General features: G+C 53.8%; 11 protein-coding genes and 3 long non-coding RNA genes across 35 annotated transcripts in view; 9 read left to right on the forward strand and 5 right to left on the reverse strand.

The window, feature by feature from the left end:
• LOC148673956 (organic solute transporter subunit alpha) overlaps positions 1-2,724 on the forward strand; it is a 9,603-nt gene extending 6,879 nt beyond the window's left edge. For all 3 annotated transcript variants that reach the window (XM_088623596.1, XM_088623595.1, XM_088623594.1), the window contains exons 7-8: positions 676-928; positions 1,753-2,724. In XM_088623596.1, coding sequence (XP_088479722.1) covers positions 676-928; positions 1,753-2,168 — 669 coding nt within the window. In that variant the 3' untranslated portion in view covers positions 2,169-2,724. The remainder of the gene's footprint in view (positions 1-675; positions 929-1,752) is intronic.
• Positions 2,725-3,286: 562 nt separating this feature from the next.
• wdr13 (WD repeat domain 13) lies at positions 3,287-15,396 on the forward strand. Of its 5 annotated transcripts, none has more exons than XM_088623585.1 (11): positions 3,289-3,445; positions 4,828-5,083; positions 5,500-5,685; positions 6,055-6,286; positions 8,044-8,153; positions 8,399-8,529; positions 9,440-9,747; positions 10,049-10,229; positions 12,681-12,822; positions 14,534-14,652; positions 14,729-15,396. In XM_088623585.1, the coding sequence occupies exons 3-11, from the start codon at positions 5,645-5,647 to the stop codon at positions 14,911-14,913; spliced, it is 1,449 nt and encodes a 482-aa protein (XP_088479711.1). In that variant the 5' UTR covers positions 3,289-3,445; positions 4,828-5,083; positions 5,500-5,644; the 3' UTR covers positions 14,914-15,396. The 5 variants fall into 5 exon arrangements, with proteins under 5 accessions (XP_088479712.1, XP_088479711.1, XP_088479709.1 ...); XM_088623583.1 differs by having other exon boundaries at positions 4,828-5,034; XM_088623587.1 differs by having other exon boundaries at positions 4,828-4,901.
• Positions 15,397-15,518: 122 nt separating this feature from the next.
• Positions 15,519-17,417, reverse strand: LOC148673958 (uncharacterized). Its single transcript, XR_015933125.1, has 2 exons — positions 16,833-17,417; positions 15,519-16,699 (listed from the first exon to the last, which is right to left on the reverse strand). It is a non-coding gene; the product is annotated as an uncharacterized LOC148673958 (long non-coding RNA).
• Positions 17,418-18,425: 1,008 nt separating this feature from the next.
• LOC148673959 (WD repeat-containing protein 13-like) lies at positions 18,426-26,130 on the forward strand. Its single transcript, XM_088623598.1, has 7 exons — positions 18,426-18,578; positions 18,824-18,954; positions 19,865-20,172; positions 20,474-20,654; positions 23,415-23,556; positions 25,268-25,386; positions 25,463-26,130. Exons 1-7 carry the CDS (start codon positions 18,553-18,555, stop codon positions 25,645-25,647), a joined length of 1,092 nt encoding a protein of 363 aa, XP_088479724.1. The 5' UTR covers positions 18,426-18,552; the 3' UTR covers positions 25,648-26,130.
• Positions 26,131-26,252: 122 nt separating this feature from the next.
• Positions 26,253-28,063, reverse strand: LOC148673960 (uncharacterized). Its single transcript, XR_015933203.1, has 2 exons — positions 27,567-28,063; positions 26,253-27,433 (listed from the first exon to the last, which is right to left on the reverse strand). It is a non-coding gene; the product is annotated as an uncharacterized LOC148673960 (long non-coding RNA).
• A 283-nt stretch (positions 28,064-28,346) lies between these two features.
• Positions 28,347-31,001, forward strand: LOC148673961 (uncharacterized). Of its 5 annotated transcripts, none has more exons than XM_088623601.1 (2): positions 28,347-28,480; positions 29,804-31,001. In XM_088623601.1, the coding sequence occupies exon 2, from the start codon at positions 29,874-29,876 to the stop codon at positions 30,843-30,845; it is 972 nt and encodes a 323-aa protein (XP_088479727.1). In that variant the 5' UTR covers positions 28,347-28,480; positions 29,804-29,873; the 3' UTR covers positions 30,846-31,001. The 5 variants fall into 5 exon arrangements, with proteins under 5 accessions (XP_088479727.1, XP_088479728.1, XP_088479726.1 ...); XM_088623602.1 differs by lacking the exon at positions 28,347-28,480 and adding an exon at positions 28,534-28,658; XM_088623600.1 differs by lacking the exon at positions 28,347-28,480 and adding an exon at positions 28,576-28,843.
• Positions 31,002-31,817: 816 nt separating this feature from the next.
• On the reverse strand, positions 31,818-35,406 carry LOC148673962 (uncharacterized). The gene is made up of 2 exons (XM_088623604.1): positions 35,183-35,406; positions 31,818-34,214 (listed from the first exon to the last, which is right to left on the reverse strand). Exon 2 carries the CDS (start codon positions 33,390-33,392, stop codon positions 32,892-32,894), a length of 501 nt encoding a protein of 166 aa, XP_088479730.1. The 5' UTR covers positions 33,393-34,214; positions 35,183-35,406; the 3' UTR covers positions 31,818-32,891.
• A 2,757-nt stretch (positions 35,407-38,163) lies between these two features.
• LOC148673963 (uncharacterized) lies at positions 38,164-50,505 on the forward strand. Its single transcript, XM_088623613.1, has 9 exons — positions 38,164-38,364; positions 40,952-41,068; positions 43,358-43,621; positions 44,219-44,479; positions 46,497-46,760; positions 47,358-47,618; positions 48,378-48,532; positions 49,341-49,471; positions 50,072-50,505. Exons 1-9 carry the CDS (start codon positions 38,280-38,282, stop codon positions 50,235-50,237), a joined length of 1,704 nt encoding a protein of 567 aa, XP_088479739.1. The 5' UTR covers positions 38,164-38,279; the 3' UTR covers positions 50,238-50,505.
• Positions 50,506-52,846: 2,341 nt separating this feature from the next.
• Positions 52,847-58,877, forward strand: LOC148673964 (uncharacterized). The gene is made up of 3 exons (XM_088623635.1): positions 52,847-53,001; positions 54,505-54,596; positions 55,162-58,877. The coding sequence occupies exon 3, from the start codon at positions 55,196-55,198 to the stop codon at positions 56,138-56,140; it is 945 nt and encodes a 314-aa protein (XP_088479761.1). The 5' UTR covers positions 52,847-53,001; positions 54,505-54,596; positions 55,162-55,195; the 3' UTR covers positions 56,141-58,877.
• A 916-nt stretch (positions 58,878-59,793) lies between these two features.
• LOC148673965 (E3 ubiquitin-protein ligase TRIM16-like) lies at positions 59,794-66,410 on the forward strand. Its single transcript, XM_088623622.1, has 6 exons — positions 59,794-60,820; positions 61,485-61,580; positions 62,392-62,625; positions 63,711-63,900; positions 64,249-64,302; positions 64,801-66,410. The coding sequence occupies exons 1-6, from the start codon at positions 60,197-60,199 to the stop codon at positions 65,331-65,333; spliced, it is 1,731 nt and encodes a 576-aa protein (XP_088479748.1). The 5' UTR covers positions 59,794-60,196; the 3' UTR covers positions 65,334-66,410.
• Positions 66,411-69,591: 3,181 nt separating this feature from the next.
• Positions 69,592-81,548, forward strand: LOC148673966 (interleukin-17 receptor D). Of its 2 annotated transcripts, XM_088623617.1 has the most exons (12): positions 69,592-69,902; positions 74,610-74,694; positions 75,162-75,320; positions 76,068-76,186; positions 76,453-76,576; positions 76,993-77,031; positions 77,341-77,486; positions 77,622-77,696; positions 77,864-77,930; positions 78,276-78,413; positions 78,876-79,051; positions 79,886-81,548. In XM_088623617.1, the coding sequence occupies exons 1-12, from the start codon at positions 69,786-69,788 to the stop codon at positions 80,405-80,407; spliced, it is 1,767 nt and encodes a 588-aa protein (XP_088479743.1). In that variant the 5' UTR covers positions 69,592-69,785; the 3' UTR covers positions 80,408-81,548. The 2 variants fall into 2 exon arrangements, with proteins under 2 accessions (XP_088479743.1, XP_088479744.1); XM_088623618.1 differs by lacking the exon at positions 69,592-69,902 and having other exon boundaries at positions 74,616-74,694; positions 75,162-75,330.
• On the reverse strand, positions 81,455-95,344 carry LOC148673967 (adiponectin receptor protein 1-like). Of its 8 annotated transcripts, none has more exons than XM_088623628.1 (8): positions 95,231-95,342; positions 92,203-92,429; positions 91,176-91,382; positions 89,023-89,194; positions 88,402-88,588; positions 87,400-87,587; positions 86,510-86,703; positions 84,218-84,495 (listed from the first exon to the last, which is right to left on the reverse strand). In XM_088623628.1, the coding sequence occupies exons 2-8, from the start codon at positions 92,302-92,304 to the stop codon at positions 84,367-84,369; spliced, it is 1,179 nt and encodes a 392-aa protein (XP_088479754.1). In that variant the 5' UTR covers positions 92,305-92,429; positions 95,231-95,342; the 3' UTR covers positions 84,218-84,366. The 8 variants fall into 8 exon arrangements, with proteins under 8 accessions (XP_088479751.1, XP_088479752.1, XP_088479757.1 ...); XM_088623630.1 differs by lacking the exon at positions 84,218-84,495 and adding an exon at positions 85,306-85,929; XM_088623629.1 differs by lacking the exon at positions 84,218-84,495 and adding an exon at positions 85,306-85,989.
• Positions 90,792-93,499, forward strand: LOC148673968 (uncharacterized). Its single transcript, XR_015933402.1, has 3 exons — positions 90,792-90,881; positions 91,538-91,644; positions 93,249-93,499. It is a non-coding gene; the product is annotated as an uncharacterized LOC148673968 (long non-coding RNA).
• Positions 95,345-97,344: 2,000 nt separating the features above from the next.
• araf (A-Raf proto-oncogene, serine/threonine kinase) lies at positions 97,345-121,382 on the reverse strand. 4 transcript variants are annotated; one of them, XR_015933251.1, is made up of 17 exons: positions 121,304-121,382; positions 113,902-114,161; positions 113,172-113,275; positions 111,963-112,065; positions 110,341-110,495; positions 109,964-110,065; positions 108,647-108,788; positions 108,193-108,220; positions 107,037-107,173; positions 106,459-106,661; positions 105,883-106,059; positions 104,930-104,976; positions 104,276-104,394; positions 102,940-103,071; positions 102,341-102,475; positions 101,375-102,027; positions 97,345-100,042 (listed from the first exon to the last, which is right to left on the reverse strand). XR_015933251.1 is itself a non-coding variant. In XM_088623614.1 (16 exons), exons 2-16 carry the CDS (start codon positions 114,121-114,123, stop codon positions 101,887-101,889), a joined length of 1,947 nt encoding a protein of 648 aa, XP_088479740.1. In that variant the 5' UTR covers positions 114,124-114,161; positions 121,304-121,382; the 3' UTR covers positions 97,345-101,886. The 4 variants fall into 4 exon arrangements, 3 of the variants coding, with proteins under 3 accessions (XP_088479740.1, XP_088479742.1, XP_088479741.1); XM_088623614.1 differs by having other exon boundaries at positions 97,345-102,027; XM_088623616.1 differs by lacking the exon at positions 121,304-121,382 and adding an exon at positions 121,128-121,279 and having other exon boundaries at positions 97,345-102,027.
• Between the last annotated feature and the right edge of the window lie 514 nt (positions 121,383-121,896).

The following is a 121,896-nucleotide window of genomic DNA, read 5'->3' on the forward strand; positions in this document are numbered from 1 at the left end:
CGGGGAGGGTGATGTTTAGACCCAGTGCGAGGCGAAAAATCCGGAAAGAGGAACATAGGGTTCAGGGAAGACACACGGGGTTTACTGGTGCTCACAGTGAAGTAGGGAAGTTCGTGCAGGAGTGCGGGGAATATCCGAAGGCAAACATTTCCAAGGAGGTTCAAAGGGGAGTCAGGAAGCAGTCCATAAGTCCATTGCCAGGAGATCCATCAGGAGACGCAGACAAACAGGAGCACAATGATGAGACGAGAATCCAGGAAGTACAGGGCTCTCTTCCAAGCCCCGGGCTCAGTGGGTCGGGGAGCATGAACAGGCCTGTGCCCTCAGGCTTCCTCCCGAAGCCCGGCGGTAGGCGGCCATCGGGCTACCGTGTTCCAGAGCTGAGCCCCGAAGGCAGAAAGGAGTCAACTTAAAGAGGGAAACCAAAGCTAAACTCTAACTAAAAGGACTAACATGAGGAGGTTGGAGCGCCCCCTGGAGGAGAGGATGGTGACCGTGATACAGCGGTCGCGAGTGGAAGGAGAGAAAGCGGAGTGCGATCCTGTGGGCGCAGGGCCGTGGCGTCAGGAAGGAGCTGGCTAGCCGTGAGCTGGAGTTTGCTCCCTGGCTGCTCTCCGCAGATCCGCACGGGACGCCCTCCTCTAGTCTGACAGTCTCTCTCTCGCCCCTGCTCAGGTGGACTATGTCAACCCCAACTCCTACATCAACGTCATCATCGGAGTGTCCACCTTCCTCTCCTTCTACGGCTACCTGCTCTTCTACAAGGCCACCAAGAGGGCCCTGCATGGATACGGGCTGCGCGCCAAGTTCGTCTGCATCATCGTCGTCCTGGTGCTCTGCGGCCTGCAGAGCAGCATCCTGGAGACCATGGGGGCGCTGAGGGTCATCCCCTGCACGCCCCCGTTCTCCGACCTCATGCGCTCCCAGCGTACGTCCTGGGGGGCTGCTGGGTGGGAGGCAGGGGTGCTGAGGGCCTGAGCTGGTGTGAGACCCCTGGCCCAGAGCCGTCCAGCCCACTCCTGCACTGCAGCTCTGGCTGTCCTTGGGCTGGGGGCACAGTGGGACCACTGTCACTGGCCCTGGTCCTGGGCTGCCGGGCCTGCAGCTGTCTTTAACCCAGATCTGCGTCAAACAGCTCAGGTCTGGTCATCTTAGCCAAAATACTGCTTCATTTAGGTGATTAAGGAACAGGGAGCTGCAGTGAAATTTGAACAAGAAGATCCTGCAGCCCCTATAGCACAGTGCCGTCTTCCCACTACATGAGATTATCTCCCATCTTTCCCAAAAGGAGACAAACATCACAGCGAGGAGTCGGTCTGCTCAGTGTGAGGAACAGTGCACAGTGCTGCCGGTGCGCAGACTCCGTCACTGACCTCAGAGCGGGTCCATACTGAGGCAATACTGCCGAGAGCGGAGTATCTCCTCGCCTGCTCTTAGAGAACAGTGCTGCACAAGGAGATGCTGTGTTTAATCGTTGTGTTTTTCCATCACACTGCACACATCACAGCTGGTAGCAGGAGAGAAACACTTTCTGGAGCTGCTCATTGCATCTGTGGGCTGTAATAAAGTTCTCAGAATGGGCCATCTGGTGACAGCAGTGACACTGTGAGTGTGAGTGGTGACAGAGCTGGAGACTGTGACAGGGCTGGACGCTGGTGACAGGGCTGGACGCTGTGACAGGGCTGGACACTGTGACAGGGCTGGACGCTGTGACAGAGCTGGATGCTGATCTGGTGTCTCTGTTCCTTGCAGTGATCTACCACTACAGCGTCATCGTGGAGATGTTCTGCATCGGCCTGTTCGCGCGCCACTCCTTCTGCAAGTTGGAGCCCTGCCCCGAACTGGGCGTGTCCGAGGAGGCGGGGCCGACAGGGGGGCGGGTCGAGAAGGCGGTGCAGACGGAGGGGGCGTGGCCTCATGTGTCTGTGACCACGGAAGAGACCTGGCCAGGTGGGGCAGGGGGGGGCTGTAATCCCGCCTACAGCAGCGACAGCGAGGACAGCCTGTGCCGCATCGAGCACGGCCCCCTGGACGGCTTCCCCTTCCCCCCCCCACCAGAGCTGAGGACCTCCAAAGAGCCGGCGGGGAGCCCTTCCACAGAGCTGTGTGCCATGACTGTCACAGCACAGATTAATCACAGCGGGGCCAGTGAGGCCACAGTGGTGTAGGAGTCTTCCTCACAGCCAGGCACCCCAATACACTGGGACAGCGCAGGCACCCCAATACACTGGGACAGCGCAGGCACCCCAATACACTGGGACAGTGCAGTCACCCCAAGACACTGGGACACCACAGTTACCCCAGAACTCTGGGACAGCACAGGCACCATAAGACACTGGGACAGTGCAGTCACCCCAAGACACTGGGACACCACAGTTACCCCAGAACTCTGGGACAGCACAGGCACCATAAGACACTGGGACAGTGCAGTCACCCCAAGACACTGGGACAGCACAGGCACCCCAGAACTCTGGGACAGCACAGGCACCTCAAGACACTGGGACAGCACAGGCACCCCAGAACTCTGGGACAGCACAGGCACCCCAGAACTCTGCTGTCCTGACTCCTCTGGCAGCCCCATGCAAGCTGAACAAGCTGATCTCCAGTGGACCAACAAGGGCCGTATTCAAGTTCTGCTCGTATTTCGATGCACATGTTTTGTTTCGATTTCCACCATGAGTCGCCATGGGTGTATGAATTGCATTAAAAGCTAAATTAAAATAATTACATAATGTTATTAGAATTTTGTGAGTATTTGAAAAATAGCTTTGTTTATGATATAGTAGGTCAATCCCTTTTCAGGCCATCAGGGCCCATGGGGAATGGGCCACCATTTTCATTTTTCTCAACCATCCAACACTGGAGGTGGAGGTGATGTCAGCATCACACTCCGGCCAGCCTATTACCCCAGAAGGATTAACCCCCAGTACTGGTGCTCATGTGGAAAGCAGGCTGGGTGGACCTGGGAGCCGTCTGGAAGGATTAGAGCTACATCACTCGCCCCTACTGGGATTGAACCCGTGACCCTCCAGTCAGGAGCTGGACGCCCTTGCCGTCTGAGCAACCAGTGTGCTAACGTCCTGAATATCGATTGTATGGGTTAAAAATCAAAGCCTTATAACCTTCTTCTCATTTTGCTATTGCATGAAATAAATGTCTAAGTCTCTTCACATCCAAACTGCTGCAGCGGCTCGTTCAATCGAAACGCAGTGAATTGAAACTTCAAGCAGGAATGGGGGCTGGAAGTCACGCGGTCCGCGGCGGCGCGCTGCGCGGGCCCGTGGAGGCGCGGGGGCGAGCGAGCGCGCATCACGTGACGGTGTCCCCGCACAAGCCGACCGGACCCGGACCCGGACCGGAGGGGAGCGGCCGTGCAGCGGCGGAGCAGGGAAGCGGAGCCCCTTCAGCAGCCATGAAAAGGAGCGCCGCGCTTTCGCTGTGAGCTGTGAGTGTCTCTGCTCCCTGCGCCGGCTTGTGCGGCGCACGTCTCCACCTGACAGGGAAGGGCCGCTGGTGTGTAGTGGGGCTGCCTGGGCATCAGCTTCAGAGAGGAGAATCCAACGGTTCATTTCGAGTTTAAAGCTAACGTAGCCATTTTGACAGGCATGTAGGCGTACAGGGGAGCAGGTAATGGTTTATTGCACGCTGAAAGGAGGAGAAGAGGAACACTAGGTTTCTTCTGGCGTAGGGATACGAGCCCTGCATGGCTCTCTCTAGGGCTGTCGCGCCCTGTCGTGCCCGCTCACCTGCACAGAGCTGCAGGTCACACGGCAACGAGCGACAGACACGGGAGACCTCGAAACTGAAGGCACTCTCAGGAGGGGATTGTACAATGGGGATTTTCCACCCTTCTCTGTCATGTCGTTACTTAATGTGTGAACGGCTGGGTAGGAAGACACAGGGTCCGTTTCGAGGACGTTAATTGTCAGAAGCATCGCGTCCATTTCCGGGCTCTGCGGCAGGAGCCGGTCTCCGCGGGGACTGACAGTCGCCTCCGCCAATCGCCGCTGCGTGTTCGTCCAGAGGGCGGGGTCTTCCTGCCGATCTGCTTTCCGATCGGGAATCGATAACCGGCCTGACGGACATTTCGGGGCGATCACGATAGAGGCAGGGGAGTTCGCGGGGCCCTCACATTAAAGATACCTTACCCAGTATGGCCACATTTTGCTAGAGCACTAAACCTCTGAGTTCGCATATTTTATTTCTACTTCAATTCCAAATGCAGTTCAAGTAGCTAAATTTAAAAAATAAATAAATTTAATAAGACGTGCATCTCCTTCTTTATGGATGTAACATACATTTGGTGAATTGAGTTACATGTTCGCTTACTGGTGTGAAACCATGAGTGTGAGGAATAGTTTGCAGTTTTCCCATTTTTAGAGCTGCAGAGCTGATGATGAGTTATGAGATGTCATACAAACTGCTTTCGTTTATGGAGCACTTTCTCCAAAGGGCAGCCCCAGTGCACAGCCGCTGTGGGGGGGTACCTGGGGTACAAACAGAACTCAGGGGCACTCCACAGTACCGTCCTGAGGGACGGCGAGATTCTGTTTCATAATCGCAGGCAAATGTTTGAAATCTCTCAAAATCATCTCGGGGGGTTGTAATCAGTATCTACCTGTGGCGTTCTCTGAGATCTCCTTCATTCGGCTCAGCTGACGTGTAACCAGTTGGGCTCAAGAAGACGCTTGATACAATATCCGCCTCACCCGTGGCGGCTGGTCCTGTACGCTGACTGCTTAGTAAGGGCTTCTTAGTTAGAGACAAGGGAGCAAGTTCTTCATTAGGAGGTTGAAGAGATGACGCAGAAACGTTTGTATTCTGAAGTTGCAGGAAATAAGAAGATTCAGGATATTCTTGAAACTGAGGAGGAGGAGAGAAGAGTCTAAACCAGCTAGCAGGTGACGTCCAGGCACCCCAGAACCTGTGGTATCGGGTCCTGCAGGGGTGGAGTTCCTCAAGGACCCAGACCGAGACCCGCTGCCTGAGAGGCCTCCTGTCCCAATACTGACCAGGCCCGGCCCGGCTGGCCCGGTAATGCAATACGGACTAACTCCCAGGAGATGAAACTGTCCTGAGTCAGGTTAAGTGAAATGCGAAAACATGTTTCCATTCGGAATTCGCTCGTCTTTCAACAGGGGAATCGGTTTCCTCTCACTCTTCCTCAGAAGCTGCCGATTAAATCTTTACAAATTGCTGCGTTTGTGGTTTCCATGGCTGTGCTTGGAGGCGGTGTAACTGTGCGCAGCCCTGTCTCTCTCCCCAGGCCTGAGCAGGACGAGCGCCGCGAGGGGGTGTTAGAGGACGACAGCGTAGCTGGTGGAAAATATTAGCAGTGAAAAATATACTGTGGCGTGAGATAAATGAGAGATGCAGTAATGGTGAATCATACAATAAACAAACCAGAAGTAACAAAATCTGGGCCCTGAGAGCAGAGCGGCGCAGCTCCGGGACGTCCAGGCGAGAGCGAGAGTCCTAACAGGCGCTGTCACTTTCCAGCGTCCCTGCGCCGGCGGCGCGTTCTGCCTGTGCTCGCACTGTCGCGCCTGCGCCCAGCCCGGAGTCGAGCCCCTGGAGCCGCGGACCCCGAGCGGGACGCCCCGTGAGGACCGAGCCGCGGTGCCTCGTACCCCGGCCGCGGGGGATGGCAGCTGTGTGGCAGCAGGTCCTGGCAGTGGACGCGAGGTACAGCCCTTCCCTCCGGCGTCCGCACTAACCTTTGACTGTTCCAGAGAGAGTCCCCCCCGGATCTCTCCCCGGCCGTCTGCTGCTCGAACTGCAGAGGAACTCCAGGGGAATTCTCGGAACTGCCTTCAAGTTCAGAAGGATTTCATTTTCCATGACCCTGCCTTGTCTTCCTTGTCTTGGACTTTGAAGCTTTTGCAGCCGAATTAAAAACCGGGAGACGGCTTGAGTCTGGAGCAGAGGAAGTGTTGAAGCCCCTCTTTCTGGGGCGACTCGTGCTGTAAATACCGCCTGCTCTGTCCTCCCTGCGTGTCTTCTCGCCTCATTTCCCCCAGTGGTCCCTGAGCCGTGCTCGTTCTCTCTCTGCAGATACAACGCCTACCGCACGCCTACCTTCCCGCAGTTCCGCACGCAGTACATCCGCCGGCGCAGCCAGCTGCTCCGGGAGAATGCCAAGTGCGGCTTCGAGCCCGGGCTGCGCAGACAGTACCTGAAGCTGCGCAGCCAGCTGCTTGGCCTGCGGTACGGGCCCCTGTCTGAGCAGAGCAGCTTCCGCGCCAGCAGCGTGCGCAGCTCCCGCACCACGCTGGACCGCATGGAGGTGAGCCCGGGGGGCTGTGGGGCCCAGCGTCAGGCCCAGCGTCAGGCCCAGCGTCAGGCTCAGTGTCAGGCCCAGCACACCCTCGCCCCCCTGTGGAGAGGACTGGGGCAACATGTCCGCTGTGAGAGGGGGCATCAGGCACGCTGTGAGAGAGAGGGGCATCAGGCACGCTGTGAGAGAGAGGGGCATCAGGCGCGCTGTGAGAGAGAGGGGCATCAGGCACGCTGTGAGAGAGAGGGGCATCAGGCACGCTGTGAGAGAGAGGGGCATCAGGCGCGCTGTGAGAGAGAGGGGCATCAGGCACGCTGTGAGAGAGAGGGGCATCAGGCACACTGTGAGAGAGAGGGGCATCAGGCGCGCTGTGAGAGAGAGGGGCATCAGGCGCGCTGTGAGAGAGAGGGGCATCAGGCACACTGTGAGAGAGAGGGGCATCAGGCGTGCTGTGAGAGAGAGGGGCATCAGGCGCGCTGTGAGAGAGAGGGGCATCAGGCGCGCTGTGAGAGAGAGGGGCATCAGGCGCACTGTGAGAGAGAGGGGCATCAGGCACGCTGTGAGAGAGAGGGGCATCAGGCACGCTGTGAGAGAGAGGGGCATCAGGCACACTGTGAGAGAGAGGGGCATCAGGCGCACTGTGAGAGAGAGGGGCATCAGGCGCACTGTGAGAGAGAGGGGCATCAGGCGCACTGTGAGAGAGAGGGGCATCAGGCGCACTGTGAGAGAGAGGGGCATCAAGCACACTGTGAGAGAGAGGGGCATCAGGCACACTGTGAGAGAGAGGGGCATCAGGCGTGCTGTGAGAGAGGGGCATCAGGCGCGCTGTGAGAGAGAGGGGCATCAGGCGTGCTGTGAGAGAGAGGGGCATCAGGCGTGCTGTGAGAGGGGGCATCAGGAACGCTGTGAGAGAGAGGGGCATCAGGAACGCTGTGAGAGAGAGGGGCATCAGGCGTGCTGTGAGAGATAGGGGCATCAGGCGCGCTGTGAGAGAGAGGGGCATCAGGCACGCTGTGAGAGAGAGGGGCATCAGGCACACTGTGAGAGAGAGGGGCATCAGGCACACTGTGAGAGAGAGGGGCATCAGGCGTGCTGTGAGAGAGAGGGGCATCAAAGTGCTCCTGAAGATATAGAGGACCTTGGTCTCAGAGAGCTTTGTGTTAATGGTCTTTGTGATGATGCAGTTGAGAGATGCTGTGGTATGAGGAAGGTAGCTGTGTGACACAGTAGTCTTGTGGCTGCATGTTCAGTTCACTTTCTTTGTCTTATGCACAAAATGCTTAACAACAAGAGGGAAGGGAAGACCAGCAGCTTGGCAACTGGGGGAAGATCAAGCTGTGATGTAGTTTTGAACCCAGCTGTAAGGGCAGTACTCTGTTTTAACAATTAAATTAAACTGTCAAAAGAGAGTCCAGTTATCAGTACATCAACAAAACTGTTCACTCTACTTAATGTTTACAATAACATTTCCATGGTGTGTGACATGAATGAGGTCTTAGTGTACCAGCTCCAGTTTAGAGTGAAATAATAAAATCTTGATTCGACCTGAATGTAATTTGCAGCCCCCTATGTCCGAGTCTCAGGTAGGCTCTCAGTAAGGGGACTGGCTCTGGGATAATAGGAAGCACAGAATTATCTCGCTTCTAATGTGGTCCTGCTCTTGGTGCAGGGCCTGATGCAGACAGACTGGCGGCTGTGCTCCAGGCCCAGGGCTGCCGGGCTTGTGATGCGCTGCTGCTCAGGCCCTGTGTCCCTCTCGCCTGCAGGATTTCGAGGAGGACCCGAGGGCGCAGGGAGCACGCGGGCACCGCAGGTCCGTGAGCCGGGGCTCCTACCAGCTGCAGGCTCAGATGAACAGAGCAGTGTACGACGAGAGGTACGGCCCCTGCCCTTGGCCACTTCCTTCGTGCTCCACCTGGGGGTGCTGGTGACCCCCAGAGTGACTGCAGGCTCAGCCAGGCGTGTGACTTCGGGACACGTGCTGGTCACTCCCTGTCAGGACAGGAAGCGGGGGGAAGGAGGGCGTGTCTGGTCTGTGGGAGCACCGCGGCGCTGGGGCTGAATCCTAGCGTGTTGGACCAGCCAGGTTGTGGCCTGATGGCGCGTTGTCTTGGTCTGCAGGCCCCCTGGCAGCCTGGTGCCCACCTCTGTGGCAGAGGCGAGCCGCGCCATGGCTGGAGACACCACGCTGAGCGAGAACTACGCCTTTGCTGGCATGCACCACATCTTCGACCAGCACGTGGACTCTGCTGGTGAGCGGACCGACCCTCCTGGAGCACTGAACGCCTGTCGCGCGCGGAGCCCTCCTCCTGCACACAGGGCCGGCCACACGACAGCGCCGCGCCAGTCAGACACGAGCACAGCGGCCGCTGGCAGCTCGCCTTTCCACTGGTGTCTGGGAAAGTCACTGTCATGAAGGAATCCATTGCCTTTACAGGTTACTCATATAAGGGAATACTTTTTCCAGTTTAATTGGATAAGTGTAATATACTTTAAAATGAAGATAGATATAGACAATATAGAAGTGCATTTAAAACTGAGAACAAGAGGCAGTTCTTTACACAAAGGGTGGTGGGAGTGTGGAACAAGCTGTCCAGACATGCTGTTGAAGCCGATACCCTGGCTTCTGTCAAGAACCAGCTGGACGAGACCCTGGGACCAATTATCTGCTAACTACCAGACAGGCAGGGGGGCCAAACTGTCTCCTCATGTTCGTAACCCCCTTCACTTCTTCAGAATTTGGCCTTTAAAAGAAAATGTATTCCTGTAGAACCTTGCAGTACTTACATGTAAAGGAACAAGTAATAGGTTTATTCCATGCTGAAAAGAGAAGAGAGAAAACACAATGTTTTGGCTCTGGAGCCTTCTTCAGTGTGAGAAAGACAGAGCAGACGGCAAAGATTGAATAGCACAGCAGAACAAAAGCTGGAGAGGGGAGGAGGCAGGAGGGGGAGGAGAAAGGTGTGAAGTCAAAACCTGCAGGAGAATAGAGGGGTGCTGAAGTGCCCCGGGCTCCTGTGTGAGTGCGAAGGGGTGACCTGTCCAGGCGCCCCTGTCCCAGCAGCGCTCGGGCCGATGTCCTGGCCGGTCTTGAAGACGAAGGTGTTAAACTGTCTTCCTCTCTCCCGCGTCCCCTCCGCTGTCCCCTGGCCTGCCCACCAGTTCCCAGGCTGCAGTTCGCCAACGACGACAAGCACCTCCTGGCCTGCTGCTCCCTGGACGGCACCCTGTCCATCATGACGCTGTCCCCCGCGCCGCCCAGCGTCAAGGTCACGCTGCGGGGCCACGAGCGCCCCGTCACCGACTTCGCCTGGTCCCTCAGCAACGACATCATCGTGTCCACGTCGCAGGACGGCAGCCTGCGCATCTGGAACACGGAGGACGGGCGCTGCATCCGCGCCGTGTGCGACCCCGACGCCTCCGAGCTGCTCTGCTGCACTTTCCAGCCCATGAACAACAACCTGACCGTGGTGAGTGAGCGTCACGTGACATGAGCGCATGAGAAGAGGAATCTTTGGGCTTTAAAAGGCCTACGTCTCATGGAATGAGTTGTCAGGGTATCTTTTTGTTTTTTCTCCTGCTCTCCCCTTCATCCCTCTCTCTCTCTCTCTTCTTTTGCTTTCTTTTTCCTCTCTCACTCCTGATCCTTTCTCTCTTCCTGATGATGTTTCTTTCTCTTTCTGTCCCTCTCTCTCTTTCTCCTCTCTCTCTCTGTCCCTCCCTCTCTCCCTCTGTCTCTCCTCCTCTCTGTCCCTCCTCCTCGGTCCTCAGGTGGGGAACAGCAAGCACGTCCTGCAGGTGGTGAACATCTCCACTGGGAAGAAGGTGAAGGGGGGCTCCAGCAAGCTCACAGGCCGGGTGCTGTCCCTCTCCTTCGACGCTCCGGGCAGGATCCTGTGGGCCGGAGACGACCGGGGCAGCATCTTCTCCTTCCTGTTCGACATGGCCACAGGTGGGGAGTCCCAGGAGAGCTGCTTCTGTGTGCCACCGCACTGCGCTGGCGAGAGGCGCTGGGAGTGTGGCCAGGGTGATGTCATCGCTGGTGGCCGAGAGCAGTTAGCGGTTTTGGTGGCGTGACGTGTAGGAGGCTGTGTCGGGGGGCTGTGTGCAGGGGGAGTGTGTCGGGGGGCTGTGTGCAGGGGGAGTGTGTGCAGGGGGAGTGTGTGCAGGGGGAGTGTGTCGGGGGGCTGTGTGCAGGTGGAGTGTGTGCAGGGGGGCTGTGTGCAGGTGGAGTGTGTGCAGGGGGAGTGTGCAGGTGGAGTGTGCAGGGGGAGTGTGTCGGGGGGGCTGTGTGCAGGTGGAGTGTGTGCAGGGGGAGTGTGCAGGGGGAGTGTGCAGGGGGAGTGTGTCGGGGGGGCTGTGTGCAGGTGGAGTGTGTGCAGGGGGAGTGTGCAGGGGGAGTGTGTCGGGGGGGCTGTGTGCAGGGGGGCTGTGTGCAGGGGGCTGTGTGCAGGGGGAGTGTGTTGGGGGGGCTGTGTGCAGGTGGAGTGTGTGCAGGTGGAGTGTGTGCAGGGGGGCTGTGTGCAGGTGGAGTGTGTGCAGGTGGAGTGTGTGCAGGGGGAGTGTGTCGGGGGGCTGTGTGCAGGGGGAGTGTGTGCAGGTGGAGTGTGTGCAGGGGGAGTGTGTCGGGGGGCTGTGTGCAGGTGGAGTGTGTCGGGGGGCTGTGTGCAGGTGGAGTGTGTGCAGGGGGAGTGTGTGCAGGGGGAGTGTGTCGGGGGGCTGTGTGCAGGGGGAGTGTGTGCAGGGGGAGTGTGTCGGGGGGCTGTGTGCAGGGGGAGTGTGCAGGTGGAGTGTGTGCAGGGGGAGTGTGTGCGGGGGGCTGTGTGCAGGTGGAGTGTGTGCAGGGGGGCTGTGTGCAGGGGGAGTGTGTGCAGGTGGAGTGTGTGCAGGGGGAGTGTGTGCCGGGGGGCTGTGTGCAGGGGGAGTGTGTCGGGGGAGTGTGTGCAGGGGGAGTGTGTCGGGGGGCTGTGTGCAGGGGGAGTGTGTCGGGGGGGCTGTGTGCAGGTGGAGTGTGTGCAGGTGGAGTGTGTGCAGGGGGAGTGTGTCGGGGGGTTGTGTGCAGGGGGAGTGTGCAGGTGGAGTGTGTGCCGGGGGGCTGTGTGCAGGGGGCTGTGTGCAGGGGGAGTGTGCAGGGGGAGTGTGCAGGGGGAGTGTGCAGGGGGGAGTGTGTGCAGGGGGAGTGTGTGCGGGGGGGAGTGTGTGCGGGGGGGCTGTGTGCAGGGGGCTGTGTGCAGGGGGAGTGTGCAGGGGGGAGTGTGCAGGGGGGAGTGTGTCGGGGGGCTGTGTGCGGGGGGAGTGTGTGCAGGGGGAGTGTGTGCGGGGGGGCTGTGTGCAGGGGGAGTGTGCAGGGGGGAGTGTGCAGGGGGGAGTGTGTCGGGGGGCTGTGTGCGGGGGGAGTGTGTGCAGGGGGGCTGTGTGCAGGTGGAGTGTGTGCGGGGGGGCTGTGTGCAGGGGGAGTGTGTGCAGGTGGAGTGTGTCGGGGGGCTGTGTGCAGGGGGAGTGTGTGGGGGGAGTGTGTCGGGGGGCTGTGTGCAGGGGGAGTGTGTGCAGGGGGGCTGTGTGCAGGTGGAGTGTGTGCGGGGGGGCTGTGTGCAGGGGGAGTGTGTGCGGGGGGGCTGTGTGCAGGGGGAGTGTGTCGGGGGGCTGTGTGCAGGGGGAGTGTGTGGGGGGAGTGTGTCGGGGGGCTGTGTGCAGGGGGAGTGTGTGCGGGGGGGCTGTGTGCAGGTGGAGTGTGTGGGGGGAGTGTGTCGGGGGGCTGTGTGCAGGGGGAGTGTGTGCAGGGGGGAGTGTGTGCAGGGGGAGTGTGTGCAGGGGGGCTGTGTGCAGGGGGAGTGTGCAGGGGGGAGTGTGTGCAGGGGGAGTGTGTGGGGGGAGTGTGTCGGGGGGCTGTGTGCGGGGGGAGTGTGTGGGGGGGGAGTGTGTGCAGGGGGAGTGTGTGCAGGTGGAGTGTGTGCGGGGGGGCTGTGTGCAGGTGGAGTGTGTGGGGGGAGTGTGTGCGGGGGGGCTGTGTGCAGGTGGAGTGTGTGGGGGGAGTGTGTCGGGGGGCTGTGTGCAGGTGGAGTGTGTGCAGGTGGAGTGTGCAGGGGGGAGTGTGTGCAGGGGGAGTGTGTGCAGGGGGGCTGTGTGCAGGGGGAGTGTGCAGGGGGAGTGTGTCGGGGGGAGTGTGCGGGGGGAGTGTGTGCAGGTGGAGTGTGTGCGGGGGGCTGTGTGCAGGTGGAGTGTGTGCCGGGGGGCTGTGTGCAGGTGGAGTGTGTGCGGGGGGCTGTGTGCAGGTGGAGTGTGTGCAGGGGGGCTGTGTGCAGGGGGAGTGTGCAGGGGGAGTGTGCCGGGGGGGCTGTGTGCAGGGGTGGGGGGAGGAGTGCTGCTGCTCTGACCTGCGCTCCGTGTCTCTGCCTGCTCCCAGGAAAGCTGACGAAGGCCAAGCGGCTGGTGGTGAGCGAGGGCAGCCCCATCTCCAGCATCTCGGCTCGCTCCTGGATCAGCCGCGAGGCCCGCGACCCCTCCCTGCTGGTCAACGCCTGCGTCCACAAGCTGCTGCTCTACAGGTGAGCCAAGCTCAGTGCGCTCAGGGCAGTGCGCTCAGTGTGCTGTGCTCAGGGTGCTGTGCTCAGGGTGGTGTGTTCAGTGTGCTGTGCTCGCAGGGTGCTGTGCTCAGGGCAGTGCGCTCAGTGTGCTGTGCTCACAGGGTGCTGTGCTCGCAGGGCACTGTGTTCAGTGTGCTGTGCTCAGGGGGGTGTGTTCAGTGTGCTGTGCTTGCAGGGTGCTGTGTTCAGGGCGGTGTGTTCAGTGTGGTGTGCTCACAGGGGAGTGTGTTCGGTGTGGTGTGTTCAGGGCACTGTGTTCAGTGTGCTGTGCTCGCAGGGTGCTGTGCTCAGGGTGGTGTGTTCAGTGTGGTGTGCTCACAGGGGAGTGTGTTCGGTGTGGTGTGTTCAGGGCGGTGTGTTCAGTGTGCTGTGCTCGCAGGGTGCTGTGCTCAGGGCGGTGTGTTCAGTGTGCTGTGCTCAGGGTGGTGTGTTCAGTGTGCTGTGCTCGCAGGGTGCTGTGTTCAGGGCGGTGTGTTCAGTGTGGTGTGCTCACAGGGCAGTGTGTTCAGTGTGGTGTGTTCAGGGCACTGTGTTCAGTGTGCTGTGCTTGCAGGGTGCTGTGCTCAGGGTGGTGTGTTCAGTGTGGTGTGCTCACAGGGGAGTGTGTTCGGTGTGGTGTGTTCAGGGCGGTGTGTTCAGTGTGCTGTGCTCGCAGGGTGCTGTGTTCAGTGTGCTGTGTTCAGTGTGGTGTGCTCACAGTGTGCTGTGCTCGCAGGGTGCTGTGTTCAGGGTGGTGTGTTCAGTGTGCTGTGCTCGCAGGGTGCTGTGCTCAGGGCGGTGTGTTCAGTGTGCTAGGCTCGCAGGGTGCTGTGTTCAGGGCGGTGTGTTCAGTGTGCTGTGCTCGCAGGGTGCTGTGCTCAGGGCGGTGTGTTCAGTGTGCTGTGCTCGCAGGGTGCTGTGTTCAGGGCGGTGTGTTCAGTGTGGTGTGCTCACAGGGGAGTGTGTTCGGTGTGGTGTGTTCAGGGCACTGTGTTCAGTGTGCTGTGCTCAGGGGGTGTGTTCAGTGTGCTGTGCTCGCAGGGTGCTGTGCTCAGGGCGGTGTGTTCAGTGTGCTGTGCTCGCAGGGTGCTGTGCTCAGGGCGGTGTGTTCAGTGTGCTGTGCTCGCAGGGTGCTGTGCTCAGGGCGGTGTGTTCAGTGTGCTGTGCTCGCAGGGTGCTGTGCTCAGGGCGGTGTGTTCAGTGTGCTGTGCTCGCAGGGTGCTGTGTTCAGGGCGGTGTGTTCAGTGTGCTGTGCTCAGGGGGTGTGTTCAGTGTGCTGTGCTCGCAGGGTGCTGTGCTCAGGGCGGTGTGTTCAGTGTGCTGTGCTCGCAGGGTGCTGTGCTCAGGGCGGTGTGTTCAGTGTGCTGTGCTCAGGGGGTGTGTTCAGTGTGCTGTGCTCGCAGGGTGCTGTGCTCAGGGCGGTGTGTTCAGTGTGCTGTGCTCGCAGGGTGCTGTGCTCAGGGCGGTGTGTTCAGTGTGCTGTGCTCGCAGGGTGCTGTGTTCAGGGCGGTGTGTTCAGTGTGCTGTGCTCGCAGGGTGCTGTGCTCAGGGCGGTGTGTTCAGTGTGCTGTGCTCGCAGGGTGCTGTGTTCAGGGCGGTGTGTTCAGTGTGCTGTGCTCAGGGGGTGTGTCAGTGTGCTGTGCTCGCAGGGTGCTGTGTTCAGGGCGGTGTGTTCAGTGTGCTGTGCTCGCAGGGTGGTGGACAATGAAGGGACCCTCCAGCTGAAGAGGAGCTTCCCGATCCTGCACAGCTCTCAGCCCCTCCACAGCATCTTCTGTCCCCTCATGTCCTTCCGGCAGGGGGCCTGCGTGGGTGAGTCGCTCCGCTCCGCCTCGGGGGACCTGGGATCGGGGGACTGCAGCGTACCCACTGGCCCTCTCTCTCGCAGTGACCGGCAGCGAGGACATGTGCGTCTATTTCTTCGACGTGGAGAGAAGCTCCAAGGCCATCGTGAACAAGCTGCAGGGCCACAGCGGCCCCGTGCTGGACGTCAGCTTCAACTGCGACGAGAGCCTGCTGGCCTCCTCCGACACCACCGGCATGGTCATCGTCTGGAGGAGGGAGCAGAAGTGAGGGCGCCCCTCGTCCCGACCGCACCACAGCAGGACTGGGGCGCACCCCACCTCGTTACAGCAGCGTGATGGCAGGACTGGGGCCCACCCCTCTCATTCCAGCGGTTCCGCGCCTCCCTGACCCTTTGCTGTCTCGGCGCTGGGGACACAGGCCTGCGGTCGGATCTCTCCTGGCTCCCGGACTGCAGAACATGAAACACTATCACTCCCCTCTCATGTCCCTGGTTTCGGAGTGTGTGTCGCTGTTCCAGGCCCCCAGCAGATTTGTGAAAAGAGTGATACAGATACTCAGACGTGCTCCTGCTGACAGCTACATCTCGCACGGGCTCACAGCGGCGTGAGTCTGCGTGCTGGTGCAGGAGTGGCCGAGTTCAGGGAGGCATCAGAACCCCACGTTTAACACACTGTTAGAAATGTGCATGCCACAGGAGGAAAGGATTAAAGGATTTCATTCTTAAATAAAGGCTATAATTATTAAAAGGGATTAGCGATTTTCCTATTGTTCTTATACTGAATATTTATAGACTTGCAAACCAGATCGATTCCTGAGCTTCTGTCAGCTATATGTGACAGATTTTACCAGTGTGGTGCAGAAACTTTCCAGAATAGTGTAACATTTTTATTCTTTCATTTAGGAAGGGAAAAGAGTACATTTGTGAGGTAGGTAAGGATATTTTGTGCCTCCTTAAGATGCTCAAACATTCCTGGATTTGTTTTGCTCATTTGTTTCATGTTGCCTGGAATAAAGAGAAATATAGAAAATCGGTAATACACAATGCGTCTTGAAGGTTGATGTAATTCCTAAACTAGTATAACTTTAGCCAAATGGTTTGTCAGGTTATTTAAAGATGAGTGTGCAGAGGCAGGCGTGTGCCAATGAGAATCCAGTCCAGGATCCGGTCAAGATTCCGGTCCAGATGGTCTGGCTGAACAGATCTGCTTCAGCTCAGTCTGCTTCCCCTGAAAGAGACCGAGCCACAGGGCCCACAGTGAGTGTCCTCGCCTCACAGAAATCAGAGGCCTGTCACTGTCACTACAGCTTTACGTGTCCGTCCAGGTGGTGGAGAGCAATATTAGAGAACAGGTCATTTACTTCAGATCCATGATACTGGACTGTTCAGGCAAGCTTTCCACAGCGTGCTGGAGCCACTCGGTTCCTTGAGCTCATCCCAGGAAGCCCTCGGACCTTCTGTTGACACTGCAGGAGAGCAAGTCTTGCCGGGACCTAGATGGGCCAATATTATTGTTGCCTTAAGCACTGGTGTTATCATATTGAAGGGGCTTCCCTAAGTATTTCTGGGCTTGGGTTTGGTGTCTGTGCTGCAAAGGCAACTAAAAGAGGTTATTTAATGCACGTTAGCACATGGCCACAGTGTGTGGTCAGACTGTACTTGAGCCCCACTGAAACTGTGCTGTATTCTCCTGGGCTGACACTAGAGGGCGAAAGCTAGCTCCCACCCGGGGCCGATGTTCAGCTTCTCCTCGCAGCGAAGGGCGGTCCACAGCAGACATCGCTCCACAGAGCGGGGAGGGAGGGCACTGGGGTGGGCCGCCCTGCCTCCATTTCTGAAGCGGCAGGGGCTCCCTGTTCACCCAGAACCAGTGGCCCAGGAGGCTCCAGCTCAGGCCCAGCCAGACGTGGGGCGACTCGGCCTGGGCGGCCAGGCTGCCGGCTCGTTCCTGCTCCTCCTCCCAGATGACGCTGGAGAGGCCGGAGTAGCTCGGCCTGCAGTGCCCCAGGGCCTCCTCCCAGCTCTCCTCCTCCACGAGGAAGACGTCTCGGATCACTGAAAGGAAGGAAGGCAACAGGCGGTGAGGCAAACGTAGGGAATTGTCCTTGTCCGTGTGACTGAGCAGCAGCCGTCAGTTCTGGCACCAGGAGCTTCCCTGACTCCGAGGCCTGGGGCTGGACGCTCTTACCCTTCTGGCAGATGAAGGGCTGTTTCACACTGCACTCGCTCTCCTTCCACTGGCCACTGGGGCGCCTGCTCACACATTTCTGACTGCTGTCCAGGGTCAGAGAGCAGGGTCTGCCACTGTACGGCGCCCCTGGAGCAGCTGGGGTGAAGGGCCTTGCTCAGGAGCCCAACGGAGCAGGATTCCTCTGCCGGCTGCGGGATTCCTTCCACAGGCGCAGATCCCGAGCCACAGAGCCACCGCTCCGCCCCTAAAAGAACATTCACCAATGCATTGACTGGGAATCGAACCCAGGTCAACTGCTTGGAAGGCAGCTATGCTCACCACTATACCAGATACACACAAATACTAATTTATTTGTATTAATGCATGTAATAGAATTTGAACATTTTTGTAAAGTACTCTGAAAATGTATTGTTGGCCATGGTTGGTAATAGTGTTCCCAAGCTGTTGAATGTTGCATCAAGGGTGATATTAAAATCTCTTGAAATTAAATTTGTATCCTTCGTTTAAAACAAGGCTTCTGATGCTGTGGAATACACGTCTCGCACCAGCGCTATCAAGTCTATCAGGAGCTGCTACAGTGTGTTCGGGAAGGGGAATCCTGCATGATCCCCTGCATCCTGCATGAGGGGCATCAGGCACACTGTGAGAGAGAGGGGCATCAGGCGTGCTGTGAGAGAGGGGCATCAGGCGCGCTGTGAGAGAGAGGGGCATCAGGCGTGCTGTGAGAGAGAGGGGCATCAGGCGTGCTGTGAGAGGGGGCATCAGGAACGCTGTGAGAGAGAGGGGCATCAGGCACGCTGTGAGAGAGAGGGGCATCAGGCGTGCTGTGAGAGAGAGGGGCATCAGGCGCGCTGTGAGAGAGAGGGGCATCAGGCACGCTGTGAGAGAGAGGGGCATCAGGCACACTGTGAGAGAGAGGGGCATCAGGCACACTGTGAGAGAGAGGGGCATCAGGCGTGCTGTGAGAGAGAGGGGCATCAAAGTGCTCCTGAAGATATAGAGGACCTTGGTCTCGGAGAGCTTTGTGTTAATGGTCTTTGTGATGATGCAGTTGAGAGATGCTGTGGTATGAGGAAGGTAGCTGTGTGACACAGTAGTCTTGTGGCTGCATGTTCAGTTCACTTTCTTTGTCTTATGCACAAAATGCTTAACAACAAGAGGGAAGGGAAGACCAGCAGCTTGGCAACTGGGGGAAGATCAAGCTGTGATGTAGTTTTGAACCCAGCTGTAAGGGCAGTACTCTGTTTTAACAATTAAATTAAACTGTCAAAAGAGAGTCCAGTTATCAGTACATCAACAAAACTGTTCACTCTACTTAATGTTTACAATAACATTTCCATGGTGTGTGACATGAATGAGGTCTTAGTGTACCAGCTCCAGTTTAGAGTGAAATAATAAAATCTTGATTCGACCTGAATGTAATTTGCAGCCCCCTATGTCCGAGTCTCAGGTAGGCTCTCAGTAAGGGGACTGGCTCTGGGATAATAGGAAGCACAGAATTATCTCGCTTCTAATGTGGTCCTGCTCTTGGTGCAGGGCCTGATGCAGACAGACTGGCGGCTGTGCTCCAGGCCCAGGGCTGCCGGGCTTGTGATGCGCTGCTGCTCAGGCCCTGTGTCCCTCTCGCCTGCAGGATTTCGAGGAGGACCCGAGGGCGCAGGGAGCACGCGGGCACCGCAGGTCCGTGAGCCGGGGCTCCTACCAGCTGCAGGCTCAGATGAACAGAGCAGTGTACGACGAGAGGTACGGCCCCTGCCCTTGGCCACTTCCTTCGTGCTCCACCTGGGGGTGCTGGTGACCCCCAGAGTGACTGCAGGCTCAGCCAGGCGTGTGACTTCGGGACACGTGCTGGTCACTCCCTGTCAGGACAGGAAGCGGGGGGAAGGAGGGCGTGTCTGGTCTGTGGGAGCACCGCGGCGCTGGGGCTGAATCCTAGCGTGTTGGACCAGCCAGGTTGTGGCCTGATGGCGCGTTGTCTTGGTCTGCAGGCCCCCTGGCAGCCTGGTGCCCACCTCTGTGGCAGAGGCGAGCCGCGCCATGGCTGGAGACACCACGCTGAGCGAGAACTACGCCTTTGCTGGCATGCACCACATCTTCGACCAGCACGTGGACTCTGCTGGTGAGCGGACCGACCCTCCTGGAGCACTGAACGCCTGTCGCGCGCGGAGCCCTCCTCCTGCACACAGGGCCGGCCACACGACAGCGCCGCGCCAGTCAGACACGAGCACAGCGGCCGCTGGCAGCTCGCCTTTCCACTGGTGTCTGGGAAAGTCACTGTCATGAAGGAATCCATTGCCTTTACAGGTTACTCATATAAGGGAATACTTTTTCCAGTTTAATTGGATAAGTGTAATATACTTTAAAATGAAGATAGATATAGACAATATAGAAGTGCATTTAAAACTGAGAACAAGAGGCAGTTCTTTACACAAAGGGTGGTGGGAGTGTGGAACAAGCTGTCCAGACATGCTGTTGAAGCCGATACCCTGGCTTCTGTCAAGAACCAGCTGGACGAGACCCTGGGACCAATTATCTGCTAACTACCAGACAGGCAGGGGGGCCAAACTGTCTCCTCATGTTCGTAACCCCCTTCACTTCTTCAGAATTTGGCCTTTAAAAGAAAATGTATTCCTGTAGAACCTTGCAGTACTTACATGTAAAGGAACAAGTAATAGGTTTATTCCATGCTGAAAAGAGAAGAGAGAAAACACAATGTTTTGGCTCTGGAGCCTTCTTCAGTGTGAGAAAGACAGAGCAGACGGCAAAGATTGAATAGCACAGCAGAACAAAAGCTGGAGAGGGGAGGAGGCAGGAGGGGGAGGAGAAAGGTGTGAAGTCAAAACCTGCAGGAGAATAGAGGGGTGCTGAAGTGCCCCGGGCTCCTGTGTGAGTGCGAAGGGGTGACCTGTCCAGGCGCCCCTGTCCCAGCAGCGCTCGGGCCGATGTCCTGGCCGGTCTTGAAGACGAAGGTGTTAAACTGTCTTCCTCTCTCCCGCGTCCCCTCCGCTGTCCCCTGGCCTGCCCACCAGTTCCCAGGCTGCAGTTCGCCAACGACGACAAGCACCTCCTGGCCTGCTGCTCCCTGGACGGCACCCTGTCCATCATGACGCTGTCCCCCGCGCCGCCCAGCGTCAAGGTCACGCTGCGGGGCCACGAGCGCCCCGTCACCGACTTCGCCTGGTCCCTCAGCAACGACATCATCGTGTCCACGTCGCAGGACGGCAGCCTGCGCATCTGGAACACGGAGGACGGGCGCTGCATCCGCGCCGTGTGCGACCCCGACGCCTCCGAGCTGCTCTGCTGCACTTTCCAGCCCATGAACAACAACCTGACCGTGGTGAGTGAGCGTCACGTGACATGAGCGCATGAGAAGAGGAATCTTTGGGCTTTAAAAGGCCTACGTCTCATGGAATGAGTTGTCAGGGTATCTTTTTGTTTTTTCTCCTGCTCTCCCCTTCATCCCTCTCTCTCTCTCTCTTCTTTTGCTTTCTTTTTCCTCTCTCACTCCTGATCCTTTCTCTCTTCCTGATGATGTTTCTTTCTCTTTCTGTCCCTCTCTCTCTTTCTCCTCTCTCTCTCTGTCCCTCCCTCTCTCCCTCTGTCTCTCCTCCTCTCTGTCCCTCCTCCTCGGTCCTCAGGTGGGGAACAGCAAGCACGTCCTGCAGGTGGTGAACATCTCCACTGGGAAGAAGGTGAAGGGGGGCTCCAGCAAGCTCACAGGCCGGGTGCTGTCCCTCTCCTTCGACGCTCCGGGCAGGATCCTGTGGGCCGGAGACGACCGGGGCAGCATCTTCTCCTTCCTGTTCGACATGGCCACAGGTGGGGAGTCCCAGGAGAGCTGCTTCTGTGTGCCACCGCACTGCGCTGGCGAGAGGCGCTGGGAGTGTGGCCAGGGTGATGTCATCGCTGGTGGCCGAGAGCAGTTAGCGGTTTTGGTGGCGTGACGTGTAGGAGGCTGTGTCGGGGGGCTGTGTGCAGGGGGAGTGTGTCGGGGGGCTGTGTGCAGGGGGAGTGTGTGCAGGGGGGCTGTGTGCAGGGGGAGTGTGTGCAGGGGGAGTGTGTCGGGGGGCTGTGTGCAGGTGGAGTGTGTGCAGGGGGGCTGTGTGCAGGTGGAGTGTGTGCAGGGGGAGTGTGCAGGTGGAGTGTGCAGGGGGAGTGTGTCGGGGGGGCTGTGTGCAGGTGGAGTGTGTGCAGGGGGAGTGTGCAGGGGGAGTGTGCAGGGGGAGTGTGTCGGGGGGGCTGTGTGCAGGTGGAGTGTGTGCAGGGGGAGTGTGCAGGGGGAGTGTGTCGGGGGGGCTGTGTGCAGGGGGGCTGTGTGCAGGGGGCTGTGTGCAGGGGGAGTGTGTTGGGGGGGCTGTGTGCAGGTGGAGTGTGTGCAGGGGGGCTGTGTGCAGGTGGAGTGTGTGCAGGTGGAGTGTGTGCAGGGGGAGTGTGTCGGGGGGCTGTGTGCAGGGGGAGTGTGTGCAGGTGGAGTGTGTGCAGGGGGAGTGTGTCGGGGGGCTGTGTGCAGGTGGAGTGTGTCGGGGGGCTGTGTGCAGGGGGAGTGTGTGCAGGGGGAGTGTGTCGGGGGGCTGTGTGCAGGGGGAGTGTGCAGGTGGAGTGTGTGCAGGGGGAGTGTGTGCAGGGGGAGTGTGTCGGGGGGCTGTGTGCAGGGGGAGTGTGTGCAGGGGGAGTGTGTCGGGGGGCTGTGTGCAGGGGGAGTGTGCAGGTGGAGTGTGTGCAGGGGGAGTGTGTCGGGGGGCTGTGTGCAGGGGGAGTGTGTGCAGGGGGAGTGTGTCGGGGGGCTGTGTGCAGGGGGAGTGTGCAGGGGGAGTGTGTGCCGGGGGGCTGTGTGCAGGGGGAGTGTGTCGGGGGGCTGTGTGCAGGGGGAGTGTGCAGGGGGAGTGTGTCGGGGGAGTGTGTGCAGGGGGAGTGTGTCGGGGGGCTGTGTGCAGGGGGAGTGTGTTGGGGGGGCTGTGTGCAGGTGGAGTGTGTGCAGGTGGAGTGTGTGCAGGTGGAGTGTGTGCAGGGGGAGTGTGTGCAGGGGGAGTGTGCAGGGGGAGTGTGTCGGGGGGCTGTGTGCAGGGGGAGTGTGCAGGTGGAGTGTGTGCCGGGGGGCTGTGTGCAGGGGGCTGTGTGCAGGGGGAGTGTGCAGGGGGAGTGTGCAGGGGGAGTGTGCAGGGGGGAGTGTGTGCAGGGGGAGTGTGTGCGGGGGGGCTGTGTGCAGGGGGCTGTGTGCAGGGGGAGTGTGCAGGGGGGAGTGTGTGGGGGGAGTGTGTCGGGGGGCTGTGTGCGGGGGGAGTGTGTGCAGGGGGAGTGTGTCGGGGGGCTGTGTGCAGGTGGAGTGTGTGGGGGGAGTGTGTCGGGGGGCTGTGTGCAGGTGGAGTGTGTGCAGGGGGGCTGTGTGCAGGGGGCTGTGTGCAGGGGGAGTGTGCAGGGGGAGTGTGCAGGGGGGAGTGTGTGCAGGGGGGAGTGTGTGCAGGGGGAGTGTGTGGGGGGAGTGTGTCGGGGGGCTGTGTGCGGGGGGAGTGTGTCGGGGGGCTGTGTGCAGGTGGAGTGTGTGGGGGGAGTGTGTCGGGGGGCTGTGTGCAGGTGGAGTGTGTGCAGGGGGGCTGTGTGCAGGGGGCTGTGTGCAGGGGGAGTGTGCAGGGGGAGTGTGCAGGGGGGAGTGTGTGCAGGGGGGAGTGTGTGCAGGGGGAGTATGTGGGGGGAGTGTGTCGGGGGGCTGTGTGCGGGGGGAGTGTGTGGGGGGGGAGTGTGTGCAGGGGGAGTGTGTGCAGGTGGAGTGTGTGGGGGGAGTGTGTCGGGGGGCTGTGTGCGGGGGGGCTGTGTGCAGGGGGGCTGTGTGCAGGGGGAGTGTGCAGGGGGGAGTGTGTGCAGGGGGAGTGTGTCGGGGGGCTGTGTGCAGGGGGAGTGTGCAGGGGGGAGTGTGTGCAGGGGGAGTGTGTGCAGGGGGAGTGTGTGGGGGGAGTGTGTCGGGGGGCTGTGTGCGGGGGGGCTGTGTGCAGGGGGGCTGTGTGCAGGGGGAGTGTGCAGGGGGGAGTGTGTGCAGGGGGAGTGTGTGGGGGGAGTGTGTCGGGGGGCTGTGTGCGGGGGGAGTGTGTGGGGGGGGAGTGTGTGCAGGGGGAGTGTGTGCAGGTGGAGTGTGTGCGGGGGGGCTGTGTGCAGGTGGAGTGTGTGGGGGGAGTGTGTGCGGGGGGGCTGTGTGCAGGTGGAGTGTGTGGGGGGAGTGTGTCGGGGGGCTGTGTGCAGGTGGAGTGTGTGCAGGTGGAGTGTGCAGGGGGGAGTGTGTGCAGGGGGAGTGTGTGCAGGGGGGCTGTGTGCAGGGGGAGTGTGCAGGGGGAGTGTGTCGGGGGGAGTGTGCGGGGGGAGTGTGTGCAGGTGGAGTGTGTGCGGGGGGCTGTGTGCAGGTGGAGTGTGTGCCGGGGGGCTGTGTGCAGGTGGAGTGTGTGCGGGGGGCTGTGTGCAGGTGGAGTGTGTGCAGGGGGGCTGTGTGCAGGGGGAGTGTGCAGGGGGAGTGTGCCGGGGGGGCTGTGTGCAGGGGTGGGGGGAGGAGTGCTGCTGCTCTGACCTGCGCTCCGTGTCTCTGCCTGCTCCCAGGAAAGCTGACGAAGGCCAAGCGGCTGGTGGTGAGCGAGGGCAGCCCCATCTCCAGCATCTCGGCTCGCTCCTGGATCAGCCGCGAGGCCCGCGACCCCTCCCTGCTGGTCAACGCCTGCGTCCACAAGCTGCTGCTCTACAGGTGAGCCAAGCTCAGTGCGCTCAGGGCAGTGCGCTCAGTGTGCTGTGCTCAGGGTGCTGTGCTCAGGGTGGTGTGTTCAGTGTGCTGTGCTCGCAGGGTGCTGTGCTCAGGGCAGTGCGCTCAGTGTGCTGTGCTCACAGGGTGCTGTGCTCGCAGGGCACTGTGTTCAGTGTGCTGTGCTCAGGGGGGTGTGTTCAGTGTGCTGTGCTTGCAGGGTGCTGTGTTCAGGGCGGTGTGTTCAGTGTGGTGTGCTCACAGGGGAGTGTGTTCGGTGTGGTGTGTTCAGGGCACTGTGTTCAGTGTGCTGTGCTCGCAGGGTGCTGTGCTCAGGGTGGTGTGTTCAGTGTGGTGTGCTCACAGGGGAGTGTGTTCGGTGTGGTGTGTTCAGGGCGGTGTGTTCAGTGTGCTGTGCTCGCAGGGTGCTGTGCTCAGGGCGGTGTGTTCAGTGTGCTGTGCTCAGGGTGGTGTGTTCAGTGTGCTGTGCTCGCAGGGTGCTGTGTTCAGGGCGGTGTGTTCAGTGTGGTGTGCTCACAGGGCAGTGTGTTCAGTGTGGTGTGTTCAGGGCACTGTGTTCAGTGTGCTGTGCTTGCAGGGTGCTGTGCTCAGGGTGGTGTGTTCAGTGTGGTGTGCTCACAGGGGAGTGTGTTCGGTGTGGTGTGTTCAGGGCGGTGTGTTCAGTGTGCTGTGCTCGCAGGGTGCTGTGTTCAGTGTGCTGTGTTCAGTGTGGTGTGCTCACAGTGTGCTGTGCTCGCAGGGTGCTGTGTTCAGGGTGGTGTGTTCAGTGTGCTGTGCTCGCAGGGTGCTGTGCTCAGGGCGGTGTGTTCAGTGTGCTAGGCTCGCAGGGTGCTGTGTTCAGGGCGGTGTGTTCAGTGTGCTGTGCTCGCAGGGTGCTGTGCTCAGGGCGGTGTGTTCAGTGTGCTGTGCTCGCAGGGTGCTGTGTTCAGGGCGGTGTGTTCAGTGTGGTGTGCTCACAGGGGAGTGTGTTCGGTGTGGTGTGTTCAGGGCACTGTGTTCAGTGTGCTGTGCTCAGGGGGTGTGTTCAGTGTGCTGTGCTCGCAGGGTGCTGTGCTCAGGGCGGTGTGTTCAGTGTGCTGTGCTCGCAGGGTGCTGTGCTCAGGGCGGTGTGTTCAGTGTGCTGTGCTCGCAGGGTGCTGTGCTCAGGGCGGTGTGTTCAGTGTGCTGTGCTCGCAGGGTGCTGTGCTCAGGGCGGTGTGTTCAGTGTGCTGTGCTCGCAGGGTGCTGTGTTCAGGGCGGTGTGTTCAGTGTGCTGTGCTCAGGGGGTGTGTTCAGTGTGCTGTGCTCGCAGGGTGCTGTGCTCAGGGCGGTGTGTTCAGTGTGCTGTGCTCGCAGGGTGCTGTGCTCAGGGCGGTGTGTTCAGTGTGCTGTGCTCAGGGGGTGTGTTCAGTGTGCTGTGCTCGCAGGGTGCTGTGCTCAGGGCGGTGTGTTCAGTGTGCTGTGCTCGCAGGGTGCTGTGCTCAGGGCGGTGTGTTCAGTGTGCTGTGCTCGCAGGGTGCTGTGTTCAGGGCGGTGTGTTCAGTGTGCTGTGCTCGCAGGGTGCTGTGCTCAGGGCGGTGTGTTCAGTGTGCTGTGCTCGCAGGGTGCTGTGTTCAGGGCGGTGTGTTCAGTGTGCTGTGCTCAGGGGGTGTGTCAGTGTGCTGTGCTCGCAGGGTGCTGTGTTCAGGGCGGTGTGTTCAGTGTGCTGTGCTCGCAGGGTGGTGGACAATGAAGGGACCCTCCAGCTGAAGAGGAGCTTCCCGATCCTGCACAGCTCTCAGCCCCTCCACAGCATCTTCTGTCCCCTCATGTCCTTCCGGCAGGGGGCCTGCGTGGGTGAGTCGCTCCGCTCCGCCTCGGGGGACCTGGGATCGGGGGACTGCAGCGTACCCACTGGCCCTCTCTCTCGCAGTGACCGGCAGCGAGGACATGTGCGTCTATTTCTTCGACGTGGAGAGAAGCTCCAAGGCCATCGTGAACAAGCTGCAGGGCCACAGCGGCCCCGTGCTGGACGTCAGCTTCAACTGCGACGAGAGCCTGCTGGCCTCCTCCGACACCACCGGCATGGTCATCGTCTGGAGGAGGGAGCAGAAGTGAGGGCGCCCCTCGTCCCGACCGCACCACAGCAGGACTGGGGCGCACCCCACCTCGTTACAGCAGCGTGATGGCAGGACTGGGGCCCACCCCTCTCATTCCAGCGGTTCCGCGCCTCCCTGACCCTTTGCTGTCTCGGCGCTGGGGACACAGGCCTGCGGTCGGATCTCTCCTGGCTCCCGGACTGCAGAACATGAAACACTATCACTCCCCTCTCATGTCCCTGGTTTCGGAGTGTGTGTCGCTGTTCCAGGCCCCCAGCAGATTTGTGAAAAGAGTGATACAGATACTCAGACGTGCTCCTGCTGACAGCTACATCTCGCACGGGCTCACAGCGGCGTGAGTCTGCGTGCTGGTGCAGGAGTGGCCGAGTTCAGGGAGGCATCAGAACCCCACGTTTAACACACTGTTAGAAATGTGCATGCCACAGGAGGAAAGGATTAAAGGATTTCATTCTTAAATAAAGGCTATAATTATTAAAAGGGATTAGCGATTTTCCTATTGTTCTTATACTGAATATTTATAGACTTGCAAACCAGATCGATTCCTGAGCTTCTGTCAGCTATATGTGACAGATTTTACCAGTGTGGTGCAGAAACTTTCCAGAATAGTGTAACATTTTTATTCTTTCATTTAGGAAGGGAAAAGAGTACATTTGTGAGGTAGGTAAGGATATTTTGTGCCTCCTTAAGATGCTCAAACATTCCTGGATTTGTTTTGCTCATTTGTTTCATGTTGCCTGGAATAAAGAGAAATATAGAAAATCGGTAATACACAATGCGTCTTGAAGGTTGATGTAATTCCTAAACTAGTATAACTTTAGCCAAATGGTTTGTCAGGTTATTTAAAGATGAGTGTGCAGAGGCAGGCGTGTGCCAATGAGAATCCAGTCCAGGATCCGGTCAAGATTCCGGTCCAGATGGTCTGGCTGAACAGATCTGCTTCAGCTCAGTCTGCTTCCCCTGAAAGAGACCGAGCCACAGGGCCCACAGTGAGTGTCCTCGCCTCACAGAAATCAGAGGCCTGTCACTGTCACTACAGCTTTACGTGTCCGTCCAGGTGGTGGAGAGCAATATTAGAGAACAGGTCATTTACTTCAGATCCATGATACTGGACTGTTCAGGCAAGCTTTCCACAGCGTGCTGGAGCCACTCGGTTCCTTGAGCTCATCCCAGGAAGCCCTCGGACCTTCTGTTGACACTGCAGGAGAGCAAGTCTTGCCGGGACCTAGATGGGCCAATATTATTGTTGCCTTAAGCACTGGTGTTATCATATTGAAGGGGCTTCCCTAAGTATTTCTGGGCTTGGGTTTGGTGTCTGTGCTGCAAAGGCAACTAAAAGAGGTTATTTAATGCACGTTAGCACATGGCCACAGTGTGTGGTCAGACTGTACTTGAGCCCCACTGAAACTGTGCTGTATTCTCCTGGGCTGACACTAGAGGGCGAAAGCTAGCTCCCACCCGGGGCCGATGTTCAGCTTCTCCTCGCAGCGAAGGGCGGTCCACAGCAGACATCGCTCCACAGAGCGGGGAGGGAGGGCACTGGGGTGGGCCGCCCTGCCTCCATTTCTGAAGCGGCAGGGGCTCCCTGTTCACCCAGAACCAGTGGCCCAGGAGGCTCCAGCTCAGGCCCAGCCAGACGTGGGGCGACTCGGCCTGGGCGGCCAGGCTGCCGGCTCGTTCCTGCTCCTCCTCCCAGATGACGCTGGAGAGGCCGGAGTAGCTCGGCCTGCAGTGCCCCAGGGCCTCCTCCCAGCTCTCCTCCTCCACGAGGAAGACGTCTCGGATCACTGAAAGGAAGGAAGGCAACAGGCGGTGAGGCAAACGTAGGGAATTGTCCTTGTCCGTGTGACTGAGCAGCAGCCGTCAGTTCTGGCACCAGGAGCTTCCCTGACTCCGAGGCCTGGGGCTGGACGCTCTTACCCTTCTGGCAGATGAAGGGCTGTTTCACACTGCACTCGCTCTCCTTCCACTGGCCACTGGGGCGCCTGCTCACACATTTCTGACTGCTGTCCAGGGTCAGAGAGCAGGGTCTGCCACTGTACGGCGCCCCTGGAGCAGCTGGGGTGAAGGGCCTTGCTCAGGAGCCCAACGGAGCAGGATTCCTCTGCCGGCTGCGGGATTCCTTCCACAGGCGCAGATCCCGAGCCACAGAGCCACCGCTCCGCCCCTAAAAGAACATTCACCAATGCATTGACTGGGAATCGAACCCAGGTCAACTGCTTGGAAGGCAGCTATGCTCACCACTATACCAGATACACACAAATACTAATTTATTTGTATTAATGCATGTAATAGAATTTGAACATTTTTGTAAAGTACTCTGAAAATGTATTGTTGGCCATGGTTGGTAATAGTGTTCCCAAGCTGTTGAATGTTGCATCAAGGGTGATATTAAAATCTCTTGAAATTAAATTTGTATCCTTCGTTTAAAACAAGGCTTCTGATGCTGTGGAATACACGTCTCGCACCAGCGCTATCAAGTCTATCAGGAGCTGCTACAGTGTGTTCGGGAAGGGGAATCCTGCATGATCCTTTTATTTGGGGAAGGAGATCCAGTGCTGTTGATCCCTGATTTCATTTTGCAGCAATGGGTGATAAAAGCGGACCGGAATCCGAGAAGGAAAGTCGCGGGTTTCCGGGGCGGAGTCGTCAGTGTCCGAACAGTAAAACCAGTAAAACCCTTTTTTAGCACGTTGCCCGCAGAGCTCTCCAGGTTCCCTGGTAATGGATGGTGATGGTGTGTCCAGCACATCCTCTGACCAGTCTCAGCAAATCTTTCAAGTCTTGATAAAGAACATTTGGTAAATGAACAAAAGCGCAAACAAAAACAGCAGGTATTATTATTATTCTTATTGCGCTTGCGCATGCGCGCCGGCTGCGGGGGGAGGTCACGGCGCAGGAAGAGCGTGCAGCTGCAGTTTGTGCAGATTGTGCAGATGCGCCGTCTGCAGCGCTGCAGGGACGCCCTGAGCGCCGTTCTTTATTTTGTGTTCGAGTTGCTCTGCCGTGCAGGTTCGTGCAGCAAGGCAGCCTGCGGGTCCTCTCCGGAAGGAGGGACGGGGGAAGGTGTTGGGGAAATGGATTCAGAGCACTTCCTCTTCGTGTCCTGGGCTGTCTTCCCTCGGGCCTGGTAACGTTAGAACCGTCTGCAGGGGGGAGTCGGATTTCGGTAGCCTGATGCTGTAGTGCTGGCCAAGGTCTGTGGTGTCGTGCGGTGTGTTTAGGGGTGTTTTTGATGCATTTCGAGACAGATCCAGTTTGAAAGATTGAAGATTTTTTTCGTTACGGTCTTCCAAACAACACGCTGGAGTTCCAGAGCGTCCTAAGCGACACGTGAGCTGCGGCTACAAACACTAGAAATGTGAAAACCCGAGTGTAGCGGTAGTTGTGTTTATTCTGTACTGATTCTGTACGTTTGCTTCTTCAGCTGGACATCAGTCCGCGTGATGCTGTCTGTATCGGAGAGTCGAGTGTAGCTTGATGTATAGGATGTCGACCTGGAATTTGGACTCTGGGTGAATTATCTGAGACAAGCACCTGTACCAAAATTAAGTATAATTATATTAAACGTGGGTGTGTCCTTTGCAGACAATCGCAATTTCACAGTTTGCATTTTTGTTAGTGTGTGAGGACTGTTCATTGCACAGGGTGAGGTGGTGCTGTTCTCCAGAGAGCTGCCCCAGGAGCCCCACCTGGGAGACACTCAGGGATCATTCTGCACCAGCAGCCCCACCTGGGAGACACATAGTGGTCATTCTGCACCAGTAACCCCACCTGAGAGACACACAGTGGTCATTCTGCCCCAGCAGCCCCTCCTGGGAGACACACAGTGATCATTCTGCCCCAGCAGCCCCTCCTGGGAGACACACAGTGATTATTCTGCCCCAGCAGCCCCTCCTGGGAGACACACAGTGATCATTCTGCACTAGCAGATCAGGGGGAGGAAAAAGGAAAACTTCAGACAGTACAGACCCAGATGAGATTTAGCTTGACACCGGAGTATCACACCTCTTCAGTACTGTTTTTGTGGAAGTAAATATTGTGCAGGTTACGAGGCTGAATGTAGAACAGGTTTGGAGGGCTGGACTGCCCTGTGATTGAGCTGTCGGCACTCTGCTGCTGCTCTCATGGCTGGTCTCTCTTCTGCCCTCCTGCAGACATGGGGAGTGGACACACGAGTGACCGGGGAGGACTGTGAGTGACCGGCGTGGAACGCAGAGACGTAAGATGGACTCTGGTGCCGCTCCCGAGCCAGACCGGGTCGAGATCAAAGAGGAGCAGGAGGCAGAGGAGATATCGCTGGCGCGGGACCCACAGGGGAGTTGCGCAGCGGAAGGCCCGAGCTCTCCATCTTCCAAAGGCGGATCGGACACCGATGACTCGGACACGCTGTTGGAGGGCGAGAACGTGTACGAGGGACTCCACATCGTGGTGAAGGAGGAGGAGGAGGAGGAGGAAGCCCCCGGCCGCGCTCCGGTGCAGGGCTCGCCCAGTCGCGGGGTCGGCCAGGGCACGGGCAAGGTCATCACCGTGGTGACGGTGACGGACCGGCTCTCCAAGGCCAGCGGGGTGCAGCGGCTGTACCACTGCTTCGAGTGCGGGCAGGTGCTGGACCCGCGCGGGCTGGGCGCTCAGGGCCACGCCTGCGCCGCAGGCAAGGGCGCGGGCGGCGGGGACACGCGGAGCCCGCCGGGCACCAAGCCCCACGTGTGCGCGGAGTGCGGGAAGGGCTTCGAGTGGCTGCAGTCGCTGAAGGAGCACCGGCGCGTCCACACGGGCGAGCGGCCCTACCGCTGCCAGCTCTGCGGCAAGAGCTTCCTGTCCTCCGGCCACCTGCGGCAGCACCAGCAGACGCACGCCGACAGCAAGCCGCACCAGTGCGCCGCCTGCGGCAAGCGCTTCTCGCGCGCCAAGAACCTGGAGGTGCACCAGCGCGTGCACACGGGCGAGCGGCCCTACCTGTGCGCCGTGTGCCACAAGAGCTTCCCCTACTCCTCCACGCTCAAGCAGCACCTGCGCACGCACACGGGCGAGCGGCCCTTCCAGTGCGCCGCCTGCGGCAAGCGCTTCGCCCGCGCCAAGAACCTGAAGGTGCACGAGCGCGTGCACACGGGCGCCAGGCCCTACCGCTGCGGCGTGTGCGGGGAGAGCTTCGCCTACGCCCCCACGCTCAAGACGCACGAGCGCACACACCCCTGAGGCCCCGCTGCACCCCAGCAGACGGGCAGTGGCCCCAGATAGGCAGGGTTGTTCCCCGTTTCTGGTCTCGTACTTTAACACCCTTTCTACAGGACTCCCTCTCCAGCCTGGCGGCAGATCACTGTCGTTTTCAGAATTAAACCCGGATCCAAGTTCCCTCGTCTGCGCTGTTTCTTTAGTGTGTGACAAGCGTCTGGGTCAGGCAGAAGTTTAGCTATTAAAGTGCTAGTTTAGGGAGAGAACTGGTCCCGCAGGGCTGTTCCTGAAGAGAAGAGGAAGAATTTCCTGCAGCACGAGAGAGCTAAAGTCCCATTCGGAGTTGATGTTTATGAATTACAGAATAGCAGGAGAAATAGAAATGAGTTTTAAAATTAATAATTCAATTTTCGATCATGATTGTAACACACTTTTGCTGATCAATTAGTAACGACCAGCTGCTCCTATCCGATTGTGTGGCACCATTGTCTAAACCACGATGCCAAGTCTTACACATCTGGTGAACCCACATTGGTTGGGTGTAGACTGAAACTCTACATTTAAAAAAAAAAAAACTTTGTTCCAGTCAATTCCAGAGAACCATCCTGTTGTTCAGCAGCCCTGTCTAAACGGAATCATAATATTGTCACTCATTGATCAAGGAGCATTATAACATTTAGCAAGCCTCTTCTTCAGTCTGCACCTTCATTTTTCCAGTCTGTGGGCACCTTAAAGCTTTACTCAAAAAGTGACCGAGCGAACACTTCCTCTGTGTTTCATGGCCTTCATGGGCTGGTATTTCCATTTCAGTACAGCATGTGACACGTGAGGGTACTGTACTCAAACAAAAAGATTTATGAATGAACAGCACCCGAACTGAAAAAGCGTCCACCTGTAGTAACGGTTCAGGACCGAAACAGTCTCAGGAGGCGCAGAGCTCAGCTTCAATGAGAGCCGGGGCTGAACTCTGTAGCAAGAACACACAGTACACACCACTTCATTTTACTGCAAAAACTTTTATCTTTTCATTAGTAATAAACTGGTTTAATTCCAAAACTAAGAAAAACATCAAGGCAAATTTAAAAGTACAGATAAAGACAGCGAGGCCCACTCCGTGAAAGCAGCTACTTCGGCTGTTCTCAAGCTGCAGTGGCCGAGCGGCGCCCTGAAGCTCATTCCGTCCGGAGTCTCCCAGCGCTGTGCGCAACGGGCAAGGCGGATGTGTACGGGCTCCCGAGTTGAAAAGCAGCCGCTGCCAGTGGGAAGAGATTCCCGAGGAAATCCCGAGCTTTCCTGGATCGGGTCCCTTGCTCTTGCTGGCTGTGGGACAGTGGGAGAGGCGCAGACACGGGTCTGGGCCGCATCCCTCTCTCTCTCACAGCAGCGGGAGTCCGAGAGGCCAGTTGTGAGGTAGATCAGTTGGTGGGCTCCCCGGCAGGCCTGTGAGGGGTAAGGAGGGGTCTCTCTTCCCCTCATGGCTGAGGATGGAAGGCAGATGTGCAGCTCTAGTCTCCTGTCGCCTAACAGCAGGTAACAGGGCAGCCTGACAAGGCACAAGCAGGTACAGGCAGCCCGGGACTCACAGTTCCCCACTGGTTAAAGGTCAGAAAAAATAGGGTGCAGGAACCCCGTAATGTGTGGGTCCTCCAGGACACGTTGCTCAAGGGGGATCTCCCACACCGTACAGTTCTTCCCTTTCCTATGCTGTTTGCAGATGGGTGTTTCCTGCCCTGTGACTGGATCCTTTCTGTTCCAGCGGCCTCGGTGTGTATCGTACGTCATCGCCCGTCCGGGCAGGAGCAGGGTGTTCGCGCTTCCCAGGCCCTACAGCAATGAATTGGCTTCATTACTCTGCTCTCCTCCCCACCGATAGCTGGTGTGTGGTGAGCGTTCTGGCGCACTATGGCTGCTGTCGTATCATCCAGGTGGGGCTGCACACTGGTGGTGGTGGAGGGGATCCCCATTACCTGTAAAGCGCTTTGAGTGGAGTGTCCAGAAAAGCCCTATATAAGTGTAAGCAATTATTAATTATTATTATTATTATTATTATTATTATTATTATTATTATTATTACAGCACCACCTCGATTTCGTAGGCCACTTGTTTTCCCAGCACCCTGTTGACCCCCGGCACACGCTGCTCTTCTGCCCCATAATGCACCTCCTTGACCTGCACCTGCTGCGCCCGCCTCTTGGTGACGGGGCGCCCCGCCTGCTGCGCCCGCCTCTTGGTGACGGGGCGCCCCGCCCGCCTGCGCCCGGGGCTGTGCCGCTGGCAGAACAGCACACCGCAGCGTGCGCAGAAGCTCGCCCGCTCCTTGGCGTGGATCTCCTGGTGCCGCTTGAGGTTGTGCCGGGTGGTGAAGCCGCGGCCGCAGTCGGCGCAGGGGAAGGGGCGCTCGCCGGTGTGCACCCGCCGGTGCTCCTGCAGGTGGGCGCGGCTCTGGAACCTCTTGCCGCAGTCGGCGCAGGGGTGCGGCCTGTCCCTGGCCGGCGCAGCTCTGTACGATTCGCGCTCACCCAGTGAGACCGCCGGCCCCCTGTTCCCTGCACCCGCTGGGGAGTCTGCCATGGATCCCTGCCTCCCGCAGCTGCTCTCAGCGATAATGAATTCTAATACCTCCTCACACTAATACAGCTGGACACTCCACTCACAGCGCTTCACAGGTCCTGGGGATCCCCTCCTCCACCGCCAGTGTGCAGCCCCACCTGGATGATGCTCCAGTCCTCTCACACACACCAGCTCTCAGTGGGGAGGAGAGCAGAGTGATGAAGCCAGTTCAGAGAGGGAGGTTATTAGGAGGCCATGATTGGTAAGGGCCAAGGGGAAATTTGTCCAGGACACCCCTACTCTTTTCGAGAAACGCCCTGGGATTTTTAATGACCAGAGAGTCAGGACCTTGGTTTTACGTCTCATCCGTAGGACGGTGCCTTTTTACAGTATAGTGTCCCTGTCACTATGCTGGGGCATTAGGACCCACATAGACCGCAGGGTGAGCGCCCCCTGCTGGCTCCACTAACATCTCTTCAAGCGGCAAACCTTAGTCTTTCCCAGGAGTCTCCCATCCAGATACTGACCTGCTGAGCATCAGTGGGTTCCCAGTCGTGAGCTGCAGGGCGATATGGCTGTTGCAGTAACCAGACAAACTCCGCTCCCTCTCTTCAGGCACGTGCGCCAGAGTACAGCACCCCTACAGCACTCTGCCAGAGCCCTGGCTTTCTGAAATTCCTCCAGGACTCTGAGGCTGTTCGTCCCTGGGTCTGCAGCTGGCCGGGCTCTGGGTTTTCATTCCATCTGGAACTGAGCTCAGTCACCTCACTACTCCTCTCACAGACAGCTCGGCACCTGACACCTGAGGCCCCACCGTGCTTGTCTCTGCTGCAGCTCAGCCACCTGCCAGACAAAGTTCACAGTTCAGTGCTCCCACCTGCTCGCAGCTGGCTGCGTCTGCGCAGCCGGAACACCCCAGCACTGCTGGGTCTGTGGGTCAGGCTCGAGAGTTGTATCTGGACCTTAGGAATTCAGTCTTACAGTGTTACACATACAATTCCAATAACACGTAAATACCATCAGAGGGCTCCTCGTTCTCTCCTTCATTCTGCAACAGTCGAGATGCAGAGACCACAACGTGACTGAACCTTGGTTTCATCACTTTCACTTAATTTTTTTAAGTGAAGTTTTACGTTTTTGATTTAATATTTCCACAAGCAGTCCTGGACAACCATTTAATACAGTCGGTGTGGACGTGTTGAGTGTCGCAAATAGCAGCAGTGAAATAGCGCTTCAGAAAAAGCGCAAAGCGTGGATTCTAATGACACAACTGCAGAGTCAAATGTCAACACGGGATGTCAAGACAGAAATCACGACCGTGCGCGTAATAAGGATTTATAGTGGAATAATAACATCAAACGTTACTTCACTTCAGCTCCGGTCCGCCCAGCTGTAACTCAGCTTTAGTTCAGTCCCCGGAGGACAGAGCAGAACATCGATTCGACTTTTGTGTTTGATGTTTTTTCCCCCCAGAAACTATTGTGCTAAACGATGCAAACATATTATTGTAGGTAATATGACGCAGGCGAAAAGATGCGGTGATCAAATTGAATCGCGAGAGGTTTAGAGAACTTCAATACATAATCAATGTTTCTTTACGGCCGCAACATGCAAACTTATTGTCACGTGCGGTTTCTAGGCAGGTACTGTGGGGGGCTCTGCACGTGGGGAAACCCCACATTGTATGTAGGTCCCCCAGCCCGACGAAAAGGGGAGCCGTCGTAGAACAAGCGCAAGAGCCGTTTAAAAAAATATTTAATTCCATATAATGTCGGCGATAAATCGTTACAGTCTGTAAACAAAAGACATACCTTTCCAAGTTTGCGCTCCGTCAAAAGAATGCGCCTCCCCTCTCCACACCCTCGAATTGACATTAGTTCCGGGACTTCAGTTCCTACCCAGGATCCTGTTTCTGCGAAGAAATGGATTAAGGTTTCCATTCTGAAAAATGAAAAGCAAGAGACGCCTTCTTTTGGTGCTCTGTGAAGTCATCTCAGCTACTCATTGCAAATTATTGCTCAAGCAATCTTCCGTTTCGAGTGTTAAGCTCATACCGTTTACGTGGTTAGCAACCCCTCGAGGTCTTTTAATAAGCTTCCCACGGGTATTAACATACATGAATACATACGTGTAAAAACGAAAACTCTAAAGTAATGTAACCAGATGACCAGATCTTATAAACAGCTGGAGGGAAGGCGACGGGTTTTAGCAATTAAGCATTTCAACTGATGGAATAATTCGATATAATTGCAGTTTATTACGGTCAGCGAGATATAAAAGATTAAAACCGATCTCGGGTAGCAGAGACTTTCCCACTGGCCTCTTGAGAAGACAGCCAAGCTCAGACGGCAAAATAACTACTGCTGTTGTATTTGATTTGATTGCTCATCAGAACTAGAACTGTTTTCCAGAACCGATTAAGGAAAGCAATTAAACGAGAAAGCGGGCGTTTTCTAAAAATAAATGCGCACTTCCGAGTTAATTCGATAACACAAACCAACTACCAGTGTATTGAGTAACGAATGTCCCTCAGTCATTTCCTTGAGGGATCCCAGGGCCTGTAGACAATATTGCAGTTTGTTACAGACACCCACCACTCTCTGCATAAAGACCTTCTTCTTGTTTACAGGAAGAGCTTACTTACCACTTGTTTTCTCTGGTCCTGGTTAAACTGCTTATTATTAAATACAGCAGTGGGTATACAAGTTTACTTCAGGAGCTGAAACACACAGTGCAATACCCTCTGTTTGGGAGACTCAAGAGATAAATTTCCCATAATCTGTGTAAGGCACACCTTTCAGGCCAGGAAGACGTCTGGGCACTCTTTTCTGATTTTCTGCTAGAGCAAAGAAATTATTTTTGTAGCTCTGATAAAACTATTGTCCATGAGTTATATTTAGGTATAACTTTGGTTTCCGGAGACTCATTGATGAGTGCATTTGAAATCACAATAAAAGATAAATGTTCACAGTAACTTGTAAGGTCCTCAGGTCAGGTCCTTTGGAGTGTGTGGAACACTGCTACACATTTTTTATGAATCAGCGGTGGCGGCGGCCATCTTCTACGCTGTTGTGTGCTGGGGTAGCAGCATCATGACAAGAGATGCAAATAGGCTCAATAAACTTATCAAGAAGGCTGGCTCTGTGTTGGGGCTGAGCCTTGACTCCCTGGAGCTGGTGGCTGAGAGGAGAATGCTGACCAAGCTCACAGCCATCATGAACAACACCTCTCATCCGGTTCACGGGACTGTTACTGGGCAGCGGAGCACTTTTAGTAACAGACTGCTCCAGCTCCGGTGTTCAAGGGAACGTTTCCGCAGGTCTTTCCTCCCGGCGGCTGTCAGGGTGTATAACGCTGCCCTAGGCTAGGACTGTTAGCCCTTCATTTGCTCCTCTATGGACAGCATGTTTACTCCATTGTACTTTTTGGACAATCAGTCTGTATAAAACTATGCACATTTTTCACATATTTTATTGTTTTTACAGTGACTATGATCATCACATTTTGCACACACCTATGTATTTATTTTTTAATTTTATTTATTTTGTTGTCTTTTGTTTTATAGCTATTCTGATGTCTGTCTTTCCTTGTCTTGGGCTGGACTGCTGTAACACATCAATTTTCCTACGGGATTAATAAAGTATTATCTATCTATCATCTATCTATCTAAAACCTCCAATTCACATGACAAAATAGACAAAGTGTCCAGGTCTGTGCAGCGCCATGCTCTGTGATTCCCCCCACCTCACCGCCGGCACACCCCTGCGGTGAAGTGTCTCTGCGGTCTGGCGTTGATGCTTGCCTCTTCACAGCGGAGCCCTTCCTGTCCCTGTTCCTGGTTTCCTGTCTCCTGGGCTCCTCCCGGGGGCCCTGTCCAGGGCTGTCCAGGGCTGTCCAGGCTGCGGAGACAGACTAGAGAATGACCACCCGGCTGGGAGTGTCCGGCCTGGCCGCTGTGCTGGACCCCTCAGCCCTGCACTGCACCCTGGAATGAAGCAGAGCTCCGGACTCTGGGGGACCCTCAATCCACCTATCACCTACACTTTCCATGGCTCCAGGCCTCCATCCTACCCAACCGCATTCTGCGAGATTGCTGTGGAACTCAGCTGCAGGTGGCAGGGAGAAAGAGCGCCCCCTCTGGGCGAATCAGTATCACGTCTCTCAGTAACCTTGGGCAGAGCGGTGGCTCTGTTGCTAAGGATCTGCACCTGTGGCTGGAAGGTTGCCAGTTCAAATCCCATGGCGCACAGAGGAATCCTACTCTGTTGGGTCCCTGAGCAAGGCCCTTCACCCCAACTGCTCCAGGGGCGCCGTATAAATGTCTGACCCTGCGCTCTGACCCCCAGCTTCTCTCTCCCTGTCTGTGTGTCTCATGGAGAGCAAGCTGGGGTCTGTGAAAAGGCAAATTCCTAAAGCAAGAAATTGTATATGGCTAAAGATACAATGGCTATAAGATACTAAAGTGATCTTATCTGTTACTTCTCCTGGTGTCCTGGCCAAGAGACCAGCAGGTCCAGCTGTGCTCCTGAGGTCCGTGCAGATCAGGCCAGGGAGGGGATGAATAACACTGACTCATCCTCAGTCTATACACGACCACTGCCACCGAAGACATCCTCCCCACAGAGCACTTGGGAGAAGGCCAGGCGTAACGAGTTTTTCATTAAAGTTTCGATTATGCAGTTTTTTAGAAAGCAGAAGACATGTTTCCTGAAAAATAAAAGTGTAAGCATCCTTCCTTAGCCTGGTGTCTTCAGTATAAAGGCAAGAACTTCCTCAATCGTGCAATCTCAGATGTAAGAGTGTAAGAGCAGAGTGATCGCTGTCCTGCAGTCTCAGACAGACAGTGAGTGTAAGAGCAGAGTGATCGCTGTCCTGCAGTCTCAGACAGAGAGCTCAGCAGTGCTGGTCATGGAGCTTCACAGTATTGATGCTACTTTGTCGGGGTCTTCGGAGGAGATGTGTGCTGGGTACCTGGAGGGGTCCTTTTCGAAGGGTGAGTAGCACTATTGTGGCTGTGTAGTTTAGGACTTGTTCCTTCACAGTGAATTATAAATGCAATTTCTAATCCCCCATCTTCAAATGATGCAGAGAAAGCTTTTTACCACCTTGAGTGGAAAAAACTTTTTAACACACTGAGAATTGGTTTCACCTCACAGACTACTGCTTACTGCTGCCTTTCCTCTTGTCTCAGTTCGTGCCAACAGCACACTCTCTGGAGTCTTCACTCCACCATGGGACCAGGAATGGCTGCTCTCTCTCCATTTCCTCTTTGCTATTGTCATTTAACCCCCTTCTAAACCTAGCCCTAGTTTCATAACCCTAACCCAGTTACCTTTACCTGGGTTACACTAACTCTATTTTCCCTAAACCTAAATGTGATTACCCCAACTTTTTTATTTAAGTGCACAGTGATTAAAGCCCAAAGGTTGTGCCCCTCTGGCAGCCAGCCCTGGCATTATTATGTACTAGTCATTTTCTCATGTCCTGGAGACAGGAGCTGCTTGGGTACACATGGGGGTGTCATCCTTTCAATCAGTCAGTCACCCTTCAGAGCTGGTACCCTAGCTTCTTTCAGGAGGCAGAAGAATCCTGAATCCTCAGATCGATTAGCTACTAACTTCCAAACACACGTGATGCACAGAATGGCCTCTGACTTGTAACTGCTTTCATATTCTTGTTAAGGATCTTGTTCAGGGTAGATGTTCTGTTCAAAGTTGTTTTAATCATTCTTGACCATTACTGTCATTAGACCTTGACTGAGATCACAATATTCACACTGTTTAAGATACTGATAACAGCTGCTTTATCAATTAACACAATTGATGTTAAACTCATGGTTTTCCTTTTTACCACAGAGAGAATCTGTTTTCTTCTTCCTTCTGTCCTCCAGAGAGGCTTGGTCTCTGTCTCTCCCTCTTCTGTAGAAAGCACTCATCCGGGCAGGTGACAGTGTTCTTGTGTGACCTGTTATCTGTTCCTACTGATCTTCTGCCAAGAGTGAGCAGCGTGAATCTCAAGCCGCTCGAAGGCATTGTTGTGGGAAAGGTCATTGAACTTCCTGGCGGAATGTGGAAGTGGAGAAGAAAAAGCAGAACAGAGATGAAGAATAAGTGTGATGATGTAGATTAATGTAGATATTCATATCTGGGGAGATTTACAGATGCCACCCAGAGAGCTGGCTCAGTACTACTGCACCAGGCTGCCCTGGGGAAGCACCTGGGATTTTCCTTACTCCCCATCCTGAGGGATGGCATCCCGGCCAGGAAGCAGCAGCCCCCGTCTCAGGAGAGGGCTGGGGGTGCAGGTCAGCCTGAGCTGGAGGGGGGGGCTGATGTGACGTGGACTGTAGGTACAGCCAGCGCAGAGGCCGGTCTGTTCTCTTCCTGACCTTCATGCTGGCTGGGAGTTTCTCACTTTGTTCTTCAGAGTTTCCTCTTTGCCGATTTCCTTGAAAACCTTCACGGTTACGTCAAGCCAGATCTCAGGTGCTGTTTGGGAGAATTTCTTCTTTACAGTCCTCGATACTAAATTCACCTGTGTCTCTGTCCCCTGTGTCTCTGTCCCTCTCCTTTCTATGTACTTGTTTCCCTTGTAGTAAAGAGCATCTGTTTGGATTTACATCCTGAAGCAGCACTTGAGCAAGAAAATTTGGCTCTTTGGCTCACCGGCGTTGTATTTGCATGGTTCTGCCAGTTACTTGAAAAAGGAGGGACATGATAAAATGGGCTACAGCCTCAACTCATATTGTTCAAGAAAAAGAAGTATTTTTGTTTCTGTGCTACTGTAGCAGTGTGGGTGAGGCAACGGGGTACTGTATCTTATTTTTACTGCTGCTCTGCTTGGTCTAGTCCTTAGCTGTAAATCCCTACACTAGACTCAGCACAAAATTCACACTGAGTGAGGAGATAAATGCAGTTGTCCCAGCAGACGCTGAGCACCATGGTCGTAGGTTCGAGCCTGGGTTATATCTCTAGCCGGCTGTGACTGGGATTCCCCACAAGGTGAGCACCAATAGCCAGCCAGGGCTCTCTCAGCTCTCAGACACACAGCGCCCCCAGTGGCTCCCGGGTTGTCAGTGCAGGACGCTCCTCTCCTCCAGTCAGAGCTGGTCCTCACACAGCGCCCCCTGTGGTGTGAGAGGAAGGTGGGGAGTCGGAGGGGTCGGCCTGCTCTTCCTCTCTCTCCTGTGTGCGGTCACAGGGTTTGTAGCCGCAGGCTGTGATGAGGATGAGGAAGACACACAGCTGGTTATTCGGTGGGGGGGGGTTGCAACAAAAATAGATGATACTAACCTTGAAAAAAGAGTACAGTAAATATTCAGTCAATCAATGCATCTTTCAGATTTTTGGGGTAATGTCTTAAAAAGTAAGAGATGAAAGGCAGGGAAAGGCACCTGACACTAAGTGTTTTAATTTTGCACTAAGACTCAGGACCAGTCAAACCATAGGCACATCCACACATTGCACTGCCTCACCGTGGCTGGACGCAGCTCTCCCCCGGTCAGTGCTGTGGGCTGCAGGGCTTGAGTCTGGGTCTTTTACTCTCCTGACCTTTCCTCCTCTTTCGCGTGTGACTGACAGGCTCCTCGTCTTCAAAGATTGTGCCGCGATTTGAAGCCTCAGACAGAGCGCTGCTGTTTCTCCTGACTGGCCTCTGCGCCCTGTTAGTGGTGGGCGGGACAGCCCTGGGGGTCCTGTGTGAGTACAAGCTGCCGAACTCGAGTGCTCTGCGCTTCCTCGTCCTCCTCATTCCAGGTTCAACAGATTATAAACGTTTATAAACTCCTGAAAGATGGTACAGCTAGTACAACTTTTGCGTTATGCCGGTCACTCTGTTCGAGCTTCTTCACTCAAGTGTAGTTACAGGTATGCACAGATTCCAGCATGAAGAACGCTGCTTTTCTGTTCAGCCTCAGATGTGGAAGGGTGGGTGACAAACTGGCGTGTAAAGGCTTTGCTGTGTTTCACCATGTTCACCTCAGTCAGTGTGTCAGTGTGGCACGCCTTGCAGCGTGTGTGTAAAGCAGTGTGCTGGGCTCTCCGGTGCAGCGTGTGTGTAAAGCAGTGTGCTGGGCTCTCAGGTGCAGCGTGTGTGTGAAGCAGTGTGCTGGGCTCTCTGGTGCAGCGTTTGTGTAAAGCAGTGTGCTGGGCTCTCTGGTGCAGCGTGTGTGTGAAGCAGTGTGCTGGGCTCTCTGGTGCAGCGTGTTTGTAAAGCAGTGTGCTGGGCTCTCTGGTGCAGCGTGTGTGTAAAGCAGTGTGCTGGGCTCTCTGGTGCAGCGTGTGTGTGAAGCAGTGTGCTGGGCTCTCTGGTGCAGCGTGTTTGTAAAGCAGTGTGCTGGGCTCTCTGGTGCAGCGTGTGTGTAAAGCATTGTGCTGGGCTCTCTGGTGCAGCGTGTGTGTGAAGCAGTGTGCTGGGCTCTCCGGTGCAGCGTGTGTGTAAAGCAGTGTGCTGGGCTCTCTGGTGCAGCGTGTGTGTGAAGCAGTGTGCTGGGCTCTCTGGTGCAGCGTGTGTGTAAAGCAGTGTGCTGGGCTCTCTGGTGCAGCGTGTGTGTGAAGCAGTGTGCTGGGCTCTCTGGTGCAGCGTGTGTGTGAAGCAGTGTGCTGGGCTCTCTGGTGCAGCGTGTGTGTAAAGCAGTGTGCTGGGCTCTCTGGTGCAGCGTGTGTGTGAAGCAGTGTGCTGGGCTCTCTGGTGCAGCGTGTGTGTGAAGCAGTGTGCTGGGCTCTCTGGTGCAGCGTGTTTGTAAAGCAGTGTGCTGGGCTCTCTGGTGCAGCGTGTGTGTAAAGCATTGTGCTGGGCTCTCTGGTGCAGCGTGTGTGTAAAGCAGTGTGCTGGGCTCTCCGGTGCAGCGTGTGTGTAAAGCAGTGTGCTGGGCTCTCCGGTGCAGCGTGTGTGTAAAGCAGTGTGCTGGGCTCTCTGGTGCAGCGTGTGTGTGAAGCAGTGTGCTGGGCTCTCTGGTGCAGCGTGTGTGTGAAGCAGTGTGCTGGGCTCTCTGGTGCAGCGTGTGTGTGAAGCAGTGTGCTGGGCTCTCTGGTGCAGCGTGTGTGTGAAGCAGTGTGCTGGGCTCTCTGGTGCAGCGTGTGTGTGAAGCAGTGTGCTGGGCTCTCTGGTGCAGCGTGTGTGTGAAGCAGTGTGCTGGGCTCTCTGGTGCAGCGTGTGTGTAAAGCAGTGTGCTGGGCTCTCTGGTGCAGCGTGTGTGTGAAGCAGTGTGCTGGGCTCTCTGGTGCAGCGTGTGTGTAAAGCAGTGTGCTGGGCTCTCTGGTGCAGCGTGTGTGTGAAGCAGTGTGCTGGGCTCTCTGGTGCAGCGTGTGTGTAAAGCAGTGTGCTGGGCTCTCTGGTGCAGCGTGTGTGTGAAGCAGTGTGCTGGGCTCTCTGGTGCAGCGTGTGTGTAAAGCAGTGTGCTGGGCTCTCTGGTGCAGCGTGTGTGTAAAGCAGTGTGCTGGGCTCTCTGGTGCAGCGTGTGTGTGAAGCAGTGTGCTGGGCTCTCCGGTGCAGCGTGTGTGTGAAGCAGTGTGCTGGGCTCTCTGGTGCAGCGTGTGTGTAAAGCAGTGTGCTGGGCTCTCTGGTGCAGCGTGTGTGTAAAGCAGTGTGCTGGGCTCTCTGGTGCAGCGTGTGTGTAAAGCAGTGTGCTGGGCTCTCTGGTGCAGCGTGTGTGTAAAGCAGTGTGCTGGGCTCTCTGGTGCAGCGTGTGTGTGAAGCAGTGTGCTGGGCTCTCTGGTGCAGCGTGTGTGTGAAGCAGTGTGCTGGGCTCTCTGGTGCAGCGTGTGTGTGAAGCAGTGTGCTGGGCTCTCTGGTGCAGCGTGTGTGTAAAGCAGTGTGCTGGGCTCTCTGGTGCAGCGTGTGTGTAAAGCAGTGTGCTGGGCTCTCTGGTGCAGCGTGTGTGTGAAGCAGTGTGCTGGGCTCTCTGGTGCAGCGTGTGTGTAAAGCAGTGTGCTGGGCTCTCTGGTGCAGCGTGTGTGTAAAGCAGTGTGCTGGGCTCTCCCATGCAGATGCGCAGAGCAGTGGCCCAGGGCCGGCGGGCGGCCTGGCCTGGAATTACTCAGTGCTGCAGGAGGAGCAGCAGAGGCTGGCAGTGGAGCTCCTGCACCTGCAGGGTGAGCTGGACCGCGTGACATCGCTGTATTCTTCCATGAGGGAAAATCGCTCTTTGCTGTGGAACGAGCTGGAAAGTCTGAAAAACAAGCACAGCGGCCTGCAGACTAAATTCACCAACATCTCGGAAACCCACTCCGCTCTCATTCGAACCCTCACAGGTGAGCTCATTGTGAAAGAGTGAGGCAGAGCCTGAAGGACTGCAAGACTGCTCAGTTTAGTGGCACGAGCATACAGTCTAACAACAGTGTTGGCGCTTTCCTTGAGGTACTGTTATTCACTTAGATTAGACTATCTAATATAGCTTTTAGAAGCACATTGAACACTGATTCCCCAGTAGCAGTAAATACACCAGTTAAATTTTGCTCCATTGAGATCTGTTCTGACTTTATTATGATTCTTTCTTTAACCAACTGCCAAAGCCAAACAAATGTCTAGAGATTCACACAGGACAAGATCCTACTAGAGTCTCCTAATAAGAGTCACTTGTCCAGTCAGGGAGCACAGAGGCAGCTACAGTCCAGACACTGACAGTGTAGCTTCAGCTCAGTAACCTGCTGCTGCTCCTCCGTGTAAATAATCCCTAGAAAAGAGGAACCAGTAGCGTTCAATCCTAATCAGACTCGACAGGGACAATATTCCTGCCTTTTTATTTCTTATTGCAAAAATTATGACATCTGTTACTGAACTCAACATGCTATCTGCTCAAGGACTCTGCAATCTGCTCTCTTCACTCTGTGCTTCGCTTTTGTCCCAAGATTTCAGGGCTTCAGCCAAAGAGCACCTGAGCCGGGCTGCTCTGAATTACTCCTCACTGCAGAGCGACCAGGAGGAGCTGGAAGCAAAGCTCAGGACTTTGCAGAATGACCTGGCCAGCTTATCCAGCAGCTTCTCTGAGGTGAAAGAAAACAGCTCCTCTCTCTGGCACCAGCTGGACGTGTTGACTGACCAGAGCAGCCTGCGCATTAAACTGGACAACCTCTCTGACACCCTCTCCACTCTGATGAAAACTCTCGCAGGTGAGGGTGCGTCTGTGAAAGACCTGCTGCACTGGGGCACCGTGACAATGACAGAAAACACACAGCCATTCGCCTCTGGGCCACAGCAGTGCGAAGCAGGTTAGAGCTGGGGGTTAGAGCTGGCAGTGCCCAAGTGTGGGGGACACTGGAGGTTGCAATGAATTTAGTGTTAGGGGTGGGGTTAGCATTAGGGTTACAGTTAGGGTTCAAGGTGCTGTGATGCCCCCTGTGGGTAGGGTGAGGGGTAGAGTTAGCATTAGGGTTATGGTTCAAGGTGCTGTGATGCTCTTCCTGACACCAGGACGTTACTCCAAGTTAGTCCACGTCACGCCCAGTTTCTCGTGCAGTAGGGCCCTGAGAGGCAGGGAGCTGGATGACATGCATGTCTCTGAGACTTTCCCCTGTGTCGCAGTATAGTGTGGTGGCAGGCTGCAGCTGTAGGCCAGTCTGGGCTCTCAGTAGTGGCTCCAAATAAACCTGGGAAAATAAATAATAATAATAATAATAATTGCTTACACTTATATAGCTCTTATACAAACCCACTGAAGTCCAAATCCTCAAAAAAGAACCAATTTTGTATGGATGTTAATAGATTAAAAACTGTAATTCTATCTTTGTGTGGTCCACATACAATAGCTTTCATGTCGTAGAAAGCGGGATGTTTTAATCTTGAGATGGAAACAATATTATCTTTAATGCCACTGGTCCATCAAAACCCCGTGCAGCGTGTGTGTGAAGCAGTGTGCTGGGCTCTCTGGTGCAGCGTGTGTGTGAAGCAGTGTGCTGGGCTCTCTGGTGCAGCGTGTGTGTGAAGCAGTGTGCTGGGCTCTCTGGTGCAGCGTGTGTGTGAAGCAGTGTGCTGGGCTCTCTGGTGCAGCGTGTGTGTGAAGCAGTGTGCTGGGCTCTCTGGTGCAGCGTGTGTGTGAAGCAGTGTGCTGGGCTCTCTGGTGCAGCGTGTGTGTAAAGCAGTGTGCTGGGCTCTCTGGTGCAGCGTGTGTGTAAAGCATTGTGCTGGGCTCTCTGGTGCAGCGTGTGTGTGAAGCAGTGTGCTGGGCTCTCTGGTGCAGCGTGTGTGTGAAGCAGTGTGCTGGGCTCTCTGGTGCAGCGTGTGTGTGAAGCAGTGTGCTGGGCTCTCTGGTGCAGCGTGTGTGTGAAGCAGTGTGCTGGGCTCTCTGGTGCAGCGTGTGTGTGAAGCAGTGTGCTGGGCTCTCTGGTGCAGCGTGTGTGTGAAGCAGTGTGCTGGGCTCTCTGGTGCAGCGTGTGTGTGAAGCAGTGTGCTGGGCTCTCTGGTGCAGCGTGTGTGTGAAGCAGTGTGCTGGGCTCTCTGGTGCAGCGTGTGTGTGAAGCAGTGTGCTGGGCTCTCTGGTGCAGCGTGTGTGTGAAGCAGTGTGCTGGGCTCTCTGGTGCAGCGTGTGTGTGAAGCAGTGTGCTGGGCTCTCTGGTGCAGCGTGTGTGTGAAGCAGTGTGCTGGGCTCTCTGGTGCAGCGTGTGTGTGAAGCATTGTGCTGGGCTCTCTGGTGCAGCGTGTGTGTGAAGCAGTGTGCTGGGCTCTCTGGTGCAGCGTGTGTGTGAAGCAGTGTGCTGGGCTCTCTGGTGCAGCGTGTGTGTGAAGCAGTGTGCTGGGCTCTCTGGTGCAGCGTGTGTGTGAAGCAGTGTGCTGGGCTCTCTGGTGCAGCGTGTGTGTGAAGCAGTGTGCTGGGCTCTCTGGTGCAGCGTGTGTGTAAAGCAGTGTGCTGGGCTCTCTGGTGCAGCGTGTTTGTAAAGCAGTGTGCTGGGCTCTCTGGTGCAGCGTGTGTGTGAAGCAGTGTGCTGGGCTCTCTGGTGCAGCGTGTGTGTGAAGCAGTGTGCTGGGCTCTCTGGTGCAGCGTGTTTGTAAAGCAGTGTGCTGGGCTCTCTGGTGCAGCGTGTGTGTGAAGCAGTGTGCTGGGCTCTCTGGTGCAGCGTGTGTGTAAAGCAGTGTGCTGGGCTCTCTGGTGCAGCGTGTGTGTAAAGCAGTGTGCTGGGCTCTCCCATGCAGATGCGCAGAGCAGTGGCCCAGGGCCGGCGGGCGGCCTGGCCTGGAATTATTCAGTGCTGCAGGAGGAGCAGCAGAGGCTGGCAGTGGAGCTCCTGCACCTGCAGGGTGAGCTGGACCGCGTGACATCGCTGTATTCTTCCATGAGGGAAAATCGCTCTTTGCTGTGGAACGAGCTGGAAAGTCTGAAAAACAAGCACAGCGGCCTGCAGACTAAATTCACCAACATCTCGGAAACCCACTCCGCTCTCATTCGAACCCTCACAGGTGAGCTCATTGTGAAAGAGTGAGGCAGAGCCTGAAGGACTGCAAGACTGCTCAGTTTAGTGGCACGAGCATACAGTCTAACAACAGTGTTGGCGCTTTCCTTGAGGTACTGTTATTCACTTAGATTAGACTATCTAATATAGCTTTTAGAAGCACATTGAACACTGATTCCCCAGTAGCAGTAAATACACCAGTTAAATTTTGCTCCATTGAGATCTGTTCTGACTTTATTATGATTCTTTCTTTAACCAACTGCCAAAGCCAAACAAATGCCTAGAGATTCACACAGGACAAGATCCTACTAGAGTCTCCTAATAAGAGTCACTTGTCCAGTCAGGGAGCACAGAGGCAGCTACAGTCCAGACACTGACAGTGTAGCTTCAGCTCAGTAACCTGCTGCTGCTCCTCCGTGTAAATAATCCCTAGAAAAGAGGAACCAGTAGCGTTCAATCCTAATCAGACTCGACAGGGACAATATTCCTGCTTTTTTATTTCTTATTGCAAAAATGATGACATCTGTTACTGAACTCAACATGCTATCTGCTCAAGGACTCTGCAATCTGCTCTGTTCACTCTGTGCTTCACCTTTCTCCCAAGATTTCAGGGCTTCAGCCGAAGAGCACCTGAGCCGGGCTGCTCTGAATTACTCCTCACTGCAGAGCGACCAGGAGGAGCTGGAAGCAAAGCTCAGGACTTTGCAGAATGACCTGGCCAGCTTATCCAGCAGCTTCTCTGAGGTGAAAGAAAACAGCTCCTCTCTCTGGCACCAGCTGGACGTGTTGACTGACCAGAGCAGCCTGCGCATTAAACTGGACAACCTCTCTGACACCCTCTCCGCTCTGATGAAAACTCTCGCAGGTGAGGGTGCGTCTGTGAAAGACCTGCTGCACTGGGGCACCGTGACGATGACAGAAAACACACAGCCATTCGCCTCTGGGCCACAGCAGTGCGAAGCAGGTTAGAGCTGGGGGTTAGAGCTGGCAGTGCCCAAGTGTGGGGGACACTGGAGGTTGCAATGAATTTAGTGTTAGGGGTGGGGTTAGCATTAGGGTTACAGTTAGGGTTCAAGGTGCTGTGATGCCCCCTGTGGGTAGGGTGAGGGGTAGAGTTAGCATTAGGGTTATGGTTCAAGGTGCTGTGATGCTCTTCCTGACACCAGGACGTTACTCCAAGTTAGTCCACATCACACCCAGTTCCTCGTGCAGCAGGGCCCTGAGAGGCAGGGAGCTAGATGACATGCATGTCTCTGAGACTTTCCCCTGTGTCGCAGTATAGTGTGGTGGCAGGCTGCAGCTGTAGGCCAGTCTGGGCTCTCAGTAGTGGCTCCAAATAAACCTGGGAAAATAAATAATAATAATAATTGCTTACACTTATATAGCGCTTATACAACCCCACTGAAGTCCAAATCCTCAAAAAAGATCTAAAGAACTCCTTGGCAATTTTGTATGGATGTTAATAGATTAAAAACTGTAATTCTATCTTTGTGTGGTCCACATACAATAGCTTTCACGTCGTGAAAGCAGGATGTTTTAATCTTGAGATGGAAACAATATTATCTTTAATGCCACTTGTCCATCTACATGGAGACTTCAGATCTTTCCTCCTCCTGCTGCACAGAGGCAAAACCCAGGAAAACGTGTCCGGACCACTGGGAGCTGTTCAGAAGGAAGTGCTACTTCTTCTCCAGTGACAAGGAGAGCTGGGGGACCAGCCGTGACAGATGTGCGTCTGCAGGGGGCAGCCTGGTGATCATCAAGAGCCAAGAGGAGCAGGTGGGAGAGACGCCACATTTCTAGACGATATCTCTGAGCTGCAGGCCTGTCGCACCATAAGACCCCTCACTCAGTACCTTGGGAACCTCTGTTATGGGATAGGAGGGTCAGTTCCAGTTTGGTTGCTCTGATACTGTATTTCTCAAGGCAGTTGTCTACAGGGATGGTATGATGGCAGGCTAGCAAGGCTAAACAGAGTAGGCTACACTTATATGAATATATAGGAAATAAAAAAAACCTCAACACCCAAACACACTGCTTTGTGCTTTAAAGAAAATATGCACTCAACCAGCCAGTGCAACCTTCATGGACAGTAGATTCATTCCTGGCTTTGTTTGCTTGTGTTATTTCTTGTCATGATCAGCAGGAGGTGCTGTATACCTCAGTGCAGAACAGTGTCTGTAACGTGCACTCATATATAAAACTAAACCCAAACATGCAGCACTGCCAGTCATTTTGAGATGAATGAGCGTCACTGACTGTTCTTAACCTATTGGCCTGTTTCTTCTGACGGTCTGAACCTGGGTGTGGATGTGGTGGTGGGGGTGAATTTTGATGTTGTCTTCAGCTCCTCTGCTCTCAAGCTTGGCGAAGCCTGGGCATTCCTTCAGGAGAAGAGGGTTTGGTGTGCTGTGGTTAGTGGGCACTGTTGCTGTCTTTCTACAGGGACACCAACGTCAGAGGAGCAGTTGAAACTGGAGTATGGCAATCCTGAATCGAAAGTTTCCTAAATATGGATTTACTTGTCTCTGGATGTCCCTGCTGCAGATTGCAGTCCAGCAGTGCCAACTGTTTTGTTGTATTTTAGAAATTCCTGACGTCAAAGCTTGCCGAACAGATCCGCTCTTACGACGATTCTTACTGGATTGGGCTGAACGATCTGGCTGCAGAGGGCTCCTGGCGATGGGTGGACGACACGTCTCTCGATGCACGGACAACGTAAGATCATATTTCCCTGACCAGTCTGGAGCTCTTCACTTCCTCTGTTACCACTGCCGCCCCTGAGTGAGGACTACAGTCACTCAAGAGGCTCAGAACAACTGACCTCAACTGAGTGAGACACACTGCTGAGAGATAATTATCTAATGATGTTTTCAGCTTCAAATATATGACTAAAATCTCACCTTTGACACATGCGGCAACAACAACCACACGTGGTCTTCAGGGCAAAGGGCTGGTAGACTTCTCCCAGTTAGTGGGACAGGCTGCAGCCTGGACCGAGTCTTGTGTGTGAGGCGCTGCAGAGGCGATGTCCGTGAGGGACAGGCAGCTGCCGCAGTGGGAGCTAACTCTCCTGCACAGTGTGCTGACAGGGGGCCCCCAGCCAGCCGCCGGGGCACACGCCTTGTGGGTCAGAGGTCGAGTTGAGGACCGATGAATAATTCCAGATCGGGCAGGTAAAGAACAAAGGATTATTGTGGATTCCAAATGACAAAAACGTGCAAACTCAGTTCTTGATGGCAGCTGATGGGTGGCTTCAAGCTCTGCTTCGGTCCACAGCGCAGGCACAGAGGGTGAGCCAGTGTCTGTTCTTCTCAGGTTCTGGGCCAGTGTCTTGGGGGGCAGGGAGCCAGACAACTGGAGCCAGGTGGACCCGCAGGGGGAGGACTGCGTGCACATTGGCATTCACAACACCTTTCAGGACGCCTGGTACGATGCGTCCTGCAAATTGAAGTTCAGGAGGATATGCGAAACCACTTTATGAGAACAGCACATCCACAGAGGTGAAGATCTTCCAGGCATCAGCTTGCCAGGCTTTTCGCAATATGTGACTTTCCTTGGGCTTCTAGATTTAGTCATTAAATAACAGTCATGTCGCCAGCTACTATCACACACTGTTATCTCAGGTTCATCTGAGATCTCAGGTTTATCTTTGGTATGGTACTTTTATATTTTGTCTGCACTATACTGTCTGATACTATACTGAATTCTGTCTCATAAAAAAAATCAGAATATAGACTTGCATAACTAAATTAGTGTGTTTTTTATTTGCAGACATTATGCTAATACTCTTTAACCTGCTTTAATATGGGTAAGAATGCCATGACCTTTGACTCCAGATTATAACTGTTAGAAATGGGGTAACAGTTGTGCACCTGGAGTAAAACCCAGACGGAACAAAACCATCACAGAGAGGGCTACTCCGGGACCGGGACTGAACACCGCTAGAACCAGCTAATGTCTTGTTTGTCTAGATCTAGGACAGACTTCATGTCAGATAGATTTAAAGCCTTTCCTCATGCCTTTCAACATGTCATTGCACTGGCAAAGCTGTCACCCCATAGAAAAAATTATGATGGGCAACAAAGAACCGAATACTGAATTCTTCCACACACCAATTTAGTATATGTGAATTAGCAGGTAGTTTGGGCTTCAGATCAAAGCCAATTGCAGGACTTGACTGACACTGCCCTGTGACTTTACAGCCCCAGTGTGAGGCCTACAGAGTGTCTTCCATACTGCACTGTCACCTTTAATGGAAGTGTGAGTCTGGCAGAAGAGGAGCAGACAACACTCTGCACACTGTACACTGCATACTGTACAACTATACACTGTACACACTGCACACAGCACACTGTACACTGCACTCCCTACTGCACACAGCACACTGTATGCTACACACTGTATACTGTACACCCCACACTGCACACAGCGGACAGCACACAGCACACTGTACACTGTACACCCCCTATTGCACATTGCACACCCCACATAACACACTAACACTGTACACTACCACTGCACACTGCACTCTGCACACAGCCTGCAGCACACTGTACACTCCACACTGCACACAGCACACTGTACACCCCACACTGTACACTGCACACCCCACACAGCAGACTAACACTGTATTCTGTACACTACCACTGCACAGTGCACACTGCACACAGCCTGCAGCACACTGTACACTGTACACTCCACACTGAACACAGCACACTGTACACCCCACACTGTACACTGCACACCCCACACAGCAGACTAACACTGTACACTGTACACTACCACTGCACAGTGCACACTGCACACAGCCTGCAGCACACTGTACACTGTACACTACAGTACTGCACACTTTACATAGCACACTGCACACTGCACACTGCACACTGTACATAGAACATGGCACACTGTGCACTGTACACAGCACACCCCACACTGCACACTAACACTGCACACTGCACACTGTATACTGAACACTGTATACTGCACATTGTATACACTGAACACAGCACACTAACACTGTATGCTCTGAACACTGCACACTGCACACTAACACAGCACACTGTACAATGCACACTGTACACTGTTCACAATACATTAACACTTCACACAGTACATTGTAGACAGCACACTACACGCTGGACACCGAACAGTATACATGGAACACTGCACACTGTACACAACTGAAGACGGACAGGTAAGGTCAACTCTCTTCAGGAATCCAGGCTACAGAGGTGAAGAGATCAAGTCAAAGCACAGAAGCAGAGCACAAGAGGAAGAGAGCTCTGCACGTTTCTCTCACAGGAGTTTTTTTTTTTACCTGTAACAAACAACTGTTCCAAAAACCGCAACTCAGTAGCCACTTCCTCCTGCTGGCTAAACTGACAAATTTCTTCATCCTATGGTTAGGAGCAACCTCCTCCCCTGTCTGTTACTTGAAGTTCATTAGGCAATTTATAACAATCTACAGTCTGCTCCTTTGCGTATTATCAATACATAGCTTGATGGTCAGACAATTTGTCCCTGTCAGCTATCTTAATCAAATTTCACAAAAAAGGTTTTTATTAAAACGTATTAGATATAAGCAATTTGTTGTAGGTACACAGCACATAGCACACTGTACACTGTACATTGCATATTGTACACAGCACACTGTACACTGCACATTAGATACTGCACACAGCACACTGCACACAGCACATACAGTAGCACAGAGCACAACTATTGTGCTTTAACTGTGGTGTGCCACATCAAAATTACATGATGGATTTTCAACAAAGAGGTTCCAAATGAAAATTAGCCCCTCATACTATGGGAATTATAATAACTAATAATTAATGCTTTTAATTATTACTATTGTCATGGATTTATTCAAATTTAAACTGTATTTAGCAGACCATATTGTCCATGTCCATGAACATACTGTATACTGTACACGGCATTATAATATTCAGCCTTGATTAGAAGATCTTGAAAAGTATTCTTTGTGAGTCATATTTTGGAGTAATGACGTACAGTGTAGGAGAGATTTTATTGGTGCCACGCTCCCTACTACAACCCAAACTAGTGTCTAGGAACACAAAAAACACGGAACTGTTGGTTGTATTCCGCCTGGAGCAGAGGGGGACGGTGTTGTTGACGGACACCGAGAGAAGTAACGAAGACGGAATAGGGACTAGGAAAGATCGCACGTAAATAAAATATTTGAATTTGAATAGTGGGTTCTGAACTGCACTGGAAACAGGACTGTGAGTATTTGTAAAATATATGTATATAATACTGTTTGCAGAAAGTTAACTTATTGCAATCGTTGCGAGATCTCTTCGCCTTTAGTGCGACCTCGTACGGGATTTGTGTTTGATCGGAACGGCGTTTAAGAACCTGCGAAAACACAAATAACAATAACAAACTCCTTCATGTGTATGAACTCAGAAACGCGCTCTCCTCAGTCGGGAGAGAGGCTGGCAGCGGTGTCTGGACTTGTGCGTGCGGGCTGGCGGCTCCCGGACGGGCTGGACGCGGAGCCGCGGTGTGAAGTTTGAAGGCGCGGAGAGCCCAGACCCCGGAGGCGCCTTTAAACCGGTTTATTTTCCTGTCCGGTTCTTGCAGACACTTTCCCAGACTGCTGTGTGTGACGGCACAGAGGTGCCTCTTGAAATGTAACGGTATTTTCCACAGGACGCTCCTGTGTGTAAAATCTTTTTGTTACTCTTTTGTTTTACGGGTAGTTCTTCAATCTGTCCTCCTTTTAAGTCTAGTTAATATTTCTGTTTTGAAACAGCGACATCTATATGAATAAATGACATATTGACACTGTCGTGTGAGGTTATCAGGTATGTAAATAAGCGGGACTTGTATCTGAGGTAAAGAGTAAATTTCTCTATAGACCGATGGTAAATACAACGAATTTCCAACAAGTTCTACATTTAAGAAGATTCCAAACAAGAAGAGGCCATTTAGCCCATTTGATAGTTAGCTAATTGATCTCAGGATGTCATCCTGTCTTTTCGTTAAAGAAGCGAGGATATCTGCTTAAACCACGTGGCTGGGCAGCTTGTTCCAGACTCCCTTAACCCTTTAGGGGAAAAACTGCCTCCTGTTCTTGGTTTTAAATGCTCTTGTCTGTAGATTCCACTTTTCCTTTTATTCGTGTTTAACTGATTTTAAAAGTCAATTTGGGTTGAGTTTATCAGCACCTGTGAGATCTCTGAATGCTTGAATCAGATACCACTTGAATCAGTCTTCTCTGTTCAAGACTGAAGAGGTTCAGTTCTTTTAGGCTGTGGGGCTGTAGGACTGCTGTGACCCCAGGAGCATCTGGAGAATTTGTGTCTGGTTGAGGGTCGTCACTCTCCACATTCCTGGAAACACTGGCACCGCCTGAAAGTTTTCTGGTGACAGAGGAGGTGCCTCCTTGAACTTCTGAGTCTTGGTTGTACGTTCTGGGGTCCTGGAACAGAGGAAATTCATTTAGTGACGTGATTTTGTTTGGTTGATAGGAGGAGCTGCTGGGCTTTCCTTTCACCATCTGGGATAAGATTCTCTGGGTTTCTGTGAATATGTGAACTCTGTATGTCTTTGTTGTTTTATTAAAAGTTACATTAGAACATCCACCTGCCACAGAGACACTATTTCAGCATCTTTAGAAATAAAGACCTATTTTTTAGAATGTTCTTTAAAAGATTTCAATTGTTGTGACTTTCTCTTAAATGGATGGATGTTATCTGAACTATTTCTCTCTCCTCCTGCAGGTCAACAGCGACTTGCTGTCGTGGCCCAGAATGAGTCCTGCTCTTTGGAAGGCTGTGCAAATGACATCTCTCCACTGACCCATCGTTAAGAGGTACCGGGGTTGGAGTAGTGGTGTCAGATTGCTTTAGGAAGACAAGCTAGACTTCCACAGGGACTGTAGATAAGATAATTCAAATCTAAATGTTATAAAAATTGCCAAGTAATATTCATACTTTTCTGAATCTAAACCTTTAAAGAATTATGGCAACACATAAATGCCACTTTCGCAGTTTGCTTTACTTTTCCATGTGGCTTCTGTGTGTTTCTTATGATCCAGAGACCTTTGTATAGATGTGGTTTATTAGGCTTCCCCTCTTGGGGCATTTCTGTTTAATATGGACCCACAGGTTCTGCAGATTTCTATTTTTCTGCATAAATTCAGCAACATTATATATAGATACACCCGCTGCATTTGTGTATAGTTACAAAATATTGATTAATTTTCACTCAATACATTTTGTAAATCTTCACCCCTTTGTCACGGACGGATCTGGCAATTGTAATGAACGCTCTTTCCCGCTAGTGAGTGCAGGTGTAGGTGCCTCTGCTGTTGTTTCCAAACTGTTGAACCCGACATGCGGAATGCCTAATTCCTGCTGTTGGGATCTTCCGCACAGACGTACTGCAGCGGACGGAGCGCACAGCGCAGCAATGGAGTCGGTGCTTGGGAGCTGCGAGGTCTCGGACCTCAAGCAGGAGTTTCCCGACGTGGAGCTGGTGCAGATCAAGCAGGAGCTGCCCGACCCGGAGTTTGACGAGATCAAGCAGGAGGAGTGGGAGGTGGAATGTGTCCAGATCAAAGAGGAGCTGTGTGAAGTGGAGTGTGTCCATGCCGATGCCACGCCGGAGCACCTCAAGGAGGAGCTGTCGGGGCTGGAGTCCCTGCGCCTCCCGCTCGCCCAGCCCAGGGGCTCGGAGTTCGGCTGCTTCCTTCCGCAGGAGAATTACGAGGAAGGCCCCGACGCCGTCGAGCTGCCGCAGCACCTGCAGAGCCGGCACGTGGTCTACAAAGAGGTCTTCCACGCAGAGCCCTTCTTCGAGACGGGCCAGGGGGCGGCGGTGGCGGCGGCCCCGTCGTCCGCGGGGTCCGGGGGGGCCCCGGGGGTGGCGAGGGCACCCCAGCGGAAGCGGCCCCACCACTTCACCATCCGCGCCGACGGCTTCACCCCCCACATGAGCTTCACGCGGTACCAGCAGGTGGACCCGGACCACAAGCCCTACGCCTGCTCCGAGTGCGACAAGGCCTACAAGAGGATGGACCACCTGAAGCGGCACCAGCAGATGCACTCCGGGGAGAAGCCCTTCCACTGCGGCACCTGCGAGAAGCGGTTCTCCCTGCGGCGGAGCCTGGAGTACCACCAGCGGCAGTGCACCGGCGAGAGCTACTGCAAGTGCGCCGTGTGCGGCGACGTCTTCCAGAGCTTCAGCAACCTGCACCGGCACCAGCTCATCCACGCCGGCGAGAAGACCTACCAGTGCAGCGTCTGCGGGCAGCAGTGCAAGCAGTCCAACTACTTCAAGAAGCACCAGAAGGTGCACACCGAGGACGAGCCGTACTACTGCTTCGAGTGCGAGCAGAAGTTCATCCTGCACTGACGGCCGCTCCTGAGCGCCGCGTTCCCCGCGCGCCGCCGCAGATCGGGGCGTCCCTGCTGCGCCGGCGGAGCCCCCCTGAGAGGTCAAGCACAAGCCCCCGTACTGCGAGGGCGGGTACCACCCAGACAGAGATCACCACCTCCTGAGCAATACAGTTTATTTATTGTTGACTCTCCGACAGGTTTTTGTGTGGCTTTGCTCGATGGGATGAAGAACAGCTCACCAGGCTCAGCGGCAGACTGCTTCAGTGTGGGGGAGATGTGGGAGTTTCTGGCGTCCCAGCACCTGCTCCACCAGGGTGTGCCCTCTTCTGCACTGGACTGCCTTACACGATGCACTGGCCAAGTCCTACCTGTCCAACAGGACAGGGGGTGTTTTTTTTTAATGCAACAATAAAAATCTGAAGTTCGGAATAAGAGCACACCCTTGACCCACTTCAAAGAACATTACTTCAAGTGATTAGTGACTATTTAATTAAAGTGGTCCAACCTCCTTGTGTCTGTAGCCAGCGAACTCAGGTGAGCTTTTCCCAGATCATGTGTTGATTCAAAGCCCAGATAAAAAAACAACAGCAGATGTTCCAAGTTTTCCCGATGAGCTCCATGACTTCTGCTCAGACACAAGATGGGCTGGCGGCTGGTATAAGGCAAGACTGTAATGTTTCCCCCCTTCTCTGGGCTTGTGAACCACTTCCTGAGCTGATTGGATGGGTCTCAAACTGGCTGGTAAAAACAGTAGCTTTTGCTCTGAACCTCTAGGTGGCACAACGGCACTGCAGTTCTTCCTCCCCCTGGAGTGTTCAAAAGGCATGACCTGTAAGTATATAAGTATCAAAGAGACCAGTATCCTTTATTCTAGAACAGAGGAAACTTTCTGATTACTGGGTCCAGAAAGGTCTGTGAGAAAAAAAAAAAGAAATAAAGGATATGAGGGACAACTGAGTGTATTTCAAACTGAAGAAGGAGGATCATTTTTACATGAAGTTTTGTGGGTATTTGTAACAAATTGCTCTACTAGTGTTTTTAAAGCTGATTTTCTGCGATCATTCAAAAAGAGGCATTTGTGTGATCTTGAATGTGTACTGATGCACAAAAGAAACAACACTCAGGTCTGACAGATTTAAATATTTTGAACTGCTATGAAACAAAACAACAAAAGATGTGAACAAAAACCCAGATGAAAGAATCATGATGCATTTCCTCTGTGAAAGGTGTCACACTGTCAAACTGAGAGCTGGGATCGGCTCTGACCCCTCTGAGCGGAGACACGGGGCTGGCAGTGCTGACTCTCAGTCCTGATCAGCCTCTGGACAGACAGCTGTGGGACGTCCCGCCTCTCTTCCTGCTGGCCAGGGTCGCCGGCCGCAGGATCAGTGTTCTCCAGAGGTCTTGCCAGTGTTAACCTAGCGCTGCAGGACATTGTGCTTTTCTTCTGGGAAATTGAGACTTAATAATCAGCTTCAGGGATGGGAAACTGTTGGCAGTGTATTGCCAGGTAAGTGATCAGTCAGCAGTGTGGACCCTCAGTCTGAACCAGCAGCTTTCTTAAATTAACAAGGTTCTGTCTGAGCCACCAGACTTCCTCCACTCTGAAGCCGACTTGAAACACTGAGTCCCACAGACGGCAGTGACTTCCTCTCGCAGCTCTCAGCATGTGAGCCTGATCCCTGTGAGCAGGCGGGTCTTGTTCAGTCGGAGGGCTGGTGTGCAGGTGGGTTCTTCTTCTGCTGTAGCCCCTGCCAGCTGGGTATTGTGCAGATGGCTGTGATGGCCCTGGGCCTTCCTGGCTGTGCCCTGTCCTTCACAGAGCCGATCCCGGTTTTTCTTCTCCTTTGATTGTTGGAGCGGGACAGCTCTTTCAGCGGGCAGTATCCTGCAGAGCTGGGACAGCTCCACTCATGCCGACATAAACCGAGTGATCACCATTACTGAGGTAGGGCACAGTCATGTCTTCCGCTGTTTCTGTGTTCAGTAAAGTGCTCTTTTTGAGTAGACGTTTGAGACAGATTCTTTACTCATTTTGACAATGATAATTCAGTTCAAATTCTAAATGTTCAACTCCTCGCGTTTTAATGAAATCGCTTCTTATTTTACCCCAAGTAGTAGTACCACTCAAACTGTCAACAAACGTTCTCACGATTTAAAAAGTAACGAACATTTCTCTTGATGAGAAGCGTGGACTGCTGTTTTTGTTGGGCATCAGTATGTAACTTACTAACAGGCAAGTGAGTGAGAGGGGCCGACTGGTCTTATCTGTAACTTTCTCCGGCTCTGTTGATTCAAACTTCCCTGGTTTTTGAGCGTCCAGTGAAAGTACACAGACGCATTCAGCGCACTGTCTGTATGCACCTGTCTGGTCAGCTTCCACACATTGGGGAAAAAAACGTTTTTATTATTTTATTTTGTTCTGATTTGCCTTGAAAATATTTTTTATGATGGCAAAATGATTTTTGAACTGAAAAGCAGCGCCTACCCACTACAAAATGAAGACAGTGTTATTTCTTTAATGCTGTAAAACCTGATAATGCCATTGTGATAATTGTGATCAAGCTGTGGTTGGGTCGTGATGCAGTATCCTTTTTAAATATTGGCCTCTGAAATTATAGTTAGAAATGGAAGTAAATGCCATCTTTAACATTTCTTGAAAATTGTTTGATGATGGACTTTAACCTGAACTGCTCTGTTAATTAACACTGAGAACAACCTTCTCACTCAAGAATAAACTAATTTAGATTGCAGTCTCTTTGTTTCTCTTTGTAAGCTGTTTTTTCAATGTGGCAAAACACATCTCTGCACCATTCCTACATGTGACAACTTATCTTAATGCTGCGTCATGCCTACTTGGGGTGTCCAGAGGTTTTAGATGCGTCTCTAAAGCATTCAAATCTAAAATAAACTCAGGTGACTGAAAATCCATCCCTGCATTTTCTGACTGCTTTATGCCATGGGTCACAGCCAAGCTGGAGCCTGTCCCCAGGACAGTACTCTCACAGCGGCCTCTGAGGGCGGGTCTGACCCCTGTAGTGTCCAGGGCAGGGAGCAGCACTTCCACATCGAGCTCGGCTGCGTCTCTGGGAGGGGTCTGAGCCTGCCTGCCTGTCAGGAATGCAGCCGAGCTGGAGGTGTCGGAAAGTGCCTGGGGGAAATTCTGTACAGTGTCACACATCAGGACTGGCACCATCAGCATAAAAAACACCTGCTGCTGGAGCCACCTCAACCCCAGGCAAGAGCACAGGAGCCGACCGGGCGCAGGAGGGGCTGTCGGGCGGCTGCGCTCACTACCACGGCCCCATACCGCTCCAACTCACTGACCTGTCGGAGCTAAAAACGATCACACGCTAAACCACATCGTTAACTTCTTACTTTGAAAAATACCGGGTGAATTCCACTTCTCTGGTGTCCGTGTAAGCAATGTTTCTAAATGCTCCAGTCTACAAGGAAACGTTCTTGTTAATCTCTCGGTTGCTGGCTGAGGGTTGTTTCAGTCCTCCACATCTGGTCCCTCACGTCTACAGTGCCCTGACAGGATAAAATGAGCATCTGGCCCCTCAATGCTGGTTTTACCCATTGCCAGACTGGGGCACTGGGTTAGTGTTCCTCACTGGTCTAGCTGCTTGTCACACCAGGGCGGAAGGGTTCTGCATTTTTCTGTCAGAGTAATCGCAGTTTCCTTCAAATTTCACAGCACCCAAGCCTGTAGAGTCTGTTAGTGAACGAGAATTATCTATAAAGATGTCCTCTGATTATGTAGTTATAAGTGTCTGACATCAGCAGGCAAACCTGCTTTCTTGTCAAAAAACACCTTAACCGACAGCCATGTGACACCTGATTCTGATCTCCTAATCTCCCACACGTTCTAGGTGAGAGTTTATTTCCTGTCAGCCCAGTTTCCAAGTCACCGGATCACATTTTTAGCTTCTCCAGCCCCTGTTGTTCAGGAGTTTCGGCACTGGGCCAGAGGGGTGTGTCCGGCTGTATATAAGTCCCGAGCCGAGGGCGAGTCCTGTATTCTTGCCCAGGCTTGCTCTCGTACAGCCCTGCTGCCTGTGGTCAGAGAATGGCAAGTGGCCAGTGGATGGAGGACCAGCTCCTGTGTCCTGTGTGTCTCTGTATCCTGAAGCAGCCGGTCACTACTCCCTGCGGGCACAGCTACTGCCAGGAATGTATCCAGCACCACTGGGATCAGAGTGCCCTCGATGGGCTGTACAGCTGTCCCCAGTGCCGCAGAGCTTTCAGCACCAGGCCTGTCCTGGCCAAGAGCACCGTGCTGGCAGAGGTCATCGACAGTCTGAGGAGGACCGGGCTGGGCCCTCCCCCTCCCTCGGCCCCAAGCCCGGGCCCTCCCCCTCCCGCGGCCCCAAGCCCCAGCCGGGCCGGGCCCATGGGGGTGCTGTGTGACGTCTGCACGGGTCCGAAGCTGAGCGCCGTGAAGTCCTGTGTGGTGTGCTCGGCCTCCTACTGCGCGCCACACCTGAGGCCCCACCAGGAGTCTCGCGTCCTCGCTGGGCACAGGCTGGTCAGCCCCGCGGAGCGCCTGCAGGGGGCGCTGTGCCTACAGCACGGCCGGGCTCTGGAGGTTTACTGCCGGACCGACCTCGTGTGCATCTGCCTTCTGTGCACCCTGCACGGCCACCGAGACCACGACACCGTCCCCGTGGAGGAGCAGAGGGCCCTGAAGCAGGTAGAGAGCAGACACTGAGGCTCACCGTGAGCTGGACAGGCACACTAGACGCTGGGCAGGTTTGAGTCTTTGTGCTGGTGGACAAGTCCGGTTTGGAGGAGTGTGGGAACCAGCTGCAGGAGAGCTGGCCTGTCCCACAGGGTCTCACTCAGCCCGTCCACATCAGCAGGAAAACACAGATTCAGATATTTAACTGCAACTGGCATTGCCACTCTTGACAAACACTGCAAGTAAAAAAACATTGTATGGAAAAAAATATTCTTGTGTGTGTTAGCGAGGTATGTGCTGTTTATGTGTACATTCTAATTACTATCCCACTTGAATTCTATACTGAGGGTAATCCTGCCTTTTCCGTGTAACCTGGGGACCAAACCACACTCTGGTTAGTGGAAATTTAGTATTTTATTTCTTAATTTTTTTTTATAATTTTGAGAAATTTTAGTTTAAGAAATACATATTAAAGTACTGATGAAAGTGGCCTGACCTTATCAAACCCTCCTGTGTTAAGAGTCGGTAAAGAAGTTCTTTCATTGACACGATCAATCCCCAGGAGGGGCTCACACCCCGACGTGTGGCCAGGAAACGCAGGTCAGGCGACGGGGTGCAGCGAGGAGACGGGAGACGTCAGCGCTGTCGCTGCTCAGCCGTGCCTGTGTCTCAACAGGAGCAGCTGGCGGGAATGCTGATGGAAATCCGACACACAACCCAGCAGAGGAGGGAAGAGCTGCAGAGGGCGAGACAGGGCGTGGAGTCAGTCAAGGTGGGCTTTTCTACCGGCGAGAGAATCACACATTCACAGGCGTCACGAGGAGGTGAAAGTCGTTTCTGATCTGCGGGCTCACAAGACTTGGAATCAACACAAAACTATGTGAGCAACAGCACGCAGGACAGCGCGTTCCAAGAACGAGCCCTTTCGCAGGAAAACTCCTGTTCGGAGCAGGACCTGAACTTTGTCTGGGAATGGCTGTCCGGTCTCTCCCAGAGTGCAGAGATTCCAGTGAGCAGGCGAGTTACCTGTCTGGGAGGCACTGATACGCACAAGGTGGGATTTAATTCGTGCATAGGTTTATGGCACAGTCTAAATGATGAGAATACATAGTGTAACGCTTACGGCCGACAGGCACTGTGTAAGAGCCGGCGTACCAGAGCAGGTGACGTCGCCGCCCTTCCCTGCGATAGCAGGACTACAGCTACTGGGCTGTAGAGAGATCTCTCTTTGGCTCACCGGGCTGGGTCCCTGCAGAGTGACGCGAGAGTCCCAGGTTCGAGCCCCCGACGGTGGGGGGCCGACCTAATGCGGCAAGGGCGCCCGCCTGAGCCCCCGTTGTGTTACAATAAGCTAAATGTAATTCAATTAAATGCACATAACACAGACAATGTAAGCAGGTGCTTGGCAGGACCTTCTGGTAATTGGATCCTCCTCAGCCCATCCCAGAAGCACAGGGTGCAGGACTGGACGGGGTGCCAGTGGTTCACGATCGGGGCCTGACGTGCTCAGCGAGTCAGATTTCTGCTCAGACTGGCAGCACTCTGGCCTCCGAGCTGAGGTATGTTTCCCATCCCGCGAGCAGAGCTCTGCGCGGGAGGCGCTGGCGGAGAGCGCGGAGATCTTCGGCGAGCTGGCGCACGCGGTGGAGAGGATGCGCGGCCCAGTCGTGGAGCAGATTGCCGAGCAGGAGCGGAGGGCGACGAGGGAGGCCGAGGCCGTCGTTGGGAGGCTGGAGAAGGAGATGGAGCAGCTCAGGAGGAGGGAGGCAGAGCTGGAGCAGCTCTTGCAAGTCAAGGACACCCTCCATTTCCTCCAGGTAGCTGTGACACACAGGGCAACCTGAGGTGGAGAGAGGTGCTCTGGTTTACGTTATAGGAAAATACAAACCCAAAACACCACTCAAAACAAAATCCTACTTCCTTTTTGAGCTGCTAACTGGATTCTTCCAGTCCCTCTTTATTGCAGCCAGGCTTTAAACTACCTCAGACTCTTCACAGAAGACTTTCAAACAGCTCACAGTTCTCTGGGTTCCTTGGTCAGTCAGTGCCTTCTCCCTTGCCCCAGGGAGGGTGAACTGCAGAGGACCTGCCCTCTGATCCCACACAACAGCTTGACTGACAGCTGCAAGCCTAAGCTTCCTGCATTTTAAATTGTCACATGACCAATTGTCTTGCGCCAGCTGGTCAGGTGACGAAGGGCAGCGGCTCAATCCCCACGGCATTCTGGGGCCTGTAGTCCAGCAAGGAATCTCCATCTTGTCTGAACCTACGTCCCTCTCACACTAGGTGTTGGGGTTTTGTTACAGAATAACAAACATCAGTCATTTTCTGATGTTAATCGTGCCCAGGGAATTCAATAGACATTCCCTTAAACTAAGTATTTTTTCAAAAACATATGGGTTTTTTTTATGCACTGTGCAGTTTTCAGGCACAATGGGAAGCTCAGAATAAATGACAGTAAGCACAGTGTCTAACACCACATTGTGTGAACAGCGGTAGACTGTATTTTGGTAAAAATGTAGAGGTGACTTGCTTCTCTCAATCTAGTGTGGGGTCTCCAGTCACAGTCCTGGACTGCCACAGGGGCTCCAGGTGTTCAGTGTCCTCAGCTCTTAATCACTCCCTGAGCTGGTCCCGCAGGGCCGCAGCTCGCCAGGGGGAGGCGCTAGCACCGCAGTGGCTGACATCTGAAACCCACACAGCTCTCGTGTCAGGGGGTCAGACGGTTCTGAAAGAGGCCCCTCCCAGGTTCCCCTGGAGCAGTCAGGCACCCACACCAGGACAGACTCAGGTTTTAAAATGTGAATTGATGAGCTTATTCCCATAATCAGCTTTAGATTCTGTTAGAACCACAAATGGCGTTTTCTTGAGCAGGGAACGTGTCTTCTGTTCTGTGCCGCAGAGCGTCCCACCCGCGCACTCCCCTCCCGAACCCGGCCGCGCCCCCTCCAGCCCGGCCCGGCCAGACTTCTCCCTGGCGGCGGTGAGGAAGGCCGTCTCTGACATGAGGGAGCTTCTGGAGAGCGTCTGCAGGGCTACATCAGTCCCAGCAGGCTGGACTGAAGACACATCAAGCAGCCTGTTACACAACGGTAACTGTCAGTACACAGTGAGCACGCTGCTCAGAAACGTTTGAGCTGCCAGCACACAGGAAAACCAGCTTTATGCTCTCTACTACTCTCTACCGACCTCCACTGGGGCTGTTGAACTGTACTGTTGTACTGACCTCAAGCAGGGAGGCTGTTAAACAGCTTACAGCATGGCCTCAGATATTTCTCACCTAACATCTGCTGTAAAGAGCTCCTCTGTATCAGCAGCTCATCTATATCAGGGGCCAGAGTGCTGGAGTTTGGGGGGAGGCTGGGGCTGCTGGTTCATCCTGGTTGTCTGTGAGTCATTTCACAGGTGTCCTTCTCTTGTTTCCTCTGTCTTCCACGAAGTGAGTAGATTGCAGACCACTCCAGAGCCCAGGAACAGAGCGGAGTTTTTGAAATGTGAGTTTTTGCTTTTATTTTCGATGCATTTTAGTTTTGGGTCAGTGGGTGGGGTCAGGCAGCAAGATGGCGCAGTTCGATTCCTGGGGTGCTGTCTGTGTGGAGCTTGCGTGTTCTTCCAGTATTCACGTGTGTTTCTTCTGTGTGCTCTGGTATCCCCCCCCATAGCCCGCAGACATACTGGTAGGTTAATTGGCTTGTGGGGAAAATGCCCCTGCTGTGAGAGACTGTGAACGTGTGTGTGTATGTCCGCCCAGTCATGGACTAGCGTCCTGTCCAGGGCGTACCCTGCCTGGCAGCTGTTGCATGCTGGGATAAGCTCCAGCTCCCCCATGACCCTGTTCTGGATGAAGTGGTTAGAGAATGGATGGATCTCTTCCATCATGGCCCACCAGCTGGAGAACATCAGAGGGGCCTGGGAGCTGAGCTGCCTTGGGGGTGAGACTCCAGGGAGCAGTTTTAACTTCTCTCCCTCTCGTGTTTCTCCCCTGCGCTCAGGCTGCTGCCAGCTCTTCCTGGACCCCAACACAGTGCACCCCAACCTGCTCCTGTCCGAGGGGAACCGCAGGCTGGTGCGCACGAGGAAGGTGCAGCCCTACCCCTCGCACCCGGAGCGCTTCGACAGCTACTACCAGGCGCTGTGCCGAGAGGCCTTGACAGGGAAGCGCTTCTACTGGGAGGTGGAGTGGGCCGGCAGGGAGGTGTTCGTCGGCGTGGCGTACAGGAGCATGGGGAGGAGGGGCCAGGGCCTGCTCGCCGGCCTGGGGCGCAGCAGCAAGTCCTGGGGCGTACTGTGCTCGGCCTCGGGGTACTCCGCCTGGCACGACAACCAGTCCACGGCAGTCCCCGCGCCTCGCTCACACAGGGTGGGAGTGTTCCTGGACCACAGCAGGGGGCTTCTGTCCATCTACAGCGTCTCGGACACCATGGCCCTGCTGCACCGCTTCCAAGCCAGCTTCACAGAGCCCCTGTATCTGGGCTTCGGGGTGGTGAACCCTGGCGACAGTGTGTCCTTCCGCCAGCCCGTATAGCCCTGCAAGCACATCCGGACCTCACAATCCGCCAGCCCGTACAGCCCTACAAGCACATCCGGACCTCACAATCCGCCAGCCCGTACAGCCCTGCAAGCACATCCGGACCTCACAATCCGCCAGCCCGTACAGCCCTGCAAGCACATCCGGACCTCACAATCCGCCAGCCCGTACAGCCCTGCAAGCACATCCGGACCTCACAATCCGCCAGCCCGTACAGCCCTGCAAACACATCCAGACCTCACAATCCGCCAGCCCGTACAGCCCTGCAAACACATCCGGACCTCACAATCCGCCAGCCCGTACAGCCCTGCAAACACATCCAGACCTCACAATCCGCCAGCCCGTACAGCCCTGCAAACACATCCAGACCTCACAATCCGCCAGCCCGTACAGCCCTACAAACACATCCAGACCTCACAATCCGCCAGCCCGTACAGCCCTGCAAGCACATCCGGACCTCACAATCCGCCAGCCCGTATAGCCCTGCAAGCACATCCGGACCTCACAATCCACCAGCCCGTACAGCCCTACAAACACATCCGGACCTCACAATTCGCCAGCCCGTACAGCCCTACAAACACATCCGGACCTCACAATCCACAAGTCCGTACAGCCCTGCAAACACATCCGGACCTCACAATCCGCCAATGAACACAATTGCCTCCAACACATACAGATCTATGTATTTACCTGCAACTGTCCGGTTGAGCTTGGATGATCAGAACATCCTACCCAGTAAAACTTTCAGAGGAGTTAGAGCACAGAATGATCCCTCTGAGTTTCAGGAAATTATACCATAAAGATCCGGTTCCTGTTTGTTTATCCAGAATGGGAGAGTGAATTTTTCTATCGTAAGATAATTTACCTGAAGCAAACAAATCCATGTGAAGAATTCTTGAAAAAATATCTGTAGGTTTCTGACATTTAAACTTCAATGGTTCAATCTCATTATCACTTGTTATCACAGCTATCTGTATCAATAAGAGTCCGATATACGGGTGTAGAAATGATTGGCTCTGAATTACTCTCTGATATTTGTCCTCTGCAATACACCAATAAACACAAAATAGAGAAGCCTTTGTTTATCAGTGCACTCATCTGTTTCTCCACTGTTTTCAAATTCCAGCAAAATAAACTGACGTCTTGACTGTCCTTTCACGATCAGAAAGGTGCTCGACCACGGTAAGTGATATCACACCCCACGCCGTGCCTATCCCTGACGCAGCAGGCGCGAGGGCAGGACGCCAGCTCTCTGCAGGGCACACACACCCCCACAGCCTACAGACACCGATTAGCCTGGCTAGCATGTCTCTGGAACTGGGAAGAAACCCTCACAGACAAGCTGAGACCATGCACAGAAGGCACCCTGGTCTGGAACTGACCCCAGTCCTCAAGAGCGCTGCTGCCACCGCACTCATGAAAAACTGAAATTCATTTTCTTGGACTTCTCCACACCTACACTGCTTTGTCCTAGACTTTCATCTTCAAATACTGTGACCAGTTAATATGCACAGGAGCATATTAAGTGCAGCTGTGTCAGTCTGATCCACTAGAGGGCAGCCTTAGGACACTTGTGGGAGAATATAAGCGCAGGCATCATCGCAGGAGGGTGTAAGAGAGAGTCTAATGCAGCTATTTTCATGTTTCCTGTATATCATTAAAGAACACTGGTGAAGGTGTCCAGTCTTCATGGGAGATCAGTCTTGTGGTGAGACCAATTCCTTGGCCAGCTTATTTTAAGAGTGGTCAAGGACAGTGCTTGTGTTGAGAGGCTAAGACACAAGGGGACACTGGTCAGGCCAGTAGAAGAGAGTAGAATGTGCATATGTTACAACAGGCAGGGTGGGTGGACATGAGCAGGTTCTCCGACAACACGTCACGAGTTAAACGGAACCAGTCACATGCTCATTCAGACACCATCTCCCCTCCGCAGAGCTCCGGTTTAAGATCTGATTTAAAAATTCTGATTGCACTGAATATGAATTTTCAAAGTACTGGTGAACTGGTGTTTTAGTAATTATGCAGCATGAACACCTACTGTACCTGCTTGTGTCCAGGGATAAAATGACATTTCCAATTCAAAGAACACCTCCTTTGAAAAAAAGGTTTGTTCACAAGTCCTGAACAAAGATCTGGAAAGAAGAACAGCCCAGGGACACCGTCCAGACTGCAGCAGACACTGATATGATATGGAAAACAAAAATAACAAAGTCACTGAAGCTTTGAAGGCTTTGGGTTTTTTTACAGTGACAAATCATGAAGCTGCACATTTACTTCTGTAAAGACGTCCCGGGGTGTCTGAGTCATTCTCCCTGTGATCTGACAGGCTGTGCTCTAGAGCCTGGAGGGCACTGGTTTCAATGGAGGTTGTGCCACTGTCCCACTATCCCAGTGTCTCACTGTCCTACTATCCCAAAGTCTCTGTGTCCCACTATCCCAGTGCCCCACTACCCCAATGTCTCACTGTCCCGCTATCCCAGTGTCCCAGTGACTCAGTCTTTCACTAGCCCAGTGTCCAAGCCTCAATATCCCAGTGTCCCAATAACTCAGTGTCTCACTAGCCCAGTGTCTCTGTCTTACTATCCCAGGGTCCTAGTGAGTCAGTGTCCTACTATTCCAGTGTCCCAGTGTCTCTGTCTCACTAGTCCAGTGTCCCAGTGACTCAGTGTCTCACTAGCCCAGTGACTCTGTCTCACTAGCCCAGTGTCCCAGTGCTGTCAGGAGCTGACAGGCCCAGGCTGGCCAGGAGAGAAGCCAGGGCTGGCGCCACGTCTGCCTGGTGCTGCAGTCCTGCCCCTCAGGTGAGAGCTCTGCTGATCCCGCTCTGGGCTCACAAGGTAGATTTGCAATGAAACAGCTGGACGACATCCTTAGCTACGAACAGGTTAGATGTGCCGACTGACCCTTTGACCTGAACTGATTTGATCTCAACGCCTTTGAAAACCCAATGTCCTGTTGTACTTCACAGTAGAAAGGCCGCGTTGGTCATGTGCTGTATGATTCTGTCACATTAAACAGCTTCCATAATGTAACATTCGCTCCTAGCAGTCTGTCAGTTACACACTGTACTATCAAACAAGTTAGACCGGTCTGATTGAATCTAATTATTTATTACTCTTCCTTAGTTATAACATTACAATACCAGATACTCCTCAACATTTGATAAACACAGATTTGTCTATATGTATATAGTGTTCTTGAGCAGATTTGGTTCAATAACTGTCCTCTGTGCCTCCTGAATTCTGATCGGTAGCTGAGCTTCAGCTCAAATTCATAGAACTTCTATATCAATTAAAAGTATAAGAAACTATAAATCAAAAAGGATTTGATTACTAAGACTAATCTGTGACCTTCCTGCTTCTCATTTTATATAATTTCTTAGGAAACCCCTAGAAAGCCTTAATAAACAGTATCAAAATCAAAACCAGTCCAACAATGAGTATATTTTCCCAGAGCTCAGGTTCAAAGAAAATCTGGGGCCTTCTGTTGTGGGGCATGTTTCAGGCATAGGGAGTATTCTTCTGCACAAAATTTCTCCTCCTTGTCCATCCCTGCCTGTCTGTGAGGCAGGGACGGAGGCCTGTCTGTGAGGAAGGGACAGAGGCCTGACTGTGAGGCAGGGATTGAGGCCTGACTGTGAGGCAGGGATTGAGGCCTGTCTGTGAGGCAGGGATTGAGGCCTGACTGTGAGGCAGGGATTGAGGCCTGTCTGTGAGGAAGGGACAGAGGCCTGACTGTGAGGCAGGGATTGAGGCCTGTCTGTGAGGCAGGGATTGAGGCCTGTCTGTGAGGAAGGGACAGAGGCCTGACTGTGAGGCAGGGATTGAGGCCTGTCTGTGAGGCAGGGATTGAGGCCTGTCTGTGAGGAAGGGACAGAGGCCTGACTGTGAGGCAGGGATTGAGGCCTGACTGTGAGGCAGGGACAGAGGCCTGACTGTGAGGCAGGGATTGAGGCCTGACTATGAGGAAGGGACAGAGGCCTGACTGTGAGGCAGGGACGGAGTCCTGTATGTGAGGCAGGGATGGAGGCCTGTCTGTGAGGCAGAGACAGAGGACTACTGACAGGGTGCTCCTAGTTATCCAGCTGCAACTGTTACAAAAGCCTCTGTCTTGGCCTTGACCCACAGCGCCCCCTGGAGAAGAGCTGAGTACTGTGTTTCTGCTTGATTCAGTGGCTCGCTGCCAGCACACAGAATTATGTTCGCCCAAAGACACCACTCCCTCTTACTTTCAAACCCTCCTACCTCTCTCCCAGAGTTTCAGTCAGTCCCAGCAGGTTCAGATGGGCATCCGGTGTTCGAGAGCTTCTCGTGGCCTCTGTCCTGCAGCACAGCGTGAACACCAGCCTGCTGACTGAGAAGTGTCTCCTCTTCGAACCCCGAGCCTGGTGCTGTCCTGCGTCCCGGTGTGTCTCGCTCTTGCTGTCGGCCGCAGGGTCCGGCCGGCCTGATGGCTCAGCCTCTGCTCTGGTCTCCCCTGCTGGTCCTCCTCATGTCCGGAGCGTCGGCACAGGACAGCCCCCGGGTCGTCTCTCCGCAGAACTGCACGCTGGACTGTGTCATCCAGGTAATCCCGGCTCTGCTCGGCTCCGCTCGGCTCCTCCCTTCCGGCTCCACGCGGCTCCAGTGCTCTTTCCACTGTGGTTACGGTAACATCCCTGCTACACACGCGGATCCTTGCTGGCACGGAGCTCCGCTGCAAGACTTCACAGGAAATCGGAAGCAAACTCACAGTCCTGCACAGGAACGTTTGCAGAAGGGATCCGAGTTTCTAACACTTAAGTGAGCGCAGTTCTGACTTTGTTAGCAGGCTCCCTAGTGGCTGGTATAAAGGCTTACTGTGGTGTACCCTGGAAAAACAGGTGAAGTGCACTGAAGCTCATGGCAAAGCAGAGAGCTGTGTGGTGGAGCAAGAGCACCAAGGGAAACAAAGTACAAGAAGCGCAGACTCACCTTGCCCGGGTTTTCTGAGCGCAGTGCTGAGTGTTTTTCAGTAAAAGGGAAAGATATGAGTGTGTTTGTGCAGTTAGATCTCTCTTGCTATCTGTTTCAGATTTTGAAATCCAAATCCAAGGACATGGAATTTGATAGGTGAACATGTTTTTCCAGTATCAACAAAATGCAAAACAAAAATAAGAATAACTACTCCCCACCCACACAGCCCCCTCTCCTGGCTCCCCCAGAGACTGCTCTCCTGCTCCGGCCCTCAGCCACAGCGCTCCGATGCAGAGGTCAGAGCCCCCCGGATAAGGGAGATGCAGTCTGTTGGGGGCCCCAGGGGTCTCTGTGGAGGCAGAGACGGGGTTCCCCTGGTCACAGCCACAGGGCTGCCTGGAACACAGAAGGACAGTGCTTTTGGTCTGGGGGCTACAGGGGGTCCCAGCTGAGGTGATTGCCTGGCCCGGGAATTCTTCAAGTGCATTTCCTTCGCTTTTCCTGTTTTCCATAAGATTCTGGGATAAATACGATGCCAGGTTAAATTCTGGCAGGACGTGCCTGCTGGCTGCATCACTGGAATAACCCGTGTGTAAAAATCCCAGCAAACTCACCCCAGTCACTCACATCAACACAGACATCTGTTTCCAGTCTGCAGCTGGGAACAAACAGCTGCAGCAGATGCTTGTCATATATTCTCTGAGAATGTGTAGGGGGCTACACTGCAGATGTGCCATGATATTCCTGTAATGAGAATTATATCCTGTAACAGTTATGCAGTAATACTATCCAAGTTATAGATCAAACAAACGTATCTTTCTTCAGTATGATAGGAAAAGCCCTAGAAGAACAGCTCCGAAGGCCACACCTAACAGCAGCTTGAAACACCTGCTTTCGAAAGCGTGTTTTTCCAGTTTGAAATTGATCAGAGTGTGAGGTGATTGCCTGCCAGCCCGAGCAGCGGAGACACAGGAGTGTTCAGAGCAGCCGACACACAGACACAAGAGAAACGCTTGCGAGTAGCGCGCCTCTCTGCCTGGAGCAGGTGTACTGTCCGTCTCAAGACTTCGACTCTGTTTCCAGCTGCGAGCGCGCACTCCGAGCAGAGAGAGCAGACTCACGAGCAGTTTCAGTTTGCAGGCTTCAGCGCTGTCTGGCCCGCTGCCCCTGTGTCCCGCAGACTCCGTCTGCACAGAGCTCAGCCTTCAGATGTGAGCGAGTGTGTGGGCTCTTGGCACCATCCTTCCATTGTTAGCAGACAAAATCCATCATTAAATAAAGGTCCACATATCTATTTAAACACCAGTGTGTTTTGTCTCGGTTTTTAATAAAGGGTTAGGGTATGTTCTTGCCTGAGGAGGATGCCGATGTGTCTGAATGTGGGCGATGACTGCAGTCGGAATGGCTGTGAAGTGAAGGGAGAGTCTAGGGCGGGACGGCCCACCGCAGCCAGAACACGTCCACCCCGTGTCCTCCTTCCACCGGCACAGCTGCTGAACGAGCTGCAGGAGGCAAACTCCTCTGTCCATCTGCTTTTGCAGCTGCTGTAACTTGCTGTGCTTCTGGAGTAAATCAGCTTCCGTTTTAAAAGAACCTTGATGGAACCTTAATCCAGCCAGTCACTGGCACTGTGTGGCCGTGATTGATGTGGCAGAGGTGTTTATTTTTCTTGTTAAAAATACTTTCAATACTGCAATACTGCAGCCAACACATGGAAAAGTTCAGATTAGGTGTTTGGCAGGTAAACCGATTTTTCTTACAGCAAGGCTTCCTAGAAACAGATGCCAAGAGTTTCACCACCGGAAGGCATTTGTGAGTCTTGTGCAGGCTCACACACGGAGAAGACACAGCTCTGGAAGTACTGGTGCAGAAACAGCACCTGACGCAAGCACCGTTTTCCATCTGTCTGAGCAAGACCGCAAAATGCCAGCAAGTGGAGGTTTCTTGCTCCTTATTTTCTGAAGCCCATGTGTTTGTGTTTGGTGAAGAGCAAGGCAGAGACACAGGTGCTGGTAAAAAACAATGATTCCGAAATTGTCAGCAGCTTGATTTATACTGTACCTCTGCTTCCTTTAGAGGGAAGATATCAGCATACTTCCTTGACTTTGTAGATCCTTTTCTTACATTTAAAAACCAGTCTGAGCTTTTCCACTTGAGAATGTTGGAACCCTGGGCTTGTCTGCCACACAGAGAACAGATGCCAGATCATGGCAACTGTAAACTGCTTATAAACAGTCCAGACTGACATGTTGTTGCGTTTGAGAACATTTGCCTGCTTAGACAGTCTCAGTAATCTTATTAATGGAACCTGTTATTATGTTCCTATGCTCTTATGCAGTGTTATGTTTTCTGAATTGTCTATGTACTATTTCAATCGACTGTTTGAGGGCTGCAGTATAATTTTACTCTCACAATCATAACAACAATCGGGTGTTGGCACTAAACGTGAATTCTAAGCACATGATTTTTGAGACCTCGGCTCTGTTTCTGCATTCCCCAGTGTCTACAGGAGTATTAGGGCCAGGGGCAGGATTCTCTCTGTCTCAAACACATGGGCTTCGGGCCAGTAGAAAGGCAGCGCTCTGTGTAGATTAGGAAGCAGGAGAGCCTGGCTTGTCTTTGCATTGCAACCAGTCAGGAGTGTAAATGACTCAGGGTCTGGCTCTGGTTTAAAGAACGAAAGGGAAAAGCAGCTTTGTACACGAGAGCAGTGCAGTGAAGGGGAGTGTTTTTTTCACTCCGGGGTTTAGCTTAGCAGGTTGGAGGTGGACTAGCTGCCCAGCACATCAGACAGCGGTTTTTGGAGAGGTGTAGGTAGAGTCCTCTGAAAGAGGAGCAGTGTGCTGTGTGCTAGTGATTGACTCCAGTTTCCACAAGCACTGCGGCTGTGTGGGATTGCTGATGGATATTTTGAAAATCCTTTGTGCAAACAGACACTTGGAGCTTCATTTTAAAGCACAATCTCTTCCTTCCACTAGAGGACAAGCCAGGAAGAGCCCAGTTATGAGCAGCAGCAGCACAGGGGTTGCAGGATTAAAAGGACAGTGTTTGCGTGAGGGTGAACTGGGGTGGACCGGACTGGAAGAGAATGAAAGATCTAGCTTGTGTTACAGGTAAAAGCCACAGGGAGAGTCTCTTACTCTGATCACCATTTATCTCTATTCTAATTCATCTAGAGAAGAACAAACATACATTCTGGGGCTTAAGGGAGTGTCCATCACTGACAGGCTGGAGGAACTGAGTCTCTTTAATCTGAAGGGTCAGTCCCACACTGACAGGCTGGAGGAACTGAGTCTTTTCTGTCTGATGGGAGTGTCCCAGACTGACAGGCTGGAGGAACTGAACCTTTTTCGTCTTTAACAGACTAGAATATGAGAGGAACCTGTTTTCAAGTATTTAAAGGCAAAGTCAGCCCAGAGGACGTCTTCAGTGAAACAAAACTCAGAGGACATGAGAGGAAACAGTGGAGTTGTGTTTAAAACCAGCACAGGAGGCTTTTCTCTACACTATGTTGTGGGAGTCTGGAACAAGCTACCAGCCGCCTCCAGAAACCACTGGATGAGATCTCTGGCTCAATTAACTACTAACGAGCAAAAGGGACAGAATGGCTAACTGCTCTCCACTTAAAAAAGAAAAAGAATTTTCAAAATTATTCTACGGAACAAAAATGTCCTTACAGTGTCCAGTGCAGAATTACAAATCCCAGTCGATTCGCAGCAAATGTCCAGCAAATCTGAGCTTCCTTCAGCGCTGGGAGGAAGGGGTGACTCGTCTTGCACATCCTGCACTGACATGCGGCACGGCGGCTGTAGCAGAGCTCTGCACGAGCCATCAACACGTGCAGCTGTGAGAGTCGTGCGCTGGCTCTGCCCATCGAGAGCGAAAAATGGTCAATTTATTAATCACTGTGCTCATTATGTACTGTACCTTCCTCCAGTTGAGCTTTTAATATGCTGTCAGGGGAGTGCAAACAGTATTCAGACTATAGCTGTTTACATTGTGGTTTCTACAGTTTAACTAATGTCCAGTCCCCAGGAGCTGTGACCTTGAGCTGAGCTAATGCAACTGGAATTGTAACACGTCCACACCTGAAGAAGGCTGCACAGCTGAAACGTTGTGTCTCTTTTCAGCGTGGAATAAACCTTTACTTGTTCCTTTGCAGCCTGCGCTTGCTGACACAGCTCCCTTCTCCAGTCTTCAACTGGAATTGTAGCCAGTGTTGTTTGGCCTTGTGCTCTAGGCAGGGCCTGACACAGATGCTCATGCCGAAGACGATGCTACTCAGGGTGTCATTAATACTGCATTAAGAATCCTAAGAAATGCACGTGTGTCTGTACAGGGGGAGCCGACCTGTGAGTTCTGCCGGGTCAGCAGAGAGGAGCTGGAGCTGCAGCTGGGGGTCAGCCTGCCCGGGATATTTGGGAGTGAGTCACACCTGTACCTCCCTGTGCAGTGTCAGCAGTGCCACTGGTCTGCATGTCGGGCACAGTCTCCCAATTCCCCAGTAAAAACTTAAACTTTTAAAATGTTGATATATCCCTCTTTGTATTAAGAGCTTGAATTGAAGAAACAGTGAGCCCCCAGGACCAGGAGCTGTCAGTGTGTTAGCTAAACTGTTAGAGACGGAAGGTTATTTCAGTCTTCTGAAATAAGACCGAATACAAACGTTCCCCTGTGGTGGTGAAGGGGAGTCCCATTACCTGTAAAGCACTTTGAATGGCGTGTCCAGAAAAGCGCTAAATGTAAAATGTATTATTATTATTATTATTATTATTATTATTATTATTATTATTGTCAGGAAAGACAATCCTGTGACATACGCCCCCTGCAGGTGTGTGTTGCTCACTACCGGAGCTCAGCATGAAGAGATGAAAACTCTCTCCTTCGACAGGCTGTGTTCCTCTGCCCTGTCACTCACTCCTGGGGCTGCACTCTCCCGCTGCCTGCCAGCACTATGTACACGCCCCCCACAACATCACCGTGGAGTTCATGCCCGACCGAGACCCCGCGCAAGACATCGTCACCGTCTCCTGGATGCCCAGCCAATACGGTAACTCATGGTGAGGTCAGAGGTCATTGAGACAGCCCAGTCTGGACTCGCTGAGGGGCAGATCTGACACTTCAGTCACCAGCTGCCTGGAAGGAACAATAGTGCTTTTCCATGGCTGCTCTTGACAGGCCGCACACATACAGAACACAGTAGTCATCTTTATACACACCAGCACAAATAGACTGCAGACAGCCATCGCATCGCTGTCATCAGCACAGCATGATTCTGTCAGACTGCAGCAAACCGTGTTTCGCTACTGCGTGTGTCCAGCACAAGCACTGCGAGGGGCAGAGACCACAGGGGCCCTAGATTGTAGGGGGTAAAGAACGCTGGCTCAGTGGACAGCAGCAGTTATGGGCTGTAGGGTTACAGACCACAGACGCAGTGGACTGTAGGGCTGAAGGGACTGCCGGGGTTATAGTCAACCGGGGTATCACCCTGGCATCACACAGCAGCAGACTAAGTTAATCTTATTTACCTGACTTTTACCTTGTAAGAAAACTGCCCTCAATTTAAGAAAATATACAAACAATAGTACCATTGTTCCAAAAGTGGTTAGCATAAACACTAGGTTCTAGAAGTCACAAAAACATCTAGGAAGAAATAAGATGACTCACACTCTGCAGCATGGCCTGGTGTCTCCTTACCTTTGAGGTCTCATCTACAGCCCCCCTCCCACTTGTGCTTTGTGCAGAGCAGTGCATGCTGGGGGCTGTAGTCACAGGGCGGCCTTCCTGTCTGTTCCAGGGATTGCCTTCCTCCGTGGGTTCCAAGTCTCCATTCGGACCCTGGGCGGGGCACTAGTGGGCTGCCAGCTCTTCCTTTTCCAGCGCAATCTCTCTCTGGAGGTCACGGACACCCAAAGGGTATGGACAGTTCCCCTAGTGTCGTGGAGCTGTTGCGATCAAGTGTTTGAAGCTTCACCTCAATGAGAATTATAAGACATGAACTGACAGGCCTGCTCTCTTCTTACTTGGCTGTATTGGCAACAGTGTAGGTCGTTATCATAACAAGGATGTGAGCAAATTGTTACTCATAACACACATACACAGAATAGTACTCCTGTTTATTTGCAAGATGCCTTTAGACCTGTGCTCAGCAGTGTGTGTGTGAAGGTCTGATGGTCATGCAGGTTTATCGGTCGGACCCGTTCCCAAACCTGGGCCTGCGATCTCAGTACATCGTGACAGTGATGGCGCTGCCCGTGCCAGAGCAGTGGGACAACTTCCACCACAGCCAGATCTTCAGCACCCGCAGTAAGTGTCAGAGCTCCAGAGCTTCAGGGCTCCCAGAGCTGCCAGAGCTGTCCAGGCTCCAGTAGAAAGAGGGAGAAGGGATGCAGGCTGGCAGGCTGGGAGTTAAAGGACAGTTATGGGCTGATGCCCCAGGCCTTCAGCCTCAGTGTTGCTCTGTCTGCTGTCCTTTTCTCGGTTACAGTCCTACCTCCCAACATTTACAGGTACTGTATCACCTGCAGTGTGTGTTAGTTTAAACATGAACACATTTTAGAGAAAAGAGTATCATTACATTGTTTACAATACTAGGATAATTGTTCTTGGAAGGCACAAGGCACAGGAAACTTTCTGAAACATACCCTTCCTGGGCATAGCAGCTGTGCTCCACCTTGGAATCGAACCAGCAACCTCACAATACCTTTCTTTTCTCCTCCCAGCGTGCGCTGAGAAGATTGGATTAGAGCAGTGCCACAGGGGTAAGTCACTAACAAGGAGACTGTTTACAGTCCAAATTTCATTTGCTGTTTTTCCTTCAGCAAACAGCTTTGCTTCATTTCTTTCTGTCCTGAAATGAATGCATTTACAGCAATTTAACTCCGTTGTGAAGAAAGGTTTTCCATTCCTCTGTTGCCTTTCCAACACAATTCTACTGTACATATTGCATTTCAGAAAAAAGCATGACCACAGGTGTCGACAGAAGGAATAAACAGGAGTTTGTAAATAGACAGGAGGCAGCAGAACCAGGGCTTGCTTTCTGAGTGCATGTCGGCTCTGTGTGTCTTCAGACTGGTACCCCAGAGACATCACAGTAACCCAAGAGGGCAATGACATCATCGTGACCTTTAACCTGGCTCCCCCCAGCCTGGGCATCAACCGCTACTTCTCCTGGTGCTCCAGAGGCGGGACGAGGAACTACACAGAGATTGAGGTGGTGAGTGAGAGACTGAACCCCAACTTCCACGCAATCGCTTGTCCCCTGGCACAGCATCCCCTGGGTCCCCCCTGCCTCTCTTTCCTGAACTGGCTCTCCGCAACTGCCCAAACATTTCTGTGCCTGTCTTCGCAGAACTCCTTGGAGAACCAGACACACCACAGCTTCCATCTGAGGGGCCTGGACCCAGGGGCCAAGTACTCGTGTGAGGTAGGTCTTCAGTGAGACGACACAGGTAGCCCGACAGCCAAAACCAGGGGCACAGACTCTCCGAGGGGGTCTTTGGAGCCCTGCGCGTGTGACAGAGAGCGAAGGGGGTGGGATTGCATGAGCCTGTCTGAACCTGCACTTCTCTTCTCTTTTGTTCTCCTGTAAAGATGGCTGCAGACATGTCAGACGCCGTTCGGAAACGTTTTGCCTTCCAGGTTGGACACGTTCAACAAGGTAATTCATGGACTGGAGGCAACTGGCCTCTTCTCCCCCACCCATAGAAACACACCTAGTGTGCCCAGCCCCAGAATCTGAGCAGCCTTTGTAGAGGCCTAAAACCGTCTGGATGTGATAGAGAAGGAGGCAGCGGTGGTACTGGAACACCCTGATGTCCAGAGTGCCAAGGTACGATGTGTTCATCTGAGCCAACCGGTCCAGGGACATCCCTGGGATGCCTTCGGGAATCATCGCCATGTATCAGCTTCCACAGCATGGAGTCTTCTCTCCTCCAGACCCTGAACAGACCCCCCCGTGTTAGAGCTTGCTGACCTCTGACCTCTGTGTCTCTCCCCTGCCCAGAGTCCTCCCCTGCCACCCCCAGCTCGGAGTCCCTCTTCCTGGTGCTGCTGCCCGTTTCCGCGGTGATTGCCCTGACCGGGAGCCTGGTGGTGCTCATCGACAGGCGGACGAGGAAGAGGAGGGTGAGGAAGAAAGCAGGTGAGTGACGGTATTTAGCCAGCGGAGGCCGCAGCGGGGCTGAGAGCTTCTGAGGGAACTTGCCTCGCAGAGTGAGTATCCCTGCACAAGCCACAAGCCACAGGCCAGCTCCTCAAACACACGCTCAGATCGCGGATCCCTGTTGTGGCACAATGGAACGCCATCAACGACGCTCAAACACTTCCAGTTACAATATTTTCCAGTTACTCGGATATAAGGTCAAGCGTTATTTGGGACAACGTGAATTAGGAAGACAGTAGCATCTGCCTGAAACTCACAATCCACTGCAAAAGTAAAACGGTGTGAATAGCTGAAAAACAGGCATACCACGTGTTCACGGGACAGCTCCTGGTGTAGCAGGAAGATGGGAGGAAGGAGAACACACTCCTGCTGCATGGTGGACAGGAGCCGGCCGACGGTCCCGGTTTGCTTCTTCCTCAGCTGCTTCCTCTCTCCCTCCAGGTGTGCTGGCGGAGTGTGTCGGGAGTGATCGAGCCGGCGGGATCACTCCCAGCCCCCTGCCCTGTCCACGCTGCCCCCCACAGCTCCTCATGTGCTACTCCAGCGCTGACGGCCCCGCCCACATCAACGCTGTCGTGCGATTGGCTGCCTTCCTTCAGCAGCACATGGCCATTCAGGTAAGGAGAGTGACATCACGCAGGGAGCTGTACGCCTCGCCAGCCAGAGTGCTTGTACTGCCTGTCTCTCTCCTCTCTAGAACATTTGGTCTTCTTTGTCTCAGTGCAAAGTTAAGATGAACAGAAGATGCGATATTGGACACCTGCAGGATTTGTTGACCTAACTGGTTAGGAATTGATCTCTGAATTTGGGGAGCTCTTATCCTGAGGAAATTTTGCTGAAGTTGTGTGTTGGGTTGTTGTTTCTCAGAGGGTACCTCAGAACAGTGATTGTGTAAATGGAATTGACTAATTGAATGTATTTCAGAACTGCATTTTATTTCAACTTGGAAGGCAATAATTGTATAAGAAGGCTCTTACATTCGCCCTTCAGTGACCGAAAACTGCCGATGACCTCTGCCTCATAATCACTCGTACCAAGTGTCTTTACCCCTCACACCGGAGATAACCTGGGCCTACAGACTTTCTTTTTTGCTGATTTGTGAGATAGATCAGATGTAACTGCTCAATTAGGACAGTTCATGGGCTCGAACTGCAGGTTTTAAAGTTCATGCAAAGCCAGCAGGAGCGTGATCTCCCAGGCCTGCAGTGTGTGGACGACAGGTCCCGCCAGCACTGCCTTGTCCTCTGTCCTCACTGGGCTTCCTGGCTGATGGTTGGTGTTGACGCCTGATGCGGAGTAACTGCATTAACTTCAGGGTTTGAAGTGAAAATGTACCGGAGCGGCAGTGCAGAGGGGGACTTGCCAGGAGTGTTCAGAAGCAGAGAGTGGCGTCAGCTGCAGTCATGCGCTCTGACAGCCTGTCCTGCCCTGAGCTGGCCTCTCTCCCGCAGGTGCACCTGGACCTCTGGGAGTCCCTGCGCCTGGCCGAGGAGGGCGTGATGAGCTGGCACTGCCGGGGCGTGCAGGAAAGCGACTTCGTGCTGGTGGTGTGCTCCCAGGGGCTCGGCCAGCTCCTGCAGGGGCGCGAGGAGGAGGAGGAGGAGGAGGGAGTGTGGAAAGGGGACGTGTCGACTGCGGTCGTGTCTTTAATCGGAGAGGAGATCGGGCGCGCCAGCCTGCGAGGGCAGAGCCTGTCCAAGTACATCAGCGCCACCTTCGAGCATTCCCGGGAATTGGACATCCCGGGCGTCCTCAGGCTAGCTTCCCACTACCTCCTCCCGAGAGACCTGCCCCTGCTCTTCTCCCACCTGCACGGCGTGGAGCTCTGCGGCCCTGGCCAGCGGCTGCACGTGCAGCACGTCTCGGAAGAGGGGTACCTCACAGTGCCCGCTGGGGCCGCGCTGTGCCAGGCCATCGCTGAGGCTGGGGGGGTGCAGGCGGCGGCGGGACACACCCCGGACAGGAGGCTCTAGCTCTGCACTGCACAGGCAGCATCAGGGAGGCAGCCTGCAGGACCTGGCTAGACTTCTCCAGGACAGAAACCCACAAAGAACATCTTCCCAACGCCAGAAACAACCCAACTGGTTTCTACAAAACCAAACCAGCTCTCTGTGAACAGCTCAGGATCTCCAAGAGCACTGTGCTCAGCCTGGTGCCACAATCCCCAGGAGCAGAGCTCTGAGTATTGCACCAGCTGGGAGAAACACTACAGTATCCAAGAGACGGAGGGATACCCTGTTAGGAGGAAGAAGTAAAGGTTGATTCCAGGCTGAATAGAGAAGGAAGGAAACACGTTTCGGTTCTGGGGCCTTCTTCACACCCAAAGAAGGCTCCACAGCCGAAACGTTGTGTTTCTTTTCTTCCCTTTTCAGCCTGGAATCAACCTTTACTTGTTCCTTTGCAGGCTCCGCATGCTGACGCAGCTCCCTGCTTGAACTCCCCTGTTAGAAGCTTTTGTTTTATCTCCCGAGCTACAGCCCTGAGAAACCAGAATCACATGATGGGAAACCTGAGTAAGTGCAGCACAGCAGTGACACAGGTGAAGGTGCCTCAACACTCTGAACCCCCTGGGCCCCAACAGCACGAGGGGCTGGACTGGAAAGAACAGCTCTCAGGCTCAGGACTCTCTAAAACTCAGAGAGTCTGGAGGATGGATCAAACACTGAGCCGTTCTCTTAAGATCCTGATGAATCTTTCAGGAAGATCAGCCTCTTTCCTGCAGCTGTGAATGATATTTAGTCATCCACTTGAAACTCTTCAAAGGTCAATCTTTTTGACAGGATGATTCAGTCCAGTCACACGCGATATGACTGGGCACGACCCGACCACTTTCTGTTTTCACATTCACCAGTTCTCTCCACTGATGTTGAAATTGATCCAATCCTCTCCCACGTCTGCAGCTGGAAGCCAGTTTGAAAACCTTCTTTTTATTGAGGCTCACTAGCATGGCACCAACCCAGCATCACAGTAAGAGCTCAGCCCCAGAACAGACTCCAACCAAAATGAAACACGCCTCCGAATGTCTTTTTAAATAGTTTATTGTGCTACTTCAGTCATATTTATATATTTACAGACATAATAAAACCTTTCTTCGAGAAATTTTTTTTGAAATGATTTAACAGTCACTTCTTTGGGTGTTCATTTTTAAATACCCCCCTCCCCCATCTTCCACCCTGTCGTTCACAAACACAGACAACATGTGAGACAGCTCAGCCCACCGACATCCCCCTGCTCCCTCGCGTCCAACGCTGAATGGCTACAACAGCCTTACTCATCGAAGAGCACCGGCAACCACTAAATTCATAAATCCCAGAAATAAAAGAACAGCTAACTGCAGAGAAGTGGAGGGGCTGGCCGACCTGTCAAAGGCCGACTGGGGGAACGGTGCAGAACAGGAAGTCAGGCATGGAGATGTGACCTTTGACCCAGAATAAAAGGCCTGCATCATGGCTTCTGGGCATCAGGTGGGCACACAGGACAAGGAGAGCATGGGCGTCTCCTGTAATCAAAGACGTTGACTATCCGAATCGCGAGCAGCTGTTTCACACAGACATGACCAACCAGTGTGGATCACAGCTGCGTTGGCCTTCAGGGGTTAGAGAATTACAAGACACAAACAGACGATTCCACTGCTCTGTAAACGAAGAAGATCTGATCAAAACCCTCACCGCACTGCAGGGCAGAAAATGATCAAAACCATTTTCAGCCTTTTACAGGGAGCTACAGTGCAACAGCTGACTCTTCTGCACATCCAGATATACAGAATCACATTAAAAAACTCATTAAAACTTGTTCTTAATCTGTCTGCTACAAACAGAACTGTTACATCTCCAGGGAAGGGAAACAGGACAGGAGTTTGGTTGACACTTTTCAGCAGCACCAAGCTAAACGAACAGCTTGCTCTCCTGACTGGAACCCCTGGGACCAACAAGTCTGACAAATTTGTTTTTCCATAAAAGATCAAATTGCCCACATTGCGTGGTGTGTAGTTAATGGACAGTAAAGAGTAATAAACTCTGGGGCCTCGCAGCTCATCCTGGTTCAATTAGGGAGCAGTGTGTATCAGGACTGGACTGACCATTTCGTGTCAGTGAATCTTTTCCTGAAAGACCAGGTATACATGTCCTCTGCACACGCTCCTTGTTACCAGCTGAGCACAAGGTTACACTGAACTCCATGACTTTGGTTTAAACAAAGGATCTGTAGGTCTTACAATAATGCTTCAGACAGTTGTGTAAAACCACAACTTGACCAAACATGAAATTATAGTTAAAACCAGTCGGTAGAGAGAGAGGAGAGGAGTGGACTGAGATTTTCCAGACTCCTGGGTCATGGCCCAGTCAGGGCCTGAGCAGAGTTTCTCATGAGCCTGACCCGTGGACAGAAACTGACACTGACGTCACCTCACAGGGCTGCGAGAGCAGAGAGATGCTGCTGGTGGCAGCGGGATGGAGTCCCGGGAGAAGAGTCTGGACAGCAGAACAAAGCTCTTCCTCTTTCTCGCCCTCTGTTCTTGTCCTGGCTGGGCAAGCCTACAGTCACACACAGCGCTCTCCGTCTCCAGCTAAGGTCTCCATCACACAGACACTCCCCGTGACGAGCTGCCCTACAGCAGGGAGCTGACAACATACACGAGCACAGCCCAGGCTTCTTAATCTGTCTAACCCCTTCAAAAGATAGTAGTTGAATTTCGCTGATCCAGCCCTCCTGACGATTATCAGCTGAAGAGTTGATCTGCAGCAGAGGAAGAGGGGAGTGAGGATCTGATCCACAGACTCTGCAGGCGTCTCCGAAAGCGGACCCCCTGAACATCTTGGAGCCCGGAGGGGTTCCGTCCTCAGGACCTACAGTGACAGACAAGAGCTGCACACCTGGTTCGCGGGCTGACATTCGATCCCTCGTCCTGACCACGGCCTGGGCCAGAACTCTGACCCTGGGGAAGTTTACAGAAGGCAGCTTGTTGCCTTTATAACACACGAGAAATATGTTTACATCTAGCTTGTTATCCATTTACAAAGTAGAATTCTGCAACCCCTAAACTAAGAAAACTGTACCGCTGAAATACTATTACACATCGACAAAAATTCAGTTTGTACAGCTCAAAAGGGCAATGTGATGGATGAAAACTGGAAAACAAATGTTGAGACAGCTGCTTAAAAAAGTTATTTAAATTGGCATTGCTGAGGCATCAACCAAACACGAATATCCCTTCATTACAATTTACAAGACTGAGAACACGCACAGCAGCTCTGATGAGAAATAGCTATGAGCTGCAGAGCCTTCAGGGAAGACGGAAGCAGTAAGGATCCCACTTCCACTGAAGTATCTGGACGATTCCCAGTGACACTGCAGCTATCCAACAGAAAATAAACCTGACTGGAGGATTCCCAAAGTCTCCAGCTGTTGGATACACGGAGGTGTACAAAATTGGAATTTGAAAGCTCCTGCGGAGAGAGAGAGAGAGAGATTGCTCGAAAGGCGTACATTTCATATTAGTACTGCAAATGAAAGCGTCATGGATGAGTTTTCAGGGGGAAGTGTCTAAGGACACATCGCCAGACCCTCCTTGTCACGTCAGAGAATCTAGCCGGAGCCCTGAGGTCTTCCTGACCTGACCTGCTACCACCAGCACAACGCAGCACAAGGAACAGGCAGAAACCACTCAAGAAAGGAGATGTCCTTTTATATGAAGAATCCACTTCCCTGTCCTGTAGAACTGTGGTTGTGCACGCAAGAGAAAAATGGACGTTGTTGTGCTTTTGCATTTGACAAGGGGGACAAGGAGGGATTTGCTGGAAACTTGCATGGTGGAATAATCCGATCAATGAGTAACTCTCTCTCTCCTCCTGGGCTGGGTCGGTGATCTCCCTCTCTGCTCTCAGCCTGGCGGCGCGGCAGTATTTGATCGGAGGGCCTGGGGCCCAGGAGGGGCTCACAGCATGGTGTCCGAGGTGCAGCCGCCGCCCAGCGAGGACCGGAAGGCCTGCAGCTGGGAGACTCCATGGAGATGGACACAGGCCCCGGCCACCACCAGCACGTGGAAGATCTGGTGCGAGTGGAACTGCCGAGGAACCACAGAGAACACAACTCATCAGCGTGGGGAGACCCTGAGCACGCAGCTCCAACACCTTCCTGTCCCCCGACCCTGAGCACACAGCTCCAACACCTTCCTGTCCCCCGACCCTGAGCACACAGCTCCAACACTCTCCCGTCTCTTGACCCTGAGCACACAGCTCCAACACCTTCCTGTCCCCCGACCCTGAGCACACAGCTCCAACACACTCCCGTCCCCCGACCCTGAGCACACAGCTCCAACACACTCCCGTCCCCCGACCCTGAGCACACAGCTCCAACACCTTCCTGTCCCCCGACCCTGAGCACACAGCTCCAACACACTCCCGTCCCCCAACCCTGAGCACACAGCTCCAACACACTCCCGTCTCTTGACCCTGAGCACACAGCTCCAACACCTTCCTGTCCCCCGACCCTGAGCACACAGCTCCAACACACTCCCGTACCCCGACCCTGAGCACACAGCTCCAACACCTTCCTGTCCCCCGACCCTGAGCACACAGCTCCAACACACTCCCGTCTCTTGACCCTGAGCACACAGCTCCAACACACTCCCGTCTCTTGACCCTGAGCACACAGCTCCAACACACTCCCGTCTCTTGACCCTGAGCACACAGCTCCAACACACTCCCGTCCCCCAACCCTGAGCACACAGCTCCAACACACTCCCGTCCCCCAACCCTGAGGCCAACACACTCCCGTCCCAAAACTTGAAAGGCCACAAAACGACCAAAACTCCATTCAGTGATTTCAGGAACTATTCAACAAGCAAGAAAAAAATAATTATACTGAAAAAAAAGATTGTTAAATAACTGTTTATTGATGTCAGTTCTAGTGTGCACCAGCCATACATTCAGAACGCGTTTGCTACTGCTTTGCCCTAAAAAGGCAATATTATTATTCATGCTTACGAAATGTGAAAATAACAGCTTACTGCTGTTATTACCACTGAAACTGGATGGAAATCAGCTTCAAATTATATGTCCTCGGCATAAGAGCGTATTCCACGGAATGGGAGGATCCTGTTCTCCTGCGAATGCGGCAGGAGTGCTGGCTTACGGGAAGCTCCTGTGATGTTGAAATGGCTGACAGGCAACAGAACGAACACGGAGCGCTCCGGGCTAGAGGCTCCCTCAAGATCTTGTCAAGCCCAGACAGCGGCACAAATTCCACAGCAGACACGACAGAGCAAAATTTCTGTACGAAGAAGCTTACAAAAAACCAGGAGATTTTTAGGCCCTGTGCACTAAGTGCGCACACACACACATCATTCTTGAGGTTTACCAAACACCCTTCTTATTTAAATCTTTCAAACGCTGGGGGATGGTGGAGCAGGTCGATCGGTCGGCGCCAGCGCTGGGGGGCGGTGGAGCAGGTCCATCGGTCAGCACTAGTGTGAGCAGGAAGAGCAGGTATCTGGAGGCTACAGAACTCAGTCCTTATGTTTTCAGATAGTTGTATTTATACAGAAAAATGACATCATCTAAACCAACAAGAATAAAAAGCACATAAAGCACAAATGGAGATCATACAAAATGCCAGCCACTACTGAGCTCTTGCTGTGCACATCCCTATTCAGACGTGTTCTTGGATGATCAAGCAGAGTGCAAAACTGAGACTGATTTAAAACTACAAAGACGTCACTTTCATTCGAGTAAATGTTAACATATACATAGCCTTAGTATATTAAGCCAACCACCTTCATGAGGTGCTTCATGAGCGCAACCCCAGCACACGGGCCCCAATCCCAATCCCAACACACCCTTCCTCTTCCCAATCCCAGTCCACGGGCCTGAAGCCAACCCCAATCCCAACAGACCCTCCCCATACCAGCACACGGGCTCCAAACCCAAACCCAGCACACATGCCCCAATCCCAATCCCAGTCCCAACACACTTTCCCAATCCCAGCACACGGATCCCAATCCCAATCCCAACACAACCTCCCGCTTCCCGATCCCAGCACACGGGCCCACAGCTGGGGAAACAGGAGATGTCACTCACCCAGATGTCACACTTGCCAGGGAAGAACCTCTCGGGGATGCGGGCGGCGTACAGCGCCACCCCCAGGATGTAGCAGATGGCCATGAGGAACAGCCAGCCTATCTGCCCCGCCGTGGTGGCCTTGAGGAAGCCCTCGGCGATCATGAAGTGCAGGGTGGGAACCAGGCCGCTGAGCCCCAGCCCGAGGAAGACCCCTGGACACAGCAGGGGGGAACGCCTCAGTCACACCACCGGGCTCTCGGCCCCGAGCTCAGAGCACCGGGACAGACTGCTGAACCTGAAACTCCTGGACCCCGTAAGCAGCGGCTTGCCGAGACTTTGGGATCAACAGTGCTGAACCGAGGAAGATGCGTCTAAAGGGCCTCTGCTGCTCTTACTCCTTCACACAAGCAGGAGGCGTGTCTTTGCTACAAGGGTTGTGGGAGGGTAGAACGAGCCACCATATTGCAACGAGATCCTTCAAGCAACAGGACAGGACTCGGATCAAGTAGCCAACCAAAAGGCTCTCATTTCTGGAACAGTTCCGAACTTCTAATACTCTAGTAAGTCTCGGGTCTTTGGAGACCGGAGTCTGGTGTTGGAATCCTTGAGTAGCCTTACGCTTTATTTTTCTGGAGAGCTTTTAAAAATTGAAGCCACTGGCGACGTCGCCTGCGAGGTCTAGACGTTTACAAACCCCCCCGATCCTCCACATACGAGGGCTTTTGCACAAGCAACACAGGACAACATAACAACAGAGGTGGAAGGCGACACAACTCTGAGCACTTCAAACCCTTTCCCCCCGTCCAGCTGCTCAGCCCGCAGTCTGTACAACATGCACGGCAAGCAACAGCCCGATCGGTTTCCCCTCTGCCCGCGACCCGCCGGCCCTGCGGCGTCTCGTGCCTCACCCGCGCGGACGGCCCTGTACTGCGGCGTGGCGAAGCGATCCCACTGTGACACCACGATGGCGGTGATGCCCAGGACGCAGATGATCACCAGGTAGATGAGGCGGGGCTGGGGGGAGCAGTAGAAGGAGTAGTAGAGCCAGGGCACGAAGCTGCCCATGATCAGCAGGGCGATGCCAGAGTAATCCAACCTGCAGGGACAGGCAGAATGAACGATGGCCAGAGCAATCCAACCTCCTGGGAGAGGCAGTGAGAAAAACCTCATTTAGAATAAATGTGATCTCTTTTTTGATACAGCTCACGTTATAGTGGCAAAGGCGAGTCTCCACAGCAGTCCACATTTCCTCACCTGGTGCTGAAAACGTCAAGCCTCAAATAAATGTGAGTGAATGTTCATACAGATGTCGGAACTTGTGGAACCCCACCTAAGCTGTGCAAGACAGGATGTTGTGTTACTGTCATGGGTGAGCATGGATATGGGGGGGGTTGTGGGACCATGTGGTTAGCCTTTAAAGCATGCAGGATAACACAGGACTGCTGTCATGTTGATTTAGTTCAGTTCTTTAGTACCAAGAACACGCTTTTCATTTGGAAATGAAAAGACGGCTAGGAAGCAGTTTCTTCAGTCTATCAGTAACAAATCGTACGACTCAAACAGCTGAGACATAACACACAGGCCACAGATTAGTAGTGTGTGAGACAGCACAGAATCCACAACACAAGGCAGTTGGTCTGGGACATGTCTTATGGGACAGGAAGTAAGCTAACTGAAAAAATTATGTTAGTCTTTTGAAGTTCACAGGCCTTTAAAGAAGACATTACTGAGAAGGCCTTTTCTGGGATTTGTAGGGCTTTTTAAATATGCATTAGCTAATTGAAGTATTACAAACTGCTTAATTAGCATTTCATGTTCTTTGAGGTGAGACAGACCTACAATGCTGACACAGCAAACACCAACTCTGAATGAAACCCTGAGGCTGTGCTGGGGACCGGCTCACTCCTTACTTGGAGAAGGTGCGGGACACTTTCTCGGAGTGGCAGTAGACGGTGTGGAACAGCCAGGAGAAGCAGAGGCACAGCACGGCCCCCAGGAAGAAGACCCCGAACACCACCTTCTCCTGCACCGGCGCCACGAAGTTGATGTTGGGACTGAACATGTAGCCGATGCCCAGGATCAGGAAGAAGAAGAACCCTGTGACAGCGAGAGAGTGACCAGAGAGCCGCTTGACCGAGCCAGAGAGTGAGCAGAGAGTGAGCAGAGAGCCGCTTGACCGAGCCAGAGAGTGAGCAGAGAGTGAGCAGAGAGCCGCTTGACCGAGCCAGAGAGTGAGCAGAGAGTGAGCAGAGAGTGAGCAGAGAGTGAGCAGAGAGTGAGCAGAGAGTGAGCAGAGAGTGAGCAGAGAGCCGCTTGACCGAGCCAGAGAGTGAGCAGAGAGTGAGCAGAGAGCCGCTTGACCGAGCCAGAGAGTGAGCAGAGAGCCGCTTGACCGAGCCAGAGAGTGAGCAGAGAGTGAGCAGAGAGCCGCTTGACCGAGCCGGTGGGGAGCTCAGCCCTTCCGCTTGGCCAGCCCAGAGACGCCAGGGTCCAGGCGCGCATGCAACACCCCTCCCTCCCACCCTGCTCACCAATCAGGTGTGTCCAGATGTTTCCCGTCTCCGTGTGCAGCCGGAAGATGCTGCGGAAACAGGCTCGGAACGAAGGCATGGGGGGGCGGTGCCCGTGCAGCAGGAAGTCGTTGTCCTTCAGCCAATCGGGAAGCACGTCATGAGGGATAACCCTCCAACGCCCCTCCCACACCTGCAAGAGCAGCGAAGAGCCTCGTTCAGACACGACCCCAGCAGAAAAGACACACAGGCTCACGGGACACACATGCTGCCTATAGTCTCCCTAGCTACTGCTTTCTCTGGGCCACACCCACTGTCCTTACTGGTTTGCCTTTATCTAACCTGTGAGCTGCTCACAGATGGCAATAAGAGTCTTGCTGCAAAGGTGTTCAGTCCATTTCAGGGTCTCAAAAACTACAGGAAACATCACTGATATCACAGAAAAACAAAGACATGAGTACTGTAGTGTTAATTTCTTCTAAGGTCTCTCCATAGTTATCCAAAATAATGCTAACTGCCCGATTCCCATGGGACTCGCTCACTCCAGCCTGCAGCACTCCTGGTCTGGCTCAAACCGCTGTGCAGCTGGCATCTCGTTTCCATTTCTGCATATCCGCTCTGCCTCTCTTGGACAGAGGTGGATTTCCCTGCAGGGCTTTGCACTGCTCTGGATTAAGCATCATCGCTACCCTACAGATATCATCAAAATGAGATCTGCTTATGGGTTGCGTCACAGCAACCAGAGTCCTCGCAGGGCAAGCAACAGGACCCCCACCTTGATTCTACCCCCCCCAAATCCCTAGACCCACCCCCGACTCCCAGACTCCACCCCCGACTCCCAGACTCCTCTGGCTCTAGGGCTCCACCCCAACCCCGCCCCCTGACTCCAGACCCTTGCAGGGCACACTGTAGTATTACTTAATTGAAATGTAAAAACTTTTTTTCGGCATCACCTTTACTTCTTTGCTCAGGTGTCTGTATTTCCTAACTGCAGTCCCAGGGTCCGAAAGCCACCTGCACTCACCACATCTGCCCAGAGAGCGTGGGCCTGTCCCAGCTGCAGGAGCTGGGGCGAGTGCGTCTCGCCTGCCTCCTCGCTCACCGGCCGCAGAGGGCCCGCAGCCCCTGGCCGTCTCCGCAGCCCCTGTGCCCTGCGGCCTGCCCACGCTCGCGCCTGCGCCCGCTCGCTGGCAGCGGCGTGCTCCTCCGATTCAGATTGGCCACCAACCCTGGACTCGGAAAGATTCCTGGGATCGCCCAGATCCGAGCCACGACCAGCTCTTTTCCCAGACCACATCGCCCTGTGGTCTGGAAAAAGAGCAATCGGACAACTAAAACCACCAATTTCCTTACTAAGTCTAAGTCCTTACTAGTTCTGTTTCCTTCCCAATTCTTCTCCTTAGTTGGAAAACAGCACTAACAAACACAAACCTGCCAAAACAAGACTGAAGGAATTTGTCTTTTTCATATAAAAATGAAACGGCAGACCTAATTTTCCATAACAGCCAAACTACTGCCCTTCTGACCACCTCTTATATCACTGCGAAGCACAATGCAGTCACAGTGGTGATGTCACACTGACTGTGGTGATGTCACACTGGGGCTCTGATGTCATAAACCACACAGAACCCAGCTCCCAGGCCCAGTTCTGCTCACCAAGAGACAGCTCATGTTTTGACTTTTCCTAAGACGTCATGAGTTTTTGAAGGGATAACAATCAGGAGTGTTTCACTTTCAAAAGAAAGCAAACAAGATTTTAAAACAAAACATTAATGACACTACTGCCAGTGGATACCCAGGAAAGTCCTGCTTGACCTGTCCCACACTGATAAAGAACCTCACATGAGTATCTATCTACAGCTGAGGCTTCTTCACTGCAGGTATACATGCTTTTTTAGCACTTTAAGCAGTTATCTTGTAAAACAAAACATCACAGCCTGTTTTGTTTTTCTTAAAACACTCCACACTGGCCCAAGAAAACACACACTGCTCCCTGACTTCCTGACCGGACTCTCCCTTGCAGCTCTCTGTAACACCAGGTCAGAGGTAAGCTTGGTCAAAGACGACTCCGCTGGACAGGCGCATTTCGAAGTCTAAACGCAGGGATTGAGCCAAGACAATCAGGACGGCATTTTCTAAAACGCTGAAAGACAAATCTCCCCCATCTCTCTTGCCTTGAACACAAACTCCTCCATCTTCTCCATGGCGTGATGGGCCTGCAGGGGCAGTGTAAGAACACGGACTGGATCCACTTCCTCCTCCTCCTCCTCCTCCTCCTCTTCCTCTTCCTCTTCCTCCTCTTCTTCCTCACTCTTCATCGTCTCGTCTCGGGGGGCCTGAGGCCTTGATGCTGCGGCCTGCCTCTCTCCCTCACCTCCACTCTGGAACAGAAGAGTGGACGAGTCAGTACGGCCCACTAAGTGAGAAGCACTAAATCAACGTGTTCAAAACTCTTCTTGGGAAATCAAGCCTTGTGCCAAAAACGCATTATCAAACTAATTTCACTAATTAATTAATTTCACTCTGTTCTTTACAGCATCTTCAGCAACTGATCACAGACAGATACCTGCTGAAGTCTGAAATGAAAGTGTTTTTTCAGACCTGGCTTGTAACTGAGAAGTACTGTCTTCATGGATTTTCCAGGTATGTTTTAATAATAATTCCTAATTGCTTACACATATATAGTGCTTTTCTGGACACTCCAGTCAAAGCGCTTTACAGGTAATGGGGATCCCCTCCACCACCACCAGTGTGCAGCCCCACCTGGATGCTAGATCCACTCATTTTAGATGATTGGTCTAAAACCTTGGCACCCGAATTCCCTGCCATTTTATGTCTTGCTCAACTAATCCTTAATTATCAAAATGCACCAGGATTAATCAATCAATTAAAAAACTGTTTGGCGGTAAACCTACTGGAAGGTTCAAAGCCTGCAATGGCACTGAGGCCTGAGTGCAGTGAGCTTGAGCCCTGCACCCTGACATGTGGCACCTGGGTGAGAGGGAGGCCAACTGGGCCAGTGAATGACAGAGAGTTCCCAGTTTAAAGACAGATTTCTACAATTCTCCAAACTGAGAAAACTGCAAAAACACAAGGGTGTTTGGAAGACAGCTTAGTGATACAGAGCGAAGAGCCGTGGGGGTTTTCCTGGAGGTATCCGGAACGTGCAGCTCGCTGGGACCAGTGGCACAGTGCTCTCACCACTCCGGGCTCCGCTGCTCCGTCCTGCTCCAGCGGGAGCGCCGGGGTCTCGCCGGGCCCGAGCGCCGCCGTGCCAGGCTTGCAGGGGGAGGCGGTTGCCATGGCGAAGGGGGGGTGATCTCAGGCTGTGGCCTTCCCCCCGGCCCCCCTAAATCGAACCCGCAGGTGCAGCTGCAAACACTCGGCCTTCAACCCTGCGTGCCCCCTCCTCAGTTTCACCCGGTCATCTGCAGAGAGACGGGGGACAGTCACAGACCGGCATCACATCCACAGAGCCCACAGGAGAGCCCCTCCACTCACTGACGCCAGCCAGTCGCAGGACAGCAGAGCTACAGCCCAATCACAGTCACACACAGCACACCGCGCACTGAACAGCACTCTCACACACACACACACACACACACACACACACACACACACACACACACAATACAAACCAGAATGCTACCAGATGCTAAGAAGAAAATACACACTAGCAGAATTTCTGACCAGCATGAGAGACCCTGGTGAAGTAAAAGCTCAGTGACCACAGCCTAGCTGTAGAAACTGGACACAGACAGACCTTGCTGTCCAGAGAGGACTGGCTCAGTGACCACAGAAACTAGGTGATACAGGACGACCTGTTATTGCTTTGGCAACAATGCGTTTCATTGAGAGTGGGAGTGTGGGATCAAAGAAGAGAGAGTTTGTTAGGACTGAAACTGAAGCCTTGCACTTCTGCAGCACTCAGATACCCAGAAGCACCTGTGTGAGCACACAAGCAGGGTGTTCAGACAGGCTGTTGTCAGCGCAGAAACATGTGTCAGACAGACAAATCAGATGGACTCTCACTGAAGAGCAGTGTGATCCACTTGAGCTTTATTTTACAAGCTTTTGTTCAAACTGGAATGAGGAAGTTAAATAGTGTGTCTGGTAACAGTCCTGCTTATAGATTCAAACTACATTTTTAAACTTAATTAATAAACCTAATTGCCCAGATATGACGTCAAATTGCCTGTTTTAAGGTACTAATCTGCTGCTAAATGGAAACTACCTCTAATCCACAGGACTCTGGACCTTGAAGACTGTAACTGGGTTGCCCAGTCTAACTCCATGTGTCTGTCTAACCACACTGCACAAGGAGGCAGAACGACTACAACAACCAGTAATAAGAGCTGGGAGGAGTCACACCAGCCTGCAACTTTATCAAAGGGAAGAACCAAACTGGATCAAACCGTTATGAGCCAGGAGCAAAATTAGTTTTTATGTGGTTTTAAAAAATACTTTCAAAAAGCACAATAAAAGGCAAACTTCTGAACATTGTATTACAGCTTGTCTGTCAGTTACCAATAGAAAGGCTGCTCTCTCAATACAGCAGTATGTCACCCCCATAATCGCAGCTCATTACTCCTACCCACAGTAGCAAGTCAGAGCCGTGGCTGCTCAGATGGCAAGGGCGTCTAGCTCCTGACTGGAGGGTCCCGGGTTCAATCCCAGGAAGCTCTAATCCTTCCAGACGGCTCCCAGGTCCACTAAGCCTGCTTTCCACATGAGCACCAGTACTGGGGGTTAATCCTTCTGGGGTAATAGGCTGGCCGGAGTGTGATGCTGACATCACCTCCACCTTCAGTGTTGGATGGTTGAGAAAAATGGTGGCCCATTCCTCCCATTCCCCATGGGCCCTGATGGCCTGAAAAGAGGACCTAACCTACCTAGGAGTAAGTCTTCTGTATCAGCTCCAAAAAAAACTCCAAGAGTAATTCATCAGTGGTTTCTTAGCTTCAGATAACCTACTTCTGAAGCTTTTTGATGACTAGATTGCCCTTCATACAATACTGCTGCAGTTGTACTGGGCCTTTATTCAGCAATATTTATTATAACGATGACAAACTGATTTCAGAGTTAATTTAAAGGTACAATCACTCAAGCTAATATACACACAGCTCTCTTGAGGACACACGTCTGAACACCTCCTGTGGTTTATTACACCCAGTATGCCAAGAGTCAGCACCTGCAGATTTGTTCACTCATCTGTGATAGAAGGTCAACATGATCCCTACCAAGTGAAGCATGTAGTTATAGAACAAACACATCATCATCAGAGACCATAAAGGCGTCCTGGGCCACTGCTGAAAGAGAACCAGTTGTCTCCCACTCTCTCGAGTCTAACTAAAAGTCCTCCTTTTCTCTCCCAGTGCCTCAGCTCTAACCACTAGCCCACACTGCCCCCCCCCCTCTCTCCCAGTGCCTCAGCTCTAACCACTAGCCCACACTGCCTCCCTCTCTCTCTCTCCCAGTGCCTAAGCTCTAACCACTAGCCCACAGTGCCTCCCTCCCTCTCTCTCTCCCAGTGCCTCAGCTCTAACCACTAGCCCACACTGCCCCCCCCTCTCTCCCAGTGCCTCAGCTTCAACAGCTACCCCCCTCTCTCTTAGTTTAAGATGAAAATTTGAATTGGTTGTCCAAGAAACACAGACTAAAGCATCCAGGTGGATGCTGCACATTGGTGGAGGGGAGTCCCCATTACCTGTAAAGGGCTATATAAGCGTAAGCAATTATTATAATTATTATTATTAAAGAGCAGAGACTTAAAAAAGTATCCCGGTATTAAATGCTGTCAGTCACCCATGCAATCGCTTTAAATGCATTTAGGGACATACAGATGCACGGACGAGGAAACACAGAGGAGGAGGAGAAGCGAGCGGAAGATTTTAAAGGCGTCATTTAAAGAAGATACAGTTCTCTAAACGCACGCATAGATGCATACTGTATATACAGACACTGCAATGAAATTAACACGACTTGGGCGAAAATGAACATTTCGAAAGCAGTACCGCCGCTTCCCCCCTTTTGACACAACAGGCGTTGTGAAGCAACAGCAGTGCGATGAAATATATTCAGACATACCGTGGGCAAGTGTGACAGCTGAAGGGAAAAGGGTGTTTACAGCGCTTGGAACTACCCCTCAATACGAGGAAATTGTGTAAAAGACAAGTGACGCCCCCGGGTGAGGCACCGACCGACGGGCAGGAAGGGTTTTTGCACAGACCTTGTCCAGCGAGGCTCGGCGCTCCGCGGCGAGGACGAGCTCAGCTCGGACAGACGAGGGCAGCGACGCTCCGCAGCAAACAACACGCAGGAGCACTTCCGGGTGGCCGTGCTGGCGGAGCCGGCCGGCGATTGGCTGGACGGCGAGGCGACGCGGGACGGGATTGGCTCGCTCGGCTGTCAGTTCAGAGGTCAGAAGGCTGTGCAGCTCCTAGGCTTTCTGATGCCCGAGACCGTTATGTTGCTATTGTCTCATAAATTGACCAAAGCAATTGTCTAAATACTCAATTATAATGCTGTTTATTACGGACAAAACAGTAACGGTGAAAACAAATATTATACAACATTTTTCTAGTATTATTTGTATGACAGTACCTACTTCTGCCTATAATACGCCTTACAATTTACAGTACTGGTAGACGGCGGCTTAGCCAGCAAGAACAAACGGACTCCGACGTCACCGACCGTATTGCAGTTTCTGTTCACCATGTTGAAGAACTGCCTTGTTTTAGCGGCAGTATTGCCACAGGGCTGTGCCCATGCAGCGTTCCTGTGGAGGAACAGTAAGGACTCTGACCAGACTTCTGTAACAGGTGTCCCCACCTGGAGCAAAGTTATCTCTACACGTCTAGAGCAAGCGAACCTCAAGCTGTCAATGTGATCATTCTTCGCCTACCACATGATCACAGCAAAAAAGGACAAGAAACACACCTTGCTGGAGCTTGGCACCCATTTTCCCCACCTGGAAACACATACTGCTGTAGATGTAAGCAGCATAAATCTTGATGTTGGTAATTACTTTCTAAACAAATTTCAGTAAAGGAGACAGCACTATCTCAATACTGATAGTCCTACAGTTTAGAGTTTAGTCCTGGTCTGTACAGCTGATGCACCAACTGTTCTCCCACTGTCTCGTTTCTTGTCAAACATCTCACCCAGGTCTTCACTTCAGAAGAAATGTTACCAGATGACTGATGAGAAAAGTAAAACACTGTCAACATTTCTATGCCTCCTCCTGCAATAGGACCCCACTGTTAAGGAAACAAGTATTTCCACTGGATTCCAGCCCTGTTTATCTGACATCACTCGGACACAGAACTGCTTTACAAGCTTGACTTGGGACGAGGCCTGGAGACAGCTTCCCACCTGTATGCAGGTCCCGAGTTCCAGTCCGGGCTGTGCCACTTACCTACACAGCGCCAGAAGCACAGCGTGCAGGCGGTTCTCCTTCTCAGTAGGGTTATACCCAAGACCTGGTGGTCATGACCGCACTCTTCCGGACACATCTCCAAACTTCCCCTTGAACCAGTGGGAGAACAAGCCGAGGGGGAAGAAATGTTGCCCTTTCATACGAAGCGCATCTTCCCACAAACGCGCTGGAAACGGAGCTTGGACAAACACCTCTCGGCCACGCTTGTTAAGATCACGCACACAGAGGGTGCAGGGTGCATTTAGAAAGGCTACACCCTGTACCAACTGCTTGTTTCTGTGCTGGTTATAGGCCAGATGACTGTTTCAGGTCTCCCATCTCAAACAGATCGAGCCCGTCAAGCTGGACCCCACTTCAGTGAGATCGTGAAATGAAAACTTGCAGGAAATTTGTAACCTATTCCCTCTCCTCCAGCCCTGGAGGCTCATCCCCGCTGACCTGCTGGCAATGGATCATCCGGAGGTCTTCAGCTGCAGTAACGTACCATCCAGGCTGGCAGACGCGCCGACTCCGCGCTGGCGAGACGAGCTCAGTCACGGACCGCAGAGGAACAAGGAGCAGAAGCCCACCCACAGAGGAGGGAGGGGCAAACAGCTCAGCCTCGACCCCCAAGGCCAGTCTGCCAAGTCCTGCGTACAACGGGTCAAGCCCAAGAGAAATCAGACTCCCCCACCCCCTGCAGGACACCCCACTGCAAAATATCCGCTAACAGGGCATTTTAGAAACACACACACGTGTCCAGTCCACTTCGTGCTCAGATTAAGTAAAACTGAACTAAATTCCAAGTAAAAGACCACACTCATGGAGTCTGGGGAAATGGCCCCTCACCTCTCCTCACACAGGCTGCCACCACCTTCTCCCCAGACAGGAGCCCCACACCCCAGACAAGGACACAGCACACCGGCAATATTCCACAGTTTTATTTGAAGAATAAAATCCTGTGCCTCCATTTTTTACAAGACCAAAGAAAAAAACCTAAAAAAAAAACTAATTTCTGGCTCTTTTTGTCCATAAACCATCACACAAAAATAGAAACTTAATTTTTTTTTTACATTTAAAAAAAATGTAACTGTACACAGTAGAATACCCTCCTTTATTGCATTCAGCTGAATACCTCCCATAGCTGACCAATACAAGTCAAGAAAGACCAATTGCAGTTCCCAAAAGATATGCAGCCCTTCCTGGTCCAACACGGCCCTTTCCTCTCTGTGTGGCAGCCCCAGGGGTGCTGGGGACCGCCGCTGTAAGCTCATGCCGCGAGCCTGCCAGAGGGCTGGCGCGGCCAAAAGACTAGAAGAGAAAAACTATTTTGTAAAAAACCCCAGGGAGGCCTATCCCTACCCACAAGCCTGGTGTCAGTCTCGGTCTCCTCGTGGCCCCCTGCATCGACAGGGAGACGGGGAGGAAATGGTTTTCTGTGTGTGACCTTCAGGAACCCTCTGACCTGATTAAATAATCATATGCAAATATTTTGTCTACTGCAACACAGGGAGATAATCAAAGTGATGATGATCCGTGTCTGCAGCTGTATGAACGCGGCCTACACACGCTGTACTGTAGGGAACCCCAGGTCTAATCAGAACAGCACCACTGCTCTTCCAGGTGAGGGAGGCACGGCAAAGTGATTAGACATGATTTCCTCCTCTGCTTAGAAGCAGTTCCCACTGAGCCTGCATTCCAACTGGCAGAGATAATTGAAAAAAAACGGGGATAATAGAGGACATGGTGCACACAGCATTGATGACCGCAGAATGGCCACAAACACAGCAGTACGATCATTTCTCTCAGCATGTTTGTGTGCGCAGTGTGACCGTTATTGACAGTGCCTGATGAATATGTTCGGAAGCAGATTGTCTGACTTCACAGCGCGTAACGGGCAGAGCTGCAGTGGAGATGCCCGGCCTACTGAAACGATAGGAAGAGGCTGTCTGGCCTGCGGTCACCTAGCAGTTTTGCAGAGATGCTTGGGCTCGATCACTGCAGTACAGCGAGAGCACGATGAAAACGGGCAGCTTTCAATTACAGCTGTTGAAATCACTGGAGTAAATTACACTGCAGTTCAGTCAACTTGAAGAGGAATGAAAGTAGAGTAAAGTCTAAAGTAGAAACAGGAAAGCAAACTGATTTTTTTTGTATTTTGGCTATGCATATTTACTCCAAATAAAAGAAGTTAAACATCCAGCATCTGGCCTGTGCTTATCGACAGGGAGAGGCAGCTAGTACTCCTGGGAAACGGCACAATGTGATACACAGTGCGCAGTCTCACCTACGCCCCTTCTGCTGCAACGCTCATCCAAAACTGCGCCTCCGAGTTCTGTAACACCCTGACCAAAACAGACACCAGCCACAGCCCTCGGGCACCTACTGCATGAGTGTTTTACTGGACCCCCCACCCCCCCTCCCGGATTGTTTTAAAAACCTGCCCCCCCCCCACCGATCACATAGACATTACTGCAGCTCAATTGTGAGGCACCACACCAGCTGATCCAAGCACATCTGTGTTTGGAAGATATTCAGATTCAAGCAGGAGGGCTCTTGTAATCCATCTCCAGCAATTTCACTAGAAAGTGCAAGACAGCCCACGTGACACCGCAGCGTAATCATACGACACACAGACTACAACACAGGGACAATCTCTTCTGTTCCTACCCCTACTACCTACAGCCCTCACCCTTCCCACTCCATCCCTACCCAATCCTGACTGCCTACAGAACTGGATTCTGGAAAACACAGAGGGTAATCCAGTCCCTTTTTGATTAAAAAGCTCTAGATTTATAAAATACAAACTGCTTTTTGAAACAAAAGCTGTCAGTTTTTCATTTGTTCTATATCTTGAACACTCATTGTAGATCTCGCAGTCTCTAAATACAGGCTGATGTTCATCATTAAAAAAGAAATTAAAAGGAACAAAAATCAAACTAATCGTGAACCTAGAGTTCACATCCCAGTGTCTCGGCCTCATCGTCAGCCTCTGTTCCGTCCTGGCAGGGCCCTCTGGACTTGTGTTTCCGGCGGTATAACCGGATTCCGGCATGCTTGCGCTCCCAGAGCCCCGTTCTCCTCTGGCTCCGCTCGGCTGCGGGTCCTTCAGCGCAAACTGCACGTGCGAGTCCGACTGCTGCCTTGGGCACTCTGTCCAGAATAAATAAAACTAGGTTTCCTGCAGATCACGTCTCTAAGCGAAACTTACAACTGCAAGTGGTGCCCGGACCCTCCCGAGGAACTGCAGTAAAGCTCCTCGGCTCTGCTTGGACAGCGGACCCCGAGACCCCCGCTGCTGCTCCGAGCCCATTCCTTTCACGCCCAACCGACAAGGAAGAAACTGTTGCTCCGAGGTGGGATTTGGTCAGCGACACGCCGCTTCCATTCTCATTTGACATGATGCTATAGGAATGTGCAATTTCTGTGCTCAGTTTCATTTAAAAAAAAAAAATCCAAGGATTCCTACAGATTCCTCCCAGTATCAAGCGGGACTCCTTTAGGAATGGCGCAGTGAAGATCCTGCAGGACTCGGCCCACAGGAAAAACAAGAGGTTGCGTGCGTGGTTGGTACCAGGTCTCCGTGGTCGGACACCCTCGGAACGCCTGTCCATCACTCAGGAGCTGAAGGGAAAGCAGGAAGCTCAATACAGGTGGAGCGAAGGCTTCCTGTAGCCGTCGATTCCAGGACTTTGACTGAACTTTCATGATCTGTTTTGTCCCTTGAGACAGGACAGGAACACCACTCTGGTGCCGATGTCTAAAAGAACTTCTTACATGACAAGATCTCATGCTCTTTGCTTTGTGTGCCCAATCTGATCTGAATTATAGAAAAGGGTACAGAACGGTGTGTATGACCTGACTGGGCTCCCTGCTTCTTAAGATGCACTACAGAAACGTGTTACACAGAATCGCACTGATCTGAAGCTTTACTGCAACACTGACAGACACTTTCTGTTTGCCGTGGATTTCAGAAGAGCAGCTGAGCAAGAAGTAACTGAGCAGCCCGATGAAGCAGCTGAGCAGCCCACCCCATGAGGAGCAGCCGCCAAGCACAGCCAGAGACAGGAAGCCAGCGCCAGCACCGCCAGCCTGAGCCGTTTCCAGACGGACGGCACTGGGCCAGGAGTTTTCCTCTGCTCTCAGACTGAATCTCTGGGAGCTGAGAAAAGTCCAGCAGCCTGCAATGGCTCATGACAGCAGGTTGCCTCAAGTATATGGGTCCCACACATGCACCAGTGGAGCCAAAGAAAGTACAGAGAACCACTAAGTCAGACGTCGGCACACTGGGAAGGACCTGTGTCTTTTTCATCCGCCGCCCCACTGGCTGATCCTGGGAAAGCCCTGCTTTCCAGCAAGCTTGGATGCCAGATGAGGGAAGCGGCAGGCCTGCAACGCGCCCAGCCCTGTCCTGCTACAGGGGGCCGGTGGGCTGGCCTGGCCTGGCCTGGCTGGAGCAGTGGCACGAGGGTCGAGTCCGGGGGCGCTGGAACGCGGTGCGGCAGCTCCCGCACGGCAGCAGCGGACGGAGAGCGAAGGTGAGTCTTCCGGGATGAAACGGCGGGAGGACTGGCCTTCGTCCTCCGAGGAATTCTGTAATCAAAGCTGGGGGGGGGGGGGTTGGGGATGTGCTCTTCAGCTCCGGCTGGCAGTGCCATTTCTGGAATAAGGCAAAGCGAGAGCAAGAGAGATGTGGGAGAAGACAACGGCGGACAGGAGGAGCGGGCGACGGGGACACAGCGGCACGAGCTGACCCTGCAGCTGCAGGCGACTCGGCAGTCACACGGCCTCCCCCCAGCGCTCCAGCACGCTGGGGGAATCGGACAGAGCAGCAGCCTGGCAAAGGCAGTTTGAGGAATGTTTACTGTGAGCAACCCAACAGTCGAGGGTTGGGGTGTCTGGAACAAGACAGGCTCTCTGCTCAGCCTCGCCTGTGTAGTGACCTAAAGGACCAACCTAGGGAAGGGCAGAGCTGCTCTGTGAGCTGGCCTTCGCACACTGCTCGGTGTAGAGCTGGAGAGCCACAGCACTGAAGCTTTCATAGGGCACTTCAGATCCAGCCACACAAGTCCTCGAGGCTTAGTTTGATCTCAGAGAAGCAGGGGGAACCGGACAGGTCATCTACTGTCTCAGCGGCAGCCTCTCTCCTCCTTGTCACAGTGCTCGACTGGAATGGAAAAACAGCCGATCCTGAGGGCGTTGCTTCTGGACGAACCGAGTCTTCCAGTGCGGCGCGCGAGCGTCGGGGCCAGCGAGGAGCAGGAAGACTCGACTCGGCATTCCTGAACCGATCACAGGGCCGAGGCACCGCTCCGCTCTCCCGATCGGAGCGTGGAGGGCCGCGGCTCCAGGCTCCGGCGCTGCGTGTGGGGGCGGAGGTGGCGGCTCTGAGTTTCCTCTCCAGCTGACCGGATGGGCGCGGGGCCGGGCCGGGCCGGGCCGGGCGAGCAGCGGTCCCAGGACGGTCCTCAGAGCGGAAGCAGCCGGGTGGTGTGCAGAAGCATGGGGTTGAGGTCCTCGGCGTGGACCGCCCGGTGGAGAGAGGGCTCCGAGGCGCTCCTCTCGATTTTCGGCAGCAGGTCCTGAACGTGTTCGATCGACACCAGGATCTGAGGGGGAGCCAAACAGCATCACAACACAGACTCTCAACCACCTAGATGGCAAAACACCTTCTGCCTGAATTTGCTTTTCACTTAATTTTTGGACTAACCGAGGAGGCAGGTTTAGAAAGATGTAGCAATTTAGAAGAGGGCTTCATTGCAAAGAGCAATTTGAATTCAGCCCTGGGGCTGTCTCAGGGCAGTACGAGAATAATTTCTTCATTCATTTAGAGTTAATTTCTTTAAAAAAGGCTGAGCATTTGTGCCAATGTTCAGGAAGAAAACTGGAATTTCCCCCCCCCAATGATTCAGACGTTCTTACCTGTGGGAAGAGTGGCCTCTCCTCTCGTTTAAACTTCAGGCAGTCAATGATGAGTCTCTTCATGGCTTTCGGACAGTTACTGTAAAGTTTACTGAGATCAGGAGACAGATAACCCCGTCCCACCATGAAGATAATCTGCAAGCGAGAGAGAGGGGACAGGGGGATTCAGGATCAGGCCAAGAGATCAGCGCGATTAAGAAATCCAATGTACGTGTACATATGGCAAACTACTGTACTCTACTCTCTGAACCTGAACTTCTTGGCTCTGCAGTGGAGCTGCTGGAGCAACACAAGCTGGGGGACACTGCACAACCCCTTGGAGAGAGCACAGCCATAAATCACAAAGCACTGCTGCAGTTCTCTATTAAACAACATGTCACACAAGAGAGGCAGATCAACAGCTCACAAGGGACCCTGGCCCTCACCAGCTGCTGACTAGTCGGGATTTGAACCCGGGCTCTCGTCGACCACAGACCAGCACACTCCACGATGAGCCACAGCTCACATAGAATGCAGATGAAATGAGGCAACGGTCACATCTACATGGCATGCGCCCCCAAATTAACAGCCCCCAGTCTCTGACACACAGCAGGCCGCACCTGGTCGCGGTTGTTGATATTGGAATAAGGCAATGTTCCAGATATGAGTTCAAAAAGCACCACTCCATATCCATAGACGTCCGACTGGAAGCTGTAGGGATTGACATCCTGCATTCGGATCACCTCCGGAGCCTGTGAAAATGAAGAAGAGCAAAAAGTACACTGAGTAACACCCAACCAGTCAGATACACAAGCAGAGATTACATCATAGTGGCCCAGTCTGTGGCGACAGCAGGCCAACAGCCAATCAAAGACAGACTGTACATCCAGACTCGTCACTAGGCAAGAAGGGGTCATTAGGAGACTGCAGAGGGCAGAAAAAACTAAAATCTGTTCCGGAGAAGCTCCTACAGAGATGCACTACGCAAACTTTCAGTGCACTGCTGTGAAAATGTGTAAATAATTTATACCCAGGATTGGAATAAGCCACTTGGGTCATGTGGCTGAAGCTGACATTCTGTTATTTATCAAGGGTACTGATTAGCTGCTGAAAATGAAACAACTGAGATGAGCTGAATGTTATACTTCTGGTGGTGGAACGAAATCAGGATGGCTCAGTCCCTGGACATCTTTCAGCTCCTGCGCAGACCTCACCTATACAGACCTCACCTGCGGTCCCTCAGCACTCGGTTACCATGCTGCAGTGGTGTATTTAGTTCTCACACTGGTGATGTGATCTGCAAATCACCCTTATACACTGTGAACATGGATCATGTACCCAAAGTACTTCCGTTATTAGACTGCTTTAGTTCAGTGTCATTTTTCAAATTGTGCACAGTGCCTCTGTTTTCTGATATTCACGTTATCACATCTGGTGTACTTGCAAACAAACTCTTGTGGACATTGCATGTCTCCCTGAATCAGGGCATCTAAGCTGTAAAGATGGTCACACGAGTCCAGAAGAGGGCTTGGAAATCCCTGCTCTTCATGATCCTGGTTTATGCTCCAGCTGGGCATTCTAATTAATTAGCAATTTGCTTAATTAACATTTGCCATCATTTTCTGTCCCAAATTGATTGCACATTTCAAGTTATATTAAGTCATTTATCAGCTCAATAAAGGGCTTAATTAAGAAGTAAGGAACTCATCTGGATCACACACAGGGACACCCTGTAGACAATAATTAACCCACAAGGGCTGTCACCGGAAGGTGTCGAGGACAGCTGTGCACTACCTTGCGTAAACTCACAAGAACATACAGACTCCACACAGAAGGTGCTCCAGGTTAGACTCAAACCCAGGGCTCATGAGCTGTGGGTTAGCCATGCTAAAGCCCTGCCAACACTCTTGATTAAAACACACCCCGTTCGCACGAGGCCACGTTAGTCTGACTCACCATCCACAGAATTGAGCCGCTGGGCTGCTCTACTTGCTGGGAGCCACTCCAGCGAGACTTCACAGTGGCCAGTCCAAAATCTCCGATCTTCACAGTCCAGCCTTCGTGCAGAAAGATATCTGAGACTGGAGTCAAGGGGCATGCTGGAGGCCAGTGAGCCAAACCAAACAGGCGTTTCCCCGTCTCAGTGCATCAAACAACAGGAAAAGGTTTGCTTGTTTAACACTGTTGCACAGCCCCATTAAACTGAACTGCAAACAGTGCTGTGCTTATCAGAACTCTTTAAACACACTGGAAGAACCATCTGCTGAAACAGCACATCAAATCCTGGAGTTCAAATTAAATGTTAAACTTTCCTTCCCCTGGTACAACGTCACACTCTTTGCACTGAACCACCTGTAACTAACTTTACTTTAGGAAATCTGCTTTGCAGGGCAGGTAAAATGAGATAATGGATAATATCTTTACACAACAAGAATTCATTAAAAGATAAATAACACATGCATAAAAAAAAGTCAGAAGACTTAAATATTCCTCACTTCAAATCGGATAAAAAGTTGAATCCTTAGTGAGTGAAATGGGTACCATTTAAGATAAGTCGTTAAGTAATCACTTTAGAATAAAAAAGCACAAGTCCAGCAACTAAAAGGATACTGTTTGATTTGAGATCGCGGTGGATTATGTTTTTGGCATGCAGATAGCTGAAAAAAAGAACATCAATTATTTTCGATAATTGCATACCTCTGTGAAGATCAAACTTAAACGAGCAATTATTCTCTAGACTTTTCTGCAGAATTCATCCACAAAGCAAAGTGGCCTTTAGTCCAAACAAGCGATCCTCTCCTGAGCAGCAGTGATCCTGAAAAGTTATTTAAACATTTTTAAAATAAACCCTGTGACCGCACACAGGAGAGAGAGGAAGAGCAGGCCGACCCCTCCGACTCCCTACCTTCCTCTCACACCACAGGGGGCGCTGTGTGAGGACCAGCTCTGACTGGAGGAGAGGAGCCTCAGGGGGCGCTGTGTGAGGACCAGCTCTGACTGGAGGAGAGGAGCGTCCCGCACTGACAGGCCAGGAGCCTCAGGGGGCGCTGTGTGTCTGAGAGCCCTGGCTGGCTATTGTGTTCAGCCAGTAATGCGCCACTGCTTGGGTAATCCCAGTCACAGTGGGCTAGTGACACGACCCAGCCTCAAACCCGGGATCACAGAGCTCAGCCAGGGAGACTCCCCACTGTTTTTATGAAATTAGGTTCAAACAGATAAAATACAAAATGTGCAAAAGTAAAAGGTCTATAACTGGGGAAAAAAACAGCGTTAGTCTACTTGTTGCACAGAGATGTTGCCTTTTGGACTCAGCAGCTATGGCACAGGGCCATAAATGAGCATGATCGCGCCTGACATCATGAATCGACATCATGGAGTGAAAACCACGTCCCAGAGAGGGTCATCTTCTCTTCCCTGCCGCGCCGCTGTCTGGAAACACTACCTGTTACAGCCGGCTTTATCCACGGCACCCCTGAGAAAGAGCGCCTGCAGAACAGTACCGCCGGCGAGAAGGAAACCGTTTGGCCGAGCAGCGGGCAGCACAGACCCGGGGCCACACTTACTCCATGCCCTGCGCGGTCTGCCGCGCCACATCGATGCGGCGCATGGTGTCGAACTTGGTCTCGGTGACGTGCAGGTGCCTGTACAGGCTGCTCCCCTCACACCACTGCGTGATGATGGCGAAGTTGGGCTTGGTCATGAAGCCCATGAACAGCAGGATGTTGACATGACGCGTCTTCCTGCGGAGGAGGGAGAGGAAGAGGTCGGTTACGGACCACTGTCTCACGATCTACAATGTTCCCCAACCTGCCAAGCACTTCAGAACAGGAGAGGAGATTTGGAAATAACAAGAAAATCACAATTTGTCTACAAGTCCACGCTGATTGTGCAAGCTCTTCATAATTACACTGCTGATCTCCAGCTGCAGGGTCAGGGAACTGGGCTACTGTGATTAAAGTGTTCCCCCCACCTGCTGGAAGAGCCCTGCCCCAGGAGGGCCTGTGTGCCCGGGCAGTCCTGCCCCAGCCCAGTCCAAGAGCCCCAGGAGGGCCTGTGTGCCCGGGAAGTCCTGCCCCGGCCCAGTCCAAGAGCCCCAGGAGGGCCTGTGTGCCCGGGCAGTCCTGTGCAGCTGTGCTCACCGGAGGACCTGCATCTCGTTCTTGAAGGCCTGCAGCTGCTCGGGAGTGGGGTCCTTGACCTTCAGGATCTTGACGGCCACGTCTCCGTGCCACTTGCCCTTGAAGACCGTCCCGAAGGAGCCGGTGCCGATCCGCTTCTGCATGGTCACCTCGCGCCAGTGCACCTCCCAGTAGTAGCTGGAGTCCCTGCAGCCCCCCCGGTGCTGAAACACACAGACCCGCTCAGAGACGGCAGGGCAGGGCGGCGCAGAGAGCCTATCTTCATACATTTGGTTATACCTAGAGAGTACGAGCAGGCACGCCTTTAATCAACAGTGGGTCTGCAAGACACTCATTCCCCCCGTGTGGGAGGAAAGAGCTCAAGAGCTCCGTCCGGAGGGATGCAGCACCACGGATCAGAGAGGCTTTCCGCTTCCTTCTGTCCTCCTGGGCCGTCAAGCCCCCCGTGCGTGACGGCGGTAAGCGCACCAGGAGGCCGCAGCGGCGCCCAGCGCTCACACCGGGCCCCGCGGGCGTCTCTGCAGTACCGCTGGGGAACAGATCCCCGAAGCAGCACCCCCACAGCGGCTCACACTCACCACCTTCTTCTTGTCGTCGGAGGAGGACTGCTTGCGTTCTTTGGGGTGATCCGAGGGGGATTTCGGGGGAGGGAGCCTCCTACCAGGGGACCCCAGAGATGGGGGGCTGGTGGAGGGCTTGGGCGAGGTGTCCAGTCCTGAGGGACAAGCACAGACAAACACCTAACTCCATGCACTTCTCTATGCATCATACCTCTCTTACTGGTTAAATCACAGTCTCGCCACATGCAACACGCAGCCTTGACATACTGAACAACTAAATCACAGCAACAGACACGCCATCTGTAGCTAGCAGCCTGGTCTCAGGAACAGGCAGTCCCACAGAGGACCGATACGTACTACACAGGTGCGAATACAATCTTTCTAACAGTCCAATTACTTCTGGGATTTTTAACACATACAGCAAAATCAAAACTATTCTGTACAGTCAAGCAACTTGTATTTGTGATAAATATGGGATGAAAACAATGAATGTCATGGATACGTTTTATGACACTGACTATCTGCACCAGGCCAGTTTTATGGTCAGATAAGACCAAGGTATATACAGTATGCCCATTCATCTTTATTTATGGTGCAACTAGTGATGGCAGCAGAAGGAAAAACTCTGATGTTCACAGAAACATTGACTGCTTATGCAGAAGAACATGCTTCCATACTAACGGAGCAGCAGTTCGCCAAACAGGCAGGGTGGGCTGAAGAGCCTCCTCTCAGATATTGTGCTCATGTCAATAGCCCAAGTCACACAGCCAACACAACCAAGGAGATCATCAGGAGAAAGCCAAGTTTAAAATCTGAGACTGGTCAAGGGACTCTGCAGATTCAGCAAAGCATCTCACTGTGCTGAACACAAAGAATGATTTTGTTTTAATAGAATCTAAAGCATGAAATTTTCCAAAAATGAAATGCACTTTATACTGCACTTATCACGAAATAAACCGCATGACCACTGAGCAGAAATAACTGAGTCGGCTGCGTGCGAAGGCTCAAACACTGGCCAGGTGAGGCCCTGACTCTCTCCACCAACCCGGAGGTTAGCCAAGACCTGCTGTGCTCAGACCCCCGCCGTGCTGGTGGGCTAGAAGACTGAGCAGGAAGTAGGTGAAAATTAAACGAACGTGACGCTGAGCCAGCTGTAAAAAGATCATCTACTTACCCATCAAGCAATTTGATTTTAACGCATCCTGAAAGAGGAACAGAAAGAGAGGAAATATTAGGAAAACACTTCCCTAATTTCAGCAATTTACGAATTCACATTCCAGAAAAATGCAACATTGTTTCAACATTGCGTCCATTTTATCTGTAAGTGAGGAGGCTAATTTGGTTTCCTGAGCTGCATTTATCACAGCTCAGCCCTCTGCCATGCAGCCTGAAACCGGAAGCAGAGAGCGCGTCCCTGCACCCCATCAAGACTCTGCGCCCCTCGTCAGACAGCGCGCCCCTGCACCCCATCAAGACTCTGCACCCCTCGTCAGACAGCGCGCCCCTGCACCCCATCAAGACTCTGCGCCCCTCGTCAGACAGCGCGCCCCTGCACCCCATCGGACAGCGCACATAGCACCAACTGTCCTCCTCCTCCCTGTCCAACCCTCAGAGCCGGCAGTACGCACCTCGACTGTGGACGGGTCCACGCTGCTGACCATGTAGACGTTGGGGGTGGAGGTGGACCGGTGTCTCTGCAGAGACTGCCCGTCCGGCCCGGACAGGGGGAACTGGAAGGCGGAGGTGGGGGACAGCAGCATGTGGCTCAGCCTGGAGGGGCACAGACAACGGCAGGGTCACCTTCAAAGCTCCCATTACCCCCTTTTAAACAGTGAGCCTTCATGTTAATGGAATTAAAAACATTTAAAAACAGCAAAAGGTACTGTCAGATTTACACCCTGAACGAGCATGTGAATCTCGACAACTTGCACGGTTTTCTTCAAAGCAGGAGACGGCAGGTGTAAAACCAGCCTGACTTATGAACAGATCTCCCTGATGGCGACCAGCCGAGCCCGAGCTCTCATCAGTGTTGTCAAGGGGCCCTGCAGGACATCCCTCCTACCGCTCCATCAACCAGCCGCACAGACTCCCTTGACCGGGCACGCGACCCCCACGGAGAGGCGCCCCAGGGGTGCGCAGGGGAGCCTCCTTGCCATCAGAGCAGCAAGGTCAGACGCGTTTGATCGCTCGGCCTCTCTCCCTCCCAGCCGCTGTCACGATGCATCACTTCAACCGCGGACTTCACAGCTGTGGCCCTTTCTGTCAGAGGCTTCATTCCCGACGGGCTCCGACCCAGCCGACCCCAGCCGACCCCGGGCACCCTGCGGCAACAGCTCAAGGCACTTTCAGAAACTAAAACCCCGGGCTGGGCGGAAACTCGTGCAGCAGGTGGGCCTCCCCAGGGATCGTGGACAGAACTCTCCCTGCTCAGGGCTGCTGGGAGGACTCGGACACAGCAGCGGTCCTGGCAGCAGGGCACGAACAGTCAGACAGAGAGGCCGCACCGAGGAGACGAGCTCAGGCCCGGTGCTCCAGTCGTGACGGGAAACACGCCCCCTCCCCTCCTGGCACTGGGCTCGGCTCAGCCCGTGCGCCGATGCCCCGAAGCAGATGCACGAAAACCGCTCAGACGCTGCCGTTTACAACTACTCTCAGGAGCACTGGGCAAAATCTTCTCACGCCAAGAGCAGGACTTGGAAAACACAACATAACTGGAATATTTCAGGAAAAAGTTAGGAGAAAACCAACTGGAATAAATGAGTAATTTACTTTGCTTTTATAAAAAAGGTTTTTCTCCGAAATGTAAACTTGAAATGCGCAAACGGTAGCTCTTGGCAGAAGGATATTTACGCAGTGCACACAACCTGTCTCCCAGGCTGCTCGAGGCCAGAGAACAGCGCCTCAGCTTGCCGAGACCCTTGCCCAGCCCAGCGCGCCCCACTCACCCAGAGGGCTCAGGTGTGAAGGGGGGGTCGCTCTGGCCGTCGGGCATCAGCAGGATGGGGATCTGTGGGTACTCGTCTCCGCCACGATTTGGAGAACACCGGCTGCACAGAGGAAATACAGGTCAGGGCCCACAAATGACACACGGGGCACACACACGCGCCAGAGCCAAACAAACACGCACACACACAGGGCACACATTAGGACAGAAGCCCGTCCGTTAGTCTCAAGACTCCCTGCTTGCAGGAGCTGGGGTTTCTGCCCCAGAGCCCGCCGATGAGCCTGAACACCGCGGTAGAGCCGATCTCTCTCATGAGAGGCGCCAGCATGGCCGTGTGGAGACAGAGCGGGGCGCGGCGCGGGCAGAACGGACACTCACAGCTTGGTGACGGTGTCCATGTCCAAGCACACGGTGGGCACCTTGCTGCTGCAGTGCTGGTGGAACTTGTACCCGCAGGTCTGGCAGCGGAAGCCGTGGAAGAGGAACTTGTGGCAGAAGTCGCAGTAGGCCAGCTTGAAGAAGGTCTTGCGCACCTGGGGGCAGGGAAACACAGCGAGGCTGAGCCACAGGCCGCCCTCCACCCTGGCACTCCTCGCCCATGTGGAGCGCACCGGGCAGCCGGGGGGCAGCGGGACGGGCACAGGCCCTGCTGGGGCCCAGGGAGTTACCGAATTCGCCGAGCGCCGTGGGCACTGCCCGTCCCAGTTGGACCCAGGCTTCAGCCCCTGGGGCTCCCGGCCTGCTCTCTTCGCCAGCAGCCCTGCGTCGTGACGTCAGGGGCTCGGCAGTGCTGTTGCTGGGCTGCACCCCTGGGACTGCTGATGCTGCTCTTGCCTGATCCCTGTGCCAGGCTGGGAGGGGAGCTGAAACACTCAGCGGAGTGGCAGAGCAGCGTTCAGTTTACATGCGGATAACAGGTAGCGGGTACCCCCTGCCCTCCTTGTCAACAGGCAGTGTGCAGAGAGAAAGCACACGGCACACACCTCCAAGTGCCTGAAAGAAGCTTCTTCACACCGGAGGCACAGAAGTGCTCTCGATGTTTAGGGCTTGTTTGAAAAGGGCAGACAGTGGAATAATATCAGCAGACGTGTTGAAGGAACTAGACGCACATAAATCTCCATATCTCCTGAGTAGGTAGGCCATTACCAAAACTCTTCTAACAGTCGCTCGAGACAGAGGACAGGAAAACAGATTAATTTACTGCTACGTGTAAAGTTGTGGAAAAGACAATTAGAGGATCCCGTTTGGTTTCTGATAGGATTCTAGGGAATAAGTGAGATTCATTTGCCCAACTTCAGAGTTCTTTAAACAAGCAAAAGCAGTGATGGATAAGAATGGCACATGATGTGGTTTTGATAAGTTCCATATAAAAGTTTTATTCCACGTTTAGGTGGTAATCGTTCAAGATATTGTATGTGTTTGCACTGAGATTGGCTATTGGACAGAAAGCAGAGAGGGGAGTGCTCTAATAGGGATGATGTAATCAGCGGAGTGCCTCAGGTATCAGTGTTAGGACCTCGGCTGTTTCTGATTTCGATCATTGATCTAGATTCTGCTACCAGAATGAGGATACTGAACTGGAGGTCAGTAAACAATAGGAGGACTGCAAAGGAACCCTGAAAAACATCTTAGAATAAAAGACACAGGGCAACAACCGGCAGATGACTTAACTGAAGTGCAGAGCCTACACTTCCACTACATACAGGTGGAAACACTGAGCTCAGGGCAACTTATGGAAAAGACTTAAGACTGTCATGATGACATCATTGAAAGCATTGAAGGTGAAAAAATGTTAATAGTTTTAGTTGTAGACCTTAAATCAAGGGATGTTACTGTTAAAAACAAACAAAGCACTAGTAAGACCTCACTTAGAATATGTACAGTAATGGTCACAGCATAACAAAATGAGGTTTTGGAATCAGAAGGAAAAAATCAAATCAGCCTAACCAGAGAAGCAGTGCTCCCCCCAGGCTGCAGGGTGGCAGTGTCAGGACACTTACGAAGTTGTGCATGGTGAGCGGCACGTCGTCCAGCACCTCCACCAGGAGCTCCTCCCCCACCAGCGGGGTGATGTCAGTGCTCCAATCTGTCAGCTTCTTCCGACTGGGACAGCGAGAGGGAAGCAGAGGGGGAGAGTGTGTCAGTCCTTCCCGAACAAGCACAGTGGAGCAGTCTCACTGGTGCAGAGCTGTTCAGGGTCTGTCATCTGTACATAAGGCCATTTACTCAACGCTAATAGTGGCTTCAGCTGATTCCTGCACTTTAGAAACAAGCTGGCACGTCTTAGAAACCTGACTTGGCATCACACCAGACTGTTCAGCCCAGGTCCTGCAGGGCCAGTCAGTATGGTGTGTCTGCAGCAGGGCTGTCCAGTCCTGGTCCTGCAGGGGCCGGTCAGTGAGTCTGCAGCAGGGCTGTCCAGTCCTGGTCCTGCAGGGGCCGGTCAGTGAGTCTGCAGCAGGGCTGTCCAGTCCTGGTCCTGCAGGGGCCGGTCAGTGAGTCTGCAGCAGGGCTGTCCAGTCCTGGTCCTGCAGGGGCCGGTCAGCGAGTCTGCAGCAGGGCTGTCCAGTCCTGGTCCTGCAGGGGCCGGTCAGCGAGTCTGCAGCAGGGCTGTCCAGTCCTGGTCCTGCAGGGTCAGTCAGTGTCTCTGTAGCAGGGCTGTCCAGTCCTGGTCCTGCAGGGGCCGGGCAGTGAGTCTGCAGCAGGGCTGTCCAGTCCTGGTCCTGCAGGGGCCGGTCAGAGAGTCTGCAGCAGGGCTGTCCAGTCCTGGTCTTGCAGGGTCAGTCAGTGTCTCTGTAGCAGGGCTGTCCAGTCCTGGTCCTGCAGGGGCTGGTCAGAGAGTCTGCAGCAGGGCTGTCCAGTCCTGGTCCTGCAGGGCTGGTCAGTGAGTCTGCAGCAGGGCTGTCCAGTCCTGGTCCTGCAGGGGCTGGTCAGAGAGTCTGCAGCAGGGCTGTCCAGTCCTGGTCCTGCAGGGCTGGTCAGTGAGTCTGCAGCAGGGCTGTCCAGTCCTGGTCTTGCAGGGGCCGGGCAGAGAGTCTGCAGGTTTTCAAAGTCACCTTCAAGCAGCAGCACATGAAGAGCTGGGAGAAGCCAAGACACACCGGTCCTGCAGGACCAGGACTGGACACAGAATTGCCACGGCCCCCGTCTCACACGGACTCCTGCACCAGCTGGCAGCGCTGAGCGGGTGTGCGGTGTGAGAGACTCACCCCTCGAGCAGCCGGAAGACAGCACAGCACTCCTGCGTCAGGCCCCGCACCTTCAGGGCCTTGTCCAGACTGTCATGAACCGTCTGCCCCGGGCGCACGTTCACCTGGAAGCACAGACACACACAGGAGATCGGCATCATCCCGGCATCACCAGCTCAGCGACAAGGGCGAGATCAGCCATCGCTAACAGATTGCTGGAAAACTGTAAAGGCACTTCTCTCCCTTGTCACTGATAAATCACTCAGCGGGTCAAGCAGGTCTTTTCACTAGCTCTCTGGGGTTTTAGGCGCCACGCAGACATTCTGCCTCGGTGGAGCAGATCTTATTCTTGCAGAAATGCCTGGCGATGGGAGACATTTTTAAAAACGGACTGTTTTAACCTTGTCCTTCTGTGCCAGACTTAGCCTCAGCTCTTGTCCTACAAGTGCTTAGAGGAAATGCTGATCAGCAATAGCGACATTGCGAGACACTTTTCCAGGAAACACTCTATGGCAGCAGTGAAAAGCCTCTCCCTGCCCTCAGGAGCTCAGGCTCTCCAGCTCTCACTCTGCCCCCTGTTCCTTCCCTGCGTGCGGAGCGCAAAGATGTTCAGAAACAATATGCACGCATTCACAAACATGTCACTTCTCCACGTTAATGGGAGTGAAATACCGGCGAGGTTGGGAGCTCCCTCTGCACAAGGGAAGCTATGGCGGTGACAGAGGGCGAAGATGGCGGCTCTGGCTCGTACCACAGTGCGCTGCTTGTTGGGGAGGTAGACACGGATGGTGCCCCCCCCGCGGGGCGTGTCCCCAGGGCTGGTCTCCTCCGAGGAGGACGAGGAAGAGGAGGAGGACATCGTGGCAGCCTGGCCGGGAGGAGGAAGAGGCAGAGGAGCGGGGGCCCTGCTTCGGCAGCGCGCCCTGCTGGCCAGAGGAGGAGGTGACAGGCTCAAGCCGTTGGACAGCTTCATCCACTGGAACAAGGAGGGGGCGTGCTCTCACCTAAAACCTGACACAAACAGGGCGTCAGCAACACGGGGCTGGGCAGCGACGCCAGCACACAGCGGGGCGCCTCACCCCTCTCCAGGGCGTCTCGGGGGGCAGTTCCCCCAGACTGTCTGACTAAGTGCAATAACACGAAAGAAAACCCAGCTGGCTGTCGGACTGCTCCTGTGATTGCGCTCCCACCCGTGTGAAGCAGAGACACTCCAGTGCACTGACCGGTCCTGTCCTCACCACCTGCCCTCTCCCACATTCCCAACATGCGCCCTCATCGGCACCCCAAAACCCGTGTGCGGAATTAGACATGCGCCGGGTCCAGATTTCAACTTACTTTCAATTCCTGCCTGGGGAGTTACGACAGTATATCTTTTTTTAATTTAATTTTTTTTGGAATTCATTGTGTAAGGCTACCCCTGTGAGTGCGAGCTCTGGACACCGCATGTTTCCTCTGCTGGGGACAGTCAGCGCTGTGTGTGAAGAGCTCAGGTCAGCTCGATCACTGCATTTCGACAGAGCGAGAGCAGAGAGGCGTCGTGTGGCAGCATGCAGGTGTTCAGTCTTAAGGTCTTTTCAAACCACAGACGTGCTGGCGGAGACCTGCGCTACAGGGAACTGGGGTTCAGAAACCCTCAGAGACCAACAGGCCCATTAGCTGGTTTACCTGGGACCTGGATTTTCTCCTCTACGCCTGTAAAGACGACACTGCAGGCAGACCTGGGGAGAGAGGGGAGACCTGGCTCCACACCAGCTGGCCTGTGGCGCAGCTCTCCGACACCACAAAGCGGTGCGTGATACTGCTGGAAACGTGAGAATCAGAACAACAGCGAAGTGGCTAGACAAATCGGCAGTTTTCCCGCAAACCGGAGCAGCAGGCAGGTAACAATCAGAAGCTCACAGCCCCCCGCCCTGCTCGCCACACTCCGACGAGCTCTGGCAGTCTGCGGCAGCTTGCCCTCAAATCCTCTCTAAAACCTGGCGGCCAGGGGGCGGGGGGGAACTCTCTTTAGGATTAATTATCTCCCGGCCGCCGCCGCCGACGGTACAGCAGGAACAACAAGGCTCACACACTGCGCCGCCAGGGGCCTGCGGGGGCTGCTCACGGGGAGGGCCCGAGACAGCCGCCCCGGGACAGCGTTCGTGCTGCGGAACGGCGCATCAGCTGCCACCTCGGGAGGCAGGAAACCGAAGACGGGGGCTCTGCTCTCGAGTCAAGTCAACAGAGCGAGCCCGGAGCAGAGGGGCTGCACGTGAACCACTGCTCGCGGGGAATTTCAGCTCCTCCCACGGGCTGCTGGCTGATTTCACGCAAACACCCCCGACACCCCTCCAGCAAGCAGCACCCCATAATCCACTGCAGTCCCTGCAGCTCTGATCCCAGCCCTCCCGGTCACAGCTCCCCCTGCTGGAGGAGTGAGGCTGCATGCCCACGGCGGGGAGGGGGGTCCGGGCTGCAGTCGGACAGGCCCCTCCCAGCCACGTGTTCGAAGGTACATCACGCTCAGACCTCCCACGCGGCAGTGGAACAGAACTTCCTCGTCGGACGCGACGGACGAGTTCGGGGCAGCAGGTGGCCAGGGTGACAGAAATCCACAAAACTGGAAACCAGGGAAAGTAATACTGCAGGAACACCATCCAGGTCACCTGGTTTACACCTGTCTGCACTTAACCAAGACCTGAACTCTGCCCTAACCAGTCCAGCAAGGTGCACAAACGCCATCGGGTCACGTTTCAGGTCAGAATCGTACGGCCGTGATGGGCATACAGACCTCCGAGTGCTGTCAGTGTCTCTGTCCCCGTTCTGTAGCAGAGTGGTGCTGCACAAAGGAGGAAACACAAACCTCACAAACCACAAAACATCCTGCGCGCGAGCACGCACGCACGCACACACACAGACTGGGGCTGATGGGATAAAGGCCCCAGACTGACCCGTGCCGCTCTGCTACAGGCAGGGGACCAGCGGCTGGCTCTCCTGGCAGAACACGCTCGGGCGCGGCGGCGGGAGGCATCCTCTTACCGCCAGCTGATGCATTATTAGCGAGGGAGAACAATAGCTGTTGTATGGACACCTGCTAGACACACACAATGACAGCAGACGCTGAAACGCGACCCCGCCGCCCGCGCCCAGCTACGTTTTACACCTCGCAGAGCCCTAAGAAAGGATCACACACATCACCTTACAGTCTGGGAACCCCATTTCACAGCAGTCTGGGCCATTTCGGGTTTCACACGCTGAGGGGGCTCAGCTTACCCCTGTTGCATGACAAGGGCTGCTATAATAATATTAATAATAACTTCTTACACTTTTATAGCGCTTTTCTGGACACTCCACTCGCAGCGCTTTACAGGTCCTGGGGATCCCCTCCTCCACCACCAGTGTGCAGCCCCACCTGGATGATGCTCCAGTACTCTCCCCACACATCAGCTCTCAGTGGGGAGGAGAGCATAGTAATGAAGTCAATTCATAGAGGGGGGTTATTAGGAGGCCATGATTGGTAAGGGCCAATGGGAAATTTGGCCAGGACGCCGGGGTAACACCCCTACTCTTTTCGAGAAGCACCCTGGGATTTTTAATGACCACAGAGAGTCAGGACCTCGGTTTTACGTCTTATCTGAAGGACGGCACCTTTTTACAGTATAGTGTCCCCGTCACTATACTGGGGCATTCGAAACCACACAGACCGCGAAGTGAGCACCCCCTGCTGGCCCCACTAACATTACGATTCTTACCTTATTCTGCGGAAGGCGGCAGTGAGAATCGGGAGGAGAGAAAGCAGGGCTCCACCAGCGCAGTCTGTAGCCCAGCGAGCCCAGACCACAGAGACAGCACGAGAGCTGCACTGGCTTCCCGGTGTGGCACGGGTGCCAGCAGAGAGCAAAGCGAACCTATTCCCACAAAGCACCAGCTTGTTCCTGCCTTTACCACTGCGCTGAGAGAGCTGGGGCTTAACGCCAGCCCAGGCGAAGCAGACCGACAGCGCACCCGCCTCTGTCTCGCGCACGGCCCCGAGCTCCGTCCCCCCCCGCGCGCGGGAGTGAGCACCGGCAGGGCTCAGCTGCCTGTCCAGCCCCTCCAGGCCCCTCGCCCCCGCCAGACAGCGCCAGACACGCGAAGCTGCGGGACCCGCAGACGGGTCCTGCTTCTCAGCTGCGGTGACAGTGTTGGGCCCCGAGCTCCTTCCAGACTCCCCACAGTGGCCACGACTGCGGGGGCGAGCATCTGGACAATTACACACCGGGCGGTCCGAGGACACGCGACAGCCTCTGCTCCTAGCGAGCTGCAAAGGAGAAAAACACACCGTGGCTGTGCTTATCCCACCACTTCCCAGCTCCTGCGGAGCCGTGCCGTGCGGTGAGCCGCGAGCCGTCGGCTGCGGCAACAGAGCTGTTCCAGCAGCAGGCCTCCTGCCTCACGCCGGCAGCACTAGACCGCAAGTCTGGAGCCCTTCAGGAACAAGCAGGTTACACGAGCCCACTGCACCCACCCAGCCTGCCTGCTCCCTGTAGTGACCAGACTCGAGCATCTCGCCCAGTCAGCGCTGGACGGAGAACCAGGGTACGAGCAACGAGGCTGGTTACTGTCACACTCCCACAACGCTTTGTGTAAAGAAGTGCCTCCTGTTCTCGGTTTTAAACGCACTTTCCCCCTGCACCCTCTGGGTCGTGTTTCACTGTTCGCTCTGAAGAGATCCGCCAGCTGAGCCCGCCGGCGACTCCGAGGCTTCGGAATACTTGTCTCCGGTCATCTCTTTGCTGGCGACTATAAAGGCTCAGCTCCTGCAGTCTGTCAGTGTAGGATATTCCCTGAAGGCCTGGGATATGTAGGACCCGTGGACGGGCTGCTGGTATACATTAGGAAATGCGCTTATATGAAAGTAGCACTTGCACATCAGAAACGTCCCGTCTGCCGTCTGACTGCAGCCCAGCACTTGATTCTCGCGAGGTCCGGGTCGGATCCACGAGGGACTCAAACCTGTCCCCCCCCCGGACAAGGAAAACGGGGAGTCAGTCAGTCAGTCCGTCCGTCCGTCGTCTGTGCTCCTGGACTCTCACACCGGTCTCCCCCAGCGAGACACGCGCTCTTCAGAAGACAATCACCTGGCAGCGCCCAGCAGTGATTCAGGAGACAGACGACACGCCAGCAGCCGCCTCTCCTGATGCCCGATCAGCAGGAACTGCGCAGCACAAACCTTCATCACCGCTCCGCTTTTTCTTCACTGTCATTTCGGAGCCCAGCTGCTCGTCATGTCCAATTAGCTTTACCCACAGAGCAGCTTATCTGCCACCAGGGTCTCCTCAGGGCTGCTCAAGGAGCGTCTGATGAACGCCCATCGCCTGCTGAACTGACACCCTCCTGGTGGAGAGAACTCCACACAGAGCGGAGGAGACGGGACACTCTTGCCATCTGGCACACGCACCACCAAAACACAGCATCATACTTCCGCCACGACACCGAATCTCAACTATCCTTCATTCCACTGAACAAATCACAAACACCATTATCAGAAAGCTGGCTGCCTCGCTGCTTTTAACAGAACATCGCGTACAGGCCCGACTGAACCCGAGACATTTCCTCATGCGCCCTGGCCATGCAGCACACTGAAATTAGCGCTTCGCTCGCCAGTCCTCACACTGGGCCGTTTCGACCAGTTACTCACAAATGAGCTAGCCTTGCAGCCTGAGCTATCCCCCCTCCACTCTAACCTGCCCAGGGTCCGAACGTGCAGAGCGGGTCAGGACCGCGCTCCCCGTGACGAGCCTCACAGCTCGGATCCCCAGTCCGGACCCGCCGGAGGAATGAACACCAGGAACCTGTGGGAAGAAAGCCAGGTCTGCCTCAGCCTGAGCACAGACATCAGCACCTGTAAGGCTGCCTGCAGGGATCTTATTACTTTTCCTCTTATCCATACGGAGCTGCAGAATATACTGCTTCCACAGATGGGGGCTGGACACCCGGAGGACAGGTCCCAGCTCTGGTCTGTATCAGCTCAGCTTTGCACCATGACGGCCGACTTGTCACCACATTTCAGCGCCAAGATCGTCCTGGCGTCACGCAGCTCAGACAGGAGAGCTGCGCCGCCGAAACTTGGATTGATCTCTCAGCCCCACAAATCCCACCACTAGGGGAGAGCAAGCGTGCAGCCCAAGTCAGAAAGGCGGAACTCACGCGACCCCGGTGCGCAGCGGCGGAGCCGCGGGAACAGCCCGGCCAGACCGCGAGCGGCGTCGCTTCTCACTCATGAGACGAGTTTGCGAATCATGAGCGAGGAGGAAACTAGAGGCCAGTGGAGGAAGGAAGCACTGAGGGACCACAACCCTGACTGTGCAGCTGCTGCTGCTGCTGCTGCAGGCTGGAGGTTTCTGCACCGATCCCGAGCCGCAGCGCCACAGCCTCCTCGCCCTGCTGCCAGAGGGCTCCGAGAGAGACCCGAGCTCCGTGTGCCCCCTCTGCCCCCCAGCCCCCCAGCCCCCCTCTCACACGCTCACCCCTGGCAGCTACAGTGGCTTTGCTGGCACCACCCCACGGACAACGACAGCTCTCTGCGAGACGCGCCCCCACGCCAGTGGGGCCTGCTCGGCGAGGTGCCACCCCGCGGTGCGAGAGGGGACACCCCTCTTGCCACAGAGGCAAGGCCTCCGACGCGATGCGAGCCGTGCGACACTCACAGCCCCTGGCCCGAGACCCTCTCTGGTCCCGACCTCCGACCCCAGCAGGAAGTGGCTGTCAAGCCGATCGACCTGGCTAACTTCCTCTCCAGGACTCTGTTGCTTCATCGCTGTGCTTTCTGCCAGCCTGAGGTCAGATGATAAGACGGCTGTCTGCACGCTCATGTTCGAGCGAAGCCGTGCCCTGCGGACTCGTGCCGCAGGCCGGGACAGCGCGCCCCGGAGCGAGAAACCCAGCAGGCCGCACGCCGGGACCAGCAGCAGACCCAGCAGCTGAGGGTTTGAGCTGCCTGGGCACCACCTCCTCCGTCCCTGGCACCTACCCCACGGGGCATTTTGCCTACCCTGATAACTGAATGGCAGCAATCGATTACCCCCAAGGACAGGGAACAGCAGCGCCCGGAGCGCCCAGCCGGCTCCCACACTCAGAGCAGGTGCTCAAGAGGACCCCGGCCCTCCAGCGGGTCCTGGCTCTGCCCACGGCCTCCTCCCCAGCCCTACAGCCGGCGGGCTCTGCTGCAGCGAGCCACCTGACCCTTCGTCTTCCTCCCCAGCGAGAGCCTCGGCTCAACAACACTGCCCGCCTGCTCGCCGGTCCAGCCGGCCTGCTCACGGGACTGGCCACGGGGTCACCGGACCCCCACAGGACCCAGCGGAGGTGTCCCCACAGCCTCGCCGGGACGCCCTGAGCTGGCCTCCGGCTGGGTGAGGGGTGAGGGGTGAGGGGTGAGGGACGGGGTCAGAGCCCGCACAGGGCTGACTCGGGCACCCGTGACGCACTGCTGACGGTACCCGGATCTCCGTCAGCCGCACGCCGGCTCCGGTCCAGCTGCCCCGCTCGGCGGGCAGTGAGAAGACAGCCGGCCGGCGAGCCCAGGCGGGCGGGGTACTCGCTCGGGGAGCCGTGGGACGTGTTCCGGGGGCCCGGCAGGTGCGGGGGTCACCCCGGGCAGGACGGGACCCCACTCGCACGGGCGACACACCTGCGGACGCGCCGCGTCCCCGCGGGTCCGACAAGCCCACACACGTGCCAGAGGCGGAAGAGCTGCGCGGCGGCCCCCCGATGGAAACGCACAGGTGTGTCTGAGCGCGGAAAACACGCCGTGAACTTTCCACGGGTGACGGCTTCCCCGCCCGGCGGGGACACGGCCAGCTCTCCGACTCACGGGGATGTTCCACCAGCGGCGCGCAAACCCCATCCCCCCCCCCGAAACACGTCCCCGGCTCCCCCCGCCAGCGAGGCGTCACCTACACCCGGTTTCTGTACTTTCAAAGCAGGTCGAGTTTAATTAAAGCGAACGGGGCTTACTTGTTCACTCCGGTGGTCAAAAGTAGCATTTCTAACCCCAGGGGCCTAACAGTGGCCTCCACAGTCCTCCGGTGTGCGAACAAACGAACGCGAAAGGGGCGGACAAACAATCGCAGCCCTGCTCGCCTCGGATTCACCTTCAGCACAGTATTATGATTCCTGAAATAAACACCTACCTGGGGCGGCCATCTTGAATTCTCTCAGACTTAAAGAACAGAGCAAGAATCTGCTTCAGCGGGGGTCCGCCCCCCGTGCCGCCCGCTCATTGGCTGGCTCCCCCGGGAGGGCGCTGTGATTGGGCGGCCGGGCCCGTCTGTTCCGGAGATCACCCGTCCGGGGGGCGGGCCCTGGAATTGCGACACTTGTGTGTGTTGCACTAGAGAAGTGGGACTGGACTCCGGGCCGAGCGGGAGAAGCGCTGGAGCAGGCGCAGCCCGTGCGTGGCTGAGGGATAGGGGGCACTCCTGGGGTCGGGAGGAGAAGGGATAGCTGCAGCGGGTCGGAGCCCCAGTCCCGGCGCGCACCCCCTTTAACCCCTTAGCCGCCAGACAGGCCTACCCCTCCCCCCAGCCACCTGCAGAGACACCGGCCCCACGCAGGGGGCGACGGCTTCAAGCCTGGCTGCTGCCGGGGAAGAAGAGGACGTGAGCTTCGAAACCAGCCTCCCAGGCACAGCCGCAATTAAGCAGTTACAGACTGCGTGACACTCTAGAGCCAGTGTCTTGTTCAAGTTGATAATATTAATAGTAATAATAATAATAATAATAAT

Source organism: Lepisosteus platostomus, chromosome 3 (genome assembly GCF_059453375.1).
Source record: "Lepisosteus platostomus isolate fLepPlt1 chromosome 3, fLepPlt1.hap1, whole genome shotgun sequence".
Classification (NCBI taxonomy): domain Eukaryota; kingdom Metazoa; phylum Chordata; class Actinopteri; order Semionotiformes; family Lepisosteidae; genus Lepisosteus; species Lepisosteus platostomus.

Excerpts from the sequence above, each read along its gene's own strand:
- wdr13 (XM_088623586.1), top strand. The coding sequence starts at position 5,645 with ATGGCAGCTGTGTGGCAGCAGGTCCTGGCAGTGGACGCGAG. Across the intron at positions 5,686-6,054 it reads GTCCTGGCAGTGGACGCGAG|ATACAACGCCTACCGCACGC; the intron begins GTACAGCCCTTC and ends CTCTCTCTGCAG. Across the intron at positions 8,154-8,398 it reads AGAGCAGTGTACGACGAGAG|GCCCCCTGGCAGCCTGGTGC; the intron begins GTACGGCCCCTG and ends CTTGGTCTGCAG.
- LOC148673959 (XM_088623598.1), top strand. The coding sequence starts at position 18,553 with ATGAACAGAGCAGTGTACGACGAGAG. Across the intron at positions 20,173-20,473 it reads TGAACAACAACCTGACCGTG|GTGGGGAACAGCAAGCACGT; the intron begins GTGAGTGAGCGT and ends CTCGGTCCTCAG. Across the intron at positions 23,557-25,267 it reads CACAAGCTGCTGCTCTACAG|GGTGGTGGACAATGAAGGGA; the intron begins GTGAGCCAAGCT and ends CTGTGCTCGCAG.
- LOC148673961 (XM_088623601.1), top strand. The coding sequence starts at position 29,874 with ATGGACTCTGGTGCCGCTCCCGAGCCAGACCGGGTCGAGATCAAAGAG.
- LOC148673962 (XM_088623604.1), bottom strand. The coding sequence starts at position 33,392 with ATGGCAGACTCCCCAGCGGGTGCAGGGAACAGGGGGCCGGCGGTCTCA.
- LOC148673963 (XM_088623613.1), top strand. The coding sequence starts at position 38,280 with ATGGAGCTTCACAGTATTGATGCTACTTTGTCGGGGTCTTCGGAGGAG. Across the intron at positions 38,365-40,951 it reads GGAGGGGTCCTTTTCGAAGG|GCTCCTCGTCTTCAAAGATT; the intron begins GTGAGTAGCACT and ends TGTGACTGACAG. Across the intron at positions 48,533-49,340 it reads TCAAGAGCCAAGAGGAGCAG|AAATTCCTGACGTCAAAGCT; the intron begins GTGGGAGAGACG and ends GTTGTATTTTAG.
- LOC148673964 (XM_088623635.1), top strand. The coding sequence starts at position 55,196 with ATGGAGTCGGTGCTTGGGAGCTGCGAGGTCTCGGACCTCAAGCAGGAG.
- LOC148673965 (XM_088623622.1), top strand. The coding sequence starts at position 60,197 with ATGGCAAGTGGCCAGTGGATGGAGGACCAGCTCCTGTGTCCTGTGTGT. Across the intron at positions 60,821-61,484 it reads AGCAGAGGGCCCTGAAGCAG|GAGCAGCTGGCGGGAATGCT; the intron begins GTAGAGAGCAGA and ends GTGTCTCAACAG. Across the intron at positions 61,581-62,391 it reads AGGGCGTGGAGTCAGTCAAG|AGCTCTGCGCGGGAGGCGCT; the intron begins GTGGGCTTTTCT and ends TCCCGCGAGCAG.
- LOC148673966 (XM_088623617.1), top strand. The coding sequence starts at position 69,786 with ATGGCTCAGCCTCTGCTCTGGTCTCCCCTGCTGGTCCTCCTCATGTCC. Across the intron at positions 77,032-77,340 it reads ATTAGAGCAGTGCCACAGGG|ACTGGTACCCCAGAGACATC; the intron begins GTAAGTCACTAA and ends GTGTGTCTTCAG. Across the intron at positions 77,697-77,863 it reads GGGCCAAGTACTCGTGTGAG|ATGGCTGCAGACATGTCAGA; the intron begins GTAGGTCTTCAG and ends TCTCCTGTAAAG.
- LOC148673967 (XM_088623625.1), bottom strand. The coding sequence starts at position 92,304 with ATGGCAACCGCCTCCCCCTGCAAGCCTGGCACGGCGGCGCTCGGGCCC. Across the intron at positions 91,383-92,202 it reads GAGCAGCGGAGCCCGGAGTG|AGTGGAGGTGAGGGAGAGAG; the intron begins GTGAGAGCACTG and ends CTTCTGTTCCAG. Across the intron at positions 89,195-91,175 it reads TGGAGGAGTTTGTGTTCAAG|GTGTGGGAGGGGCGTTGGAG; the intron begins GCAAGAGAGATG and ends CTGCTCTTGCAG.
- araf (XM_088623614.1), bottom strand. The coding sequence starts at position 114,123 with ATGAAGCTGTCCAACGGCTTGAGCCTGTCACCTCCTCCTCTGGCCAGC. Across the intron at positions 108,789-109,963 it reads TTCACACCTGAGCCCTCTGG|GCTGAGCCACATGCTGCTGT; the intron begins GTGAGTGGGGCG and ends GTGCCCCTCCAG. Across the intron at positions 107,174-108,192 it reads AAAATCAAATTGCTTGATGG|GACTGGACACCTCGCCCAAG; the intron begins GTAAGTAGATGA and ends CTTGTCCCTCAG.